The sequence below is a fragment of the Elaeis guineensis genome, chromosome 6 (assembly GCF_000442705.2).
Source record: "Elaeis guineensis isolate ETL-2024a chromosome 6, EG11, whole genome shotgun sequence".
Lineage (NCBI taxonomy): Eukaryota > Viridiplantae > Streptophyta > Magnoliopsida > Arecales > Arecaceae > Elaeis > Elaeis guineensis.
The window spans coordinates 10248693-10392871 of NC_025998.2; the positions used below are offsets into that span (position 1 = coordinate 10248693).

The 144179-nt window shown below is 36.3% G+C and overlaps 11 protein-coding genes and 2 long non-coding RNA genes across 16 annotated transcripts; 6 read left to right on the plus strand and 7 right to left on the minus strand.

Annotated features, from left to right (window-relative positions):
* The first annotated feature begins 5701 nt into the window (after nt 1-5701).
* On the plus strand, nt 5702-24184 carry LOC105047368 (protein tesmin/TSO1-like CXC 5). Of its 2 annotated transcripts, XM_010926282.4 has the most exons (9): nt 5702-6273; nt 7145-7252; nt 11229-11406; nt 15617-15973; nt 16324-16427; nt 16525-16619; nt 17599-18000; nt 23600-23672; nt 23755-23891. In XM_010926282.4, the coding sequence occupies exons 1-8, from the start codon at nt 6041-6043 to the stop codon at nt 23650-23652; spliced, it is 1530 nt and encodes a 509-aa protein (XP_010924584.1). In that variant the 5' UTR covers nt 5702-6040; the 3' UTR covers nt 23653-23672; nt 23755-23891. The 2 variants fall into 2 exon arrangements, with proteins under 2 accessions (XP_010924584.1, XP_010924583.1); XM_010926281.4 differs by lacking the exon at nt 23600-23672 and having other exon boundaries at nt 23755-24184.
* Nucleotides 24185-25251: 1067 nt separating this feature from the next.
* LOC105047369 (protein CURVATURE THYLAKOID 1C, chloroplastic) lies at nt 25252-30000 on the minus strand. The gene is made up of 7 exons (XM_010926283.4): nt 29840-30000; nt 29636-29743; nt 27667-27758; nt 27072-27158; nt 26510-26572; nt 26368-26405; nt 25252-25542 (listed from the first exon to the last, which is right to left on the minus strand). Exons 2-7 carry the CDS (start codon nt 29733-29735, stop codon nt 25488-25490), a joined length of 435 nt encoding a protein of 144 aa, XP_010924585.1. The 5' UTR covers nt 29736-29743; nt 29840-30000; the 3' UTR covers nt 25252-25487.
* Nucleotides 30001-31391: 1391 nt separating this feature from the next.
* On the minus strand, nt 31392-42998 carry LOC105047370 (TOM1-like protein 9). Its single transcript, XM_019851049.3, has 11 exons — nt 42623-42998; nt 42417-42584; nt 40324-40402; nt 37475-37573; nt 37259-37375; nt 36803-36972; nt 35271-35352; nt 34171-34256; nt 33364-33549; nt 32451-32968; nt 31392-32071 (listed from the first exon to the last, which is right to left on the minus strand). The coding sequence occupies exons 2-11, from the start codon at nt 42515-42517 to the stop codon at nt 31479-31481; spliced, it is 2031 nt and encodes a 676-aa protein (XP_019706608.1). The 5' UTR covers nt 42518-42584; nt 42623-42998; the 3' UTR covers nt 31392-31478.
* Nucleotides 42999-45721: 2723 nt separating this feature from the next.
* Nucleotides 45722-52872, plus strand: LOC105047371 (uncharacterized). 2 transcript variants are annotated; one of them, XM_010926286.4, is made up of 3 exons: nt 45722-46430; nt 51415-51489; nt 52239-52872. In XM_010926286.4, exons 1-3 carry the CDS (start codon nt 46052-46054, stop codon nt 52652-52654), a joined length of 870 nt encoding a protein of 289 aa, XP_010924588.1. In that variant the 5' UTR covers nt 45722-46051; the 3' UTR covers nt 52655-52872. The 2 variants fall into 2 exon arrangements, with proteins under 2 accessions (XP_010924588.1, XP_010924587.1); XM_010926285.4 differs by having other exon boundaries at nt 45724-46430; nt 51409-51489.
* Nucleotides 52873-56556: 3684 nt separating this feature from the next.
* On the plus strand, nt 56557-60346 carry LOC105047373 (probable protein ABIL5). Its single transcript, XM_010926287.4, has 8 exons — nt 56557-56933; nt 57049-57131; nt 58051-58198; nt 58601-58700; nt 59025-59061; nt 59169-59290; nt 59734-59822; nt 60118-60346. Exons 1-8 carry the CDS (start codon nt 56784-56786, stop codon nt 60211-60213), a joined length of 825 nt encoding a protein of 274 aa, XP_010924589.1. The 5' UTR covers nt 56557-56783; the 3' UTR covers nt 60214-60346.
* Nucleotides 60347-62397: 2051 nt separating this feature from the next.
* LOC140858453 (uncharacterized) lies at nt 62398-62674 on the minus strand. The gene is made up of 2 exons (XR_012142019.1): nt 62551-62674; nt 62398-62447 (listed from the first exon to the last, which is right to left on the minus strand). It is a non-coding gene; the product is annotated as an uncharacterized lncRNA (long non-coding RNA).
* A 449-nt stretch (nt 62675-63123) lies between these two features.
* LOC105047374 (proline iminopeptidase) lies at nt 63124-75472 on the minus strand. The gene is made up of 11 exons (XM_010926288.4): nt 75256-75472; nt 72769-72971; nt 70472-70570; nt 70271-70381; nt 70140-70202; nt 69912-70005; nt 67059-67156; nt 66276-66377; nt 65337-65450; nt 64726-64800; nt 63124-63393 (listed from the first exon to the last, which is right to left on the minus strand). Exons 1-11 carry the CDS (start codon nt 75419-75421, stop codon nt 63283-63285), a joined length of 1236 nt encoding a protein of 411 aa, XP_010924590.1. The 5' UTR covers nt 75422-75472; the 3' UTR covers nt 63124-63282.
* Nucleotides 75473-78308: 2836 nt separating this feature from the next.
* Nucleotides 78309-80454, plus strand: LOC105047376 (photosystem I reaction center subunit VI, chloroplastic). 2 transcript variants are annotated; one of them, XM_010926291.4, is made up of 3 exons: nt 78309-78524; nt 78624-78756; nt 80076-80454. In XM_010926291.4, the coding sequence occupies exons 1-3, from the start codon at nt 78397-78399 to the stop codon at nt 80253-80255; spliced, it is 441 nt and encodes a 146-aa protein (XP_010924593.1). In that variant the 5' UTR covers nt 78309-78396; the 3' UTR covers nt 80256-80454. The 2 variants fall into 2 exon arrangements, with proteins under 2 accessions (XP_010924593.1, XP_073115245.1); XM_073259144.1 differs by having other exon boundaries at nt 80133-80454.
* Nucleotides 80455-84183: 3729 nt separating this feature from the next.
* Nucleotides 84184-84948, plus strand: LOC140858454 (uncharacterized). The gene is made up of 2 exons (XR_012142020.1): nt 84184-84315; nt 84570-84948. It is a non-coding gene; the product is annotated as an uncharacterized lncRNA (long non-coding RNA).
* Nucleotides 84309-88551, minus strand: LOC105047377 (rho guanine nucleotide exchange factor 8). Its single transcript, XM_073259143.1, is given in 9 exon segments — nt 84309-84461; nt 84464-84536; nt 84539-84847; nt 84972-85292; nt 85865-86134; nt 86219-86293; nt 86473-86627; nt 87625-87741; nt 87947-88551. Coding segments are annotated over 9 exon segments (1650 nt in total). The 5' UTR covers nt 88218-88551; the 3' UTR covers nt 84309-84402.
* A 26445-nt stretch (nt 88552-114996) lies between these two features.
* Nucleotides 114997-119967, plus strand: LOC105047380 (glyoxylate/hydroxypyruvate/pyruvate reductase 2KGR). Its single transcript, XM_010926294.4, has 2 exons — nt 114997-115553; nt 119190-119967. Exons 1-2 carry the CDS (start codon nt 115122-115124, stop codon nt 119706-119708), a joined length of 951 nt encoding a protein of 316 aa, XP_010924596.1. The 5' UTR covers nt 114997-115121; the 3' UTR covers nt 119709-119967.
* A 1474-nt stretch (nt 119968-121441) lies between these two features.
* Nucleotides 121442-130795, minus strand: LOC105047379 (shaggy-related protein kinase eta). Its single transcript, XM_010926293.4, has 12 exons — nt 130539-130795; nt 129286-129372; nt 129127-129186; nt 128762-129034; nt 128608-128682; nt 128456-128512; nt 126894-127034; nt 126720-126770; nt 126536-126631; nt 125614-125697; nt 124677-124778; nt 121442-122140 (listed from the first exon to the last, which is right to left on the minus strand). Exons 1-12 carry the CDS (start codon nt 130635-130637, stop codon nt 122045-122047), a joined length of 1221 nt encoding a protein of 406 aa, XP_010924595.1. The 5' UTR covers nt 130638-130795; the 3' UTR covers nt 121442-122044.
* A 7061-nt stretch (nt 130796-137856) lies between these two features.
* On the minus strand, nt 137857-143308 carry LOC105047381 (nucleobase-ascorbate transporter 2). The gene is given in 15 exon segments (XM_010926295.4): nt 137857-138252; nt 138358-138518; nt 138617-138694; nt 138790-138881; nt 138959-139017; nt 139131-139217; nt 139585-139681; nt 139757-139941; nt 140066-140094; nt 140097-140124; nt 141196-141271; nt 141521-141621; nt 141725-141901; nt 142680-142777; nt 142901-143308. Coding segments are annotated over 15 exon segments (1578 nt in total). The 5' UTR covers nt 142992-143308; the 3' UTR covers nt 137857-138033.
* Nucleotides 143309-144179: the final 871 nt, after the last annotated feature.

Genomic DNA, 144179 nt, shown 5'->3' on the forward strand with positions numbered 1-144179 from the left:
AATAAAACCGATCAGGAGTGTCAAGACTCTTCTGAATCGATCAGTTGATAATCTCATTTGTAAGAAAGTAGAATAGAATAAGACATCAGTCGAACTTTCATTATCTACAATTTTTTTTTATATCATAATTTGCTATCATCATCGAGACGACGACAGTGTCATCATGAGAAGTTTGTACTCCTCGAGCATCATCATCCAAAAAAGAGATTACATTATCAAGTCGTTGCTTTTTAGCCGACACTTTTCGAAGTTTGCCCCTAGTCTCTCAATCCTCTAAAAATCATATTGATGACTTCCATCATTGGTCGGTTGTCGTTCACTTCCTCAAGTTGATATTGAGATTGTCAGTCGGTGGGGATTGGAGCTGGACGATCACGTCGAAATTTTTTGAGATAGCCTCATCGAATCATGACTTATATTTCATTCCTGAGTTGAATGCACTATTCAGTGTTGTGATCAGGATCATGATGAAAATGATAATACTTTTTTTTGTCACGACTTCTCGATGGTGCTTTCATTGGTGGGGGCTGTTGGAGGTATTCTTCTTCTTCAATCTTCATCAGAATCTGTATATAAGAGACAGAGAGGGGAGTATAGGAGTCATATCTGAAATCAAAATTATTCGATCTCGGACTCTGTCGGTGAGGTGATGCTCCTTTATTAGTTGATGGCCAACTTGATTCGATCGGAGATCTAGTCTTTTGCTTCTTTTTCTTCTGACTTTTTTCTTTTGTTTAACGCTAGTCAGTAATACCTTCATCTATATGAATATACTTGTATGCACACTCAAAAAGTTCTATATAGATCCGAGGGAGAGTCTTATCCAGAAAATAAATAAATCTGGATCCTCTCAAACTCCTCTTCATGGTCGAGATAGCCATATCTTCATTGAGGTCCTAGACCTTAAGTATGGCGGTATTGAAATGCACCACGAAGCTTCTCAGAGTCTCTCCTTTATTCTGCTTAATGGAGAAGAGACCATCGGATGTTCGCGGTATCTTCCTATTGGTGTTGAAGTGGGCCACGAATGAGTGCTCTAGCTGCTTGAAAAAATGGATACTTTCTGACTGGAGCTCGGAATATCAGACTCGAGCAGCTTTTCAAATGGTAGCTGGAAAGTCTAGGTATAAGAGGGCATCGTTTGCCCTCTAAATCATCATGAGAGCTTTATAGCTCTTCAAGTGATCGACGGAGTCGATGAAGCCGTCATAAAGCTCCATTTGTGGTATTTTGAACCGACTCAGGATTGGCTCGTCCAAGATACGCTGAGAAAAAGGTGGACAAGTGTGGATGCCAAGATCGTTGAAGGACCTTCGACCACATCCATCTGGAGTTGGACAAATCGGCGGTCAATTTCTTTGAATTTACACTCATAGTCGTTAAACTGTCGTTGTTGGAAAAAAGCAAGGATAGAATCTCTTGAAGAGTTTGAGGATGGAGAAGTCGAAGGTGAGCACAATCTTTTTTCCTTCTTAGTACTGTGGCGATGGGAAGGGAAAAAAGACCGTCGGTGATGATGGACGGCACGATGCGAGTGTTGGAAAGGTGCTAGGTCAACATTATGGGAATGTTGAGTTGGTTGTCATTTCAGTAATGGAGATAGAGATCGTCGAGGGGCACAATGACTGTGCCTAGATGGCACTGTACGCACTATCGACTCCTCAACCACTAGTTACTGTTACTGCTGCATTTATTATTGTTGGAGGTTGTGTACTGTCTCTGTTAGTATTTTCATCTGCTATATCAAAGCAGCGAGTTGGGCATCCGTAGTAACGACTGGACGTGAAGAACTGGACCTGCCATTGGAGATGGAGGTGGGAGGTCTTTTCGACAGGAAGACTGTCTAACGAAGTCGGTATAATTATTTTGAACTCTTATTTTTGTCATAACTGGATTCTTTCCCCCTACCTGGTGCATCAATTTGTTGCGGTCAATCTCTGATTGCACCTGTCGTCGGTGAAGAGCTACTTACAAAAAAAAAGTCTACTGATCAAAATTATGTCCGGCAAGGACCTTCCGATGCTTAAGTTAATGGAGAGTCGTCGAACAGAAAATTGAATGTAAAGTATGGTAGAGTATTAGTCCAGAAGTATCTTACTATCGCTATTTCTTTACCTTCCTTTTATAAACAAACTATGGTAACCGTCTATAATGGCTAAGTACGTAGATCCCGTTTATTCCGACACCATGTGATCATGGAGTGGAAGGTTAGCACCCATTAATGATCGTGTATGTAGCCGTTACGCATCTTTTACGTCGATAGTTTATCTGATATACCGACTATATGTCGGTGATTTGAGTGTGCTGACTGTATGTCGGTAATTTTGACATCGCCGTCAGAAAAATCGATTAGGAGTTGCCTACAGTCAATCGATTTACTGATTGATAGTCAGTAGTCATGTCCATTGGGCCGATTGAAAGTCGGATGATAGATCGTAGGTGTTGTAGTCGAATCGAAACTCATTCAATAATTTCATTTTGATGGCCCATCGTCAGTTGCCGACATATATGCGGTTGATCGACTGTGAATCGAAGGGAGCAGGTTTGATTATCTCAACAGCTTATTAAACCGTATTAAGTAAAAAATCTTTCATTAGCACTGTCTCTACATATATATCCTACATAGGTCATTAGATTATGTTAATATTTTATTCATTTCTATCGCATTTTATGCTGATTGACCATGATCTTCTTTATTGTAATATGCTTGTCATGAAGGAGCTCCCTTCGACACATAATCAACACACTAGTTATATAAAATTGTCACATAATATCAATATCTAGGATTACCATTGCCACCCATCATTTTCAAGGTTATATGCTTATATATATATATATATATATATAGTGTTGTTAGTTATCAATGATAAAGGGAAATATTACAATAACTTGTCGGAAAGGATATCATTCAACCAATATTTGAATCCCTTTTAGTAAAACCTATTGAAATAAAAGTAGCATGAACAACATTATTGGCTATTGATTGAGGTTAAACATTAGTAGATCTTATCTATTTCTAAATAACAATAAGTCCATTGAGCAAAGTAAATATTCTCCTTCGATGACATAAATCAAGTCGTTTCTCACCGTGTAATGTTCAACTAATTGCTACATCTCTTAAAATTTAGCTTCAAACTTATTATCCTAAGTTTAAAAAAAAAAATACCATTTTATATTTTATATGAGATTTCAAATTCCTTTCTGCATATCTAATTGCATCAATATCAATTGTACATAAATCACATCATTATAATATGGCCCACCCTTCCCTCAATTAAGATCAAAACTCATTAAAGATGCCTACTTATTAATTGATATGGACCTAGATGTTAGATGCGGACCTCACCAATTGCTCAAAGGCAATTTTGCAAATATCCAAAATCTTGATCCAAAAAAAATACTCCTCTACTCTCTTCACGACCCCAAACCCTCTCCAACCCTCTTGCTCCCCAACCTTCTCCCCACCCCTCCATAGCAGTGAACTCTCCTCTTTAGTGCCTCACTCTCTTCCTTTATTTCCATCTCCTCTTCCTCTCTCTCTCTCATTCCTCTTTTTTTTTTGCTCCTAATCACTCCTCTTTCACAACTCCTCTTCCAATTCTCTCTCCTACGCCTCCTCTTCTTCCTCTTCTCTTTCATCTCCTTCTCAGATCCAAAGAATATCTACAACTTCCTCGAGTATGGGCCGATGTCAGACTTCAACTTTAAGGGGGAGATCATCCTGAGCAGAGCTTGTTCAAGGTCAATTCCCATACTTTGTCACTACAAATGACATCCATGCAGCCATCTTCTTGATAGCAATCATCTTCTTGCTGATAGCACCTTGATGGGAGATCCTATGAGACTCAATTTCCTTAACTTCCTTTTGGAGTTCAATAATATAAGTTAATGGCACTGCCAAGAAGAGGAGCCTTCTATCCATCTTCGAGATATTTGGCACCATGGCTTTGAGAGCATAGAACCTCTGGTTGAGCTTCTCCCTCCTCTGGTGCTCGGCTTCAACATGATTGAGGGGTTTCTATCTCCCATTCATCGACTTCTGGCCCTTCTTTATTGACCTTTCGTCATTTATTACCCCAAATTGCTCTTCCCTGTATGAAGCCTCCACATCCCAATGCTCCAGCTCCAATGCATCTAATCAGGTAGCCAATGCCTTGGGAGTCTTCGAGGTTTCCTCACCATTGAAATAAATATGTCATGACTGTGATTATAATTGTGGTTGCTATTACTTCAAAGTTGAAGACTAATTTATCCACAGGTCCTCTCTCACTTCATTACTATGAAGAATTATGAGGATCCGTGCAAGCATGTATTTAGTTCTATATTGATTATTCACTAAGAAGATCTTAGATATTTATATAAGATCAAGGGATCCAAATAATATCTTCTGGCTAATTTTTTTGGGGTGAGATCTTAAGTTATTCCAAATAGTATCAGAGCCATTCCATTCCATCGCCTATGCGAGGTGGGGATACTGTAGCATAAGTTCATTGGGACTTACCACGGGTAATTATGGTGTTTGTGAATGTAAGTATGAATTTGAATCCTTAGTCCGGCAAGAGCGTCAAAATTAAACTGGAGGAGTATGTGAGAATTCATACAAGTATATATTTAGTCTCATATTAATTATTTACTGAGAAAATCTTAGATACTTATATAAGACCAAGGAACCTAAATGATACTTTCTAGTTAATCTTTTTGGATGAGATCCTGGATTGTTACAGAAACGAACCCCCTCGACAAGAGATCCACTTCACCACTATTAATTACCACAACAATATGATCGGACTTCTATTGGTAAGAATTCATAGTATGCTATGAGTTTACTCTAATTCAACTCATTAACAATACCATTTGAGACCAGCATTAACACTGGCACTGTCTGATGATGATGATGATTTCTGTTGGTCCTCTTTCTGTCATTTCCTCCTGTCATCCTCGGCTACCCATGCATTAACAACCACATAAGTATCTCTGATCTTGAGTAGATCCAAATTTGAAAAAGGTGGACTATATTGCAGTAGTGTACAAAATGCATGATTGATACCACTGCAATTGCCTCTTTGAAATCTAAATCAACTCCTCTAACCATTATACCCCGCAAACTATTCTCTTTCCATTTTTTTTTTTTTCTTGGCTAAATCTCTCTCCAACCTTTAAACAAATCTATCTTTACAAAGCTGGAAGCTATCGAATCGTCCTCCAAGCCAGCGACGTCTAAACAAATCTCAGCCTTACACGTGTAACGTGCGCTGAACCAGAGCTCCTTCGTACGACACTACGACTTGTAACGTAGTTTTTAGCGGGAAGGCTTATTAATTTTTAATCACGCACGTCAGAAATGCACAGAATCATCAGCGCCCAAACCATGATTTTAAATCCATCCGACGGCTGACATGACGTTTAAGATTTCTGACCACGTGATGTGACGCATGATTTAATATTATCCTTCACGGAAATTTATACGCACTCACATTGCTTTCGTTTGGAGAAAATGAGTTAAAAAAAAGGCGAAATTCTAAGATAGGATTGCCGAATCTGACGGCAAGAAAGCCGACACCGCGACGGCTATGAATTCCAGCCACACGATTCGTCTGCGAAACATCGTCCGTCGGATCCCTCGTCGGCGTAATCCAACCGTCCAATATTAGAATTTGATTTGAAAAGTAGTGAGGGGGAGAGAGAGAGAAAGAAAGAGGCCATTCGCTTCGTCCCCTCCTCCCCTTCTCTAACTCAAAATTTTCCCGCAGCGCAAGAAACAATCCCATCTTTCCCGTCTCCGCCGCTTCCTTCGTCGGATCTCCGTTGCTCGATTCCCCGCTGCTGGCCAGGATCCCGGCGCCGCCCGCCGCCATCTATCCCCCACCCTTTCCGGCGATTCCTAACTGTGACGGGATCAATTTGAGGGTGCTTTAATTCTCCGGAATCTTTGCCGGAAAAGGAGAGTTTGGTTGTTTCCCTCGGGAGTGGAAACTCGTGAGAAATTTTCTGGTATGTGGGATTGGTTTTTGGTTTTTGAATCTCGGATTTGACGGCTCCGATGGAGCAAGGCATTCGACCTCCTGCAACGGCGCCGCCCGATTTCCCACCGAAGAAGCTCGTCCGGCAGCTTGATTTCACGACGGCGTATGGTGGAGCTTCTCCCGCGGTGGCGGCGGCAGCAGCAGCGGTGTCGAAGGCCCTTGAGAAGCCGTCACAGCAGCAGCAGCAGCAACCGCAGTCGCTGCCGCCATCACCACTGCCCATCTCGCGCCCTTCGTTTCCGATAGCTGTGTGAGTGTCTCTCTTTAGTTTTTGTCTAATTTTCAAATCTTTTTGGGGTGATATTTTTTTTCTCCAAATCTTAGTTTTTCTATTTTTGGGATATCTTCGGTTTTCTTCTCAGGTTTTAAATGCTTCCCGTTTCTCTTTTGTGAGCGACGATTCACGGCATGATTACTTTTGCTTTTGATTATTCCTCTTCAAAAAAAAAAAAAAAAGTTTGCTTTGATTATTTTTCCCCTCCCTATCATGAAAGATTCCTTCTTTCTCTCATTTTCCTTTTTTGATTTTTGAATCCAATTTGAATTTTTGATTGGCCAACAAGGAGTTATTTCGTTTCCTGATTTTCCTCATCTTCATTTAGCTAATGAATTGAAAGCCCTCGGTTTTTTAGGAAAGAATGCCCAATTTTTGAAATTTAGGATTCTCGAGATAGTATTTGTCTATTTGACACTGGTTTTGTAGATGCGTTTGAGAAGTTGCTTTAGAGTTTCATATTATGTGACCAAAGGAATTCTTTGTTATGGAGCGAGCATTTATATAAACGATACTATCACTACATTTGGCTTGATTTTTAATTGTTCATGATAAAAGTTTTTTTTCTTTCCCCCCTCGCACTCCGTTTTTTATCGAATCTAGTTGTTAACCTATCAAAAAGTGATGATCACTGGAAGGATTTGGTGTTAGATAATAAAATTTTTGGGGATCATTCAGGTTTATTGCTGTGCCATTGTGATGTATAAATGTTTGGAATGAGTAATTTTTGGAAGTCTATATGCTTCCTCAGTAATTTACATATCTGTTAGACATTTAGCTAGACAAGCTATGATTCCTTTTCAGAACCTTTGCTGGCAGTACCATCATAAACCCTTTATCTCTTCAGGAAGCCAGAGTCTCCCAAATCACGACCACGGCCATTATATGAAGCAAAAGATGGTACCCCTACAAGAAAGAAGAACTGCAACTGCAAACACTCAAAATGTTTGAAGCTGTAGGTCAATTTTATTTTATTTTACTTTTGGGATTGGTGGTGTGTGCTCTTTTCAGATACGATCTGGTTACTTTGATGCATTATGCTGTCGATGCTAACTTGATTGATTTGCTCATGCATGACTTTGTTAACATGATTATGTCACAACTATCGGTAGATGACATAATAAAAATATTATCCACATCAGTTATAGATCTTGAGGATTTATAGCTGATCTAGGTGTTTTTAAGTAGCAATTTCTGTTTTCTGTGATAATGCACTGTTTGGCTGGATCTTATCTTACTAAATGGAGATGGTTCTTTGATAGCAAATGATAATAGTATTAACAAATGTAGGTACAATTTTCCCTTATGCATGAAAATATTTACCTTTATTCCTTGTAACTTATGATGAGTCTATAATTTTCATTACAGTGAAAGTATCATAACTCCAACATAATATTAATTCTATCATACTGTGGAAAGATTTTGCAACACAAGAAAACTGATATTTGCATCCTGAGAAAACTAGATACAAGTGAGAGAGGTCTAGATGGATCAAGCAAGCATCTCTCAAGTGAATGGATAAAGAGAAGTTGGGAAGGCAGGCTCTGTTGAGAGAGAAGGAAGGAGATAATGGAAATACATGAGATAAGCTTATCCTTGCACTGAGATTGGCTAAAAATGAAATGAGAAAGAGACTTCTTAATGAGCTGTGACTCAAGGTGGATACTTCTTGCATGGAATCCATTAAAATCAAGGAAGTCAGCTCCAGCTCATCCCTGTTAGAGGCTTGTAGTAGGTGCCATGATTCTGGGAATGAATGTTAAAAGCGCTTGTGTTGTAAATATCCATCTCCATATTGAACCACATGCAAGTCAGTTATTGTGTTTTTAGTCCAAACCTACACGATCTAGACACAGAGCAAAAACAGGCAGGTGAGTTGTCTGTCTTTGGTTGTATGAAATTATTTAAATGCAAAATATTCTTTCTCTAGAGCACCGAGTGATAGTGCATTCCTAAAATTGCTGCAAATGAAAGACTTCTTTCATGTATAAAAGTACCCTTTCTTGCTAGCCAAGGATTAGGTAATATTTGGATTTCCCTGGTGTCCCATGCAGGAACTTACCTTAAACACCTAAAAAAAAATATGGGTTTTAGACTCTTAACTCAACTTTTGGTTAAAATAAGAATTACTGTCCAACACTAAAACAAGGCAAGTTAGGATTTTAAATTATTACCATAGTCAGCCCTAGAGCTTCTTCTAGGACCAGCCACTTGTTTCCTGCATGACCCTGACCCTCTTTTCTCCCTTGGACTCTTTGATGTTGCTGATTATGTGGGAATGATTTCTGAAGTGATCTGCTGGCCTTGTTGACTGCGAATTTTACCTTGTGCTACTAAACAGTGGCCAACTACTCAAATCACCAATAATCTCCTATTTTGAAGCCTTTTGTGGGCTGGAAAAAGACATGCATAAGGACCAATAATTTGAAAATGACAAGGGCAACAACTGAGACCGACATGAAGGCTTATGCTCCTTGCTAGACAATGCTTGTTCTTTGGGGTCCCTTCACACTTCCACCCGTGCATTAACATGTTATGGTGGCTAATATTCTTTTCTAAATTATGACAAGTGTATTGGTGAAACTGTTAGACCAACCACTTCAGGGGTACATAAAATTCATGCTGTGAATGAATATATGCTATGACAATAAAATAGTCTGTTCCCTTTTCAGTTAATGTCTGCTTAATAATTGCCTGCAGTTTGAATCAGACACCTGCTCTGGCCACCTTCAGTGTTCCATGACTCTATAATCTTCCCATGTGTCAATTGTCTTTCTGCATGCATCAGTTAGTAAGTTTCAAGCTTTTGTGAGTATGACACAGAAGCAATCCTATACTGGTCATTAATTAGACCCATTAATGAAACTCAAGTCATATTGTGATGTCCTATATGACAATTAGTTTGTATGTACATAAACTTTGCATGTGTGACATGTGCATGCCTATTTATATTGTTATTGCTTGTTTGTTGGTTTTGCATCTAGATTGTTGCTAATTTAGTTATGCATAACTCTATATTTGGTTGGGATCATGAAAAGATGGATAAATGGGGTTAGAAGGATGGATGGTCTTCATCCACTGTTTGGTTCAAAAAGTTATAGAAAAAATGAATAAAAAAGAAAGATTGCCTATCTACCTTGCCCCACCAATTTGTATCCTCCCAAATTGGGAGGATGCACGGAAGAATGGATAGAGGGGTGGATTTCTACATTGACAAAATTATCCCTCATTAATTTTTTTGATAAAATTATAATACTTCTTCACTTTTTTATTCATATTATTTATATATATTTTTATTTTATATATACTATTAGTCATATACTATTAAATTTTATGACTAGTTATTTTTATTTTAGTACATAATTTTCATAATTATAATTAAATAATTAAAATTATCTTTTATTTTTTTATTTATATTTACTATTTTTAATTAACTTTTCGTATAATATTAATTAACTATTTAAATTAAATTATAAATTAATTACTTATTTATATAATTAATATATATAATTGATTCGTTAATAATTAATTTATAAAATCACTTATGAAATTAAATTAAAATTAAATAAAATATTTATATAATTTTTATATAATTATAAATTATAAAGATTATAGGTTTATACCTTGTTTACTTTTTTAGTATAAATAAATGTTATAAATCGATAATAATAATATTTTTTATCAAAAATTAGTTTAGTAAAATATTATATTAATATTATCTATTCTTCCTTTCATTCTTTCTATATTAAATAGATGAGAGAATCATTTCTATCCATCCTTCCATATTTCATCAAATATATAAGAGGATAGATGGATGTTCCATCCATCCTCACATCCATCCATCCTCTCCCTCATCTATCCTTCTTTCTCAACCCATCCTTCCTCCAATCCATCCTCCATATCAAATAGAGGATAAATGTGCTGGTTAAGCCATGTTGAAGGTAGAAGCGGTGTGAGCTGTGCACCACAAGGCATCATGCCTCCTTTATTGTGAAATATAATCCTTAATCTTGAAAGAATTGGTATTTAGAGACAACAACCTGTGACAAATTCATATAGCGCTTATGTATGTGGCATGTTCATCCAATTATAGTCAAGGTAAAACTAAATTTGTACGCACAAATGTATACCTGTAAAATTCCAGTATTTTTCATCAACATGTTCTGTCTAGTGTTTCAGAAACACTTGGGACGATTGAAAAATATGATTCTTGGGGATGTGATGGTTGTTGGGTTCACATATAAGCTGTAGTTGTATTGTGATGAGTTTTTGAGCCAAAAAACATGGGTTCATCTTTCGTGAAGTTTGTTTTGTTATATTGATATAAAGGTAGAGAAAAGAAGAAACTACTCCAAGTTTGTTTCATCAATAATAGAATTCTCATAAATTTCAAATATGTACATTAAAAAGTGCAAAATGTCTTGCTTTTCTGCATGCCCATTAACAATTGATAAAAAATTTAACTTAAATGAATGTCCCGCTTAAGCAGCAATAATTGGGAAGGAAAAAACAAAAAAAAATTGTTGTTTCCTGCTGGATGCTTAATGCAGACTGCTCAACAGTGCTTATAGCAGAATAAAAACATCGGCGATTTACAAGCTTGTTGCTAGCTGATGGATTTTATGTAGATCCTGAACTAGGAAAAGGCAGTGCTATGGACTGAAGACAGTGGCTTCAATAATAACAAAATATTAACATTTTGTTGCTTTCTCGTACTTCAACAATTTATGTGAGATTTCAATAAATGAATCTGAAAAGGTCAAGGTGTGATAACTTTATCGACTTCATCTTCAGGCTATCTTACATTGCGGTGCTAATAATTTAGCCTTTTGTACTGTAGAATTTGCTGGTATCAATGCAATGATATTTTGTCATCTCCTTTCGTTTTCCTCCTCCATTATTTGATATTAATTCTCATTTTGCATCGGCAGGTACTGTGAGTGTTTTGCATCTGGGGTGTACTGTGATGGGTGCAATTGTACAAACTGTTGCAACAATGTTGAGAATGAAAGTGCCAGGCATGAGGCTGTTGAAGCTACTCTAGAACGCAACCCCAATGCTTTTAGGCCTAAGATTGGCAGCAGTCCGCACGCAGTCCGAGATAGTAGGGTGTGCATTTTTTATCCAATGGAATATAATATGTTTCCTTAATGGCCTAATTCACAAAACAGACAGGTGCATGTATGTGCATACACATACATATGCATCCATGCAAGCATGCTGTCATGAATGCATATATTATATAAAAATCTTTGCTGTTTCAAATCTTTGAGCACTAAAAGTTTGATACATACATTGACAGTCTACCAGTTACTGCTTTTCAAAGTAGCATGTTACCTTATGAATGCTCTTTGATGCTATATTTGTTATACTTCGCCAATTTTGTTATCATTTTCTTCATAAAAACTGACAAACCATATGGGCTGACTTTTTTTTTTTTTAACTTGAAGTGAAACTGAGTAAATACTTAACCCAAGTGCTGTCGTCTGTCTTTTTAAAGCTTTTGACTCTGTGAGGTGAATATATTTATGACAGTCATGTCACAGCACTTTTAACTTTTTATACATTACATATTGAAATTAATGCATCCTGAGTCTATGTTGGGTTGTAAATTTGCGAGTATTTTATTGCTGCACTTCCAGTAGATTTTGTAGTGGTTATATTGATGAAGTAGGAAATGATCCCTTGCCTCTGATGAGGGAAGAAAACAGGACTCACGTTGTTGAGTGGCTTTTATTTTCTCCAAATCCAGTTTTTTCATGTTGTCAAAAAAAGTACTGCTGTTGATTTCCAATTTTAATTTTTCCTGCTTTGAAATATTTGCTGTAAATTGATCGATGAGTTTATTCAGCTATGGTTGAATGTTGTCATCATTTGCATTGGATGGAAAACACTACATTAGTCTACATGTGTTCAATGGATGATTTAGTCGAGATTTTCTTGTCTCTTGAAATGATTGATTTGTTTACTCTGCACCGCTTTTGGCATCAAACATTGTTACATTGTACACAATGATTTCTCATGTCGGTCGGCATTCCACATCAAAGATCTTTCCATGGTATTTTGTGTTGTCTTAATGTTAGATTTATTTATTTTTCTTTGAGATGTCTATGCTTTGCCTGGATCTGGAGCCATGTTGATATGTCTTGTAATCCAGAACTATTTTGCATATCTTGTGGTCAAACAGACTGCCACATGTTCTAGTTCCGTCAGTGTTCATTCCTGCTTGGGTGCAATTAACAATGTAGTTTTCTTCTGGTTTTAGATTAGTTACATGCCACCCATAAAGGATTATTATTTATGACCAAAAAAAATAAAGGATTATTATTAAAAAGGATAAAGGGTTTAATGTGTTATATTTTATCTTACTATATTTTCAAAGGGAGAAGATTTGTGTGACATGGGAAGAAATTATGCCGTTGGTGCCTCTTTTTGGGAGCAACATTAGGATGTGTAATGTTCTCATGGAGAAGGAAACAACATGGTAATTCCACTCTTCTACTCATGGGAACCTTTAACTTAGGACAATATTGAAACTGGTGGACGTGTCTGATTTATATGGGAAATGATACGTTTTTGTGGTTGTGATTAGCTTTCTGCCTGTAAAAGTGACTTTTCAAGGGAAATGTGATTAAAACCCTTATCCACCTTTGCTTGGCTTTTGTTGGGTCATGGAAATGGATGGATGCCCACTTGAAAATTTATGGATGTATATTGTTCATTAGTATTCCTCACTTATTCTTCTGATTTCTGTGATCAATTCTGGGTGAGAGCTGGAAGCTCAACTTACAATTTACTTTATTTAGGAATATGAAATCATTACAATTTGGAGGAATACTAATGACACTGAGTGGAATCCTCATAACGCAATCCAAGCCAAACCCCATTCTATTACATGGATATAATATAGACACACTAGCACATTTTTGTTTTGTCTTATTTCATAGACCCCGTGTGGAAAGTTCACTATGATTTAAGGTTGCATTTTCTTGCTTCTTTTCTAGCCTTCTTTGAGTTCTTTCTGTAGTTGTACTCTGCTACTGCTTCCATTTTTTCCAGAATAAGGCTTTAACTGCTGCTGCTGTTGTCATTTTTTTTTTAAAACTGCTGCTGCTGTTGTCATTGCTGTTATCTAAATTGACTCTATTTGCTCGTGCATTCAAATTTCAAGGAATGTTATACATAATATATCTATGCATGCAAGTGGGACACAGACACATGTATACATACGTATACATACATACAAATATTTATAAGCATATGTATGTTTGTAGATATATAATTGCATTGCATGCAAATGCAGGGTGGGTGCACAGCATGTGAGTAATACCAGAGGGCATATTGGTTTTTTTGAAAAACTATGTACCAGGTACTGACCCATAGTATAGATTGCTTCGCATACCGACTGCTCGTACCGTCCCATTCCCGCTGTTTTTAAAACCTTACACAAACCATTATGCGGAGCCTAAAATGCCTATAAATACATCCGTTTGAGGCCCCTTAGTCTCCTTGTACATCCATCAGAATGCCCCAAATTCAAACATTGCATTGTGCCATTAAAATTATATATCTGGGATCCTTGATGCATTAGCAATGATTTCTCCAATAATATGATTTTTTTTTTTTACATATTATTTTTTTAATGGGCATTCTGTAAGTTTGGGAGAGAAGATACAATGCTTATAATTCCATTTTTCAGCCCCTAACTTTGTAGATAGTAGTTGGTGTGTCCTCTATTTACACCTGTGTGAATTATATTCTCTATCATAATAATGCAGATTTTTCTCAGCTCTGGAAATATCCGAAGCTTTTTATTTGAGTTATGCTCTCTGGGTGTGTTCATATTCCATGAATTATTTCTGAATATAGTGATTCTTCACTGACCTCTTCAACTAAAAGAGAAACTGCCAGTAAAGTTTCATCCTTTCTATTTTTACATATTCATGTGTTCCTCAGAAATATAGTTTTGTTCCATGCTCATCATTTATGTAGAGCATACTTGGATGATATCTTACATTTATAAATTTTTGCAGATAACTTCCACTGTTGTTTCTATTTCAATATCAAATCAAGTTTTTTAAAAGTGGCACCAAAATGTTGATGGCTAAGGAACTAAAAATCACATATGCTGGTGCATATTCTGGTGCATATGCAATTGGTGTTAAAGAAATACTAAAAATAAATAATTTCATGAATAGATAAACTAAGTGAAAAATTAGAAATAAATAAATAAATATTAAAATAATCAAAACAATATATGTACACTTCACCACTTATTCGAGGGCCTTAAACATGTTAACCCATATAAAGAGTAATAATAAGATCTTCCTTCTTCAAGTGCTTAAATTTCAGATGTGCTAATGCTGTGAACAAATCCATCAATTTTCAAATGAAGAGAAGAGTGAGGAGAAGAATATGTGGCCACTGGCCTAGGGCCTATGTCGCATATGCAGACTGCTGGAACCTACGCAAGCTCCTAACAATGCTTGAGGTCCATATATTCCCAATATAATGCAATTACTAGACCATATCTCCAATGTGGCTTCCGACCACATCTTTAAATCAATGACACACTTTGATTCTTCTTTTCATTTTGCTTGTATTGAGCTTGCTCCTAACTATTTTAACTACACATATGTATCACGTGACCAAAGTAGGATCATGGGATCGCTTGTACATCATATGCCAGTCAGTGACAAAAAGAAAGGTCATATGAAGTATGAACTCTACACAATACATATGCACAACTACACACCTTCAAGATGACCATATCAATAACCATAACCATGACTTATCCTAACTATTATTTTCTCCTAAAAAAGGGACTTTTCCTGTCTGTGGTTGGTTTTCTAGATACTCATTTGTCAAGCATTCCTCTGAAAGCTGCGTCTGTCATGCAAACTTTTCTAAATCCTTTGTCACTTTTGCATATAATAGCTTGACATTTTTTTTTATTCTTGGTCAACCTAACATTTTTTAACCTTGCTTGGGAGTCCCATCGTGTCACAAACTCTCAAGAAGATTAGGGAAAAAGGAAAAGGCATAGTTAGATTAAAATAGCATTAAAATGTGAAAATTACTATGCCTTTTGCTAGTAATGCAAACCAATTCTTTCTCGAAATGAAAGCCTATTTTATAGTTATACATAATGCAAGTTGTCATCATAAAAGATCTTTTTACATTAAAAGACCCACATTGGATAATTTTTGACTAAGCATTTCAGAATAATAAAAAAATTTAATCAAACAGTGCTGTTTGCTAATTTTTTAAAATTATTCATGTCAGCCTGCTACTAAGTTGAATTTGTTTTTTGTGCTAGGAGGAGATAGGTGACCTCCTATTGGTGGGGAAACACAACAAAGGATGCCATTGCAAGAAGTCAGGTTGCCTGAAGAAGTATTGTGAATGCTTCCAAGCCAACATTCTCTGTTCTGAAAATTGCAAATGTATGGACTGCAAGAACTATGAAGGGAGTGAAGAGAGGAGAGCTCTTTTCCATGGTGACCATGGAAATGCCCTGTACATGCAGCAAGCTGCCAATGCTGCCTTGAATGGGGCTATAGGACCCTCTGGATTTATTTCTCCTTCAGCATCAAGGAAGAGGAAAAACCAGGAGCTTCTTTTCAGCACATCAGCAAAGGATCAGCACAATCACAGGCTGGGACAGTTCCAACAGGTAATTCGGGCTTTTCACACTCTTATGAAGTGTCATATACATAGCAACTGGCTAATTTTTTAAATTTGTTAATTAGAGACATCCGCTTAAGAAATAACGGATGAAAACCTTACATTTCTCCTTTATGTAATCTTCCACCCCCTTCTCTGGATATTTGCGAACAAGATGATTTGGCATGTAAAATATCTAAAACTACTTTGCCTTTATAGTGGCCACCCTGATTAAAGAAATTATAGTAACCCAAATTACAACCACCACATTATCTGTGCTGGGTTATATGTTTAAACTAACTTGGAAATAATGAAGAATGCGAATTCTTATTGATTCCACCAAATTCCTCTGTTTATCAGGTTAGTCATCTCAAGACTTCGGTACCTGCTACTTCTTTTCCTTCCATTCCCGCAGCCCGTTCTATCAACCCCGTTCCATTAGGATCTTCTAAAGTCACTTACAGGTAAGGATTTGGTTCTCTACTCTCTGATCTATGTTGAAATTTTTGTTCTGGTATTCTTGTTTTTTGTAAGAATTAACTTGTGTTGTGCATCCTGAAGGTCTCTTTTAGCAGATATTGTCCACCCTGAGGATGCGAAGGAGCTGTGCACGCTTTTGGTGGTAGTATCAGGAGAGACTGCCAAAACATTTGCCGGTACAGCTGATAGTAGAATAGGAAACTTTCACTAACTGATGCATATCTATTTACTTAGAAAATTTCTTGATGACAATTGCATGTGTTGTTATATTTTATGCTGTTGAAGCAGTTATTAAGCCTTTCTGACTTGTCTCTAACGCCGCTTTCCAATGACCACTCACTTTATTATATCAACTCAAACAATACTTTGCTACCAATATCTTCAGAAACATGATAGAATAATGACGAGACTTGCAACACTTTTGGCTGTTTCCTTTCTTTCTCCTACGAGGAGATTAGCTTTATGTTTTATCTCTTCCTTGAAAACCTTTTCTTCGGCTCTTAAGAATGACCTTATGTTATTGATAAAATCCAAAAGTATCTTTTTTTTGTCGCTTAAAATTGCTTGAAAAATTTTTCATAGCAATTCTACTTCTTTCCTGGTGCGGATTCTGAAGGATAATAATTTCTTATAATTATCTTTAATTTGGATGGCTGACTAGAATTCTAGGTTATGCTCTTTCCAACATTTTCCTAAGCAGTTAATGTTCTTCACTTAAACTTCAATGTATTTTCTGAACTCTTAATCTCTTGGTGATTTCTAGCAATTCTTGTGACTTGTCTGGTTGTTAATCCCATTGGTTACTTTTGAGAAATGGCATGTGGGAATCAGAAAGCTGCTTTGTGGATTGTTTTGACATTCTTGAGTACCTATCTCTTGTCAAGATAGGTTCATTGTCCTTTTACCAGATTTTTTTTCTTTTTTTTTGGCGGGGGTTGGGGTGGTGGAGGGGGGGGGGGTTAATTAAGGTTCAATACCAAAATTAGTTGCAGGGAATTTTGAATCAACTAGAACTTAGTTTTGTGTCTGACTAAAATTTTTCCCTAAAGCATTTTAGTTATATTTTGTTTGGTAATTTACCAAATTTTGCTTGATCAAAGTTGAGTTTTCCTAGGATATATTCTATCCTTACTCTCTAAATTGAATTTATTCCAGATAGAAGATCTCAGGAGAAGCTTGGAGAGAGGGAAGATCAAACAGAAAGCTCCCTTGCCTCATCAAACCATGACAGAGACGAGCATCACAAAGAGCCAGATGCACAGCAAACATCAGCTGATGAATGTTCAAGTGGAACTCATGTAGACAAAACAAGCATTGAAGAATCTGTGTCTGACTGTGCTGATGGCCAGAAAGGGAGCAGGCCTATGTCTCCTGGAACACTAGCACTGATGTGTGATGAGCAAGACACAATGTTTGAGGCATCTCTAAATGCTGGTATGCCTCCAAGGTTTCCCTACAACCAGAATATGTCAGAGGTCTATGCAGAGCAGGAGAGATGTGTGTTGACAGAGTTTCGAGACTGTCTCCATAGGCTTGTCAACTATGGAAGAATAAAAGGTAATGCAAGCTTCTCAAAATCAACTCCATGCATGCTGTTGGTAGAAATATTTACAAGTTGATTCTTTTCTCCTAATCTTTGTGCCACCTTGAGGATGAAAATAGCACATTTTGAAGTGATATCCACTTTGATCATCTTTGCTTCTTTTCTTGTTCTCTCGGTTTAGTTTCTAAGAATCTAATGATAGGTAGTGTTACTGCAAGGCTCAAAATCTGAGATGGAAAGATCGGATGAAGTCGAGCTGGAGGTCGGTCGCAGTCCAATCTAGAGCACTTTCAAAAAAATCTGCAAAACAAGTCAAAAATCAGTAGGGATCGTTCGGTTCTTGACCTTCCAATGCTTAAGTCAGTCTTGAGCTCGAGAACAAGTGGTGGAAAAGAGTAATAGAGCAAGAGAATTTGTGTAGAACTAGAAAGATTGGACTTTGTAGGGACTAGAGTCCTATGTTTAAGAACTGACAAAGTTTTCACTGGCAGAGTCTTACTCTAGTTTGAGCTTAAAACTTACCATCAGAAGATCCCTGGCCCTCTATTTATAGAGGAGCTGAAGAGGCCATTGGATGATGGTGAGACCGTTACAGAGTTTGTTAGGTCGTTAAAGGAGTTTGCTAGGCGGTTAGAGCCAACTATAAGTGCGCTAAAATATAGCTATCTATATTAGCTAGAAGTGAGGTCATACTTAGCTGTATCTGCCAGCTGTGTATGAGATAGTAGCCAGCTGTAGCTTTAGTTGTAGAGAGCTTAAATAAATTCCACAAGACAATTGTTATAAATAATATAGGAGTTGACATCGGTTATAGATCAATGCGCATGAGAAGAGATCGATCATTAACTTACTTGGAACCCCACTGTTTCAGATATACGTATTACCGATGTACCTTCCTGTAGATCAGTAAACTTTCGATCTCATTACTCACTTGTTAGCAAGTTAATTTACTGCAACTCTATACTTTGAGATTGGTAATTCAGTGATCTTATGTGATGATGCCACGTGGCATGAGGTCGGTTTAGTGTACCAATACTTTGCCTCTCATTTTCTATGTCTAAGATGGTAATTATCAGATTGGACATAGGAAGTAGAAATATCTATCAATTTTCGCCATCAGAAATAAATGCGTTGTACCTTGATAATATCAAAATTTATTATTTGGCTGAAAACGAAGAGACGTGCAGGCCTTTTTGAGAATGATTCACCAGATCTTTCTGCCATTATTACCTGAAAAGGTGTTTTTGAAAATATCAAATAGGTGTGTGCCACTTGTTAGCATCCGATTAATCCATCAGTCCGATCACGGATTAGTCCGATATGGCTAAATCTGATGAAGGTGCACCAAACCGTCTCTTGACAAAGCCGTTGGATTAATGCCAAATGTCATAGATCGGCAATAGGGTTAGTTAATCTGAACCGTTGATTTGCCTATAAAAGGCTTTTGACCCCAATAACTGTTCACTTCTATTATTTTCTTGCGGAGCTGCAGTCGGTTTCTCTTAAGAAGTCTTTTCGTATTCAATGGCCGTCGGAGATAACGAAGAGTTCGTCGGAGCTAGAGAAGAAAAGCTCTTTTCTCATCCCTGGGGAGTCTCATCAAGAGTTCTTTAAGTAGAAATCCCAACTTTTCCTTCTTATTCTCAAATTTGTTCTTAAACTTTTTATTTTCGTTCCTCTTCTTCTTTCAACTCTTTCCTCTCTCCTTTTATTTTCTTTTAGAAAACCTCTAGGAAAACATGTCTACTAGTGGTAATAAGGGGAAAGAGGTTGTGGATGACCCATGGATCCGATCAACCCAATCTTTATTAGATTTCGAGGTAGAAAATTTAGCTCGAAAAAACCCCAATGTCAAACTCGTGGGTGAGAGGAGTTCGGAACAGCGTGTAGAATCTCCTGTACGCGGTGTCTTTAGGGCTGGAAGTGGGCTCGGGCCATCAGGCTGGGCTGGATTCAGGCTCAGTCCGAAACCATTCAAGCCAGGCTCGGACCAAAAAAATAGGACCTATTTTACTTTCGGGTCGGGCTCGAGCCTCCTTGGGCTTGGCCCAGGCCCGAGCTCGAAGTTTGGCCCGATTATGAGCTCAAATTTAAGGGCTTCATTCCATCCTTCAATGATGCAATTTCCCTTTCGAAGTTCTGAGTTCCAATTTTTTTTGGTGCCCTGGACCCGTCCGACGTCCGCCGAGTATTGCTGTCCTCACTCCCGATCCTCCCTGCTCTCCCGTCGGCCGCCGGTCTCCACCGTCGCTCTCCTCCCAATCTTCAGCGACATTGGGCTCCCCTCTCCAATCTCCTGCAGGTGCTCTCCTTTCCACAGTTCCACCTCCATCGTGCCTGTTCTCCCTGGATCGCCGCTCCCTCAGGCCTCGACAATCGCTCCCAAGCCCCCATCTCCCTCCGATCGTTGCTCCCAAGCCCCCGTCTCCCTCCGACCGTCGCTCTCTCGAGCCTCGATTGTCGCTCCCAAGCCCCTGTCTCCCTCCGACCGCCGCTCCCAAGCTCCACTGCCTAGTGTACCTCGATCGCCTCTACCTCTCTCAAAGAGTCCGACAAGCTCTTCGACGATATCGACGAGGCCTACGGCCAGTCTCGACCGCAGTTGCTGTCGTCTGGCTCCTCACCGTCCATGCCCACGCCCTTGAGATGGGCATCATCTTCACCGAAATCGATAGCGCCACCCAGGCCAAGCTCGAGCTCCAGGAGCCAGCAGGTCGTCGTCGTCGTCGGAGACCTAGCGGGCATCGTCATCATCATCATGACTAGCCACCGGAATGGGTTAGGGTTTATAGGGCTTTAGATTTTTTTTAAAAATTTTTTTTAACAGAAAATCGGGAGATGTTGGCAGTGGGCTTTAGATTTTTTTTTAATTTTTTAAAAAAGAATCGGGACATGCTGGTCCAATCTGTTCGGGCTTGGGTCGGGCTCTTTTAAAAATTTTAGGGCCTGGGTCTTTTAAAAATTTTAGGGCCTAAGCCCGGTCGAAGCCCGATAAAAAATTTCAGTCTGGGCTCGGACTGGGGTCTGGCCTGATCCGGCCCGGCCCACTTCCAACCCTAGGTGTCTTGGATTATTTCGATCCAGAAATGGAAGAATCTGTTCTGATTGAAGAAAATCTAGTAAATCTTTGAAAAAAATACGACATACCTGATGAGTATGAAATGCTGGTGCTTGGTCTAGAAAGTTGGATTTCTGAACCTTCTGAAGGCTGCATAATTTTCTACGATGAAGCCCTCCGATCTGGATTTCGATTTTCACTGTACCTTCTTCTGCAATATTTTTGATTTTTATAAACTCCATCCCACTCAAGTGACCCCAAATGCCATAAGAATGATCATTGTGTTTATTATAATGTGTAGTTTCCAAGACTTAGGCCTTAGGATTTTCTTTTTTAGGTTGTTGGTTGTTTTGAAGAAGCATCCATATGAAAAAGGCTAGTGGTATTTTTCATCTCGGAAGAATTGTAAATTTGGATCTAGCCTTCCCTCCCTCCTTGGCTGGAATAGCCGTTTCTTTTTTGTCCGAGCTCCTATTCCATAGGGCTTTAGGTCTTCTTAGGATATCCCAGATACTAAATGAAACTCACTATAAAATTCTTTCCAGGGATGAGGAGGCTCATACAGCTTTGATTAGCATAGCAGTGCCTAAGCTGTCAAGACTTATTTCAGATCAGGCATTGTATGATGCTGGTATCAGCCTTTACTCTCCTCGGGATAAGACCGATGTCTTCTTTCTTTATCTTCCTTTCCTTTTTTTTTGCAACTTCTTACTTTTTCTCAATATATAACTTCTTTGTGTAGAAATGAGTTTGACCCGAAGAAAATAGTAGAAGTAAAGAAGAGGAAGGAACAAGTCCTCCTTCAGCTTGGGCTCTTTTCTGATCTTCTTTAGCCACTCCCTCCCCTACCACTTTGGAGAAAAGTGATCCTCCTCGAGTTTCACAAAGCAATCCTCCTTGGACTCCATCGGTCGAGCCTTCACCTCGCCAGTCAATCGATGCGAGGAAACAAAAAGAGAAAGACAATTTCCGTCCTGTGCCTCCTCCAAAAGAATCAAGCCATATCCCTATTTTTTCCGCTGTGGCCCTGTCGACTTTGGCTGAACGAGACAGTGTTCAGTAAATATCATTGCTAGAGCGACTTTGGCTTGGACGTGATCTCTTTACATCGGTATTGCTGAAGGTAGACCTAGAGGCACACTGTAAAAATAATTTAGAGCAGACCATAGATAATGATTTTGAGCACCTCATGCATGTAAGGTTCTCTCCTCTCTTCTCTTTCTTCTTTTTCTTTTTTTTTCTTTCTTTTTTTTCGGTATTTAACCGATCTAGGATTTCATGATATAGGTCGCTGTCGACCTATAAGTGATGTATGAGAATATGGCCTGGCTTGTTGAAAACAAGAGGGCCATGGATGAAAATATAAAGGTTGTCCAAGAGTAGAAAAGGATAGCCAAGGAGACAGCTGAAGAAAAGTCTCAGCTCGCAAAGAAAGAGTCCAAACTTGCAAAAGGACTCAAAGTTCAACTTCAAGAGAAGATGACTACGCTGAAGGAAAAGAATTAGAATCTTCTGGACCTTCAACGTAAAATAAATGAACAAGATATGCGTATCTTTGACCTGCATGAATGGGTCAAAAGAAATGAAGAGCTGGAGCTGAGGCTACAAGAAGCGATGAAGGCCGATGAGGTCCATAAGAAGAGTATAGAAACTCTTAAGAAGCAGGTCAAAACAGGAACAGAAAAAAGCGGTCAAGGCAGTAGAGGAACATAAGGCTTCCGAGGACTTCCAAGATGAGGTGGCCGAGAGTTCTGAAGGGACCTATGACTTTGGGTTCTATCAGTATCGGAACCTGAACAAAAAGCTATTTTCCGAAGTCGATCTCTCAAAAATGACTCCAAAAGTTGCCATAGAAATGGGCATTGAAGGGAAGCATGAACTATTTGCCAAAGCATCTGAAGAATTAGTCAATGTGGCAGATAAGGAGACTACCGAGATCACTATTGTGAAATCGATCACCATCGTGTCTCCAGCTGTGGCCATTGACACTAATGTCGAAACTATAGCCGTATGCACGCACACACACACGCAAACAAAAAAAAGGAAGGATAAGTGGAGTATGAACTTCAGTGGCCCACAATTCCCTTTTGATGTGATAATTATGCAAAGAGCATGTGAAGGTGTTGTATCTGAAACAGAATGAACTTTTTGTGTCCTGAAATTTTATACTTCTTTGCTACAAGAAATCAGGAACTAGCTTCAAATGATTAAAGGGTTCTTTTGGAATACCGAATAAAATGCTACTAGTCAGTTTGTCATGGTGAGTAGATACAAGGGGTCTGAAGGGGATCTTATCTTCCATTTTTTTTCTTTCTTTTCTTTCTGTTTCTTTCTCTTGTTTTTGTTTGTAAGAATCTAATAATAGGTGGACTGTACTCTCTCTATCTCACACTCAAAAAGAAGAAAAAGAAGATCGATGGAGTATGAGCTTCAGTTGCCCACAACGCCCTTTTGATGTTAATTTTTTAATTGAAAAAAAAATATATGTGAAAGTGCTGTATCTGAAACAGAATGAACTTTGTGTGACCTGACATTTTAAACTTATTTGCTACAAGAAATTAGGAGCCGCTTTCAAATGATTAGAGGATTCTTTCAGGATACTGAATAAAATGCTATTAGTCAGTCATGGTGAGTAGTTACAAGGGGATCTTATCTTCTATTTTTTTTCATAAGTGTTGGGAGAACTAACAGTAGCTTTTCTGTGTTACAGAAGCAAAGTACTCATCAATGGCCGTGCAATCCGAACCTTCCTCTCATCGGGAGTTGGCCATTAATGGTGTTGCTAGAGCCCCCCTATCGAGTTCTGTCGAGATGTCTCATACTCTCCAAGCCTTCTCAGCTAATTCCAATAAGCACACGCCTGTTGGGCGATCAAACACAGGGAATGGAGACATAAAGCCTAAGATTGAAAATTTGGAGATGTAGAAAGATAAGAATAAAAAATATAGCAATTTCCAAAGCACATTGCTACATCTTTATGTAATATTCTGATGGTGTGGGGATGCCTTTGGAAGGTTATACCAGAACTCGATCGATGATTTAGAATTGATCAAGTCCGGTAGCTCATTTTTTTTTCAGAACAAATTCATCAATGTAATTTACACACAGTTTATTCAGCTTGAGAGTGTTTGTGTCGCATATGGAATGACTGTTAATCACTGCATATTTATTTTTACTCAATGCACCCCATGTCCTTGCCCATGTGGCACACTAATTGGGGTCATTTAGCTTATGCCATGTGCAAGGTTTGACAGAGACTGAGTTCTATCCTTTCCATCTTTTCTCTTGCACACCATTTTTATGTTTTCATTGAACAATCTTGTTGGCAAAGCAACCAAAAAAAAAAAAAAAAGGTGATGTCTAACACCGCACCCCGCCGTGCGAACACCAAAAAACTTGTTCATATCTTAATTATATTTCATGATAAATTTCTCTGCAATTTTTTCATAGCAACGAAAAAAATCTTAACTTTTCTTTTATTTTCTTCTCTTCTCTTTTCTTTTCTTTCACTAATTTATGTTCCTTTTCTTTTCATTTTCTTGATAACTAAACAAAGCCTACCACATTGGCCTCTCGACAGTTGCTTTCAACCTGGCTTCAATCTGCCCCTTTATAATTTGGTTTGAGATTGGGTACTCCTGTACTCTTATTGGATAGCTTAAAAATCAATATGAACAGTTAGCTTTTTGAGAACAAATACAAAAATGATTTATTTTTCACTTTAAAATAGAAAATATGTCTTCTCCAATCCCTGCTGCCACCCTGAAGAAAAGTTTATTTAAAAGAGAGAAGCTGACCGATCACAACCAAGATAATGCATCAAATAAAAGTTTGGAGTGCCTGATTCGCAGAGGGAGTCATTTTCCTGTTTGGAAGAAGGAAAAGAAGTTCCAGTGGCCTGGAATCCGGACATCAGAAAAGGACCATCTGTAAAATTCTGAAGTTACAATAAAACCTGTTTCAGATAAAAGAAAATCCAGCAGTCGCTTAGGACCAATGCTTACTGTAGATTTCTAGAAGGGGTAACAATCAGCTTGTTATGAGATTAACCTACCTAGACTCGTAAATAGCAGAGTATTCTGTCTTGAAATATGTCTGGACTACATATGTTAGGTGATAAGCATGAAAACTATTTCGGAATCTAGTAGTTTAGGAATTTGATGGCACAAAATAGCTGAAGTTGGACACTCTACAATGGCCACTGAAGTTCAAATCAAAAGGAAAAAGACATTTGCCACTTTAGTATGTTGTACTGACACATGTAGTCCAAAGCAATACGTCGGCAGAATAAAACATTGTTATCTACAAAACCCATACATGAGAATAAAGCACGTTCTTGGAACTCCGGGAAATTCCAGAATTTGAAATAAATCCAATACAAGATCCTGTTTGGCTCTAAATTTTGCTTCCAAGCTTCGCGCCTGGTTGCTACCCTGCAATCTTTCACTGGCCAAGTATATTTGAAATTGAATTCTTGATATTTCTCGATAGCTCTTCCCTGAAAACAAAAGAACAGAATCAATGAATGAAATATTCAGCGAAGCACAAAACGACTCCTAGAATGCTGGCAGTGCAATAATAGATGTTAGACCACATGCTGCTTCCATACAGATAGATGAGAGAGAATTTGTGATTTGGACATCATATACATAGTACCAAAAATTAGGAACTTCTGATCACATAATTAGTTAGGCACAATATCGCCAAACAAATCTACCATCTAACATTTGATTGCACAATATCGCCAAACAAATCTACCATCTAACATTTGATTCAAAGATGCACAGTAAAACTTTTATATAGACAGAAGGTTTGGGAAGGCTGTGTAAGGATGTAACTTTGGTAAACCACAAATTAGTATCAATATAATACAAATCAAGATGACAAAAATGTTTTTCCCAGATTTTTCCGAATAAATTGTCAAAATGAATTTTCCTCTTTTATTTTTAAAAAAAAGAAGCTTTGGTTGTAAGAATATCCAGGGAGGCTGCTGAAAGTTTGCCCACTAACTCAAAGGTTGTAGCTCTGTTTCTATGAACTCCCTTTGGAACCTACTCAAACTTTTGACTTGGTAGGAATCTCAAATCTGTATAACTGCTTGCATTTTAAACAAACAATCAACGAGATGAGACAAAATTTCCTTTTTATGGGAATCCAATACCCATGGGAATCAGCATTTCCATGTCCAAATGAGTTACCAAACATAAGAATAGACTGGAGGGGAATCTGAAGCCCATTCCCACCTCTCAATTCCTGTCAACCAAACATGCATAATAGGGGAGGTGTCTAATTAGAAATTGACCCAGGAAACAAGCTCTCGCACCTGTCAGGTTTGAATAGGAGGTACCGATATATAAACCACTGTAACAGTCAAGAAAGTTCAAGTTAGAAAGTTTAAATTTGATCTAGTATTGCTTCTGCATTCTCTATTTTCAAAAAAATGACAGATGTATCAAAGCACATACCCAAGAGAACAATATTCCAATGACCTCAAGAGCACTTGGGATAAAAGGAAGCTTGTCGATGGCCTGCAAGTAGAAGATCTTCAGTTAAAATGCATAGTGTATGAAGTATGAATAATGAAGATAATTAGATTTGTTTGTTTGGTTTGCTCCCATGCTGAGAACATGGATGGGAAATCATCAATGAATATAGTTCCCTGTACAGAACTTTTAATCTTTCCTCTTCATTCAGATCCTTTGCAAGTTTATCAGAATTTTGATGAGTTAACCCCCAGTTTCAAAACCAGATAAGTAGGCGTCCAAATCTGCCAATTAGCCTTCTACATTCCATGGCAGGCCCCTCTCTTGCCCACCATTGGCTAGGTCAAGAATTAGTTGCCAATATTTAGATGGTCAATGTCAAGTTGGTAGTTGATATATGAATTTGCTCAATCCTCTTAGAAGCCTTCTCTACTTCAAGTTGTGCACCATGGTTGACCCCATTTTATAACTTTTAACAGTAAAAGGCTAGAGTAACAACAATGATGATATATCAATCTTGATCAGCAAAGATATTAGTAATTACCACAATGAAACTGCTAGATGCCCAAATTGCGACAATGGCTGCGAAACTAAGACCAACAAGGCCAATTCGATCTTCAGAGTTGTTCCACTGTTTCAAACAAATACAAAAAAGAATTTTAAGATTGCATTCTGCATTTAAGCATCCCGTCTAGTACATTTTATTTACAACAAGATAGAGGCAGCACAGTATCTTTGCCTAAACTACATGATGTCAAGTCTATCAATCATAAAACAACTAAGTACAAAGAATAATTCTGGTTATTTCTTCCCTCATATTACCCTTGTGTATGGTGGTTTCCCTTAGTAAATGGTATGATATGACAGCAAATGCCACTATTTTTCTATTGTTTTGATTTTAACAATCCAGATAAATATATGTTCACTCATCATGTTGATCTCCATAAGTTTGTTGGCATAGGCCACAGATCAATATTTTACAAGCTATTAAGAAAAGACTGCAATTTAAAATGCATCTTTTCACCATTCTTGATTTTTAGCTGCTCCCGGCCGCTGTTAGTTTAAGTGCAGACATTTTGATGCATTCATGAACAAAGTGAAGACAACAATAAAGAGAAGCACAAAATAAAATAACTCACAGCGTTTTGAACATATTTGACAATGCTCTGGGATGAAGAATCAGAACTATCTCCAAGACCCTTTACAACAACCCGCGCACATCTCTGTCTACCTGCATCAAGAAACGAAGTTATAAAATTAAAGCATGTCTTGCACTTATGCATTCAAGCCTGGCGATGAATAAAATAATAAATGTAAAATACACATAATTTTGAGCCTAAGTAACCATCAAGTTCTGAATTCTAGCAGCATACCAACAAAAATATATGTAAGTTACAATCTTGGGCATTCACTTCCTGGAAGATGGAGTTCTAAAGTGTTGATATAAATGTGAATCAGGTAGAAATTTCTTTGACCTCCCCACCACCACACCCCACTATTGAAAAGGAGGGAAAATGCTCCTGTATGATAATTTCATGAACCAAAATTTTTAATGAATTCACAGATTGTTAGAACACAAGTTAGATATTCCAGCGGTCCAACCCCGATAAGCTTTACTGCACATGACTCGGATACTATATTATAAAGAATGATAACAGTTTATAGGACAAGACTGCATTAAATTTGGGCATCATAACCTGAAATCCCTGGTTTGCATGCGATTCATTAATTCCAAAAGTCTTAAAGCATGGAATTCTGTAATGAATGGTCATTGTCATGAACCATGAAGCATCTCAATTTCCTAGACAAAAGAATAGCATGAAAACTATTTCTGACAATATGTCAAACCTTTAACTTAAAGTCTGAAACTCTTGCGAATTGTCATAGGTTTTAATAAGAGGAAAAAAGGCAATTGTGTTTTGATTCATTCTATGCATACAATTCCTTCAACCTCCACTCTCACAAGTATGAGATCCACTAATTGAGTTCTAATTATATAGACGAGATCTAAATGGCTAAAACTTATGATCAAGAAAGCCGGAACTGGGGCTAGTATCCATGCCAGCCGGCCGGCGGTATGAACCGGTACAGTCCGGACCAGATCAGACCAACGCGAACCGACATAGGGCAGAAAGAGGGAACTGAGGAGAAGGAAGAGAGAGAGAGAGAGAGAGAGAGAGAGAGAACGAGGGGAGGAAAGAAAGAAAAGGAGGAAGGGAAGCCGCTGGAGGGCCACCAGCTGGCCGCCATGGCCGTCGGACGCCCTCCGACAGCCTCTCCGCCAGTTGTACGTCCCTCTGATACCGTCGCTCCTCCTCTTTCTCTCTTTCTCTTAAACGTCCTATCGGACGATATCGAGCTGTAGAAGCCTCCACGGCCCTCCAACGGCCTCAACAGACCACCGCCAGCCTCCGACAGCATCATCCCATCTTCCCCTCCCCTCCTCTCTCTCTCTCTCTCTCTCCCTTCCTCTCTTTCCCCCTCTTTTCCTCTTCCTTGTCGGGTGTTTCAATTTACCCATCCGAACTATCCCGGTTTGCCACCAGTATGGCCCAAAATGCCTTGAACCATCCGGTTTGGGATGGTTCGGCGAACAGTGCTCGTGATAACCTACTATCAAAAGCTACCCTTAGTAAACTAATGGGCCAAAAAGCATCCATCAATATATTGAAATATAATTGTTTCCAAATCAACTGTTTTTGAAATATGACATCAAAATGAAATGCAATAGACATATAACATCCTATGAAAATAATCTAATCTAAAAATTTAATTTCTTATCATCAAAAAAAAAAAAAATTGTAGGACTGAAGACCCTGCTTCTCATGTCAAAGAACTATGAGAGCATAGTAGCATACGAAGAAATGAAGAATTCAAACCTTTTTCTTTTTTCTAGTTAGCAGGATGGCCAACCAATTCCATTTCCTCAAGTTTCAAAACTAATGGAAAGATTTTTTTTTACCACAGAATTATAAGATTTCAACTAAAGAAAATCTCTGACAGCCGATTAACCCCCCAACCCCGGGCCTTCAAATAGAAATCGTACTGAGAGTTAGAAAAGAACGATTTTTATATCAACAAACATTGGCTAAAAGCAGCTTAAATTACCTTTAACCGTGGAAGCTGGAAGCTTTCGAACATTTTTGAAAATATATTTGTTTCCGCTTAAGAAAAGAGATGGTAGAATGCTGGCAGAGGCAGAAGCCATATTTGTCTCTGTGAATACATGAAAAAGGACCGTTAAATCATGAAAAATCGACACAAATAACTGGAAATATCCGTCCTTTCTTTGTGGGCATTCACAATTCGAACCTAAGACTCGAAATTTATCAAAAAGATGGAGCCGAGAAGGCGAGGGTTTTCCTTTTTCCTGGTGCGCCTCTTCCAGTCGTGGTCTCGGACAGTGATCATAGAAAGGGGGAGCCACAGTCTCTCGATGTGTACAGAGTGGATAGTTGTCTTTTTGCAAATTCCCCCCCATCCGTCGGACAAATTATGGATGTATGCATAACGCTATGGTCAGGGTTTATTTGCAAATAAAATTATGACAGTTCCGACTTTAACAGCTATTATTATGAGAAAATATTTGCTGCGACGGTGATTAACAAATCAATCATCAATTGTGAATAAGTGAAATACATGAGGTAAAATGAGGTATAATTTATAAGAATTGATGAAATACATGACAGAAATATAAAGGCTGTCATTTATTTGTTAAAAATTTGACATAATAGCAATGTTGCAATAAATATTTTTTTTATTATTATAATTTCAATTAAAAATGATGAAAAAGTAATTACACTGTTTTTCAAGATAGTCTTCGCCGAATAAAAATTACCTTTATCAATTTAATAAGTAAAGTTGAATTTGAAAATATTATTTTATTTAATGAATAAAAAAATAAATTGCATTTTTCGCTCTCTATCATATGACAAGTGCTACCATGGACTAAAATCTTGTTTAATTGTTAGATTACCTTGGTGCAGCAATACTATTTATTTATTTTTTTTTTTTTTTGGGTGTATAAGCAGGTTGGAAGCATACTTACTACATTCAAATCAAGGAATGAAGGGACATGAGGGGAGATACTTTAATTGGATATGTAATATTAATAGTGGAGTTTCTCATAAGCAGCTCAATTAATAATGGCTCTGCAAGCTTGCAGTTAATTTTGCAATTTTGTAAATAAATTGTCATCAAATGAGGCTACATGGTTCATATTTGAGATCATCAGTTGCCCTTATAGGTTGGTTTCATGGCAGGCCACTGTGATATTTAGAGTTGCCTAGGCAATTGAGATCTCCGTAGAGCCAAATTCTTATAATAAATGGGACAAGGGTTGTTTACAAAGGTATGAGCATGACTCAGGCTAAGGGTACTTTGTTAAAACTTTGCAGCCAGAACCAGATGGAACTATTGGGATTTGAAATCCTAGCATCAGCGAATATGACTTTTATCCTCTCTTTAGCCCAGAGACACAATGGAAACAAAATGTTTGATGTTCTGGAATTGCATTGAAATGCTTGTTTAGCATCGATGGAATTTCTTTCACTCGACAAGCTCCCCATGTAAGATGAATCAGCTGCATCACAAAGACAACACAAATTATGGGTGTAAATTTTTCTGGTACAAATTATATACACACCTTGAACAGCCTTTGAATTGTGCACTGTGACATGAAGTAAGAGACCAAAGAAGATACATGAGAACGAGAAAAACACAAGAACTCAGTGACTAACAGAAATTCAGCACTCCCTGAACTATCAACATAAGCTAAGTGTGAATGGGTCCAATTACCTCCAATCAGTTGTTTTCCTTTCTCCATAAAAACATGAACATTATAGCAATCAACAGATTAAACATATAACAAAGTAAGTGAAAAAATATACTTTTCAGAAAGGGTTTGATACAAATAACAAGCCAAAAAATGAAAAAGACACACTCAATGATTTTACAGGCTCCCCATTTTACTGCCGTTGGGTTTATTTTGCTTTGACTTGGCCAAGTTAACAAGATCGCCAAATAACTTATCTTCAGGCTTGGATTGTCTGTTGGATTGCTGACTGAAAGATGTCGATGAAGTGGGTATCTGATAAGAGGAGGTCATATTCATGTAATTATTGTTGTCTGTCAAGGAAAGCCCATACATCCTGTGAGAAATCTGATTTGGACTAGCATAAGGGTATGGAGCTCTCTGATCATAGTATTGAGCCGTTGGCTGTAGACCATATCCATAACCTATCAGCTGAACACCCTGCACTGGTTGTTGCTGCATGCCTGCAAACTGCCCACCCTGAATAGGTTGAGAATATAAACCTCCCACCTGGTTCCTCTGCATTGGCAGGGTAAGCATGCCCATCTGCTGGTTGTTCTGAATCAGTCCAGGATGCATTCCTCCAGGATTGCTGCTTTGGATTGGCCAGGGATGTATACCACCTCCAGGTTGGCCACTCTGCATTTGATGAGACTCAACCAGTTGGTTATTCTGAACTGGTTGAGCTTCCCATGGTGGCAGCGGAAGAGCTCCACCTCGATCATTTACATCTGTTTAAGAGAGAGTTATGTGATATCATACCCTCCTATGACCCATGAAAACTAGCTATGGATCGTATGGTTTAAGAGATGGTAATTTGGAACTGAAAATAACAAAAATAATTTCAACCAATATCAATTGGTTTAGTATTTCCATTCAACCAACATCAATTAGTTTAGTATTTCCATGCAACAGTTTCTTAAATAGTGACATTCCAAAGCACATAAACTTTTGGAAGAAATGGAAGAAGAAATATTCAAGGACAGCTACTTCAAGTTTTGACGTATAAGAGAATGGAGTTTTCAGGCATGACACTTCCGATAGAATGTTTTGTCACTTAAATGCATTTCAAAAGCAGTAAAATAGTCAAGGAAAATGTCAAATACTTACTGTAAGGTGCCTGCTGCTGGGAACTCAAGCCATGAACACTTGGACCATTCCATGCAGGATTTGCTTGACTCAACTGGGTTCCTTGCATGTAAGCTGCCTGTTCATACGGAGGTACCCCTGAGTTTGGGAGAGTTTCATTGGAAAAATAGGTAGACTGCTGGTGTTGTAGTTGAAGCTGAGATGCAGCAGGATATGTCTGTGATGCTGGATGCACCATATCAGAATTAATAGCACTGATAGGTTCTTTGCTGTTATTGTTGTTTTGAGAAAATACATTGGAAAGAGCTAAAATGCTCTGCTCAGTTCCAGAGGTAGCAGAACTATCAACTAGGTCAGTAACAGGTACAAGTGCAAGAGGCCTCTCAGTTGTAGGTTTACTGAAATCTTCACCACTAAGAAGGTCTATATTAGGATCAACTATAGCTAACGAGGTTGCCCCACCATTGGATGCTGGAGGTGCAGGCAGCAGTAATTGCTGAAAAGGAGACTGATCACCAGTGCTTGTGCTTGTACTGGACCTACAGAATACATGCACTATGCCTTAAGGAAAACAATTTTTTTTATTTTGTTGACGTAACAAATATAACAAATTGAAAATGAACAAAATCAAAGCCTTCCACCTGATCAAACAAGGCCAAAGTCCCAACCATGGATTTAAAGGTAAAGTACTCAAAAGGAACAGTGGGACGATCATTCATACAAAATTTTATCTAAGTAGAGGCTGCCTTCTAGTGCATTAAATTTTATAAGATTGAAAATGAATGAGCTAATACACCTTTAAAGCAATTTTATACATAGATGAACTGATTTTTATTCCTCCTTTTTTAAGGATATAACTACTTTCCTGAATAAAAACTTTCAAACATGTTGAGTAAGCAATAAATAAAGTTGTTTCTAAAAGAATATGGACTACTTTTGATTCTTTTGTGCACTATTATCTGCATTTGTTGCAGCAGAGTCATCAACATCTACAAGTGCTTGAAGAGTCTTTGGCTTCTCTGCATGAACAGCAGTGCCTGAAAGAACAGCATCATGTCTAGCTAGAATCCGCTGCAACTCATCATTTAGTGCAAGTCCTTCGCGAAGTAGTTCCTCATCCCTGTAAGTATTAGAAAGCAAATAGTAAACAGCCATTTAGCAAAGTATGAGAGACCACAATCTCATTCAGGCTTTCATGTGGGCTCAGGTTGCACAGAAAAGATTTAATGCCTATGACACAGCATGTCGACGCATAATATGTTGGATTTATTTGGCTTTATGTTAAAGAAAAGAAAAGAATCAAGATGCATTCAAATTAAAAATATATATGGTTTTATACAGAGATTTTGAGGCTACTTTGGCAAAAAGCCAGCATATAAAACTGTCCTTAAAAATTCAGAGAGAGAGAGAGAGAGAGAGAGTTGCAGAGTTGCACAGAAACAGAAAGGCTATCCAAAAAAAAGAAGAATAGAAAGGTAAATGAAAAGAGAAAACTAAATGAAAATGAAAAGGATAGTACTTTCTTTCCTAAAAGCATAAAGGTGTCGAATGTTCTTTTATTTCAACAAAACATATGAAAAATGGAAGGCTGCTTTTCAGAGGGATATCATATTAAATAAATAGATTACACCTGCAATCTTGGCAAAAAGAAAAACACAGTTAAAAAAATTGACGTTATTTACAAACTACTGTTTTTTAAAGATTACATGCTGATGTATAAATAACTCTTTAGAGGTCTTACGAAGTCGTGTTCACAAGATGTACCACTCTCTGCTTGTATGAACGGCACTGATCAACAAGGTCGACAAGCACCTCCTGTGTGAGTCCCTGCATGTTAGCAGAAACATGGAATTCAGACTGAAAGTTATGCACAAGATCCAATATTTGAAACTTAGTGAGTACGAATCAAAATTCTAAAAGTTTCAGGTAAGGGACTCATTTTCAGAATCAGGCCTCGGTTTGGGTCTCAAATAATTACACCTTCAATTCTGGCTAAAGATAAATGAGAAATAGGCCATATGCAGATTGAAGATAATAACAAGTTGAATATGTGATGCATGTGTCAGGTGGACTTGAATCTTACCCAAACACAACCTGATTTGAACCTCAACATTGCCCGAATTCATAGCCATTAGTTCGGCAGGGGTCCCAAACCATGATCTGAACGCTAACAGAGCTTAAGTATAAATCTAGAAGAACTGGACCAGAATGAATCAATCCCAACAAATATTATTTCCAAAAACAGAATTTAACCAAATGAAATCAGAGGTGAGCCTAACCCAACCTCAAACTGGAGCTAGCCTTGCCTAGCATGCCAAGAGAATTAGTTGCATCTAGGTCTAGATCCTAGATCTGAAGCTGGTCAGACCACACCCAACCCATCCCTGCTTGCAGCCCTCATTGAATCCAATACCTTATAATTTCCAATAACCAACATTTTTCCATTAAACCAAATTACAAGTTAATTGAGCCTAGCATACAAAATTTGCGGTTGATTGATTGGAGTTCATAAAACTAAAGGAATCAAAATATGTGCGTCCATATCCAACCAATGTAAATGGCTTCAGTTCACTTGAGACAATCCAGATGCTAGCAACAGGTTCAAATAATGAGTTTATAGATACTTTACAATACTAGAATCCAAGTTAAGTGTTTGCAGCATGATGTTTTCAACAGCCCTTGCCAGCCATTAGTTGATGTTTCAATCCAGATATCCAAGTTCCATTCAAGATTTTTAGCATTTGCATGTTTAGTCACTAGTCATAAGTAAAATTCAAGTCTGAACAGTTACTCCGGCCTTAGATATGAAAATAAAATCAGCAGCATCAATTTGCAGATTACCTTTTTGTTCCCAGGTTCTAAAGCATTAAGCATTTGTGCAAGAATATCAATAGCACTGCGGGCATTCTCGATTTCTGTAAGGCTGAACAAAGAAACCTAGTTTCAATTTATAAAATCAAATATAGGAGCAGAAACAGAAAAATAACACATAATTATTCAAAAGGTAATCGGAATAAAAGGAAATTGTATAAAGAGCTGAGGCATACAGACTGGATTGGAAAAGGGAGCATAATAGGAAGCTCTTATACCTCATTCTGCAGCTGTAGGTTCAGTTTTTCTTCCTTTTATTTCATATATCTAACCGGTTTGGTAACTAAAGCCCCAGATAAGGTGAAACCTTACAACTTACCATTTACCAGGCTTGAGTACTTAACAGGTACAGGTCACCTCCGCTACCACAAATTTAAATAACATAGATGGAGTTGGAGTTTGACAAATATGTAAATATAAAGAGGCAACAAATCACAAAATCCTGCCATATCATTTTCACATGATGCAGCAAGAAATCCATAACCATTGTCAAACACCCTATCGATACATTATGACAGCTAGAAGTAAAAGGAAGATGAAATCTCATTAAACTGTACTAAGAACTGAGATTGAAAGCATACCAAGTCAAACCCATCCCAAAACCGCAAAGCTTGGGTTTCTCTTGACTCTTGCTATGAATTAACAAACCACAACTTTCCTTCCTCTTTGTATGGGTATTATCTTAATAATTAGTGATTCACTGATGGTGAATGAAACAATAGAAATGTTAATCTAGAAGCCCTAATATACAAGGAGATTCATTTGTACAATTCCCCTATTTCTGTAAGCTGCAGGCTTTTGATAGATAGAGAGGTTTATTTGATGACAAATGTAATTTATCACTTATGTTAATGTAAGATGGCGCACAACAGATCTAATGAAGGCTTCTCAGATAATTTAATTATCAGGAGTGGATTCTGAACATATCAAAGGTCACTCTTGCACAAAGTACTTGAATCTCAAACAAATATTCCCACAAACAAACACTGGCTATTGAATGCTTAACACTCTATCAACACCAATTTATTTTATCACTTATTAATTTAAAATTAACTCAGTGATAACATGCAGCTATATAACGATGGCAAGTGGATCGAATCTTTATAGCAAGGTCTGCCATACTAGTGCATACCATGCCGTACCAGGCATACCATACCATAACAGTATCAAACTAAGACTCAATATAAAGGCATGCCAAGTCGCAGTACGTTGAACCGACACTATACCAACATGGTACTAATACAGTGTCTGGTGCCAAGATAGCGAACCTTGCTTCATAAGCTTCAAGAAAGAACATTCTTTAAGAATATGGTCTCAAAAATAGTATGAGACCTAGAAAACTGTTACTAATAGTAGTAGTAGTAGTAGTCAGACTTAACAAACTAATATGATACGGAATGAACAAATTATATTTCAGTACATGCTGATGTTCCACTCCCGAAAGCATATAACATGCTAATTAAGTATATTAAAACATTGGCAAGGGGAACTACATAACGCACCTCAAAGCAAGAATATCTGAACTAACAGAAGACTCAGGTGCCTCTTGTTGATAATCAGGATTTCCGAGATTTCGCAAAGATTGAGGATAGGATGTCAAAGGTTGTGTCTGCAGAGGAGTAAATACAGGTGCAGATCTCTCAGGCCTTTGAGGATATACAGCTCCTGCATGCTGACAGACAAAAAATACCTCAGGAAAATTTCAATTAAGAAGATATGTGTGTGTACATACATACCAACTTATGCAAGTACCTAAACATGGTGTATATGATAACCTAAACATGAATTATTACTAAAAAGATATCAAACTAATGTTAGCCACCCCAGCAACAGTTCTCTGATGGATGGACATGAGTCAGCTTTATCTAAGATAGTTTGCAGTGAGAGGGATGCTTTTCAGAAAGTAAATATATCTATCACCACCTAACTTGTAAACTATTAGAAGTCTGAAAGCATACCAACAACTCCTGATATGCTGCAAAATATTGTGGATATCTTGCCTGTGGACCACCAAATGCTTCTTGCCAAGTATCTATTAACACTAGTACCTTCTCCTTGACATGAATATCAGGTTGCTGCATAGATTTAGAATGAGATAATTTAAATTTTTCAAAAGGAATCAAGGACAAAAAAGTGGACAAGAATTAAGATGATTCTTGAGATCATATTAAAACCTTCTTTCTCACTATCTTCACCATTTCATGCAGGATATCTTTCTCGGCAACATGCACGTGGACTATGTCACCGCAGTTCTTTACCATTGTTTCCAAAAGCTGGTAGAATTGAAGCAGGAACACACTGCTATTAGTCTAGGATTTCCGAAATAACCCAACAACAACAGTATAACAGAAAAACTGATAATGGTGTCAAAGTTGCAGGGTAAGAAAACTATATTGACTGATGTTTAACAAAGGCATTGATTTATCCCCAAAAAATTGCTATGTTTCCTGACTTGCCATAGTAAATATGTTAAAAATATCTGTTACCAAATTCTTTGATTTAGCACAATATAACCAAATCCAACACTTGAGCATGGAAATTGGTATGACACTGGGACAACACTTGGACATGGCTCCATAAGAAGAAATTCTTAGATATTGAAAGGATCCAACTATTAGACCTGCAACCACACCCAAGACATGAACCAGAGTCCATGTAATGTGTCTTAAAATAACTTTCATCCCTTGACTCAAGACAGCCTGCAATACTTCAATAAATCATCGATGCTTACCAGTACAAATCTATCATCATCGAAAGTGTTAAAGGCAAAAAGATGAAGTGTGAACGGAACAAATAAAGCAAATAAGAATAAATACTTCAAATAGCAGTATATACTTGATAGTTCTAGACATTAAGGCGGATATTCTGGGCATTATTGACCAAAGGTCCAGAACTGACCCAGAGGTGGGACAAAAACCAAATTTTTAAACCCTGAATAAATCTAAAGATGCTACAGCCATGGAAAAGCAGATCATAAAACTTAAGAGAAGACTTTCATACAAAACAGATCACCCCTTGTTTTTTGTTAAACCTGTTTTACAAAGTAATCAGGGTTTATGGTTATTTGTTTTAAGAAACCCCATAGACATCCAAACAGGCCCAAGGATCTTCATTTTCTCAGGAATGAACGTCTAATATGCAATTAGACATTTGGTATAAGCTAAATCAGCCTCAACTTTGACCATAACAAACAAGCAAAAATGAAAACATGGTTTTAGATGGGACAGAATTTGGAATGTAAAACATGTATATACATTAAACAGAACAAAGTTATGAGAATCAAGAATGTGCACAGACATCTATCATACTGCAGACTCTTTCCCGACGAATATGCACTTTATGATAAATACTGATTTCGCTTAGGTTACAACAGCCCACAAGTGTATTGGGGCATCTGATAATGCTAGATAGCCAAAATAAAAGGGATCATGCTTTGTGACAACAATGATTCATAATAAAATACCTATTACTAAGTTTTTTTGCTAAATGAGTAAAATAGTTAGGTTTAAATTGTTTAATCATGTGCTGTAACAAGGAGTCCTCATGCTTTCCCATCTTTACCTTGATTTTAAGATGCTTCACCAGTTTCCTCGAACAACCTCCAAGGTCTCAACATACATGGCTTCAGGGTTAGGAAGGGCTTGGAGTTTGGACCTAGTTCCCATCCCGCTTGTTTCTTAAAATGTCTGTTTCTTTGATTCAAGAACCTTGGGTTCTTTTTATTAATTTTAGTAAATTAAAAGCTTATATCATAAATCAAAGCTAGTATCACAGGCCTTGTTCATGACTTGGGTGCTTCATCATCATTAAGCTGGAAAACTTTCCAATCAGATGCATGGGTGTTGCTCTCAGAAACAGAAAACCTAAGTCACTAGTTGGTTGCAAAAGTAAACTTCTGTCCTGGTCACAATCTTGTCAAAACTTCATTCGTATCACATTTATTTGTCATGGACCCTAGCAATTCCTGTAGCATTGAATTTTAACAGTTATGTATACATACCTTCTAGAAGCAAGGTGTGCATATGAAGATATAATGTTTTTAGATACTAATTATCACTTCTTAATGGCCTGAATTTCATGCCTAAGTATGACAGGAACAAAATTTTCATAACATTGGATTGAGAATTAGAGACCTAAAATAAATTTAAGTATTAAATGTGCCAAGGAATATCCTAAAACTGTACAAAAAAGCAGCTGCATTTCCCAACTTTTCAATTCCCATAATATACCTGACTATATTTCTCCTTTGAAGGTTTAAACCATGGCAATCTTCTATAGAAAAGGATTCCAACGTCACTAAACTCTGAGAAGGATAAGTCCAAGAGGGAACTCTCCTTAAGTTGGGATTCCATGATTCTATACATAATAAGAATCAGATATCCTTCAAAACCCAAATTCATAGTGATTTGTCAGTCATAGCAAAACCTAAACTTTTCCAGATTAAGAATGAAATATACCAAATAAACCTAAACAAATTTCACGGGGAAGGCACATTAGTGTCTGAACCACATTAAACTCTTTTAAACTTTATCTTATATCTAAAATCTTAGCGGCCGTGACATGCATTATAACTAGTATATGTTTGACTTTCTAAAAATGATAATTAGCTCACCCACATGCATTACGACTAGTGCATACATACATACATACATATATGTATGTATGTACGTACACATATATGTTTAACTTTTGAGAAACTGACAACGTCATAAACTAAAAATAAAAAGACAGCATATGTTACAGAATATATTAAGCTAAAGTTCCTCTAGTTAGATTGAATATGACAATGATGATGATAATTGTACTGAAGGATGGAGACATTAGGAAGCAGGTGGAAGAGAGATGGAGTGCAGTATGTGAGGTAGGAGATCTAGTACTGAGGAAATGCAAAACACAAGATCAAGGGACTCCCGAAAAAACAGTATTCTGGCAGTTACAAGAAACAGCATGAGATTATTGTTGAAATAATAGATGCCACTAAAGCAAAAGAACAGAAATTAATAGAAATAATTGTGGTGCTTACTGTCAATGCAAGAAGCTGAACCTTTGGATTCTTATGTCTAAGACGCTTCTTGAGTCCCTTTACGACATCTTTTGCTTGTCTGGTAAACCAAATATTGACAAAAACAAAAATATTAGAGTAAAATAACTAATAATCTCTCTTTGATATCACACATCATCAACCAACAGATGCTATTGCATTAGAGCACATAAATGAAGGATAAATTTTAAATATGTTCATACTCTATACAGATGAACTTTGTTGTCTGAATTTTTCTGCATCAGTGCCACCATTTTGAAGGTCATGTTGTAGGTCAATTAGCAATAAAATAGAAGCTCTCATGGGTTGCAGTATCCCTAATGCCCACTAAGAAGAAACTAAAATAATATAAATATAAGCAGAAGTCCTTATTTCAATCCAAGAGAAAATGTACAGCAGATTATGCCATCAAAAAGATCTTGAAGTCTGGTAATATCTTCTTGCAATATTCCATGAATGCCAAACAAAGGCTGTAAAATATAGCAACCCAGGACGCATGTCAAGCCATGAGGACTCAAAATACAAGAAAGTCATTTCTATACATTCATACAAGAATACATACATACATACAAGAAAGTCATTTCTACACATACATGTATACATACATAAGTATATACATATATACTTATGAAACAGAAATGCATACGTACTTATGAAATGGAAATGAGTCTAGCAAAATGTAAAGCAAACCATTAGAGAACTCGATAGTTGGGGAACTCTTTTTGACATATGCAGCTTCAGAAAAACAACCTAAAGTATGCAATGGATTACAGACCATCCAAAGATTTTGTTTGGACAGGTAAGTGCGAGAATTTTCTTGGGACTAAACTCGGAGGCCAGATCTCGTGACACAACATGAAGCAACCGTTTTTCTTGGAGTGAATTAATTAGAAAAACATGAAGTTTCCAACATAGTATGCCAGGGAATATAACAGCAAAACTATTTCAAAAATAAAACTAATATTAAAGCACAAAAAATTGTATAGGACAATAGAAGAAAAGCTAAATGAACAAGACTAAGTGGGTGTGGAGGACTCCCTGAACTAAAACAAGTTGTATTCAATTAAGAGGTAAATCTATTTTCCAAGGGCATAATTCATTTTCTTACATGGATCAACCTAAACTAATTGCTCCAAATAAACGGTAATGGGTTAATGAATCAAAATATGATTCATTAAAGTTTGACAAGTTTCTATCACCAGCTGTCCATTAGACATGAACTCTCCAGCATTGATGCCGAATTGCTGACTAGAGGAGCTTTAGAAAAGAGTGAGGCCTATAATCAAACCTAATAAGACCAATTGGTGCTTGACATTACCATGGTACATTCAGATTCAATTTGTTTTATCTGAAAAACTTTACTATTTGTTTACCATGGGGATGGCGGATCTGAAGCATGCATATAATTTCTACATGCACATCAGAGAGACGTCGTCCCCCATATGATAGCATCTAGGTAATTGTTATTACAATTGGCATCAGTGCATTAGGAAACTCCATGACGTCATGGCCATGCAGAAAGGTTCTACTTCCATCTTACCATGGTGATTGCATTAGTTCAAAACCTCCTAAGATCTTACTGAGCTCGGTGTAGAACTCTCTAAAAAGGGACACCAACCTCCATAAGACTTACAAATAGAAAAAAGTAGGAAAAGCACTTCTATCCAACATTTGAGTAAATACTGATGGTTCCATTGCTCAAAAATATGACACATACACAGCATCTCCTACATCCATTCACCTATTTTCTATTTTCTATATAGCTTAAAATGCCGCCGCCCAAATTTCTTCACATAACAGATTCAATTTATCCATCATATCGAGACATCCTCGCCTCAAATCATACAAAATTACAAACAGATGTAATACAACCCTGCATTATTATCTTTCCTGCGAAAGAAAAAAAAAATGAGAGCTTTTTAGCTAAAACACTTCTAAGACTCGAAATTAACCAGCCCTGATACAGTACAACAAACAAAAAACCCAAAGAGATCCCAATTCGAATAGGATGAAACAGAAAGATGACTTCAGAAATGGAACAGAGAAAGAAAGCTAGCAGTGGTGGAATCTGATACCCAGGGTCGCGATTGCAAATGTCGCAGATCTCCATGTTCATCGCCCAATCCGGACCGATCAGCATGATGCTCGTCGCCCGATCCGCCAACGACCCCGTCATTGCTGCAGCCCCCGCGAAGCAACAGGGAAATAAACTAACCACGAAAGTGGGATCTCGGCCACGAAACCTCTTCCTCCGCCGATCAGAGAGGGGCGCGTCACGGACCCTGGGGAGGAGAGCAACCCTAATCGATTCCTGGAATCTCTCCTTTCCCTTCGCCGGAGAGGTGCTGGTTTTTATATCTATATTTTATTTAAAATGGAGGAGAAAAGGAAAAGCAAATCACTTCCGCTACGGCTATCTTTCGCGAGGCTCGCTTCGCGGATGCGTTGGCTTTTTGTCAAGCGATTTCATCATTACTGACTCGATTACGCCCTATGGGAATACGCCCCATGTTTGGTTGCAAGGGAGGAGTGGGTGATCCAGGAGTGGCAGCGTCCTCTGCCACCATTCCCACATTTGGGTGGGTTTGGTGCTGGTCTCTCCTCTTCTTTGGTGGAGTTGGGAAAGAAAAGAATACTGTATTTACTATTTAGATGATTTTTTTATTTTTTTTGACAGAGAAAGAGAAAGATCTCCCAAGTTTATTTAGTGGCTATGGAAGGAGATACAAGGTGGTGGACATTTCTCTTTTTTTTTTTTTTTTTCCTTCATTTTTAAGTTTAATATGAGTAATCTCTTACCTATCATACTAAACTTGAAGGAAAGAGAATTTGATAGGTAAGAAGGAAAGAGAATTTGACTTGTTTCCAAACCAGAAAAATTAGAAAGAAATTTATAGAAAAATCTGCTCTTCTTAAGGAGAAAAATGATAAGTAAATCTACTCTTCTCCAGGCATAGAAAGAAAGATGACTGTTTAATAGATTTACAAAGGTCGTCTTCATTTGCATGGCATGCTTTATGGTTGTTTCTGGGAATAATTTTTTTCATAATAGATATATTGAAAATGGATGGTAAAATGGCATGGCCTGCCAAAAAGAAAAAGCAATCTTAAAAAAAAAAATCAAATAATATTAAGGGGGTGTTTGATCTGTAGTTGGAATAGTGATGGAAATAAGTATGAAAACTGGAATGGGTATATCCCTTAATGTATTTGTTTTGTGATTGAAATTGAAGTCATAATGGAATTTGAATATAAAAAAAAAAAAAAAAAGGATTGAGTTCCAGGGAAATGAGATATTTTTATTTTCTTCAGAATTAGAATACAAATAGGATACCTTCCAACCAAATAACTGGAATGAAAATCAATTATTCTCACTTTCATTTCTTTCTAACTCTTGATCGTAATGATCATACAACTATCACATAATACAACACATTAGATGCAGGTGATCATCGAAAATATAAAAATATCAAAATATGATGTTTTACCAACACACTCTTCTTTATACTTTCAGTTGTATAGTATTAAATCTTGGCACATGCAACACTTATGATTGGTGTAACTAATAAATGGCCATGATTTTAATTTTTTGAGAGGTATTAGTTTCAAGATCCATTGGAATTCAATCATCAACTTAGGAAGAAAAAAAAGGAAAAGAAAATTTTAGATAATGTAGCTTGAGGTTAAGATTCTAAAAGATACAAACTAAGAGTTGGGACAGTATATGAAGTCTTTGACCGAGTAACTTCAAAATGATACCCATAACAGAAGTATCTTGGGAAATCAAAAATCATGCTCTTCAATAATCTGCAAAAGGATAGTCTTGGAATCTACAAAATTATGGTGTTGCTAGATGGTGGGCAAAATAGAATTTTTATGTAAGCATCATGGTTGCCACTAACATAAGAACATCATAGAACAATAATACTATATTGACAAGTATATATCATGTCAAAAGGATTTGGTTTTTGGAAGCTTTTAAATTGGTGCTAAGAACAAAAATTTATTTGCATGATATGTATGCCAGATATAGTAAATAGAAACCCTCCAATTAAGATGGAAAGATAAAGATGATCATTCCTTTGTCATTGCATATTTTTCTTGCTATATTATATATATATATATATAGTTACAATAAGAGGATCAAGATCTCATAACAATAAAACTATAGTATGAATATAGAGAATCTCTTGCATAACCAGAACTAAAAGAATTCCATATTTTGTCTTTTGATAATAGCTTTTCATGCTAACACATCTGCAATTCACTTTCCTTTTTTTTATAAACAGGACTTGCAATAAAGCTAGAAAATGATGAGAGGAAATTGGGGTTCGAATGACATTTTATCTCTTTTTTTTAAAATTGAGGATCATGTCCCACCCAAAAATCCACAATTTTTAAATGGATAGTTGTTATTAAACATAAGAGTGAAAGCGGTGTGAATATCATCTGTTCGAATTTATTTTCATATCCGAATCAATTTGGATATATATAGAAATTTGAGGTTCTAACTAATATCCATATCCATAAAAAAAAAAAAATGAATATGGATAGACAACTATTCAATCTGTATCTGAATTTATGTATACTCCTATATAATTTTATATAGCACTTATTAATTTTTAAATAAAATATAAACTATAAAAATATATTATTAATTTGATTTATTATTTATTTAGTAATATCTTTAATTATGTAATCATAAAGTTTTTAATTATTTAAGTTATATTCATAATTATATCCATACTTTCAGTATTCGAATTGTATATCTATACTTTCAATATTCAAATCGTATCTATATATGCTTAAAATAAATATGGATACAAATTTTATATTCAAATAATATCTATATTCATATATATATATATATATATATATATATATTTATATTTATCAAAAAAATAAATATAAATATGAATATATTGATATCCGACTTATTCCAGTCTTATCTAAGCATCGGAGAGTTCATCTTTTGGATAACAAAACAATGGTGCAGTTTTAAACATTTCTATTCCAGGATCAATGGAAAGCTCGTCCAACCTATATAAATGCCGGTAAAGTAGGAATTAATGAGTAACCCATGCTTCAATGTTGACTTATAAATATTTTATTCTAAAATCTATCGTTCATTTCACTATATAATGCAAAACATCTAATCGTAAGGCATGTCCCCTGGTTCCCATTTCTCAAACTTCTCCAAGGTTTTCGACTTCACGTCGATCTTTTAACTTAAGAACCTAAAAGTTAAAATCCAATCAGGGGTCTGTAAATAATTTTCTCCAACATATCAGCCTGGAGATTTAACAAGCAATGTATTTCTAAATCAAGGACTAAAAAAAAAAATCTAAAATATATATTTTTATTATGAACCAAAGTCGGCTGGATTCGGTCCCCTAGGGTTCAAAAGGCTCGAGGATATGCTTCCCTTCCGCTTCTTGCGTCGCGGGAAACGACGTTGGTTAGGTGCTGGCAGGTGAAACCAGACGGCCAAACAAGAATCAACAGCTGCCGCCGACCGAAAACCTAGCCCTCTCTCTCTCTCTCCGCCCCGCGCTAAAATCCTCAATTCAGGGTTCCGTTTGGGCTCGGAAAACGTTTCTAGCTAGTAGCTCCCGATGAATCGGCCCGCAGAAACCTCGATTGGGGTTCTTGCGGCCTGAACCTAGAGACCCTAATCCGCAGATCGAGGTCGGTTTCGCTTTCTCCTCCCATGGCGATCATTGGCGACGCGCTTCGGCAGGCATTCATGCCGAAGCATGAGTACGAGAGCCTCCGGGAGGAGGAGAAGGCCTGGGGCCGCCTCCAGAGACCCCTGGCCGTGGCCCTCGCGGCGGCATTCGGCCTTGCAGTCGTCGTCGCCGTCTCCGTGAGCATGAGCATCGTCTTCCCTGGAGAGGCCGCCCGGCGGCCGTTCTGCCGGGACCCCAGGATCCAGGCGCTGCCGATGAACACCAGCCAGGAGCCTGATCTGTACGGGTACCACGGCGCGTTTTATTTGACGGACGAGGAGGCAGCGGACTATTACTGGCTGGTTGTCTTCATCCCATCGGCGATCGTCTTCTTGGCGTCGGTCGTCTACCTCTTGGCCGGTGAGCCAGCTTCTTGGGGTTCCCTTTCCTCTTTTTCTTGTTCCATTTCTTGTCCACTCGATGAAATTTCTCGAACATTGATTGCGAGAATTTTGTTGGGATATTAGAGAAGCTAGTTTACATGGTGCAAACATGGTGGAGCCGGTTTATGATTGGTAAAAATTTATTTGCAATATTTGAAAGAACACACATGTAGTTTTGATTAGCAGTTTGTATTTAATGTCCATTTGGATGCCCAAATATACTGTCCCAGTATAAATTATCCCAACAACCGCAAATTAAGAGAGAGGAAACAATGGGGGAGGAGAAATCAGTGCAGCCAGAAGGCTGAATATTTCCTTGAATGAATTAAATTAGTCGCCCATGGACAATTTGTTCCAACTGTCCACCATTTATTGATTATTCCAAGGAATAGTTATGTGGGCATTTATACAGATCCCTAGTGTACTTAACGAAGGCAAAGTAGGGTTATATGAAGCTCGTAAGATTTATTTCATTGGTGATGATACTTGTAAATTAAATTTAGTAAAGTCTATTGGGAAGTTATTTAAACAAATAAAGATTCTGATGATGTCTGATACTTGCTTTATGTGAGTCTATGAGAATCAACACATTATGTTTGCTGGTTGAAGTACTCTTAATAGATATCGTAGCCTATCTTTGGAAATTGATTCGATTTGATGAACTTTCAAACACTGGCCAGAATTTAACTCCGGCCCATGTTCAAACAACATTGTATATTGTTGCTCAATAAAAAAATGTAATGAGTTGCCGAGGGTTTCTGCGACAAGTGAGACCTGAAACAACACAGGGTGATGGGTCAGATATCTCAATGGGGATTTTGCTAATGATGTTGGTGAAGTTTGAAGCTCCATCACATTCTTGTGATGTAGGGAAAGCTGGGAGTGAGGATGTTAATGTTAGTGTTGGGTTAGTCAGTGTGTCATCATGGGAAAAATCTAGTAGAAGCAATTGAGTCTTGCCCAAGCGAGGAGCACTGAAAGTCAATAGTTTAATATTTAATCACACTATTCACAATCAACATTTTTGGGTAATATTAAAAGTCCTCATCTTTCTCTGAACTAACAGAAGGCTTTTAGAGAGGATACTTGCTGATACTAGGTAATTTACTGATAAAATTTGTTTGGCAGAAGTTCTCTCTAGAAAACTGAAAGGAGGAAGGGGATTGTATCACTCCATCAATCTCCCAATCCCTGCTTTTTTGTGGATAATCAAAATCCCCCATGAGTTCAAATATCTTATAGCAAAAAATTGGGGTAAGGTGACATGGCTAGCTAGCATATCATAATCAACTCCTTCTATTTTCACGTCTCTCCAAGAAAACCCTCGATGGTGGAATTTATCTCGGAACAATCTCCTCACCTATCCAAACAGGGCCTTTAGGGGACAATAAATGTGTATGAAGATTTGAAGCTGGAGTGTCATTTGATCATCATGTATGGAATGTTTGGGGGTTATATCATGGCCATTGATTTCCATATTTTCCCCCATTATGCTCCAATTAAGAAAGTTTTGTGTTTATCTTTTTCTAAAGACACCAAATAGGGAGATTCTTGAATTGTAAAATATCTTAGTAGCCATTCAGCCTTTTCTGCACAAAATAGCTCTTACTTGCTGCCCATGTGGATGTAGTAGTATGTTATTAATGGTTTGACTGTTACCTGTTGGCCTTCTCATTCCCTTCAAAAACCTCTCCCGATCATGGTCTGCCTTTGTGCTTTAGTTGGATGAGATCACCTTCAACAAATTCTATTCTTTTAATGAGTCATCAATTTTTTTAAGATGAGTGCTTTCTGCATCAACCTAACACCTTGATGAGGGCTACAATTACAGCAGCACTTGATAGATGGGTGTATTAAAGGAGAAAGAGTTAATTTTACCAAGAAAAAGGGGGAAAGTTAAGATGGATGAGGGAAAGAGGGAGAACGATGCCTATTGGAACCCAGATTGGTAGACTCTAATAAAAGTTTTCTTATGGGATTAAATAATAATAAAATACTTTGTGCAAGAAGCTCGGGCGGCCAAGACTTTTGCTGGATTCCTGGACTTTTGTGTAATATATAGTAGAGAATTTCATTAGAAAAATCACAAAATAACTAGATGTTGCTTCATGTCCATGCAGTCGTATTTGTATTGTTTTATTTCTTAGAACTTCTTCACAACAAGCCATTTGTACCGCAATCACACCCCTCCACTTAACAAATGGAGGATCTGGGTTTGGGTCTTGGGTGGTGCATTCCCAAGAAGTCTGAACTGGGCAACTATGGTATGGTCTGGTCTACCTTTCTTTCTTTTTAAGAAAAGAGCTCATAAAAATTCACTAACCACAACATAACCATAACCGTCAATCTTTATCCCACCTTTCTGGGATCAGCTTTATGGATCCTGCTTTGCCAAGAATTCCTATTTGTGGCCACATCTTAAGTAATTTCAAGCTTTTATAAGAATCAATAACTAGCAAATATTATTAGCCTAATTATACTAGGTACTTATATTTGACTATAAGATATGATATCAGATATTTGATTTGAAATAGAAGAGATTGCATCATATATTTGACTTGAAATAGAAGATGTAACATCAAGTTGCTTAGAAGGAAAAACTTCAATGGAGCCAATACTTGAGCTATGTTGCAAATGATTATCCTGGCTAATTAGTGTGACCCATATCCTAGTCCTATTACACATTTCAACTTTTGTTTTAGATATTGATTTCAGGCTTCATCCTAAAATATTACATGCAAGTGGTGTGAGTTTTGTAGCAATAATGGTGCATCTGGTCCTTAGGATTTGGTATGACAAAGCATATTCCATTACAATCCTCTGCAACTGTTCTAATTTATAGACGCATAGTATTAATTCAATGGACAATTTGAATCTAAACTATAATTATGTATGTCTTTTTAGAAAACTTAACGTAGATATAGATTCATATTTGCCCCCGCCAAATTATAAATTCTGATCTTGATCCTGAAGAAGCAAGGATATTTGACTGGATTTTTGTGTTTATATTGCCAAATGTGCAGTTTTTTGGGGTTATAGATGGGTTTAGCATGCTACTTAGATTATTGCTACTCACTATTGCGTGTTTACCTTGTCTAACAAATTTTATTATCTTTAAAATACCATATACTTTCTTTTCATTTAACTTTAGCATGATTTGATAGTTTCTTTAGAAAAGCAGAATTTTTTTTGGAAGAAGCTGGACATATGAAATGCACATTTAGCGAAAATAAAAATGAAGATGAGGCTCCAGGTAAGGTTGATAGACAAAATTTCAAAAGCAATATGTTTTCTTGGTAATCACACAGCAATCAATTTCCTTGCTTAATGTCTATTATACAAAATAATGAACACATACACATATGCGTGCATACTGCTCTATAGTAGCAAAGACCTAGACTCCAACACGTTGAGGCTAGCCTCTAGGTCTTTTGCAATATAAACATTGTGGCCATTTTGGTTTGAAGAGTGAAGCTGCATGATATGTTCTATTGTTGTTTACCAAAACTCATTATTGACACCTCATGAGAGGGGGAAAAAAAAAAAGACTTGTTGGGATGCTAGAATCTATTTCCTCTTTTAAAAAACTTGGGACTCTTGAATTTCAATAAGGAAACTAATTCGAAAAAAGAGAAAAAAAAAACGCATCTAAAAGAAAAAAGATCCTGAATTCCAAATAATTGCATTTTAAGAACAAAAGTACATATCTCATAATATTGAGATCCCAAATCCCAAGAACTGCAATCTAAACCATTAAATAGATAGAAGATCAAATTCATTTCTCTTTTCTCTTAGTGCATGCGCCAAAATCTAATGTGCATGCGTGTGCATGTTTGCATATGAATTAGAGCTGGTCGAACTAAGTGGATAGTTGCTTTTAAGGTATACATAATCAAAGTTATCTTGCAGTATAATGGGGAATATTTATGGAACAACAAGGAGGCATGGTATATTTTATATTTCAGAATGTTGGGCAATAGAAAGGTCTGGGAAAACAAGTTCAACAACATAGCACAAAAAAAATTGCAATGGATGTGTTGTAAAACTAGAAAATGTCAGATTAAGGACTGTATATATTTGAGGAGCTATATGAGTTTATGTTATATGGACTTGAATATCAAGTGCAGACATGTGTCCAAACATCATATCCATCTAATATCTAAGAAGTTCTTCTAACAGGCACATGCCCAATTTTCATACCAATACCCATTTTTGAGTGTCGGCGGTAGGTAATTTGGATTGAGGGGTCCAAGTAATATAGGTAGGAGTTGTTCCAACTAAATTAAAGTGATTGAGAATGCATGAAGATGGTATGATCTTCGCGTATGATGAAGATTCGAAGGGGCTTCAATTTCAAAATGGAGGGTTGCTTCATCTATAAGGGACAAGGAACCTAAGATGACATAAATGGAGATTGTGGTTTTTGAAAAATGATATAAAAAATTTTAATAAGTCAGAGGTAGCCCTAAATAGAAATGCTTGGTGAATGAGGATTCATGAATCTGGGCCCAAATGGACAGGCTTTGTTGGTGTGGTCATGGTCATGGTTATAATTCAAGCTAAGATCATCGATCAAACAGTTCTTACTATAAAATAATCCACGTTATTAATTGCTGAGAATAATGGAGCCTGTGTACATGGAAAAATTATATCTAGATCTGGCTCTAAGTAAATTGCTATATCTGGATTTCACTTTTCGCATGCCACTCTTTCATCTAGCTTTTGCTGTTTGTATTGAAAAAGCTGGTTATAATTGGTTCTGTGACTTTTTTCTTTTTGAGTTTCTGAACGTGTTCCTTTCCATAATGGCTGTTATTTGTTTTATGTGGCATTGCCCTATCTTATTAATTTATGTTGTTTAAATTGAAAAACAAGAAAAAAAATGCCATTTAATTGTTATTCTATGTTAATCATTTCTTAATTAGTTTCTGATTTCATTGTTAATTATGCCGTAGGAATAGCTGTTGCATATTCCGCTCCAAGAAGACACATATGCCTCAAGGTAGTGGAAAATAACTACTGTGCATCAAAAAGAGGTAAGCTGATGTTGCTCTCATAGAGTGCCAGATGTGTCGATATTAATTTTTTTCCCTGTTTGGTAAATGATGAATATAGCTTAAAATATGTCTGCAGTACACATTTGCATTGTGTTGTTCTATGTTTTGATTTTAAAAATTATTTTGCTGTTTCATTTCCTATTGTGCCAAGGTGGGATTGTAAAAGAGTTCATCATTTGATCTTTCAAACATCGTGGTTTTATTATGTTCTAATCTATCCTATTAGCAATAAAGATAAGGTAGTCATGTTGCTAATTTTGCTTATTTCTTCATTACTCAAGTTTCTACATTCACATTATATATAAACCCTTTGCTGACTCAGTTGTACTGAGATCAGGCTTGATATGTCAGGGGAGACAAATTGGTCAATTCTAACCATGTTGATCAACTCTTTTTTCACTCACAGGGGTACAAAGTGGGAGATACAGAGTGCCTTTTGCATTTCTGAATGAACTATCAATGAATTCTGCTTTGGAATGCATCTCATGCTGAAATTTTACTTCTTTGTTTTGCGGCCCCCCCCCCCTCCACACCAAAAATAAAAAAAATAAAAAAGAGTTAGTCAGAAGTCCAATCCTGTAGGGTTGCATCTGAATTATGATTCACATACCTGTTCGTTCTGGAGTGATGCAAATAATTTTGCAACATGTTTGCCCCCAATGAAATTGATTTCTTTGCTAGCTGTAGTCAAAATGTATCCATTCTTAAATTGTGACACAATCTTGTAGGTGGGGTACGTTGTCTATCGATTCTCAATGTGGTGTTCGCGGTGATCTTTGGTCTTCTTGCACTATTTCTTGGGTCAAGCCTTCTCACACTAGGGAGTAGTTGCTCCGTTCCACTATTCTGGTGTTATGAGATTGCGTCTTGGGGTCTTGTAACCTTGTATGGTGGCACTGCCTTCTTTCTGAGAAGAAAAGCGGCAGTAATCCTTGATGAGGGCGCCTATGCTGGCCGAAACCTTGGATTGGAGATGTTGGAACCAACCAGAGAAGTGACACCAGAAATGGAGAGGCGTGTGAATGAAGGTTTCAAGGCGTGGATGGGATCTTCCCTCCTTTCTTCTGATGAAGAAGATGAGCCTGATTACAATCTAGAGGTGGCTCGACCCGTTCTAACTGACTCTACCCTGCAAAGAGGGTGAAGTTTGTTGTTTGAAATTCTGTACATCAATCCTTGTCCGGCTTGTTTTTTTTTTTTTTTTTTTCCCCTTTTATTTTTATATTTTTTTAAAAAAATATTTTCTGTGGGTTTAGAATGTAATTATGCAAAACCACCACTGTTTATGCTGTCATATACCAACTGGTGAATTTAGATACACGTCCATGCAAAAGAATTTGGGGTTCGTACTACCCTTCAGATTGAGCCTCCATGAGTTGAGATGGGGCTGCTATTGAGTGTAGACCGTCCATGGAATTGAATAAAATCTGTGCATAGGTTCATTACTTCAACAGCTACAACAAGAAGAGGTCTCTTCTCTCTATCAAGTTGGTAGCCGATTCAGTCAGGGTGCCAAATTCGCGGAAATGCACTCGTGCATCCTGCAATAACCACTGCATGCGTCCACCTATCTTATTACTAGAATAATGTCGATTTAGACGAGATTCATCCGCCTGTTGCATGTGACCAGATTCCCAGGGATCTCACTGAATGACGGACTGTTCTACGGGACTCGAACTAAAAGTTGCGCAAAGCTTGTACGACGACATGTGCATAGTTGCAGTAGGGTGGCTAAATATATATATATGTTTGGCTCAAAAAAAAATTATTATCTTGCTGGTGGTTCTGATATTTTGTTACTGTAAAATAATCTCATTTTCGGCATCATTCAGCTTGCGGTATAATTGTTAATATAATTTGTTTTGGGAGATGCCACAGATGATGATCCTTGATATATGATGCATGGAGCTACGAACAATACGATGCTGTGATCCATGTTGCAACTCTATGTGGCAGGGTGGTCGAAAGGTTTTGCTAAAACGGAATTCCTCTTTAACTCGCGCTTCCTGTATCCATGCTGGTGGAGAAATCATATCCTTGATGATTTTTTATTGGAAAAAAAAAAAGAAATATTTAAAATAGATGATTTTTTCATGGAAAGTTTTTAACTTTCGTTTCATGCCTTCTCCACACGATGACATATTCTTGTGTGAAGTGATCTATGGTTTGTTAATTGATTAAGGGATTGAAAAATAGTTATTTCGTATGAAGTTAGATAATGCATTGGTAGATGATGCTTTTGTTGATATGTTAAAGATTTAATTTAATTTGAAAGATGTACTTTATTCAGATGGTGAGTTCTTTCATATTCAATGTTGTACTTATATTCTTAATTTAATTGTACAAGAGGGATTAAAGGAGATAGATGAACCTATTTATAAGGTTCGTGAAAGTGTTAAATATATGAGAGGTTCACAAATTCAGAAATAAAAAATTTTAAAATGTGTTAGACAAATGCCTTTGGAAAGTAAAAAAGGTTTAAGGCAGGATATCCCCACAAGATAGAATTCAATTTTTTTAATGTTAGACGATGCTCTTATTTATCGCCGTGCTTTTTTTCATTTGAAATTAAATGACTTCAATTACAAGCATTGTCCATCTGAAGAAGAGTGGGACAAAACTGTGAAGCTTAATAAGTTGTTGAGTATGTTCTATGATGCTACTCTTATATTTTCTGGAGTTAAATATCCTATAGCAAATTTGTACTTTCCATATGTGTTTTTGATTGAGCTCAGTTTAAGACAAGAGATGAAAAATGTAGATGCTTTTATGCAACGAATGGCACGACAAATGTATAGAAAGTTTGAAAAATATTGATCAGATCATCATTTAATCTTGGCCATGGTAGTTATTTTGGATCCTCGATATAAATTTCAGTTTGTAGAGTATTGCTATAGAAAGTTGTATGGATATGGCTGTTTCGAGACCGTCCGCATCTGTGATTGCATATTTTTTCTCTTCAATCAGTATATGGTTTCTTTTTCTAAAACTCCAGCTGTTGGTACATCAACTGATACAAACATTGATAGTGATACTTCTTGTGGGATTTCTGAGCTATGTAGAAAAGCAAATGTCTTTAAGGTAACATAAATTTTTGTTTATTAAAATAAATTTATTACCTGGTATATGATACTAGTTCTAATAAATAACTTATTTTATTTTTATAATAATGTAGGATTTTGATATATTTGAAAACTTTGAATTTGTTATTACTACACAAAAGTTTGAATTGGAGTTATACTTAGATGAACTAAGACTTGATAGGAAGTCTAATTTAGATATCTTTGAATTTTGAAAAGTCAATCATTTTCGATATCCTCATCTTTCTCTCATGGCATGTGATATTTTAACTATTCCAATATCTACAGTTATTTCTGAATCTGTTTTTAGTATTGACGGGTGGATACTTGATAAGTATCGTAGTTCACATAAATCAAATATCATGGAGGCCGTGATTTGCACCCGAGATTGGATATTTGCAAAGAAAGGTATATAATTTAATCATTGTATTGCTATTATATTTTTTGAATGAGTTTATTATTAACTATTGTAATTTTTCAATATAAATATTTTGGAATTCGAATTAGATGAGATTGTAAAAGATGTCAAGAACTTTAGTTCCATCAATAAAACCCAATCAACTCAAGGCTCGACCCATATTGATCCCAATCCATAATGAGATGAATCATGGTGATGCATTCTTTTTGGATTGTGTTGTTTATATTTTTTGGACATATAAGCTTGTTATGTTATGTTTTGTTTGAAATTTCTTTTTGATTTTTGTTTGACTAAGAACAATGGATGTTATTATGTGGTCTTTGTTTGAAATTTTAGATATTTGTTTGGATTTTAGGTAATTTTGAGATTATTTTAAGGTTTGTATGTAGAGGCTATGATGATTTTTGGATATATATTTGATGACTTAACTATTTCAAGCGGTAACAATCTTGGATGGTCTCTTTTATAGACAACCGATTGTAGTTATTTTGATTTAGCTATAGATTAATTATCAGATCTGAGCTTCATCTTCCTCTTCTAGATATGTATAAATTTTTTTTTTTCATTATTTGCTATGCTGATGTTTTTTAGATGCAACATCTTTTTGAAAACTGAAATGAGAAACAGAACAAAGATAAACATGTGATCTACATAAGCTAAATTTCAGTCTCAAGTGAAAACTGCAGCCAATTTATCAGAATTTATGATTGATAAAAGATAGTATACTTTTATCACCGTTCATTGTACATGATTGACAATTTCTTTGATTACTTTGTCTTCAATCCAAGTTTTAGAGAATATTCTGATGTATAATTCAGTTTTAAGATAAGGTTAGGCAAATTACAATCACACAAGTAAAATTGGTTGCGGTAGCTGTTTGTCGTATCATTTAGTTCACCTTGATTATTTTCAAAAAATTAAATTCATCTTAATTTTTATTTTTTTAACAGAAATCATAGCATACAATAATAAACAGATTAAACGAGTTGGATCGGATCGGTTAAACAGGTTATTCATCTAATAAATATGTTAAAGGATAAATAGGTTAAATGGGTTGGATTGGATCGGCTAAACATGTTAACTGTTTAATAAACAGATTAGGTGGATCGGATTAGATGATCAGATCTAGATCAGATCTGATCTAGATTTATTAAATAGATCAGATCTAGATTTAAAATTTTAATTTATTTAATAAATAAATTAAATTAAATTTTATATTTTTTAATTTATTTTATATTTAATTCAATTTATTTATGATTGATTCGAATCGATTGCCATCTCTAACCGTATCGATCCAACGAGATCATGTGGGCCGGGTTATTCCATTTCACCAAGCCTGGAGCGGAAAAAGATATTCGAGGACCAGCTTTGAGGACGCTTGTGGTCCCCACTTACCTGTGCGTGCCAAAACTTGGGAAATAGCGTTCGTCCTGGAACATGAAGAAGTGTGAGGATCCATCACCCAAGGAAGGTCCACGTCGTCCGTCACGGTTTTGCCAAAACGCGTCTCCTATGTTGATTGTTGAACGTGGGGGACTCTACAAAGATTTTATTTTATTTTTTTTTTGAAAAAAAGACAAAGTAGGATGGGTACCTGTAGAATGTAGGACCGGTCTCCTTATTTTATTCCTTTTGATAAGAATGAGGTAAAGAGTTCACGGACCTGAGAGCATATTTTTCGTCATGTTCTCCGCGTCCGCGTCATTCTCTCCCCTTATCGACGCTTGCAGTCGCCACCACCACCAACCATCACTTGCTTTCTCTTCTTCCAGTCTATGACGCAGCCGGAGGAGGCGGTCCAAAATCTCTCAGGCGAGACGGAGATGGAGAAGGGGAAGGAGAAACAGGAGGCAGCCACCGTGTCCTTTTCTTTAAACCCAGAAGAACCGGGAACTGAGACTGACCGCTTCCAACAGGCTCTACTGGTTGATAACCTCTCATCCTCCCCCGTTTCTCTCTTATCCTTCCTTTCTCTCTTCCCAATGACGGATGACCTGAGCTCACCATGTGTTATTTAAGTTTACTCGTTACTGAGTGCAGGAACTGAAAGACTTGCACTCTCAACTACACCAGGCAGCAGATTACTGCGAGAATGCATTTTTAAAGGCCGGTAATAGAAAATTGTAAGACCTTCTACTCTTAAACACTATTTTCTATGATTTTTCTTTCTAGGAATTCCATTTTTTTTTTTTTTTTTCTGACAGAAGTGATCAATGTTGATTGTAATATATATATGTTTCTTGCTTAGAAGAAGTGGAGAAAATTTTGATGTGAACATCGAGTTTGGATCGTCTCTGGTTGGTGTCTCTTCCGTTGTAATTACTAATCATCCATTTTGGTGGGTTCCATGGATGAGTGGGGTGATGAGTGAAACAAGAATTAGAGTGGGTCCTATCTTTTTTTTTTTTTGAAAAAAAAAAAAAAAGAAAAGAAAAGGGAGATTATGTGTGCAAGAGCACGGCACAGTCACCCAACTTTATTGAAAGAAACTGATATACAGTAAAAGAGAAGTGAAAGACTGTACAAAGTGAAGAACAGAAACAGTAAAGATTGATTTCGATCAAAAAGAAACAGTAAGGATTGATGTTGCTGCATGCCTTTAAAAAAAGACCCCTCTGTTAGCAGAAGAAGGGATTAAAGGATTGCACCAAGAGTTCACAAGAAGCTGAAGAGAAAGCTTAATCCAAGTCTTCAAGCCGTGATCCAGAATCTTGCCTGAGACAAGCTTGGGTTGGGTTAGGGGTTGGGTCACTCCATAAAGAACTTTCAGGCCAAACCTGAAGTCGTATCAACACACTAATCAGTATGGTCTGGATTCATCCTCGGCTTTTTAACACAACCAAATTGAGTTGGATTAGGGAAATGAATTGTTAACTAGGTTAAATACTAGCATGGGGACTAAAATATTTGGCATTGCTCTGTACTTAGCCCTTTCTCGCTTTGAGACCCAAATCCAGAACAGTCAATTCTATGAGCTATGGATCTCTTAATGCAATGCAATAACAACATCTCTAACATAATATTCTCTTGTAACTTGGAAAGAGTTTTGGAGAGCACAAAGAACTACATTAGTGATGCAGTTGTTGCCATGGTCGATCATCTGGGGAATGTTTCATCCAAGCTCGAGCACCGACTCCATGGCAACATCGAGGCCGCGCAAACAGAGCAAAAGATTGATTGCTTAAAACAGGTAAGTTAATAGTTACCCTCAGTGCGGTTACCTCAGTAACAGTTCTTGCTCTCTGTTTTTTTATCAGCAAAAGAACTTCTTGGAAGATTCTGTGGATTTTGGTTTATATATGTGGTTCATGCAGAAAAAGACTCGGGTTATATGAGCTAACCAAAAAATGAGAGATGATCATGTACATCATTATGGTATCATGATAATTTAGTTAGATATTATCACATTCTAGTTTATCAGTATCTCATGGCAATAATATTACTACATCTGTAACATATACAAAAGACAATATGACATATGTCATTATTTTGCTTAGGTTGGCAAAGGCTGTTGATCTTGTTGTGACTTGAATTAATTCATGTACCTCTTCTTTTATATGTATGAATTATCTAATTGTTATCCACTGCACAGAGGCTTCTCACGTGTCAACAATATGCTGTAAGTCTCAATCTGTCTGCCGTGCAATGGAGTGCCAAGCTGCCACGATATCACCAGCATTATCTGTCACCATGTAAACTATATCTTCTATCCATTCTTTATACCTTTTTATACTTAAATTCTGAACAGTGTCATCTCTGCTAAGAATTAGAAGTTCAGCATGATGATCCTTGCCATTTTAGTTTAAAAACTTTCATATGAGACCAATTTAACAGAATCGTCACCTTTTAATCAACTGAAAGTGTATTGCTTAGTAAAGGAGCAAAAGGAAAGACACTACAACAATGTTTTATTTATTTTGTTTACTCTGTTACCATCTTAATGATATGCTGCTGACTTTGTTTTTTCAAATTTCATTATACTTGTTAGTTCATCTTAATTTTTTTCTCTGAAACAGTGGCTCAGCATCCTGAAAAGTCGACTGGTATCTCCAGGTTTCCTATCCTTCTCAGTTCTCCCTGTATTTTTAGAGCTCATTTGACATTTCTCTAAGTGCTTTAATTACAAAAGACATGAGGGATTTAATCGAATACATCCACAGAGATGAGACTGCTGATAAAATAGCATCCGAAACACCTAGGAAGAAAGATCGGTTGGCAGTGACCGTTTGTCCTTCAGTCTCTGTTGCAGGTGATAGTGTCAAGATTCCCAATGTGGGTGCAGGTAAGCAAACTAGTGAATCTGGACAAAAGTGGACTCGTCAATTTTCTTGTTGGAGTTCCTCAAAAAGCCCGAGTCATTTGTAGGATTGGTTCGTAGCCCGAATATATTTGCATATTGCCATAGTAAAATTTATTTTGGGATCCATGGTCTAACTCTTGCATAGATTTTTACTGCATTCCTAGTGTCCTTGAACCATGAACCGGATTCACATTTATTTGTTTATTTTCTTCCTGTACACCAGTACAATTAATTCATGGTAGAATATAGGGAGAGTGTGAGACCCTTTTTTTCCACAGAGCAACTGTGTTTTTTTTTCCTAGTTCGATATCTCTTGTAGGAATGCATATCCACCAACAAGTGGTCCATTTTGGAGAGGAGTGAGGATTCAAGATTATTTTTTTTCAATTTTGAAGTATGATAGATTGACTGTTTTTTCCTTCCAGGAATAACATTCAGCACAGCTGTGCCAGTTCTCGAAGGCTCATCTATACTTTCAAAACCATGCAATTCTTCCTTTGGTTCCTATACAGATGTAAGTTCTAACTTTTCTTTGGACAACTTCACTATCCTTATCTAGAGGAATATTTTTTTTTTCTATCTTATGGCAAATGATCAGGATAAATAGTACAAATAATTCAACAATTGCTGAATGGTCAGAGCATTTCATTTGCCATGCTATCAGTTCTCATATGTATGTTGGTAGAAATTTTTCTTCATCTTGCATGGGCTTAAGCTCGCTTAAGCTCAAATCATTCATCACCAGACTGTACTAGGTACATATGTAAAGAAAGGATTGTTATACTAAACAACTATGGAATTTCATGTAGGATGTTCATCTGCTGCCTGGTGTGGACCAGAAGAAGAAGTCCATGCAAGGGATTAACTTGTTGTCATTTCTTCGGTTGAGTAAAAGAAAGACCTAGAAAAGGATGGCAGCAAAATCTTGTAATCAAAAAACTTAAAAACTCTAGTTGGCTGGAGTTTTCCTTTTACCTTTTTACATATAGATAAAACATGTTCATGGTATAGGTGCACAAGTTTTGTAGAACTTGGATGCATGTTCAACTTAACAACATGAATGATTCTATTTTCCTTTTTGCTGAGTTCAGAGAGGGAGGGAGGGAGGAGACCTGCCCACACTAAATATCCTAGTTCAGATTTTTGGAGATACATCATCCAAAAAATGGAACCCAGAACCTCTGGATGCTCAGCAGAGGAGACTCGTGACCACTGGTGCAAGCCCTAGTTAATTTTCTGCTGGGTATCATGTAGGTTGAATACTGAAAAAAACATCTCAGGGAGAATGGACCCCATGATTCCATGTTTCTTACCCCTAAATTCCTGTCTTAAGCAAGTTAGATGCCAGTCTTGGTAAGTAACTAGATGCCCTATATTCACTAGGTTAGATAGAAACTCTGAGCCGAACTCAACGTATCGTTTATCCAATTGAAAGTAATTAAATGTCTCATTGATCTATTCTAACATGTGGTTCAACAGTCATGGCAAATATAAGTTTGTTATGAAATATTTAACCAGTTACAAGAAGCTTTAGTGGATAAGTTGACTAGCAGGTAGTGATAATAATCAAAAATGCAATTGGAACTTCCTCTTACTTTACACTTCAACCATGAGTCGAAGAATCCGGGTAAAGTTGCCAATGGCCAAAAGATCCTGCATGAATGATAAATCCAATTCTAGAAATAAAAGCCTCAATTTGCCTGACCAGAAAACAAGTCAGTTATATGTTCTCATTGTTGAAAGCATGCCAGCTCTTTTCCTGGACAACACTTGACACTTGCTAGGCTAGTTTCATTATGTTCAAGAATTGATTTCAAAAGATAATTTTTTTTCATCAAATTTCTAGATAATGTGTACCAGCTAAAATTGATTTTGGAAATATTTAAAGGAAACAAAACAGTCTTCGCAATCATCTACATCAACACTTAAGGTTTAAGGAAAAAAGGGGAGAATTAATTTTAGAGAATCATTTCTTCTTATAAACCTAGAGGAATAGAGATGAATGCGGAATATGTGGAATTATTCTATTCGAATTGGAATATAACAAGCCGATCACTGTGTGGCTAACCAGCGATTACTAGTGATTCTGACTTCATGCAGACGGATTGCAGCCTGCAATCTAAACTGAATCTTATGCAGGCATAGTTTTCATTGTTCCCTTAGCTTCTCCTCTAACGATTAGGCCTCAACTCAGAAACCACCATCCTGTTGCCGACCATGTCCAAAAAATTGGCTTAGGCCCTACTTTTGGCGGTTAGGATTTGGCTGCTTATGTATGGAGAACCTTACATTGTAATACTTTTTGTGATATATGATAAGTATCAGCAGATTTCATTCACCGACGAGACTAGCAAAATTGGAAATGTATCTTCATCACGGTATTTTTCCTGAAATTTAGTGATGCCAGCTGTTTCACATTCCACCATTAGATTTATCCAGAATAATTGTAATAAGCAAAATGAAAAATGATATCATTCATTAAACTTCAAAATCATCTAATCCTCAACCAGTCTCTAACCACCAGTCTCAAGGTAAAATAGGAATTACACGCTGTAACCCTTGATATATTCTTCTATTACCTACTACCCTTTCAATTAAAGTTCTTGGTATTTTCATATCCAATGCCACAAACGTGATAGTTAGGCCCAGTCTAGACAGGTAACGTCTGTCTGTTGGGTGAGTCCTCTTTATGTGAACCACCTTCGCTCTCTACCTTTCAAAATTTGGAAGCCATGGACACATAAGAACGGCCTGCTAACAGACCCAAAATGGACATTCACTTTCCATGAAGTAAGAGTACCCTTTTGCCAGCGTCAGGCCTCTTGAGCCCATATCAACCATCTTCGCCAAGCAAGCTTTAGCGGAAGATATCGTATTTTACTAATACGTAGCAACCAAATGGCTCAAATTCCAGGAGCCATGGCATACCGCCCAAGGTGGCGGCTGCACCATGCAACGAGGGTTGCTAATCTTGTGGTGAACTTCTTTGGGATGGGCATGATCGTTTACTCCCTCTGACTGCTGAAGTTATGGAGGGAAGTAAGCGGTACGTCATAATCTTCTTCTTTACAAAGATTGAGATTCTCATATCTCCATCTTCTCTTTTTCTTTCCATTGCTTTGATTGTCCTTGCTGATTTCTTTTTATGTAAGGAACAACAGTGTAAAGCAAAAAATTGTTAGAGAAAGTAAAGGACTAAGAAATATAAACACCTAACCGCAGTCAGCATTGGTTTGGGTTACCGCAGTTGTTCGTGCGCTATAGACTCCAACAAGAAGAGTACTCAGAATTAGCACCAGTTACTCGCATACATTCAGACTGCCAGATTCCAACTTTGAATTTTTGGCTGCAATAACTCCGCAATCGATTGAACTCAGTTTCAGCACCCGCCTATGCAAGAGGAATCCAGTCTCCAGTAGTGCTGCTTGCTGATTCTGGCCAACAAAGAAGCCACTAATTTTGGGTTGCAATCCTTCAAGGCTAGCGCTGGTCCTCAAATCTGGTAGAAGTTTACAGAGACAGCAAGAAAACAACATTGCCACGGTGCCACTCTCCGGTGAACAGCAGTGACAACGTGTCATGTAAGAAGCGTGACACACAGAACAACACAATAAACCAGGCATATGAATAACTCCAGTATGGACCTCATTGAGTCACACTCTGACAACTGAGATGTGAAAAGCTATGTTCTGCCTTCGGGATTTAAACTACTAAGACGGCATGTTTCTACCCTCTTCTTAGACCCATGAAACATCCAATGATTCTGCTATGTTCTTTTACGAAGTTTTTGATGAATGGTAACCAATCCACAGATCTAGTAATAAAAAATTCTGAATTCATTCTATATCCTCTCAGAAGATGATAGTGCTTACACTGTTCCTTATTGTAGGAGATACCAAATACAGACAAATGGAGACCAGCTTCCCAATGCAATCTCCCATAAGCTTTATCTTTTTTAGCTCCCAAAGAACTAGTTACATTTTAAATCCACCACTTTTCAAGATGTTCTTGAATTTCTCATTGGCAGCCACTAGCTCAGCAGCAATCCCAATTTCATTAGCAGAATGGCCCGCATCTGGGACTACCTGTTTTCACTCACAAGAGAATTTCATCTTATATGGTCCTTCCCACTTATGCATAATCAGAGCGTGATGTGTGTGTTAGAGAAAGAGAGTATTAAATGTAATTGCAGCTGTTTGCATCATGGAGTAAAATTGCTGAAAACCTGACCAGCTAATGAAAGCATAAATTCAACAACCCAACAAAGTAACTTGTAAGGTTCCCCTAGTAAGTTCTTTATAAAATATACAAAGAAATTATGGAGATGTCCATGGAATTTAGATTGCAATTTTCATAAACTTAAGCCTATTGGATACCAATGATTTCAGACTTGCATGCATATAATAAAAGACAGGTTTGGTCTAACAGAATGAAGTGCTCAATTTGCACAGTTTCACACCCATGCCAGCCAGGCAGTATGCTTGCAGCAGTACAACAACCTTTTGGACTACAGTTCCCTCCATCTTTCTTCCATCGCCATCAAAAGCAACATTGGGGTTCTTACCTAAGAATGTCCACTGGACAGGCATGACAAATACCACTCTGGACCTTCAACTTTACAAATATGAATGTCGATGTTCAATGTTCCAAATATCTAAGTCCTTTTCTGAAGAGGATTGAAGTGGATCACAAATTATCAGATTTGTCAAGGTTCTTTAAAAAGGAATACAATATAACAATTTCCTTGGGTAATAAGGAATAACCCCTAATTTCTTTCCAATTACTACTTGATATGCTATGCGGTGATTTATATCTTAAACAATATTTCTCTGCTTTAATGATATACAACGAGGTAGCAGCTAACAGACAAAGCATATTGTCTTTAACTGAAGTAAGTTTTGAGTCATAAATATTGGGAATTATATCACTAGTCCAAACATTAAAAGCACAAGCAGCAATCAGACATGAAGAATGACAAAACGTCTAGATTGCAACTATCATGACCATAGATTCTTGGAAACAAATTATCATTCTCAAACAAGGGAAAATATCATGTAACAGCACCAAAATGGCAAATGAAAAATGGATTTAATCCCTTCACACCAGAATAGGAAAATTATCCTAGCAAAGGAAATGATCAATTTCATTGAAGTGACTGAGCATGCACATGAGTTGACAATTTATGTTACTGATCTGTTAGCTCCCTGAGATTTTTCCCAATCGAACATATTGATTTTAATAGGTGACATTATTAGTGCTCAAGATGGCAAGATAAAATATTTGAATCAATCAAAGAGGCCGCTCAAATAATTGAAAACAACACCTTAAAGGCTATGCTCTGCTCAAACCTCTAGCAATGACATTGCCACAATAAAACTGCATGAAAATGATGTACAAAAAAAATGAACTAGTATGACCTTGAGTTCCGCCTCTGGCCATGCTTTATGAAGATCCCAGGCAGACATCATTGGGCAGCAAACATCATATCTTCCCTGTCAAGCATTAATTTAATAGTGATATTGTTAAGCAACAACCACACCACTGAATCTCATAGTTATGACACCATAAAGTTACGGCAACAATATAATGCTTACTTACTGCAAGGAATTAAAATAAAAGCACAAGAAATTAAAAAACAGGAAAACCAAATACTCAAAGTTCGCTACAAGATAGACACCAAAGATCTTGTCATTTCAATGAACAACAATTTTATTGAATTGACAATAGAATAAACAAAAGACAAATTTCTAGATTTAGATTTTATTTTCACTTTTGAGGCATGTTAATTTCTCGAAGACTGTTGTGCATGGAATGCATTGACACACTAGATCTAGGATGTTCGAAAGTCAGAGGCTAGCAGTAGACTGCCTAAACACAGCAGCTACTCTTAAACTCTACTCAATGGTAAGAGGAAGTAAATTTAGTATATGTAACTACTATATGAATCGCAATCTGGTAACAAACACTTGGTGAACCAGCAGTTCTAAGTGCTGCTTCCTATTGCTGGTGTAACAGAAGCAACAAATACCTGAACAATTACAGTGCTGATATGCCGAATCTTGTCAACATTATCCAACAGGTATGAATCAGAGGGGAAAAATCCTTTGTTCACAAAGTAATGGTTTTCGATCCGTGCAAATGCCTGCAAAAATCAGCAACACAGAAAAATAAAACATGAGAAATCTTTTTTATGCTGTTAAAATTCTTCGCTGGCTTTGAACTTATGGTTTCATGTTGCAAATATACTTGGCAGCATGAAGACTGCAATTGAAGATCTATCCACATTAGCAATGGCGACATAAACTTGATGCAAGACAAAATGCAAAGATATCTCCTTTAAATATCTCATCCAATACATATTTGCTCGGTAACTTAAGAATCATATTTGCCAGGGAAATCTCATCCAATCAAGCACCAACATGATTTCCAGTTCTACAACACATCAGCAGGAAAAGGAAACCTACAAATTGCCAGATACAAGGACGGTTAAAACGAGATAAGCTCTTGTTTGTTGAGCTGTTTGCAAGCTGTCCTAAACTGGGTGTTTCTAACAAAATCCCACATAAATTGCCCTTTCTCTATGATCTTGATTCCTTTTGACACGTTATACCTGCAAAAAGAAATGTCAATCTTTCCTCTCATGGATTTTAAATTGCCAGTCAGCACGGTGTGAAGAATGCCATGCCAGTACCTCACCGGCACATAGCACGCTAGCAACAAATGCCAGTAATTAGTCTGCTGCCGTGCCAATACATGCCACCTTTGTATGGCACAACATGGTAATGCACCATGCCAGTGCCAGGTTCAGAAGCAAATTTTTTTTTCTTGCTTAGCATAAAGAGTATTCTTTTATCTAAATATAATTTGGAGCTAGCTTTTCACCCAAGAACAGGATCACACTATAAACAATATATCATTACAACATACCACCAAAGAAAATATAATTAGACACAAAGAAAGGACTTGCCAATGAGAAGTCATCATCTTCCCCTCTTTTGATATTCTCTTCATTTTGAATAAGATGGGCAGTCATCAACTCCCATGTAGTCCAAATTTTAGCAGCTGTAACCTGTAAAAAAAGATATAAACCACCCAAAATGATAGGTAATGACAAACAATTCAATATTTAAAATGGTATGGCCCAGAACATGATCACTTCTCATTTCAGATGTCATATGCTAGAAAAAAAAATGTTGTCATGAATATCCATAGACCCATCGCAGGAGGGTCTTTTTTTCTTTTTTTCTCTCTTTCTTTTTTTTTTTTTTTAAAGGGGGGGATGCATGGGGGAGATGATTGAAATCACTAAAGTAATTGCCAGCCACCAAAATGGCTCAACTTGCTAGTAGATACCAAGCAAACATGTGAAAAAGACACGAAAGACCCTACATATATTTCTTAGAGCAGAGAATAATAATCCACATTAATCAACATGCTCAAAACTAATAGTTGAAAAGTCTTGACATAATGATTACTGACAAGCCTTCAACAGTTTGTCTGGGTTGGCTTTTGAATCAAACTTCACCATTTTTCCTATAAAGAGCTAGGTCTATCATCAACACCAAAAAGAAAAGTAAACTACAAGCTTTGCATCCTTGTTTCGTATGCTTTCCCCTAGTTTTTCCACCAAAATATTATGCTTTGTGGCATTTTTATTTTGCTGGTTCACAGTCCTGGACATATAAAATGTCTCAAAAACAGTGGGAATTAACAAAAAGAGCTGAACAGGATAAAAATAGATAGTACACACCTGAATGTGATTATCATCAGAATTTAGCCTTTTGTGGTAAGCAACAATAAAGTTGTTCCTTTCATTTTCTGGAATGAAATCTCTAAAGGGCTCCCATGCTGAAAATCCAAATGGATGACATCATTTTCATGTCATAAGCTACAAAAATGACACGTCTAATAATTACAGTTCGTGAAATATGAAGAGACAATGATTAAGATTCTCGATGAAAGCATGATAGAGTGGCAAATCTTCTTAGCCAATCTTCTACTCAGTGAAATGCATGACTTAACTTTCCATGTCCAGATTGAAGCATAATGAACATCATTTATACATCAGGCGACATGGTACAAAAAGTGATCTTTCCTTGAGCACCATCTTTATTACTCTTTAGTCATCAACATCACATTCAGGTCTGACCATGTAACTATAAGCCTCACATCATATACTAATGAGACTACAAAACTGCATAATTTCAAGCACTTTAAGTGCACAACTCATTTCCATACAGAACACTAACAAAATGCCCAACAACATTTTACAGCTTTTCTAGTCGATTTTCTCACCAGTTCAGGTCTAGAGTAATTAGGCTATGAAATTGCAGATTGCAGCTTTTTGGTGTGCTAACATGATGTTGTACAAAAGGTATAGCATTGTAAATACATCTGTTGATAAATGTCGTCTATGTTCACATATTCCCTTACTTTAAGCTTCCATGTGGATGGGAAATGAAAGAACTACTAGTTCCCAGATGCCTCATTTCAACAAATAATTAAAATAAAAAGGTCATGATCCATAACTACCAAGTACAGGAAAGCCATGACAAATAAGGTGGCTACTGGAAGCGAAAAAATTTGTAGGATGCTCAATTGTGTATTAACCCTTTTTTTAACTAGCTCATCAATGAGCATATGAATTTACAGGTTGATGCCTCATTTATAACTTATCATATCAAAGTCTCAAAAGGATTTATTATAATAAAAAAAAGAGAATGCACTAGTAAATTAATTAAATGAATCAAGTCTCATTTACAATTCATTGATATAAGTGTCAACAAAGAAAAGCTTCAGTTATTGGAAGCAAATCCACAAAGCTTTTGCACTTTGAACACCAGGCAAACTTGATAAGTCAAGCATGTATCCAGCATTGCTCTCAAGCAAAGCAATGCTATAGTGTTTTTATAGCAGGGCTCATCAAACAGGCAGGTTTGGGCCATACGTGCTCTCAAGCTCAACCTGCATCACTGAAGGCTTGACTCAGAACCATCCCAGAGTGTCATTGGCCCAACATAAGCCAAGCCAAACTGGCTTGCAATATCATGAGTCGAACTTGAATTGGCCAAGTTTCTAGATTGTGTGGACCAGGTCCCATTCAAGCCCAAATGCAAACAATTGGTTGACCGATTTTTTTTTTCTTTTTATTTTAGTTAAAACAAAGAAAGACATAGCATGTGTTCTTGGTTATTGCTGCCAATTAAGTTTATCTAAAACTTTTCTTTCAGTGTGCTACAATGCAAGCAGACAGCATAATTCAAATAAAATGCAAAACTGCATGCACGTCATACTTCATCCAGATCTGGTTGCATTTTTTCCTCAGCCCAAAACCAATTTGAGGCTCTGATTTTTTCTTTTTTTTTGAACCCAAGCTCTTTCTAACCCAACTATACCTAAATTAGCTTGCATGAAAGGAAGGCTGGCTGATCATGCAAGATGTTGGCTAGCCCAACCCAGCATGCATCCTTATCAAAGAGCTGCCATCATCCAGGTAGAACTAGCCATATTGTCGATTAGCTCACAAAGGTCTAGTAAATCCAAAGTTTTTTTATGGTCTCCATTAAACCATGAAACATCTACCAAAAGACTTTTTTTATTAATCTATTGCATAATTTTTGGGATAAGGGTTTTAAGTTCATGATTAGTTTCAAACTCCTCAAACGTATAAGTACCTTCAGATCACTATATGAAACTAGGGGATTGTTGTTATAGTTGCACTATTCTTAAATCTCAAAGAGTCATAACTTAATTAAAGTTGACATCCTTATTTCTAGAAGAGATAAAATGATCCAACAACCTCTATTTCCATAATGACTATTTCAAAAAATACTTCTTTTTCATTTTATTAATGGCTACTGGTTTGATTATTTCGTGAATGTCCAACCAAAACATACATTGCATTTCAGACTTATAAATGGACAAAATCTCAAACTTACACAACTCTAGTGATTTTAGAACAAGAATCGAGAAAGGACCACAATTTACCAACTAAAAGGATTTGGCCAGCTAGATGAAATACAAGGTTAGAGAGAGGTGCTAACACTAGTATAATAGTTACTGTGTTTCATATAAATGATTCATATAATAAAGAGAAGTGCTAGGATGGAAGGTTCAAGGCAAATTGAATTTGGACGAGGTGATAATATGTCTAATAAGATGAAATCCAATTACTACATTTCATGCGTAGCTTGAAAACAAGTAAATCAGCGGAAATGAGGCCAGTGTAAGGGCACTAAATCTGCATACCTGAAACAATTGGTAGGGTGTTATTTCAATAAGAGAACTAGGATATGTTTCACCTCTAATACTAAGCACAAAAATAATATTCTCAAATTATTTGAGTATTCTATTACACTTCATTTAAAAAATATTTTATCAAGCACACATTTTTAAAAAATAGACGGTAATGTATCTGCATAAAGTAACATCTAACAGTTGCATTGTAATGACATTTCTCCTTGAAAGATTTTTGGAGATCTTAGTGTCAGGAAAACAATATTTTACTGATCGAGATGCCTTTTACTCAGGCTGAACATTGGTGTGTATTTCCAGATAGATAAAGAATCATTCAAAAAATAACAATGAACCTAAACCATCATACCATCTGGGAAGATAGCTGCCGCACCACCCTCATAAAACCAATCAAGCTCCTTTTTCCTTAACAAAAAAATGCCTCTAAGAATAATACCAGTGACCTTAGAAAAACACCAGAGAAAATGTTAGGAGCGCTTGTCCTTAGAAAGATCTCAAATGGCTAGAACAGCAAAGCATATAGACAAAGCACACTTGAATGTCATGTAGGAATCATGAAGGTCAACCAATAGTTTACCCTGTCAGGGTGTGATTGGCTGTATGCAAGAGCCAGTGTGCTTCCCCATGATCCACCAAACACCTGCATTCTTTTGATATATGTAACGTAATACCATTATAGATGAGATGAAGCACAAGTAGAAAACTTACCTGCCATTCTGGTATCTCTAAATGTTCCCTAAGCTTCTCAATGTCATTAACCAAGTCCCATGTTGTGTTGTCCTCTAAGCAGGCATGGGGAGTACTTTTACCTGAACCTCGCTGGAAATAATGATTTGGCATATCAATGAATGATTCTCTGTAAAAGATTTACTTAACGAAGAATCTAAAATATTCAATGAGAAAGTGCACCTGATCAAATAAAATGATCCGATAAAACTCTGGGTCAAAGAATCGTCTATTGCTAGCTGAGGTTCCAGCTCCTGGTCCCCCATGAAGAAACACAACAGGCTGCCAAGAAGTTATATGAAAAGGAATAGAACAACTAAAAGAGAGCTTAAACAGAAAATTATATGGCAACTAAGAATAAGATAAGAAGATGGCATCAGTTTCAAAAGCATCGTAAAATAAAAATGCAATTTCATGCACGTCCAAGAAAGTCAGACCTACAATTTTACATAATTCTGGTTTCATGTAAGACCTTCTCTACATCTGTTTCTAGACAGTAATATCTTACATGGTCCCACTAAATCCAGCAGTTATATTTTATCTTGTGAACCCAGTTTCATGTTTGGCCTATAAATACACTTAACCAGCAAAAAGAAAAAAGGTATAGCTACCATGCATTCCAACACCCTTTATACTAAGGTCTTATGTCCCGACAAGACAAATGGCATCCGGGCTATTCTATCCCATTCCTGTGAGAAAAGGGGACCGAAACGGATTTGAAAATCTGAGACCCATTCACGCAGGGAGAGAAGAAGAAAGAGGAAAAAAGCAAAGAAAGGAAAGATGAAGAAAAGGAACAGGCAAAAGGAAAGAAGAAGAAAAATGAAAAAAAGAAAAGAGAGGAGAGGAAAAGAAAGAAAAAGTAAAGGAAAGGAAGGTAGGTAGAAGAAAAAAAACAAAAGGAGGAGAGAAAGAAAAGAAAAAAAGGAAAGAAAGAGAAGAAGGGGAGAGAGATGGACAATACCTATTAGGATGCATGATCAGTACTGCTGTTGGGATGGGATAATGGGGCATCCCATTCCATAAGAAAACCAAGACACCTTCGTCCCATGAGATTTAAAACCTTACTTTGTACCACTCCAATAAAATGCCCCTCAAATGCACATCCTACAATTCCATCAAATCAAAAGGTGCCTCCAAGATTTAAGTTAAAAAGGTTCTTGGTAACAATGTTGAACTTAGGGATCTACTATCACAGTTAGCGTCCATGTTGCCTTCCAAGGTCTCGGCCACATGCCTTCCTTGGCTTTCAGAGGATCTCAATAACATCATCTTGCTGTTAAGTCTCAACTAATGCCTCTCCCACCTTCCTTCAAGAACCATGCAAACTTAAGGCTTGTAACAAGAACCATGTGTTTTTGTCATCAGAAGAAAAAAAACTAGGTGGAACACAGTAACCTGGTTTGCAAAGCTCATATCTTAAAGATCAAAGCCACCTTCAACAGCTTCCCTTTGTTATTAAGATTCATCTTTAGAGTGCTTCGCTCAATTACTGAAGATACTTAACAAAATCTGTAGGTTGATGTTTCTGAATGGTGGTAATAATAGGGCAAAAGACTAGACCTTTGGATAGACCTTGCAGAAGCAAAAGATACAGTAGGTAGTATTTAGAGACACTTATAATTTCATATAGTTTGTAAACTTCAGATGGCATTGTAGGTTTGGCTTCCTATCATGGTGAACTAACTCTACTATTTGGAATTTTTTTTAAACTGATTGAAGGGTCCCAAAGTACAAACATTCACGTGGACAACTCACAAAGCATGTATTTTAACAAATAATCATATCAAGGGTGGCAGTGTTTGTATAGATGACAAAGAGGTCCAGATCCATATGTTCGCTTATTGCCACTTTTGATAAAAAAGTTAAAGCCAAAGCAATTATATGAGAACAAAATCATATACTGCTGTTCAAAGGAAGTCCTCAAATAGTCCAAGATTTGAACATAGTGGGAAAGTAGTGCAAGCAATTTGAAGAGCAACACGATTGGGTTGCTAGAATGGAAAATTAGGGTCTTATTCTAACCAATAATGGCAGACACAATCTATCTTATCAGATTGTAAGCATATCCCCTAACAGGCAACAGATTAGTAAAATAACAATTTACATTCTTTTCATTCTTCCCCTCCCTTTTCAAAGGTTGAGGTACAAGGGAACATCATCTGGAAGTCAGGGAGAAAAAATTAGAGTACTCCTTGTTGTTTATACCACCTCAGTTATACCAAGCATTCACAACATGACAGCAATCTACCTTTTCCTCGTAATTAAATGGACAGAAACAGTTGGCTTTCAATAGCTACATCCTTCATTTCTGTAGGCAACAGAAGAGTCAGGCAAAATACAACATTTCCATGTTCCAACATGCAACAGCAAGCCCATTTTATTAGCTAGATACTCCAAAGTTTCATACAATTCTATACTGTTTAAAACTTAATTGAAAATGGCATCATCGGATAATATGAACTAAGATGCTCACTCACATGCCCATTTGGGTTTCCTGACTGCTCCCAGTACAATGTGTGGATATCTGAAACCTTCAAAAATCCTGAAGAGTATGGCTCTATATGTGGGTAAAGACTCCTGTTCAACTCCTGAGATTCCTTTGATGTTTCCATAGATGTCCTAAATTGTTGAGCCGTAGGAGAATAATGATTTTCAACACAAAGAAGCAACTTGTTCCTACCTGCATGTCATAGTCAGATCTTTAAATTACAAAATGGATCAGGTCCTGATGATGACTGAAAACGGAATGCATATTCTAAGAACGATTTTATATATTAAAAGGCATTTAAAATGAGTTTCAACTTTATTACAACCAACACATTCTGGAAATTATGATATCCTGCCTCAGATGCAGCATATCAGCTTCATAACTTGAAATTGAACATTTTTCAAGTGAAAATTGAAAAAAAAAAATGCAAAAAGAAAAAGAACTAATTTTCCTAGAGCTCAAGTTACATCAGTCTGGACAAAAATGCTGAATCATGACATTATCACACTCAAATTACATTAGTTTATTATCATGTTAGAAGCCAGAGGAATTATAGGACACAAGGACTCAGCTCAATTTCAGGATATATGTAAGTTGGCATCTTTTGGAACACATAGCCTTCTCATAGTGATGTATCTGAAATACATGTCGATTTGGCTATAAAGGTTTAGAGGTACAGACCAGGAAAGAGGCTCATTTAGGCAGATAGCAGTTAGTTCACTCATAAGTTAAGATCAGACCGATGTCCTCTTATGAAGCAAGTGGTGAAAGTTGGAAGAATTTTGTGTGTGTGTGTGTGTGTGTGTGTACGTGAGTGGGGAGGGGGAGTAGCGAGCGAGCGAGCAAGAGAGAGAGAGAGAGATACCAGATTGTGACCTGCTAGAAAATGTTTATCAAGGAAAATGAAAGAAAGTGGAAGAAAGTCCTAACATATACAGTAGAATGCAGCATGTTCTTTGAAGCATATGAGGCACAAATACAAGGAACATGTACATATAACTTCTCCAATTGAGATTTTTCCTTCTTAAATAAATGTAGAACGATTGTTATGACTTCAAGACTTCAAGGTTCTATTGGCAAAGTGACAGTACTGCCACCAACTTTCATAACTAAATAAAGCAGCACCACAAAAGGAGGGAGATGTACAGCAACAAAAGAAGAAGAAAATTTAAAAAAAGGGAAAAATGTCAGAAATTTGCAAGAATAGGGAAATTACAGTAAAGGCACAGGAAGAAGCTCAGCATGAAAGTATATGGCGCTGCAACACAATAAACATTAACAAGAAAGGAGACCATGCCTGAAACAAGGCAGCAATACAGCACATTCCATTGAATCCCTCTTACAGCAGGTTAAAAAAAAAATGCCTTCATAAGTTAAAATTCTGAATCAAATTAGAGCTATCAACTTCTTACTGTCAGAGAATTCTCCAATTCCACTCTTTCTACATCACTCAGAAGAGATGCAAGGAATAATAGCACTCCAAACCAACATCTTTTTTTGGAATTCAATATCCAAAACATTCATTTAGGCCAAGAATCAGATCTTGGAATAAGGAGTCATTATTTCATCTATACCGGATGTAAACTATCTAAATGTGGTCAAAATAATCTGAAAGTGCGCACCCTACTCCTCTGTCAACTCAGAAAGGACGCAGCATTTACATCTGGTCCATTCCCTTCCTAACAGTTTCTTGATTACTAAAATATTAGTAATATAGGAGATTTACAGAAAAGTTTTCAAAATACTGCCATGCAGCCCTCAACGCCCAAAGCAACAAAGCTATCAGCCCATGTCTTGATTCCAAAACTATTCCTCTCTTATTTCTTGCGAAGATCTTGAAAATATTTTTCTTATACCCAAAAACCGCAATAATTCACAAAATCCATAACTTCCCAACTTTTTGATGAGCCTCAACATAGCAGAAATCACAAATAATAAAAACAACAAAAGCATGGGCCATATAATAACAGCTGTACATGCAAATCAGTCTTCTCTTCAGAAGAAATAAGCTCATCAATCAGCGATAAATAGTTTTCTCAACTCATCTCTGAGAATAAATATGCCAAACAAGACGATATTTCATCAGCCTTTCTGAATCATCTTCCCTCATATGCATCGATGTCATGTAATCCATTCTTTCCACTTTCGCATTCACTACCAACTACTACTTCCCATAAAGTATATTTCCTTCAAGAATCGCGTTTGACAGACGCATCTAACTACTATATTCCTTTTCGGTCATTCTTAATATCCAAACCATCCGCCACCAAATCGACAAGCAAATTAAAGCAAGGATCCAACGATCAAGCGAAATTTCTTTCTCTCGATGGAGAAACAATGAACTAAAGATCCACTTCACGGATCAAAGAGACCGACAAAGAACAGAAAAGAATCCCGACCATAGTAGACGCGCCTCGTGATCAACTGGGGGTTTTGCTCGATGTGGAATAAGATATCATCTAGAGAGAGAGTATACCTGAGGGAGTCTTGTTGCTGAAAAGGCGATGAGGGGGGAGGGAGGGACGGAATCGAGGAAAGAAAGGAGGAATCGGTGCGGTGTCGGGGGTTTTAAGGCGGGGAGAAAAGAAGAGCGAGGTGGCGGCAGTGCCGAATTGGGGACTCGCGAGGCCAACAAGTCTCATTTGACCGATCGGAGACAGCTGTGAAGGCCGGTCCCGTGGTGGATCCTGGGTTCCGCTTGATGAGAGGCCTTCGTGCGATTCCCCGGTCGCATTCAGGGGTCGCTGGGAAACGCGTTTCATGGAACGGTTCTCTTCACATTTCTGTAATATTCTGTTATTTTTGGTGGAAAGGAAGAAATTAAGAACCTTTTGATTAACGAGAAACACATGAAAAACTTAAAAGTAGACTAATTTTAAAAATACAGTTATTTAATTATTTTTCACATGATGATTATGAATATCTATTTTAAATAATTTTTTTTGCAAATGCATTAAACATCGAGATTTTATGGTGATATATTTTTTTTATTTTACCCATTTTCATTGAAAACAAAGATATATCATTTGGCCAAATTGAAAAAACGAATTTATTGGAACTTGCTCCTACATTTTCACCCTAAAGATATTTTTTTTTATTCTATTTAATCAATTCCGTGAACATGAAACCACACATCCTAAAAATAAAATAAATTTCTGTTTTAGTCTTATGGAACCCAAAAAATGATTTTAGATAAAACTTAGAACAAAGACCTAGATTTTACGGGATATAAATATATTTTATATGAATTAGGGCTACAAATGAGCCCAAGCTAGCCCAAGGTCTAATTGGCCATGCCAGCTTTGGGTCTAGTTCTGGGCCTAGTTTGGAACTATCTCGATCAGACTTGAGCCCAAAATAGGGCCTATCAAATTTCAAATCGGGCTTGGATTGATGCTCCAATCCTAGTCTAATATGGGCCTAGTCCAAAAACTTGACACAATATAAGTATGAGAAATTCTTTGTGCACCGCATGCGGTGCAATAACATCATCCCTTCTCATTGGTTTACGTAGTTATGCTTTTCAATGTCTATAAATGCGCCCATTAAATATTTGCAGATCCATTTTTTGATTTGAAATAGAAAGTCATAATATGCTTCAGATGTCATGACAGGTCACGGGATATCATAAATAAGTCACGAAATATCATAATTTTTTCAAAACAAAAAAATATTTTCATCGTTCAAAATTTCAAACCAAAAGACAGACCTATAAACATTTAATGGATACATTTATAAGTATTGAAAAGTGTGACTACATAGACCAATTACGTAAAGCGTTACGCTCCACATCAGATTTTCTACACCGTATGTAGTGTATAAAGAATTTCTCTATAAGTATATATTATTGAGTCCTACTTATCATCGATACTTAGATGGCTAACTTTTTACACCATATTCAGTTCGATAATCATGACCTAAAAGCCGGTGCATCAAAAAAAAGTGCAGGTAAAAAACATGAAGAGTCTCGGCCGAATATATATGTTATATATCGAAAAAGATAAGAGATATAGACCTAGGATGAGATTTTTTATTGAACAAAAATCAAGGAGCGGTGGACCAATAGTCACTACTACTTGGTACATGGATGAATGGTAGTGCTATCCAGACTACAAACATAGTAGAATAGAGGTGATTGCTATATATAGTTGGCTATATGACCTAAATCAATAATTAGTTAAACCTATTTTACCACTACTTAAAATGCGGAAGGAATGGAGTAGATTCGTCTATCTCACCACTACCCATACTATGAGACATAACACGAGAAGAGTGATACAACTGCTCAAAACATAGAAGTAATAAAGAAAAAAAAAAACTACCATGTATAATAATAGTGACACACACGATCCAAATAAGGAAAAGTCCGGACTTTTGCAATATTCCTGTACTAATATTAGCTAAGGTGATATTAGGAAATAAAATTCAGCCATGGAATATGTAGCTTTCGGTAGGAGAACATGATTTGGAACATTGAACTGGGAAAAACTTGATAAGATCATCTGGTTGCTGTTGATTTCGATAGCCCAGTTTTATCTTCCAGAGAGAGGTTTGCCTAGGAATTGTCTCCCAAGCAGGTATATCATCCCGGGGGACAATCAGAGACAGGTGTTCGCATGGGATGCTTCTTGTGTTCAAGATATTGGCTCTAGTAACATCAACATCAAGCTTTGGGCCAACTTAGATTTCCTACAAATAATGCCTTTTGCCTTACTGTGCGACTAAAGATAAATCTTTGGTGTTAATTAATGCCGTGGTACACCTAATACTCAGGGTTTGCAATGGCATTTGTTAACTAGATATCAACATGAAGTATGAGAAACATATAATGATTTTTGTGAGGAATAAATAAGATGTTCGCTTGTAAGATAATGTTATTTGTTTAGCTTACAAAATATCTATCCCAAATGCAACACATTTAAGTATACATAATTGTTTCCAAAGAAAAGGATCAAGGCAACATGAGAAATTATTGTCTCCATTGTGTTCACTACACGGGTATATTGGTAACAACAGTTGCTATTTTTTTTTTTTTTTTTGATATAATCAGACGATCATACTAATTTAGTATGAATACAGTTTAAAACATCAAAATATAAAATTTGAACAATTGTCATTTTGATGTCAGTTCAATTTTTAGTGTGGTCGGGCATGAATGAAATAATTCAGTCCGCAGCGCTGTTTGCTTTCTAAAAGAAATAATGATCGCTGCTGCTTTTTGCGGCAATTGTGACCGACGGTCTTCAGGACCATGCTCATGCATGCAATGTAGATAATAATTTATCGATAAGCCCAACAATAATCGACTGGCCTTTATTTGTGAAGGCCAGCGAACAAGCCTTACATTCCATCACTTTCATCCCATGCGGTTCGTATTCTCTGGACTTTGGTTTCTGGGGCATGAAGCAGGGCATATCGAAGGCTAAACAAATCAGCAGCCTCACGGATCAGGATAACCTTATCGTAATGCCACGTGTCATTCCTTCAATGGGCGCTCGTCTCATCCCCACCATCCATACGATCCCCCCCCCCACGAACTTTTCCAATCCCGTCGCCAGAATAAGAAACCGAGAAATTCACGAAAGGCGCGAAGGGGGGAAGACGTGGCAGCAACGAAATGGCCGCCTCAACCGCCGTCGCAGCCGTACATCCGATAGCCGTTAAGGGCCTCGCCGGCAGCTCCTTCAACGGCACCAAGCTCGCCGTCAGGCCCCCTCGCCGGACTCACCCTCGTCCTAACCTCCGGTGCAGCTTCTTTCCTTTTTTTTCTTCTCCTTTTAACGTCTCTTGATCGTGTATAGCAATCAGACGGCTCTGAATTCATCCGAGTTTTCCTCTTGGTAGGTCCGGCACCGCAACAGTAGTGGCGAAGTACGGCGAGAAGAGCGTGTACTTCGATCTGGAGGACCTCGGCAACACCACTGGCCAGTGGGACTTGTACGGATCCGATGCCCCTTCGCCTTACAATCCCCTTCAGGTAAAGCGATCTGGAACCTCTTCTTCCTAGAATTGTGTAGTAAATCTTTGAATTCTCTCTCTTTTTTGTGATAATTTTAAACAGAAATCAGATGAGGGTAGGCTTGCCATGTTTGAATTTTGTGAAGTAATTTTGTTTAAGATTACGGTTATTTTCTTGGAATTAGAATCGGTACCAGAAACAATATTTGATGAGTGATCTCTGTTAACACTTCATTTACCCAAACTTGATATATACGCACATTGTTCATTCTATAACACCTCATACTTTGGATGTGGTTGTTTTTGATTAATTGGCTAAATTTGTTTGTGATACAATGTGTTGGAAGGATCCAACTGTTGGAGAGTATGAACTCGTAAAAGTATCTGATCCTATCATTTTTATTTGATACTTGTGGTTCAAAGGTTTTTTATATTCTTCTGTACATAAATCTTCTAATAAGGGTCTGTTTGGATGTCGAGGCCCAAAATCCCATGGGATTCATGAGTTTGGACTAGTGCGACTGGAAAAGAAAAAGTTCGAATTAGGCTTATATTCCCATTACTCAGAGGTCTTTGGAGTGGGCTGGCCCAAGTTCCATAGGGAGGAAAAAAATAATCTTATTGGTCATTTTTTGTCCCTATATGTCTCAGGCTAATGTAAGCATAGGCTTACTCCAATCTCTAATTCAATGTTTTTTTATGGTTGTATTGGCCCAATTTACAAATCTTATAGGATTTTTGGCCCAATCATCCAAACAGGACCTTAGTAATTTTATATCCTCACAATTAAATAAAATAGCAGATGGAGCTTTATGTTGGAGATAGCTTTTGCATGGAACCTCTGCCATTCCTTGCTTTTATTTTCACTTTTCTGAAACCAATAAATTTTTCTAATAGTTTGTACAAACAATTTAATGAATAAGAGGGTTTACACATTCAAAAAAAAAAAAAAAAAATGAATAAGAGGGTTTCATCATACATATTTGTTCTATCCATTTTAATTTTCTTCTTGGATTTTTGGGGAAAAAAATAGGAAACACAAATAATATTGAAGAGTTCCTAAAAAAATTCATACAGACACACAAAAGAAATCCATGGCACTACATGATTAGAGATTTCCCTTGGAAAATTCATGCTTCATACAACTATGCTTGTTTGATCTATTAAAGTGGCATTGCAAATTAGCACATTTCTTTTGCTTCTTCATGTGATGCAGGGTAAAATTATGTTTAGATACATGCTTATACATGTAACTAGTATTTGCATATATTTGTATGCGTATGGGCACATTGCTACATTGCAACAATTGACACCAATAATATGTATATGGACACACAGAGCAAGTTCTTTGAGACATTTGCAGCCCCATTCACCAAGAGGGGTTTGTTGTTGAAGTTCTTGATTTTAGGTGGTGGCTCCTTGCTTGCTTACCTAAGCTCCACAGCTTCTGGTGACATACTACCGATCAAGAAAGGCCCTCAACTGCCACCCACCAAAGGGCCACGTGACAAGATATGATTTGGGTTGACAACGAGTGAATCTCCTTCTCTTTATCTATGTTTCGATATGTACCATTTGATCAACTTTGTAAGTAAAGCCCAGGTGCCCTTTTTTTGCTGATTGTAGCAATAAACTCGATATCAAATAGTTCTCTTGTGCTAAGTCAGGATACCTTGATCAGAGTTAATCAGCTTCATAAATTATTTCTAGTTCTGTATAGGATGATCATTTCATTGGTCTTGATGTACTCTTGCATAATGAGATGAAAATAGTATATGTGGCTGCAACAGTTAATGGTAACATGTGGAATAAGTAATGTATAACAAACAGGATAATCATTGGGGAATTTATCTCTTGGAAGTAGGTTTACTTTTAACACCATTCTTAAAATCTCAACATACATTTGAGGACAGGTTGGTCATAGTTCTCATTTGATTGACCATTCAATAGACCTAACATGGATCTTCTAGACAGAAGTAACTTATCCACCTTAAGTACTCTTCTCTACATTAAAATGAGTTTTCATGAACTTCCTCTTTAATAGGTATTATTGAATTCATCATGTTTCTCAAAGAGTTGATTGATCCTATCATTGCAATTTGGGGAGTCAGGACCAGCAAGTGATAAGTAGTAACAGGAAAAAGCAGCATCCAAATGCATCAAAGCCGAAAGTAGAAATTTCCTAGCAATAAGGAATGATGCAACCCAGATGACTCGATCTTATGCGCCTCTTATGCGCATCTCATCTATTTATGGAAGAGGTCAATTGTTTTTCTTCTGTTCTTGCTCTTCTCCTGAACTCGATAAGCTTCAGACAGCTTTCTAGAATAGAATAGTATTCTTCAAAAACTCATTTTCGAATAGTCAATAAAAATAAGAGAACAAGTCTAATATGTAATTATTTTTCTTAGTAAACAAAGAGAAGATTGTAAGCATGTAGGTTTTATTCTTTCTGCTATTTGCCTTAATGGAGCTGAAGGAACTTGGGCTCCTTTATTTTCTCTTTCTGATTTTTCAGTATGTAATACAAGCCATATGTTCCTCCTTGATGGTTCCACTCTCTTCCTTTACTCAAGGTATTTGAAAAGTTGAACTAGTTGTATAATTTTGACATTATAAGTATGTCTAAAAGGAGAAAATCTTACAAAATGAAAAGAAAATAGAATATTCTGGTAGTCTGCTAGAAGCCTCTGCAAGTTCTTTTTAAAAATAAGGTGCAATTCATAGGCCCTCTGAATTTTGGAACCAACTCCATGGCTCATAGCTTGTCACCTCACTCCTCAGGAAAGCTTCCCTGGAAATGCCTTTCTCACTGGTTCATGTCATGAAGGGCCTTTCTTTACTTCAACCTCAGAACATGCAACTTTTGGATCTTGGAACTACACATCATGTTCCTTAACTAGAATTCCCAAGATCTACCTTATTTTCGTTGGTTTATATTATACAGAACCATAGAATGGTTGGAACCTTTATCCATACTCCATATAATTATTATTAAAACTTATGTGATACTAGTTCTTCAAATGTTCAATCATCTTTTTAATAGAAATCCTTTTATTTGCCTTTGTGTGTATGATTCGTCATGTAGAGCCTCGGAAGTCTTGAAATCTTGATCCTTATTTAGCCCTCCAAAAAAAAGGAATCTTCATGCATGCTTGCAGCAAAATCTCATAATTTATGTTGGAATATGTGCTCCATAGCAAGAATTTCTTTGGACCTTCAGTTGGGTCATCAACTTAAACATTTTTTATTCCAAACCACCAATACTTCCACTATAACCTGTTTTATATTGTTTAGAACATATACAGGTATACTCTTTCTCTCTCTGTCTCTCTCTATGTGTGTATATATTTAGGTATATATGTACACAAAGACATACACACATACAATCTCTCTCTCTCTCTCTCTCTCTCTTTCTATCTCTCTATACGTATACACATACATACATACATACATACATACATACATACATACATATATATACATATATATATACATATACATATACACATACATATACATATACACATACATATACACATATATACACATATATACACATATATACACATATATACACATATATACACATATATATACATATATACACATATATATACATATATATATATATATATATATATATATATATATATATACACACACACACACACATATACATATATATACATATACATATACATATATACATATACATATATATTATATTTTCATAGGTCAAGAGCATTCAAACTAAAGCTTATCAAGAGGGTGAAGAGGCGGGAGAGGACTAGGGCTGGCAAAATATGATCCAATCCGCCAATCTGATTCGTGTTCGATTCGTCATAAACATGTTTGAATTTAGGCTAAAGGGTTTGGGTTATAAACGGATCGATTCGTTTAATCCGTTTAATAATTGGATTGGATTTGGATTTTAGATATCTAATTCGTTTAACCCGTTTAATATTCAGATCAGGCTGAGTCAGATAATCTATTTAATTTGTTTAACCTGTTTAACCTATTTCTGACCTATTTAATCCGATCTGTTTAATCTGTTTAATCTGTTTAACCCATTTAAGATTCGTTTAATCTGTTTAAAATCTGTTTAACCTGTTTCTGACCCATTTAACTCGACCTGTTTAATCTGTTTAATCCATTTAACATGTTTAATCCGTTTAATCTAATTTGACTTATTTAATAAACAGGTTAAACGGATTGGATCGGATTATCTGTTTAATAAACAGGTCAGATTCAGATTTGAATTTTTGACCCGTTTAATAAATAGATCGGATTTGCATTGACGATTTTTTGATCCGATCCGTATCGATCCAATCCGTTTATGATCTGACCCGACCCGATTACCATCTCGAAGAGAACACATCTTTAAAAAAAAAAGCAGAAAATATATTTTTTGGAAGTTTATCACCCCCAAGTATATTACGTGGATACTCTATAAGTGTCGACTCTTATGTATTTTTTGACATGATAGACTAAGACATGACATGACTAGATGCTCCACTTTAAAGTATCTCCTGCGGGCACTAGCGAAAGGTATCCAACCTTAGGCACCTTTTTTTTAGGTGTTGGACACTTAAGTGAAGTGTCCTTATGCTTTTAATATAAAGTTATCAAGATTATATGTACACTTTAAGCAATCTATCATAATATTCTTAACATAAAGTGATCACAATTAAATTGAACTCTTCAAGTGAAATAACATTATATTTTTAATATAAATATACCAATGTTAGTCATCATTTTAAGAATATCAATATATCTTAAATGAACCAAGAAATAAATTAAACAACTAACAAACTTGGGTTCGATTAAACATCAAAAGACACAAACACATTATACACATCGATGCATAGAGACATACATACGTGCACACACATACTCATATGCCGTGTTCCCATTCCTAGATTTTTAGAGGCTGCCATTTCTGACACTTGGGGACACCAGGACACTTGGCACCCATGCCAAGTGTCAAGATGACACTGTCCCTCTGCAGTCCTATGTAGCAAGAACAGTTCTAGGATTTATATGTTTATTTTTTTCTTCTAAGGAACCTAAGTTTTCCTGTTTCTGACTTTGCCCTCTCTTTTGTTCTCGTTACAAAATGGAACTTTGTTCTGATTCTAATATTAGCCAGATTATCATTGTGTTTTCAACAACATAAAATATTAAATTGATTAATCTTCTACCTGCTTATACTAACAACGTGACCATTCAAATAATAATAATAATAATAATGTGGTATGGATAATTGGAGGCGAGTTAAAATAGTTTTCCTATCATATGTGAATACTCATTCTTGAATAGTCCTGTTATGCTATCTTCTCCCATGAACACTAGTATTTTTGAGTGCAATGTTTTCCTGCAATAATGAGATTCTCTGAACACTTTCTGTTGGTCATGCAAGGGAATGTCAAAATTTCTTGTACAGAGTTATTTCAGAACCTCATCAGGAGTAATAATGTCAGCATCAATGAGAGATCAGTAGCTTCAAGAGTGTACAGGGGTATTTCAGAAGCACCCAAACTGCGAAACCCAGCAGCAGTGCTGAAAGTTTCATATAGTAAAGCTCTGATGTGTCTGAATACTTATATTTGCATTTGCTGCCTCCTGCACAGCATCCATCTCTCTCCTTTGCTTCTGGCACATCTTACTGGAGTGCTGATGGGTTTCTCAAGTCTCCCAAGTTCTCAATCTTCTCTATATAGGAAATTTCTTGTTAGTTACAATAGGAGGAGGCTTTCTCATCAACTTTCCATCTTCTGAGTTCAGCGTTTCCTCTATAAGTTACCTGAATCCTTCCTTTTTGTCTCACAGTCCTGTTCTACTTGCCAACCCATGAAATCTGACAGAGTCATTGAAGCGGGTTCTTCCATTTGATTAAGCTTCTCGATCTCTTCTTGAAGATCAAGGACTTTCACCTTTCCTGTGACTGCCTCTGTATCTGCCAATGTGGGCCTTTTCTTTGTTCCCCCAAGTGTTGGATCTTGAGCAAGGGAATCAGCATATAGGACATCGTCGATTCGAGACATCACAGTGAAAGCCAAGCTTTCTAGAACTCTCGAGTAGCTTTCCAGAATAGAGTGTCCAACATCCTAAAGATATCCATATGAAAAATTCAAGACAAAAGGCTGAGTATCTGTCATTGTTATTGTTGAGAAAAATATGAAATTTTGGCAAATTTAAGAAAGTTGAAGATAGTGAAATTTAGTCTTTTACCTGGTTGTATTGAATCTTACTGATGTCAAGAGCTGATTGAGGAATACCAGGGAACCTGTGCTTTAGTATGAGTAAGATGGTCTCTGCTCTCTCTTCAAATTGTTCCCTCTTCTCCAAGCTAACAGCAGACCCCCAAGGAGATTTTGCATCTTTACTGTGCATCTTCCTCTTCCAAATTACAATAGATGCCTCAATTCGGTTTTTGAGGTCAAGAATCTTGTGCTCTGTAGACAAGTCTAAGGATGCCAGGAAGTCTTCAGGGTCAAAACAATCAACTGTTATACTCCGATATAGTGCATCTCCTAGGCTTGCTCTTCCATTCTATCATATAGAATATAAGTACAACTTTAATTTATAGGATGATAACTGGAAGAGGAACCAGTTTGAATAACAGGATAAGGAACATGATAAGCATATTTTAGTGGAGGAAAATTAATTTATTTTAATGCAACGTTAGGAATTTGAAGATAAACTGCATTCTTCATGATAAGCGTATTTTAGTTTACTTGAGACTACTGATCTAACGAACATAAGAAAGTATCTAAAAGAATCAGGATTTAAAATTAATGTTACAAAGGCATTGTGTAGATCAGTAAGCATTCGAAAGCACAAATTTAAAGCAGACTGTAGAAGTAGAGATGGGCATGCAGTCATAACAATAAAGTCCCCTTCTCTAAATGCATATCAAAATTATTCTGGTACAGATTCTTTATTCTATTACTGATGGTTAGTTCAGCAGATCCGAAACTTATGTGTCATTGACAGGCTCGGAATATATCACTTGAAGAAAACCTCACTCCAGTGTGGAATGGCATGACTAGCATAGTGTCGAAGTAGTAATAAGTGCATGCTATAATAGTTAATATGCATGAAATCTTATTCCTAGAGCCAACCTTAGGTAGGGATTCAATATATGCTTCTGGAATTTCCATTTCCATAAGAACATTAGCATTTATAGCCATAGCAGCCTTGTGCACTTGGTTGACAAGCTCCTTCAGATGCTGAATCCATTTTCTGGACATGTCAGACAGCCCATTAGGAGGGACTTTTATGGTTGGAAGCCACCATTTGTCATCCATTTTTCGTGTTCCCCTCTCAGACTCATCAGCATCTCTGGACACATACCAGAACTCATTATGGTCTTTGAAGCGGTCAAGGTATTCCTGTTTTATCAAAGGAAAAGAATGAACCTAAATTCTTTTGAATAGTTAAAAATGAACCTCTAAATGTCAAATAGACTTCCTTACAATAAGCATTGCGTCAAGCTTGCGTAGCGCAGGGATATTCATGAGAAGATCTCTGCGTTGCTGAGTTACCATTATCTGTATGTTAAGACAAAAACAGAAGGAAATTGTGCTTTAGTCTTGCTTTCAGAATAGAGGCAGTTTTTTTTTTTTTTTTTTTAATGGGTATATTCTATAACCTCAGAAGGGACTAATGTAATTAAAAGTGCAAAAGATATGAATTGTGAGAGAGAGAGAGAATGGAGTTTCTGTAAGACCTCCATGCTGGTTCCATCCTTAGATTTCTGTTGGGAAGGAACAAACTCTACTATGTGATCAGTGACTGACAAAAGCCAATCAATTTCCCTCCTCCACCTGGCCTTCCTTTCAGCTGACATGGGTTCCAAACGCCATTGCTCCCCAAAAACAGAAGCTGAACCAATCAGAAAGAAATTACAAAAAAGATTTTTTAGAATATTTGTATATGTGCTAGTGATGATATCAGAAGTATCTGTGGCATGGGTTGTTTCATGAATGGAGACTTTTATAAGCTGATAAAGCCAATCATTTGATACCAGTAGGTCACTGGTAAAAACAGGGCATGCCTACAAACAGGGCAAGTCATATTATTCTTTAGGATCCATGAATGAGAGGAGGAAGAAATCATGTCTTCCTGCATTCCGTAGAGAGAGTAGCTTCTTGCCATACAGAAAGATTTCACATCCATAAATAATTATGGATCAAATCTGGGAGTCACTATGCCAAGAAAAGGCGTTTTATACATAAAAGATTATCCTTTTCTTTAAAAAATATCCTATTACTTATAAATTTAGTGTGCAGTTATCAAAGCTGAGCCAGGATATCAACTAAAGTTAGATGCTGGTAATATTAGATCTATCATCAAGATGATAGTAACTCTTAATTCTCTTTCAATGCAGAAGCTATCTAATATTCACAGGAAGATGTCTAAGATCTGAATGAACATCAATAAAACAGATCCCTAATTGCATATCATTAATGAAAACTCGGAGGAGAACAAGAAATACTTGGATCCAAATCGTGAAGGAGAAAAAAAAAAAAAAAAGATCAAGACACTATTTCTTTCTTTCTTTCTTTCTTGTTTTGAAAAAAATAAGCTCTTCCAGTTTCTGAAGGCTTGTAACTTGGATAGGAACCAATAGCTAGGAATGTGGAATTCATAAAACCATCAAAATCTGGTAGGATAAAGGCTTGTAACTCAGGAGTCTTCTGACAAGAAAATACTTCTTTTCTCCAAACTAATATATTGTTTCATGGATGAGTAGGGGTTTCTGGTCAAGGTATTAATAAGAATCACATTAATGTGTACATAGATTGTAAATTTCACTTCCCATTAATTGCTTCAGATTGCCTTGCAACTTAGTACATAGTGAGTCAAAATCTAGCAATACCTGCAAGATTGGTGACGGCATTGGACAAAGCCAAAGCTGAAGAGACTCCTTTTCCACCACCTGACATGTCTTCACCCAGCAGCAGCTTCGCAAACCTCTCCTTCATCAACTCCAAATCTAAATCAGACCCCTCAAAAACATTAATAATTCATCACGAACTTGTTGAATTTTTGCTACAGATTATGTTTACTAGAGCAAATCTAGGAAGCAAGCTCCCTCAAGCATCCAAATCCACATTTAATTTTTCTCTACATCATATGATTCATCATCTCAAAGCTCCTTGGAGATCAATTCCAATTGTATAGCCTCAGGGCTGGCTTACCTGAGGGTCTCCCATGGCCACCTCCTCCAACCTTGCTTAGGCGGGACTTGGGTGCGATGTCCGACGACCGATCAAGCACACTGCCTACCTGTTCCACAGGGCAATCCGATGTTGGTCCCTGGCTCCTCCAGAGTTTCTTGTCATCTGGAGGCGATCCATTTCCACCGGTTGCCTCCAGAATCATGCTGTGCACCTTGCGCCCCGAATCAAACATCCTTCTACCTTGAATCAACCTTTCGAGGCTGTGTCCTCTCTTGAGGAATCGAACCATCACACGCAGGTCGGAGAATTCAGATCAAGCAATGTGGAAGGTAGCCAGGTCATGCCTTGCCAACTGCATGGAGAGAATTTGAGAAGACAGAAGATAGCAGTTGGAGGCAGTTATTAAAAGATTGTATAAGAAGGCCACCTCTCTTATGAGGTAAGGAGATTGAAGACTTGTTTAGGAAACAAGAGTAGAAACCAATCTGTTTGATGAGGGCAGGGGAAGGGAGGAAGGATGGTAAAGGTGGAAACTTTTCGATCTTGGAGAGATTCTAAGAGATTGGAGGAACCCACCTCTCCAATGAGGCAAGGAGAGGGTGGGGGAGGAAAAGTGGGAACTTGGTTGTTGGGAGACAGTTGTAGGGATGAGAGAAGAACCCCACCTTCCTAATGTGCCCGAGGCAATAGGGGGTTTTCCTACTTTGCTGCATTGCTACCATGAGTTGGTATTTGGGTAGAACCTCTCTTTCCTGTTTGTTTTCTTTTCATCTTAATTAAATTTAGACATCTCTGGGAGGACGTAGGGTGCATTTTGAGGGGGAGAGAGAGAGAGAGAGAGAGAGAAAAAGAAAAGGTCAGCTGATGGAATAGAAAGGAGCTTTTTTTAGAGGTGGAGTTTGGGGGAGGGCGAATGGAGGGTTCGTTTTCCGTTTTCTGTTATTCTAGGCTCTGAGGCTGGCAGACAGCCCGGGAAAGGAGGTCGGAATGAAATCTGGGGCCAGTTTTGTCTTTTGAATGAGTTGTTTAGTTAAATGACAAAGATTCTCTAAATCTATATTAGATACATGTGGTACATTCTTTTTATATACTATGCCGTGAAAGAACTCCAAGGTTCCACCTTTTTTTTTTGGATAAATCGGATGATTTAGAAGATTCCACTATTTTATTTGCTCAAATTTCTCCAAGAATCTTTCAGAAATGTTCCTTTCATACTAGTATTTGCTGCCATTTGACCAAAATGCTCCATTTGTCATTAATTTAGGAGAAGTATAGTCTCGAAGATTATTTCTGTTATGCTTATATTAAGTGATGAAAGAGAGGCCAAGTAATTAATTTTAATGGATCCTGTGTATGTGAAAACCACCTGATTGATGGACAGGAAAGACAAATATAGTTAACCATCTACTATTTCTCTTTAAAAATATCATGGGAAAAGCAAGCTATAAATATAATTTACCATTTCTCTTTAAAAATATAATAGAAAAAAAAAAAGGTACCAAGAGTGAATGAAGAATATGTGAGCATGTGCGTGTATTGCACAATAACTTATGATGTTTAGATAAGGAAAAATTGTTTGTAGTTTAGCAAGTAGATTTAGTTAGATGTGATTAATATCTCAAAACTTAGATGGTTAATCCTTCAAATCCTTTCTTTTGGTTTTAATTCCTCTTTGCATAATTTTTTTTATAAAAAACACCCTCTATTTTGATGAACAGGACACCACCTTTCCATGAGGAGGCTTTAGTGGTCCCATCAAGTTAAATATCTACCATTCAGGGATGTTTCGTAACTTAGATGCTCAGCTGATGAAAATTTGATTGCTAAGTGTTTTTTTTTTTTTTGGTAAATTTGATTGCTAAGTTGATAAAAGTTTATTAGTATGGTGTATTGTTGTGTCTGTGACCAGAAAGGCTGGAGAGCTTTTTGAGAAGGAGAGAATTGAGGACAGATATATGAATATCTTAATTTTTAAGCTTAATGAGTTCTTAATTTCTTCTGTAGCTCAATATAAATCACATCCAAGTGGAATACAAAAAATTTTTGAGAGATTATTTTTTCACTCAACATCCATGGAGCTGAGTGAGATACATGGTGTTTGCCTTTTGTGAGTAACCTTTGCCTGTCTTTTGGAGGAGGTATAAATTAGTAATGTTTTCATCCCTGTTTTACATTGACTGACCTTAGCTCAGTTGGTAGAGCGGAGGACTGTAGTAGCGTAGATAATCCTTAGGTCGCTGGTTTGAATCCGACAGATCGGAATTTTTTCAAATATATATATATATATATATATAATTTTTCTCCCAAATTATCACTCTCTTTTTTTTTTTCAAATTACTTTTATTTTTATTCTTATCATCCATTTCTTTTATATGATTGGACACTTTCATTGACATTGTTTTCCCAAATGAAGTTATTCAAACAAGATGTATATTTGGTTTGCATTGTCTTTCTAAATAAAGATCTAGTTTTTTTCTAAATAATTTTAATGGATAGAATATTTGAAAAATTATATAAAAATTTAGTAAAAGATAAATGGTCATTTTTAGTGTTCCTTTTTGGACACTATGCATATTTGTCGGATCATTTTTATCCCTTTATCATATTATACTAGCAAGGGACCGTGCCATGTGACAGATTTTAGTAAAAACTACAGTTTTAATTATAGTAGGAAAATATAATCTCAATTGAAAAAGATAAAACATATAGCTTCATCAAGAAAATTATGAAGAGATCAATGTTCTTTCATTTTTTTCTTCAACCGTCTTGTTCAAAAATATATAAATTTTCATTAGTATTCCAAAAAAATTTTCTTATATTATGGTAAAGTGTAAGAAAAAATATAAAAAAATAAATTAGTTGAATAATATTATTTACCCGATGCAGAGTTTTTTCTCAGATTATGGTGTTGCCAATTCTCTGTAAAAGAAAAAAAAATATATGAAAAAATTTTTTTTTGCATGAATGCCAAGAAAGTTTATTACCTGATTGTAAGAGAAGATATTTTTTGAGAAGTGATCTGTTAAAAAATTTTTAAATATAAGTATTTTTTAGAAATAAAAATTACTACTTCTTTCAAAAATTACTGTGAAGAAGATTCGATACAGAAAGCTTCATGTGAGCTATCGATTAGAAAATCATTATCCTGAAATATATTTATCACTCAAAAATTACAATCAACATTTTCACCATACTGCAGACCAGGTATAATTTGAAAGGTGTAGAAGTTGTCAAGTATTTTTTCTATAACATTTGAAAGAACCAATTTATTCGATCTTAGATCGGTGGCAAGATTAAATGCTGATATACTAATCAATTGTTGTGTTAATTTTTCGCATATAATAAGGCTAGTATTAGTAGTATCATCCTCAACTATTGCATTCAATTTGTACATTAAAAATTTAAATAGTAGAAAAGTACATTTATTTAGAAGAAGAATAAATTATATGATTTTCAATAAAATTTTTAAATAATTCGAAAGAAAGTTTTATTTGTTTACCATGGTACTAGAGGTTGGTCATTCTTATTGCATTGATTGCATCAAAAATTATCGCCATATATTTTGATCACGGATCTGTAGTTATAATATGCTTTGTACCACCAACTGTAAGAGGTATCAATTGCTTTTATTTTTGCTCGACACGTAAATTTCATGCTCTATGAAGAAAAAAAAATTTGTTGGAGAACAATGTGTATAGAAATATACTTTCAGATTTTTTGATCATACTGAGTATCATATCTGAGTAGTTTGCATATTTATTTTCAATAATTCTTTAATTATTTTTTTATTTATTGTTGCTTCATGTGTAGGATCGACAGGTGCAACTTGCTTTCTTTCGCAAATGCGATTGCGACTATTACCCTATTGAGATTGTACATCATAAAATCGATTTCTAAATTTTAAAATATATAAATTCTATTTTCTGAATGTGTAAGATAGCATATTATATTTCTAAACCTATTTCGGTAATTTTGGATTTCAAAAATTTGTGCATCTATGTAATATCTAGATGCCGAAGAACTGAAAAGATAAATTTTTTCTATATATGAAAAATATTATCAATATTCAAAAATTATTATATGAATTCTATAAGGATATATTTTTTTATAGAAAAGAATATATTTCTATACATTCTAACAATCATGTCCGTCAAAATAATTATCACCGAACTAGTCAGTTCCATTGTCCGAATAATATCTTGATCAAGCTCTTCAGAATTTTTTTCCTAGAGCATGATTGATATTTTTGCATACTGCATTATTATTGATAGATGGTATTTTTAACTTGATAAAATTTATTAAGAAAAAAATATAGATTATCATTGTGATTTGCCAAATCAAAAAGGTATAAATTTAAATTTATTACTCTAAATCTTCTATCTCCATTTTTTTTTTGATGATTTTTTATCTGACATTTGTTTCTTCAACATCTCCAAAAGCCGTAATATGTCCTATCACATCCGTAAAAAAAAAGGTAGTTAGTAAATATATATATATATATTTTGTATTTTTGATATTAGATATTGTTGCATAAAGTTGCACCTATCAAATATGTATCATTATAGTTTCTGAAAGGCAACTCATTAAAACCAATGAAATGAAATTTTTGAAATGGTATAGAACCCGTATCGTCATCAACTTCTTGTGTATTAGTCCATTTATTGAAATAAATAATATATTGATGGGAGGCAGCTCTAAATTTTTTTTTTGTTTGATGCGACATTGAATTTTTGTGTGAAGTAAATCTTCCCTTTCGCAAGCAAATTTTTGAAGTGTAGAGCATCCTCTTTCCAAATAGATGCTTGAATCATAGAGTTTTATATAAAGCAAAAATATTCAAAAATTTAAAAATATCATTTATTATAAAAAAATATATCTAAAATTTAAAAATTAAAGATATTAACCTCTTCATCAAGTAAATGACAATCGATACTTATCAGTGAAAGTCAGACTTTGATTTTTCAGTTACGTCTCTCTAAATTTAGCTGTGAAAGTAAGGTATACTCTATTTTCTGTATTTTTATCCTGTTTAATGATATAACCATGTTCAATATTATTGCAACCATATAGATTATGCAAACAAAACATACAATACGAATAATAAGTATAGATAAATCAGAAAAGATTTCTGTGTAAACAATATTCTTTATAATTATTTTCAGTATACCATGGTCATTTTTTATGAGAATTTTTAGATCTTTATATGAAGTAACACGTGAAAGAGCAACATAAAGTTGACCATGCGAAAATACTGATTTAGGTTGGTATAACCTAATTTTTTTCAATGTTTGTGCTTGACTTTTGTTGATTGTCATTGCATAGCAAAGCTTTACTAAAAACTATCCTTTTTAAAAAACAAATGGTCATTTTATTTTTGTGACCTGCATTATAATCTGGGGAATGCAAACTTTTTCGCCGATATGATTTTCAATGATTATTACTGCTTCGAGCACTTTTGATATTAATTTGGTCGTAAGAAGTCTGGTTCTATTGCAAAGTCCGGCACTTTGATTGATGTTTCTTAATAGCACAATCAGAACACATATTTTCAATCTCAAATCATGATTTGGAATTTCATTGAATTTTAGAGAGTTAAAAATTCTGACGGATAGAGGATATCTTCTATAATCATATCGATTGATGTTTTGAATATTATATCTGTACTTAAGAAAGTTTGTTCTTCCATTGGCACCAATGAAAGCATATGCAGGTTTATATCATTAACCATATTATTTGTAGGTATAATGATAGCTCATTCCTTTAAATATATGGGATCATTATAATTTTTTTTGAAATTTTTATAGACTTGTGAAGCAATATGTTCCATATAATCTCCATTTGCCTTTACAATAAAAGTATCCGAAATTTTAATCCAGTTCAGCTCCTCTTCTTTGTCATGAAATTTATATGTTGATACTTTTCCATCACCAATATTTAAAACCCATTCAGTAAATGCAGCAAGCATCCTTTGGTAATCTTCATCATTATCATTATTGAGCAGTCTCATATTCTTTTTTAACATGTAGATTCGAAAATATTTTCATAAGTATGATCGGCTTATTGATGCATCAATTGTTTTAGCTCTTCCACCTCCACTAACAATTGGAAGGATCTATTTGAAATCTCCACCAAAGTGAATTATTTTGCCTTCAAATGATTTTTTATCTATGTTTATATTGTCTGATCGTAAAATATCTTTCAAAGATATATCGAGTGCTTCGAAGCAGTTTCTATGATTCATTGGAGCTTCATCCCAAACAATCAAACTTGTCGATTTAATTAATGCTGTAAGTTGCATCTTTTTTTTATTTCACATGTCGAGTGCTCATCAATATGAATAAAAATTTTGAATCTTGAATGTGCTGTTCGGCCATCTGGAAGTAATAAAGATGTGATTCCAGAAGAGGCTACTGTTAAAATAATTTTTTCCTCGAAGTGTATTTTCATAATGATTGCCCGCCAAAGATACGTTTTTTCAGTCCCACCATGACCATATACAAAAAATAAAAAAAAAATTCTACAAAATCTAATACAAAGTCATAAATAATTTTCTGTTCTTTATTCAAGCCTTCAAATAATTTCGAATGTTCTTCCTGTATTTTATATACATCATAAAGTAATTCCTCCATCAATAATTTGTTTGTAATTTCTTGCACCATGACTATACTAGGCATCGGTAGATTATAATCCGAAAGAGAGAAATAATTTTTATTGAATAAATTGTTCAATTCAACCAAAATATAATTTCTTAATTGAAGTTCTGGATTATGCCGCTTAGACATATCTAAAGTATTTCATATCTTGCAAAGTACATCATCTCCAAAAAATTTTCAATAAATTTTGAGCAGCTTGTTCAGATAACCTATCTCACAATAAATAATCAGAGTGACAAAATATTATCTCAATTCGGATGATGATGCCCAATAAGAAGCTTCGTTTAGCACTTCATGCCATTCTTTATCATCACCTAATAATCCGAGAGTATTTTATGTAGATTGAAAAGTTGGATGAAGAATACTATTTATAATTTTTATTTTATCATAACTTTTCGATCCTTTGATGACATTCAGAAGCATTCTTAAATAGTATAATTCATCAAAGCTTGGGTGTATGTACATAATTCTTTCGATCCAATTCTTCTACTTTCTTTGGATCCATATTTTATCTTTAGGATTTCATATCTATTTTGTCAAAAATTCAACATATGATAGATCTTTAGCATCTTCACATATTTTATTTGTTTCCATCCATTCTATAAACATGGTTTTATCTATATTCTGTCGATTGAGTACACTGCTCAAATTCTGATTTTCATGATAGGTCGCAATATGCATCATCGAAAGATGCAAAACTAACCATTCAACTATTAGTTTTCTAAAATGTATATCAAACTAAAATATTCTCTGTACAGCTTCATATGCAGATAGATATCTACAGTCTAAATATGTCTTTATTTTATCAATTTGTTCATATTGCTGTTCTCTGTTGTCTATATTTGTTATCATATTTTTTGTAATGATAGCTCTTGTTCTGTCTATACCTTTGTTAATATATTTGAAAAGATATTTAATCATTTTTGACTTACTGAACTATTCAACATTGATATGAGCTTGATATCGAACCAACATACTTAAATTATAAGGAACAACATATCCATTATTAAGTATAATGCTATTTTTCATAATATAATGTCCGTCATCTCTCCTCTTACAAATGGCAAATCCATTTTCATCGATCATCATCTTCGACCAAAACTTTTTAGAAAAAATATTTGGAACAGTGCCCTTTCAATGTACACGGTGATCTTGAATTATCAAATCCACATGGTCCATGCATCATAAATTTTCCAACTATTTCATATCCAATCCGATCATTATTTTTATCAAGTATTTTTGTAGATATTATAGAATCTATATCTGATGCCGTTGGATACTTATTTTTCAAATCCAGCCATAGTAGGATGTGAACATATGGAAGCCCTCATTTTTGAAACTCTATTGTATACAAAATTGAAAAAAAATATATTAAAATATTATTTAGAAGTAGATATCATTTTCTCACTATAATAAATAATAACACACATCTAATCGAATTTTTAAAATATTTTTTTTGATAATATCTGATATCAATTCCTCCAATTCAATTTTGAAAACTCTGCTAACAATATCAGATCTATCTTGAGACTTTTGATCAAAAATAATGTTCAAAGCTTCTTGGATTTCAAGCCATTATGCATTACAGATGAATGTAATAAAAAGATCAGGATGTCCATGATATGTACAAATTGCCATTGCATCTTGACAATTTTGGATCATGTATCTCGATAAAACTTGATGGTAATATAATTTTTTTTTCAATTGTGTTTCCATCGATATTTTCTTTTACAACTACATCTTTAATACCTTTATAAATTTCTGATATCAAATCTTTTTGATTTCTTCTGATGTAAGCTAGTCTTTTTTCTTCAATACATAAGAAAGCATTCACTATATATTGTTGAAATAGTCTACCTCTTCTTATTAATATTTTTCTTTCATTCATTCTTTATTGCAATCTGTAAGCATAAAATTTTCTTATTGTTACATATTGTCTTGTAGTTGATCGTTTGTGAAGACAATCTTTATATTTTATGTCTATTTTATAACCATCCTCATCAAATAAAAATAGAATCGGATATTGCATAGACATAAAGCTAGGATGTAGATCACAGATCTGTTTCAATCCCTCCATTTTATGCTCAACAATGATATCACGATGACGGTCAGCTTGCCTAAGATCAGTAACTATTAAACTAGCTATTTTGAAACTGTAGGACTGCAATATTGTATAACATCTCTCTTATATTTTTCTATCAATCTTAACTATATCGACGAAAAATCAAATTTTTTAAAATGATCTCTAGTCATTCTGAAAGCTCGTACAATTTTATTTTTTTGATCAAACATATTTATTAATCTTTCAACTATCTCGCGGTCAATCCCACATGCATCATTATCAGAAGTTAGTGTGGTAATTCTATTATCTACTTCATTTTCTGTATCATATATGTATAATTGTGCAAACCTCAGCTTTTGTCCATCAATCGGTAGCAACAAACCTATTTTATGATGGTTTTGATCATTGATCAAAAAAATATAAGGACCAGATTTGGTATTAATCTTGTTATCAATTTTTGCTCCTAACAAGGTAAATAAAAATATTGAGTTATGTACTTTAATATTTTCTCAAAATTTTGAAGCCCTTCTTCCTCTATTATAATCTAATAGATTGTCCAAAAAACTCGAAGTCTCTTTCAGCAATGAAATATATACTCTTTTCTCTTGACAGCATTGACCAAATTTACGAGTCGATGTATCATGTGATTTATTTATACATTCTTTATACCAAAAAAAGAGCTCCACAATATTGACATTCATGTTTAAGTTCTTCAATATTTAATTATTCATTATGCATACCTACATAATAATGACAATAAAGTCAAAAGATGTCTTAGAATAATCTATAGAAAGTAAAAGATTTATTGTCAGCAACTTACTGGAATGTCCAAAAGTGATTGTTGTACGGATATTTTGTTCAACCATATCTATGTTTCTGTTTTGTTGAAGATTCGAAACTGTAGATCTATCTATAACTATTTCATAGATGATTATATAGACATCACCTTGCTCATTAACAGTTGAATGAGAAATGATATGTGTTGTCATTTTTTTTAGCAGTATCTCGAGAATGATTATTACGGCTGTTTACTTTTCTAGATCTTCTCTCGATAATGATGTTCATTCTTCTCACTCTATTTTATCTAAAAATTTGAGAATATTTCATTGTGTGTTGTAACTAACAAAAGATAAAAATACATGCTAGAAAAAGAGCAAAAATCAAAAAATTGAATAATCAAATATTATAGCAGTAATAACTTTTTGATATAGAAAGAATAACGTATAAAAAAATTCAAAATAAATAAATAAGCATTATGAATATAAATATATGATGGTGTATAGTACCTGAAATAGAGCAACGCATAAAATGCTGCACTTTGAATCTCCACAACAACCTAATGAAAAAAATTTAAGTAATTGATATTAAGATATATTCTATTATAAAATCATATATGAAAAGAATAAAAAAGCATCAAATAAAATACCATTAGATAATACAAACTCAAAAAATTTGAAGAACCTTATAACTATGAAAAAAAATTTTATTTTTTGTATGATTCAAAAAAACTAGTGACTTTTCAAGGGCTACCCATATAGCAAAGGAGCAGTATGTAATACATATCAATTATCTGAATATATCTTATATTATGAATATTATATATTTAGATTAATTTTATAATTAAATTATATAGATATTTGTTTAGAATATTTATTTTTCAGCATCTTCTAAATGCGAATAATAAAAATGGCTATAAATGGAGGTCTTGTTAGATGTATGTCCTAGAAGCCAATATGGCTGACACATTGTAATAAATCTAGGACACAATTTTATACTTAATATATTGATATGATCAATAAAAGGATAATTTTTTTCATTCAAATGTGATGTGTCCTTGAATCATTCATGAAATTAGCTTTGATACATATTCTCAAAGTGTTGAAAATTAAAAATATATATTTAATTCTTAAATACTCTCGATCATAGGATCATCATGAGGACGATGATGGATCCGGACAGACTGACGCACAAATCACTTTCTTTGAGAAAGATGGATCTCTAGTCTACTGTGTAGAGACATAGGGTGACAAGTACAGGTGGTTGTTAGAGAATAATTAGCATTGAGCGTGACTATATGAGAGATCACTTGGATTTCTATTCAATCATCAGTAATTATCTCGATGCTGTAGTTGTACTGTGACTGATCCTTTGACTTGGATGGTACTGCAACTTGCAATGAGACTGCTGAAATTTGATTGACACATAAATATGAGTCTCAATGAGCCCTTGTAGTAGATGTTGGCGATAGTTAGTCCACTGTAGGAGTGGGGTGCGCATCAAGATAGGATCTATCGATCTTGATAGAGAGGAGTAGTCTTATGAGATTTGAGAGGCTAAGTCCAAGAATCTGTGGTCACAGTAGAGTGATTGATGAAAAAAAAATTTCATAGACATCATATCTGGATTTGAGCTAATCAAATCTATCATATGACTGATGTTGAGATTTGATAATTTATCCATGACCTGCCATCTAGTCGGGACTCACGATAGAGGGACTGAATCACACGTTAACTACACCTAGAGGTTCATTTTAGTTCTACTAGGTTGCCATTACATACTGCTAGGTGTCATTGATGGATTGTGAGAGCTCACTAGGATTATTCTGGATCGATAATTCTTGTTGAGTTAGAGTAGAATTGTTCTGACTCGTTGAAAAGAGTTTCAATGATATAATGATAGAGATCATTGTATATCTCACTACCAGATAGAATTAAACTTATGAGGTCACACAACAAAAAGATTAAGTTTGAAATAAGTAATTGAGCTTATGAAGTGTCAATTGGATTTAGAAAAATTCATTAGGTTCATGGTAACCTTGCTAGCATATGGTTGGACCCAATTTCTCTTTCCATTAGGATTACTTATTTGATAAGTTAATTCTAACTTAATTACCTGCTAATTATCTACATGAATAAGATTCATGAGACTCTAATTGTTGGATGTCTAAGTTTATGAATCATATAAATTAAGGGTGCAAGTCGCTTATGAATCTCTTTGATAGTTGTTATAGGGTGCCATTTTGATTTGATCAATTTAGACATATCCATTGATTAGAGGGTCTTTTGGTTTCATATGAGGTGTCTCTTGGGTGCAAAAGAGGGTGTCTAATTATGGATGCAAGGGCTCCAATAGTTGGCGCCTAATGGGCTTCCTAATATAAGTTGGATAACTTAAGTTAATAGGAATCTTAATGCAAGTAGGACTTGTATTATGAGATTGAATAGAATTCAATCTTTATGCCTATTTAAACGGACCTCCTTTAAAGTTCCTAGAGTAAAAAGACTAGCAGCCCTTCACACCCAAAGGCACTCCCCACGCCCTCTCTTTCTCTCCCTTTCTCTTCTCTTGGGTGTTCTATACACCCTTTCCTTGGGACACGCATCCCAAGGAGTTTCACATCCAAAAGAGTTTGGGTACCTCTTTTTTGCTGATTTCTAGCATCTGGTAGTAGCACATAGTAAGGAGAAACTCTAGAGAAGAGGAGAAGAAGAAGATCAAGGAGAAAGATCAAGTGTTGATCGCGATTCAGACTTCGTTCAAATTGGACAGGCTGAATTTTAGAGAATCAAAATTCAGATTGTAGAGGGCTGTTCTAGGCTGATTCTGAGTAGATACTCATAGAGACCATATACTTGTACGACTAACAGAGAGCCTCATCTCTTTCAGATCCAATTTTGAAGAAAGAGATTACGAAACAGGTATGTGATTTGATCACAATCTGAATTTCAGCATATATCAATTTCAACATATGAAATAAATCCATATGATTTTATATTTTTATGCATACATAATTCAGATTAAAATTATTTTAATTTTATTTTTTACTATAGTATTTAGAAAATAAAAATTTTGAAACACATATGTATGCATCAAATCTCGAATTTCAACAGTGGTATCAGAGCCACGGATTTTCATATGCTAAATTTTGATATACATATTTTTAAAAAAAATTTAAAATTAGATTTTTTCTTGATACATGAGATCTATAGATGGATCTTCTAATCTAAAATTTAATTTTATTATTAATTTTAAAATATATAGTTGATATGTTGTTGCATGCATAGATCTGAATTTTGATCTAGAAAGAGTTCTAGTTAATATTCATGTGAAATATAGATGCATGCATGAAATCTGAATTTTTTTTATGATCTAAATTTTGATTCATATATGTGATATATGATTACATATTTTTATTTTTAATCTCATTATAATTAGTATATGAGATATATGATATCATACTTAGATCTAAAATTTTGTTTAGATCTAATTATACATGCATATATATGATATATGTTTGTATATTAAAATCTGAAAATTATTTTTATATTTTAAAATTTATTTTTATACAAAAAATTTAGATCTTAAATATGATTTTAGAATCTGAAATTTGTATTTGTGCATGAAAATTTTGGTCATGAAAAAATAAAAAATTAGATCATATAATAGAATTACATCTAAAATTTTTGATTTGAGTCATATGGATCTAATTTGATTAAGTAATTAGTCAAATCGAGTCAAGTATTAAATTAAGTTAGATTAATTAAATTAATAATTATATAATTATTATTGATCAAATCGATTGAGTCCCATATATAGAATCGATTAACCTAAGGATCTAATTTGGCTCGTTAGTTTGAGCCTGATTTACTTTAGCTAACTAATTTTGATCAATCGATCTATTGGTGTCTAAGATAAGTTAATGAGACATGGTTATTTAATTGATTTCGTTAGCCGATCTGACCAATTCATTGGTGTCTAAGAAAGGCAACAGGGGGACCCCCACCGTTATCCACTTACCTGACTAATTTGAAAGATTAGGTCTTGAATTAGGTTGCTTAGCGATTTGGTTTAGCCCATGCTAGTTAGATCAGTCATATGATGACTGATTAAATGAGATCTAAACTCAAATCTTTCCATAAATATTAAGTCCGTAGGTCTTCTACCGTTGTAGATGTGTGGACGTGCTACCGGCGTTGATTTTTTTCGATTGGTTACAATGGTTTAGTTGCATATGGAATATGTAACCACTCTATTAGCAAAGAGTTACTCCAGAGTAAGGATAGAGTTTGATCCAATAACTGTCAGGTGAGGGACCTAGTGACGGTCTTGCACCTGCTTGTGAATGATGGGTCGGGCTTAACTAAGAAGTCTGGACAATAACTGTTAGATGAGTCCACATGACTTAAAGATCAAGTGGTTGCAATATGCTTAGTGAAGCATTTGGATAAAGAGTTGCCTGCCCATCGGTGTGCATATTATTAATAACTGTTAGGTGAGGTGCATGTCATCGGTGGGATCGTAGCACCCATTAAAAATTTTTTATCGCGTTAGAATTTTTGTTTCCTTTCAGGGGAGTGGAGAGATCTGAAAAATTAGTGAGAGTCATTATTTACATCTTAAAGTCCCTAGAAGTAAATTAAAATAAAGATTTTTGCATATATACCCTTCTAAACCCTTCTAAGCATCTAAATTTGCATGGATACCCTTTCAAAATTGATATTTACATGTGTATCTTTATAAAATACTTGATTTGCATATATATCTTTTTTTTTTATTTTTTGTATATATATCCACATCATCTAATGCTGTTAAAAAATTAATGGTTTAAAATTTAAATAACTGAAATACCCTTATGGGTATATATGCAAAAAAAATTATAAGGATATATATGCAATTAGTAATTTACGAGGATATACAAATAAATATTAATTTTGAAAGAGTATTTATGCAAAATTTGACATTTAAGAGGATATACAGGCAAAAAATTTTTAATTTAATTTTTTTCTATTGTATGTTATTTTAACGAGATAGAAAAAATTTAAATATATTAATTAATATCATAGCAAGGGTGATTCAAGTACATTAATTTTTATCTATTACTTTTTTATTGGATATAATTTTTATTTTTATTTTTATATCATATTAATTTTTATTTTGTATATGATTTATCATGAATAGTTGCTTATTCCATATCCAGGCTTATTAAAATGACAATAGATGAACTATTGCTTATCATATTGAGCGTCCAGCTGCATTAGGAACTGATATCTCAGCTATTACTATTGAGAGTAATGATAATAAATGAATAAAATTTTTAAACAAGTGAACTGTTCCTACTATAAATACCAACAAAGAAGTAATAGATAAAAATTAATGTACTTGAATCATCCTTACTAAGATATTAATTAATATGTTTAAATTCTTTTCATCTCATTAAAATAACACACAATAAAAAAAAATTAAATTAAAAATTTTTACCTGTATATCCTCTTAAATATCAAAATTTGCATGAATATCTTTTCAAAATTAATATTTATTTCTGTACCCTCGTAAATTATTAATTACATATATACTCTTATAATTTTTTTTTGTATATATACCCATAAGGGCATTTTAGTCATTTAAATTTTAAACCGTTAATTTTTTAATGACGTTAGATGACGTGGGTATATATACAAAAAATAAAGAAAAAAAAGGTATGCATGTAAATCAAGTATTTTATAAAGATATACATGCAAATATCAATTTTGAAAGGGTATCCATGCAAATTTGGATGTTTAGAAAGGTATACATTCAAAAATTCTATTAAAATATTAAGTATAAAGTCTAACTTGAATCTCTACTCTTACAGTTAAACCATCATGTCAGTCTCAAACCTTCTAGCTTGCATCCTTGAAACTTTCTCGTCCGTAGCTATGCTGAAATCTATCCATACTTTGCTTGCTGTTGCAGCTTATTACGATTATGAAATCTGACAGATGGATATGAAAACTACCTTTCTGAATGGATATCTTGAGAAAGATATCTATATGGAGCAGTCTATGGGTTTCACGTTTGGTGATGGCGATCACAGAGTCTGCAAGCTGCAAAGATCCATATACAGATTAAAGCAAGCTTCTCGGAGTTGGAATCATCATTTTGATGAGGCAATCAAATCATTTGACTTCATTAAAAATGAAGAGGAAGCTTATGTATACAAGAGGATTAGTGAGAGTGCGATCACCTTCCTCGTATTTTATGTGGATGATATTCTCTTCATTGGGAACCACATTCCCATGCTGACCATGGTCAAAAGATGGTTGTCCAAGAAATTCTCCATGAAAAATCTAAGAGAAGTATCCTATATTCTCAGAATAAAAGTCTATAGGGATAGATCTAAACGGATGCTTGATCTGTCATAAAAGCTGTACACAGAGAAGGTGCTGAAGAGGTTCAGCATGAAAAACTCCAAGAGGAGTCTCTTACCTCTTAGGCATGGTATTAGTCTCTCCAAGACGATGTGTTTAACCACATCTGAGAAGGTGCAATGCATGAGTAGAATTCCTTACACCTCAGCTATAGGGAGCTTCATGTATGCCATGCAACGAGAACCTAGAGGCTGTCCTGCACCTGAATGGGATAAATGTCTCGGTAGTTGGGTATAGACTGAACTCTTAACACGCTTACCTGATATTGTCTTTGCTGTGAGTGTCACAAATAGGTATCAGTCGAATCCAAACAAGGAGCGCTGGATAGCTGTGAAGAATATCCTTAAGTACTTAAGAAGGACTAAGGATTTGTTCTTAGTCTTTGGAGGAGATTCTGAGTTGCAAGTTGAGGGTGTATTCTTGTTCAATATATTAGAAGGGTTCTGAATATATGATCAATAGAAGCTGAATATGCAGTAGATGTGTAGGATGAATTCTAACTCTAATGCTAGTTGTAGAACTGGATGTCATGCCATGACACAGTACTGCAGAGACAATGACACCATAGCCCTTGCTAAGGAGCCTAAAGTCTCATCAGAAGTCCAAACACATAGAGCAGCAGTGTACGTAACTACCTCATATCGAGGTGCGAAGAGTAGACTCCGCAAATAATGTGACAGACCCGCTGACAAGCAGTTGAGCAATCGAAAATGAAAGTCCACCTTGAGAAGATGGGACTTAGATTTGTGGCCAATTGGCTTTAGTCAAAGTGGGAGATTGTTAGATGTATGTCCTAGAAGTCAATATGGCTGACACATTGTAATAAATCAAGGACACAATTTTGTACTTAATATATTGATATGATCAATAAAAGGATAATTTTTTTTCATTCAAGTGTGATGTATTCTTGAATCATCCATAAAATTAGCTTCGATACATATTCTCAAAGTGTTGAGAATTAGAGACATATATTTAATTTTTAAATACTTTCGATCATGGGATCATCATGAGGATGATGATGGATTCGGACAGGCTGGCGCACAAATTATTTTCTTCGAAAAAGACATGTCTCTAGTCTACTGTGTGAGATACAGGATGACAAGTACGGGTGGTTGTTAGAGAACAACTAGCACTGAGCGTGACCATATGAGAGATCATTTGGATTTTTATTCAATCGTCAGTAATTATCTCGATGCTATAGTTGTGCGACTGGTCCTTTAACTTGAGATGGTACTGCTACTCGCAGTGAGGCTGCTAGAGTTTGATTGATACATAAATATGGATCTCGATGAGCCCTTGTAGTGGATGTTGGAGATAGTTGATGTACTGTAAGAGTGAGGTGCGTATCAAAATAGGATCTATCGATCTTGATAGAGAGGAGTAGTCCTATGAGATTTGAGAGGCTAAGTCCAAGAATCTATGACCACAGTAGAGTGATTGATGGAAAAGAGTTTTCATAGACATCATATCTGGACTTGAGCTAATCAAATCTATCATATGACTGATGTTGAGGTTTGATGATTTATCTATGACCTGTCATCTAATCAGGACTCATGATAAAAGGACTGAATCACACGTTAACTACACCTAAAGATTCATTTTAATTCTACTGGGTTGCCACTGCATACTGCTAAGTGTCACTGATGGATTGTGAGAGCTCACTAGGGTTGTTCTAGATCGACAATCCTTGTTGAGTTAGAGTAGAATTATTCTGATCCATTGAAAAAAATTTTAATGATACAATGATAGAGATTATTGTATATCTCACTACCAGATAGAATTGAACCTATGAGATCACACAACAAAGGGATTAGGCTTGGAATAAATAATTGAGCTTATGAAGTGTCAATTGGGTTTAGAGAAATCCATTGGGTTCTTGGTAATCTTGCTAGCACATGGTTGGACCCAATTCTTCTTTTCGTTGGGATTACTTATTTGATAAGTTAATTCTAACTTAATTACTTGCTAATTACCTACATGAATAAGATTCATAAAAATTCAATTGTTGGGTGTCTAAAATTATGGATCATATAAATTAAGGGTGCAAATCGCTTATGAATCTCCTTGATAGTTATTTTGGGGCGCCACTTTGATTTTATTAATTTGGGTGTGTCTAATGATTAGAGAGCCTTTTGATTTCATATGGAGTGTCTCTTAGGTGCAAAAGAGAGTGTCTAATTATGGGTGCAAGGGCTTCAATAGTTGGCATCTAATGGGCTTCTTAATATAAGTTGGATAACTTAAGTTAATAGGAATCCTAATACAAGTAGGACTTATATTATGAGCTTAAATAGGATTCAATCTTTATGTCTATTTAAAGGGACCTCCCCTAAGATCCCTAGAGCAGAAAAATCAGCAGCCCCTCACACCCAAAGGCTCTCCCCACGCCCTCTCTTCCTCTTCCTTTCTCTTCTCTTGGGTGTTCTCTATATCCCTTCCTTGGGATGCACGTCCCAAGGAGTTTCACGTCCAAAAGAGTTTGGGTGCCTCTTCCTTGCTGGTTTCTAGCATCTGGTAGCAGCACATAGCAAGGAGAAACTCTAGAGAAGAAGAGAGAAGATTAAGGAGAAAGATCAAGTGTTAATCATGATCCAGACTTTGTTCAGATTCAACTGGCTGAATTTTGAAGAATCAAAATTCAGATTGTAGAGGACTGTTCCAGGCTGATCTCGAGTGGATACTCGTAGAGGTCGAACACTTGTGTGGCTAACAAAGAGCTTTGTCTCTTTCAGATCCAATTTTGAAAAAAAAAATTACGAAACAGATATGTGATTTGATCACAATCTAAATTTCAGGATATATCAATTTCAACATATGAAAAAGATCTATATGGTTTTATATTTTTATGCATACATAATTTATATTAAAATTATTTTAATCTTATTCTCCATAGTAGTGTTTAGAAAATAAAAATTTTGAAACACATATGCATGCACCAAACCTCGAATTCCAATAGGACTTTCTTTCTTTTTTTTAATTCTATTCTTTATTATCTTAGAATATATTCGTATTATGATTAACACAGCATAAATAAGAAGAAGGAACTCAAAGGTATACACAACATAGAATATCTAATAAAGAAAATAAACTTTATATTATAGTCCATTCTTCATTCTACATGATTATATAAATATATTACGATATACTGCCACCAATCCAAAATATGTATTACAATATGATAAATCAACATAACAAAATTTGAAAGATGGATCAATACACATAAGACCTAAAAGATACCCGATAGTAAATACTAAATCGAGTTTTTTCTGATAGATGACTCAGCATCCGGACAAAACATTCTTTTATATCTAACAACCTCCTCCTATAAACCATTATATTTTGCTTCAAGTTGCCTATAGCCCTCCATCACTAAATTGCAATGATGTTGCAGATTCTTATGCTATATCTGCAAGCCATCATAAGCTCTATTGACAATCTCATATAGATATTTGTAATATTTTTTTGTCCAGATAATTTATATCTTCAACTTCAAAAAGAAAATGATACTTCAACTCGTTTATGGCAAATTCAGCAGCTATTTGCTCAGACTCGATCTGTGTATAGATTGTTCATCCCCATATCTTGAAGTATTCAAATGGCTCATCCTTTGGTTCCTGTCCATGCTCAAAGATAATGTAGACATAGGCCCTGAATAAGTGGTCATTATGTAATTCTAAACCATATATAAGTGGCATAACGCTTCATTTTATTGTGATCTCCTCCAGCATCTTGTTTGGACAAAGTTTTACTAAATCCATATCTGCAATTTAAAAAATATACTAGAATTAGCAATCCGAAAAAAGCAGCAAAATTTTTTCGATAATTGTATATTTTTTTTGGATCGAAAAAATATATACATAATTTTTTTTAACATGAACAAAAAATAGCAATCATGTGCACAGATTCTAAAAATATTTATTAATTATAAACGCTCACCATATAGCTAAAAAATATCTTTTTAATAAATCTACCCTAATCAAAATATGTGGTTGAAATAATAGAAAATTGAATAATAGATAAAAGATGTATAGTTCCTTTATTTCATAAATATCATAATTAGTTAAAATGACTGAAAAATTATTGATCAAAAATTACTATGACAGATTTATTTTTGAAAAAAAAATCTAGAACAAAATGAATAGAAATTCCATGCTTCATGAAAAAATATAAATAATAAAAAATTAAAAAAAAATATTTATTTAAATAAAAAAAATAACAGTTCAGTCATAAATGTGAGGAACCAAATCACATTCTTCTTCCTTAAAATTAAAATAAATTTGAAAAATATTTATTTTAAAAAAAAATTAGTTGACTCATACTAAAACTTATATGACTATCTATATACAATCACTCCAAACAAATTTTTTTGTATCAATATTTTTTCATAAATTTTTTATCAATCCTATTAAATTTTTATGACTCCTGTTGCCACCACCCCTGTTAAAATCTTCATCCATCACCACCTTTATTTTTTTTTAAATTTATTAACTCTATTTTAAAGTTTTTTTGGGCCAAAATATGTACCTAAAAGATTGGGGGGGGTTTGCAAAATAGCCATCCCCCTCTTCTTCTTTTTTTCATCCTTTTCTTTTTTCGATTTTCTAAATCTTTTTTTTTGGGGCTAGAAACATAGACCTAAGAAATTAGGGAGCTTTTGTGTAAAATGTCAGTCCCATCCTTTTTTTTTCCTTTTGCCTCCTTTATTTTTTGGTTTCCCCCCCACCCCCTTCACCATAGCCTCTTCTAGAATCTTTTCCACCCAAACCCCTCCTTTCCTTCTAAATCCTCCTCCCTCTCCATCGAAATCCCTCCTCCCTTCTCCTCATCTCTCCTCCCTCTCCGTCCAAATTCCTCCTCCCTTCTCTCAATCTCTCCTCCCTCTCAACCCAGATCTCTCCTCCCTCCTCCCAATATTTCTTTCCTCTCCACCGAAACCACCTCCTCCCTCCTCCCTCCAACCCCCTCTCTCTTCGATCTCTTTTCACTCCGGCAATCCACTTCGGCGGTCCACTCTCCTCTCTTTTTTATCTCTCCTCACTCATACACTCAACTCCTTTCTTAGATCCAGCGAAGATAGGCAGCGGATCTATATTTTTCTCTCTCCTTCTGGATCTTCGTACCCATAATAGAACCGACACCTTTAGCGGCTTTCCTTCATGGAAAGCTCTCTCTCATCTCAAATAGGTAAGATTTTTTTTTGATTTTTTTCTTTTTTTTTTGACTGCTCTCTTCTAATTTATCTCCATGTTTCATATTTTTTCTTTCATCCTCTAACCTTGCTCGTTCTCCTGGATCTCCATACCCACAATGGAATCGATCATCTCCAGCGGCTCACGGAAAGATCTGTCTCATATCAAATAGGTAAGGCTTTTTTTGGCTTTATTTTTTTCCTTCTTTTTTGACTGCTCCATTCTAATTTTTTTTCATATTTTATGTTCTTCCTTCTATTCTCCCACTTCTTCTTTTTTGATTATTATTTTTTTTTCTTTTTTTTCCATCTCCTTCTTCTCTCACCTTAATCCTGATTCCATCCTAACATGTCCCAACATGATGTTGATTTTGGCTTCGGAGTCGGATCCACCACCAGACCACCCCGAAATCACACCTACGGTTTACTCCCAGCTAAATGCTTTCCTATTTTTCCTGATCTAACCCTTGTCGGACCTCCTCTTCGCCGGCAACCAGTCCTTTCTTCCTCTCAAACCCTAGCCACCAATTATCCAAAAAAAAAATACACAGCCTAGCCCATCTCTGGCTTAGCCCATATTATTGGGCCCTGTCCCACCCTGGGCCTTAGTCCAAACTTGGTCCAAGATTTGGCCCAAAGTAGTGGACCAAGTACCGACCCATGATGTGGCCCAAACTATGGCCCAACCCAAGTCCTTTAATCCTAGCCCAATGCATCCCAACCTTAGCCCAGTTCATTGGGGCCGTCCCACTCTTGGGCCTCAATCCAGGCTCGGTCTAGAATCCGACCCAAACACTGGATCGAATGTTGGCCCATAAACAACCCATTCACTGTACCCATTAACCGATCGTTGCGGATTTGGATCTGATCCTTTCCTAGACCTATTAACCCATTAACGAATTCTTTTTCCATTCACCCTGCTGCCACTCATTAGCAATAGTCACTTTTTTTTCTCTCTCTCAAGCGAACAGTGAGGAAGGCTACCACTGCATGGCAGTCTATCCATCCCTTCTTTCATTTTCATCCGAATATTGAGCAAGGCTGCCACAACATGACGGCAAGCCTCTATCTCTTTCCTCCCTTACATGATGTTTTAGATGATCGGACATTGAGCAGGACTGCTACAACGTGACAGCAAGTTTCTATCTCTTTCCTCCCTCACATGATGTTTTAAATGAAGAGTGGAAGGCTGCCAAAATGTAGGCAATAACCCTCCTGCATCCTTCATAAGAAACATAATTCTATTTCTTAAAAAGGAACACAATGCTGATGCTACAATGAAAAAACTTTAGAGCAAACTGATGAGGGAACGAAAATTAAAAAAAATCTTCAAAATCACCTTCTGTAGCTTGCTTTCCTCAATTCAATCTCTTTGATCCTTCTGATCGTCAAAAAAACTAATCCAAAAATAGAAGAAAAATCAATTAGAACCCCCCCCCCCTCCCAAAAAAAAAAACAAACAAACCTCACCTTCTTTATTCGGTCATCCTCCATGTTCGAATGGGCCTCTAAATCTTTTCACGTATATATAGCCTTCAGTAGGGAAATGGGCGATATGAAAATCCATGCTTGCCATCGATATCTTCTGATTTTTTGCCCAAAAATCTTCTCCCTCTGGTTAAAGCCTCTGTGATTTCTTTTCTTAGCCCTCAATACCCTAATCAAAAGCCAAGTCATGCTGATGTTATGTCTCTTCCAAATCCTCATACCCTGTCATTTTTTTTCCTCTATGATAGGTTGGCTACAGATCTGGCTTGGGCATATGGTCAAAGGAAGAGATGTGAAGACCTTATTTTTTTCTCCACTTCCTCTCTCAGCGATATCGGATCGTACATTCTCCTCTCCCGCAAGTCTTCTGTTGGACCTCGCTGCTTCTCTTCCTCTCTCTCTCCTGACTTCACCATCGAATCATCTGTGAAGCTCAACCCACAAAACACATAATAAAAAGAGGTTCAAGAGCTAGGGCACTGACACATGTGCCCTTTAGAAGGCAACATGTGGGGTGCTTGGGGAGCTCTGAACTCTCCTTTCATGTATTATATAGATGTAAAATATTGTGAGAATAAGCAATGATTTGTTTTTTGCATGCTTGTAAAAAATGAACCTTATAGAAATACTACATGCATGGCCAAAAAATGAGCATTGCTCTTGGTATGCCGCTACACATACATGTGTACTTTACAACCTTGCCTCTTTAGAAGGTTTAATTATGGAAGTGGGACCTTTTCAAATTAAGTGTTTACAATATGCAAATGATGCTTTGATGGTTTGCAGCTCATCTAGAAATAATGTAACATGATGAAATTTATCTTTTATTCTTTTGAAGTACCATTAGGCTTGAAAATAAACTTCTGCAAAATCCAGCTTGTAGGAACTTATTTGATGTTCAAATGGACAACCTTTTAACAATTCTTGGATGTCAAACTACAAAGCTTTTTATCCAATACCTAGGCATTCCACTACTACATTGCCCATCTCTCAAGTCAAAAAGATTGGAATTTCATGCTAGAAAAGATAGACAAAAGATTAACAGGATGAAAGAGCAAAGTTTTTAACTATTGCTTGAAGAATAACTCTAATTAATTCAATTATGACAGCTGTCGGTGCGAGAATTCGTCAAGTGTCGAGACGATGGAGTTAACAGTGAGGCTAGCCTCTCGAAAGTGCGACTTATCCAAAAGTTCTAACCGAAGATGGCTCCAACGAGGATCCTTCAATGTTTAAGTCAGAACTCTCATTCAATAGAAGGAGGAGCGTGAGAGGTAGAATAATAGCGTACCTTTTTGGATGTCCTCTTTGGGTCTTTCTTTTAGTGGAGAGTTAGAGTTTTGGTTGGCAAGTAGTTGGCACGATCCCGCATGATCAGAACGTGATTCATGGGGCACGAGATTATCGGTCGAAATATTCGAGATGCAGCAATTGTAGTTATCTTATCGGTCCAGCAACAACTGTTGCCTGGTGGGTATTGCATTTTGAATAAAATTGCCAACTGAGTGCTGTCGAGATAAGGATTGATCGACGATGACTAAAGATCAGTCGCCTCAAGGTGCTATTGGATAGGGGCGTACTGGGCCAAGATCTGTCTATTGGTGCAAGGTCGGTCGACCAGACATGATCGATCAAAGGAGATACGTCGATAATAGCATACCGCCAAGCTATGGTCATCGATCAGACAGTTGCAGTGGACTAACTTGGCGGGAGTCATGGCTGACCATGCGTCAGTGTTGGGCCCCAGTAGGCGGGTCTGTTGAGCACGATCATCTTGAGCTCTGACCATTTTCATATAATCGATCCGTATAAAATTTTTTTTAACAATAGCCATTTTAGTCTTATGGATATCAGTCCACAAAATTCTGATATAAGCCATCAAAAAGGTCAACTCTCTGTGCAGAAGATTCTAATGGGGTCATTTGACGACTTACAAAAGACTGATTAACTTAGTCCACGAGGACAACAAGTAAGAAGTTTGGAGGCTTGGTTATTGGCAATCGCAGAGACCTTAACCAAAGCTTACTACTGAAATGGTGGTGGAAGTTTTTCATAAACACCCATGAGCCATGGCAAAATCTGATTCAGAAAATTTACTATCAAGTCAAAGCTTCCCTCTGGACCTCAAACTACTGTGCAAAGATAGCACCTCAGTTTTGGAGAAGTATTATTCACTTGTCTAAATTATTCAAGTTATGCATCCGTCCCATTATTTTTGGCCAAAACTCAAGATCCTCGCTAATTTAGCTGGAAAGGTATTTTAGAAATTTTAGAAATGTTATATGATCATCATACAATAATAATATAAACTGATGATAAACAGTTAGGTCACATTGTAATAAAAAATAAATTATTATAAATAATTTATATTTTTCATCTAAATTTTAAGAATATTTTTGTAATTTTTATCATTAATTTAAATTTTTTTTGATAAGATGGGTCAATCAAATATTTTTAATATAAATACAACCATAATAATTAGGCATCAAAATATCTCGAAAGGATTGAGAGTCTCAATCAGTCCAAAGACATGATTCAGAGTGCTCTACGATAAATGCAGATATCTAATCTGTTGCTGTGTTTGCATCTTGATATACGTGCCTAACGGTGAGATCCATACAATTCGATAGCATCATCATGATGTCCCGTAGAAGGGGATCATTGACATCCCCTTGCCTACATTTCTAAAGCCAGATCACAATAGTGGCCGAATCACCTTCAATAAATAGATGATCAGTATGAAGAGTTCAATACGTACAAGTGATCTCGGCCCATGCAGCCTGAAGCTCTACAGGAAAAATAAACAGGTCAAAGAGATGACTGCTTCCGACCACTACAAGCCTAAAAGTATAATCATGAATCACAAAATTAATTTTTGATATTGTCATCGAAGTTGATCTTGAGGAACCACGATGGAAGAAGTTCCCTATAAGCATGAGGCGATAGGGAGTCCCAAATGGACGATATAACATATTCTTTTGTTATTAAAAAAGAAGGGATAAATTATGTCTCTGGTCCTTAAACTATACTGAATTTTTTTAAATAGTTCCTAAACTATAAAAATCTAAGCTTTAGTCTCCAAACTTTCTGAATCGACTTAATGTTGCCCTTTGACCGATTTTTGGTGCCTTTCTCACACCAATTTAGTTGTTTCTCACTGAACCGGTGCTTATGTAACCATTTTTTGAAGAAGTGGTATTGGCATGCTTACGTGGCAAAACATGAATCGCAAAGCAACAAAAAAAATAATGAAAAAGACTTCTGCAAGGAGTCTTTTCCTTCCGACCAATTGACTCCTAAATGGAGGTGGAATCCACTCAAGGCGAAGAACGAAGGGGAAATCCGACACTAATGGTGGCAGTGGAGGAGGGGAAAGGAAGGTCAGGGGAAGCCAGGGCCGATGGGAAAGCAGAAGAAAAAGGGCCATGGAGGGATGAGGCTGGGGGGGACGGAAGAAACAATCATGGAGGGAGGAGAAGAGCTTTCTTTTTTTTTTTTTTGTTATGTTACCACGGCTGTCGCCGGTGGCCAGCGGCAGCTAGGGCTACGACAGTGGCTGGTGGTAACTAGGGCTGCAACGGTGCAGCCCGAGGAACCCAAATCGACGTTGGCAGTGACCACCAGCGTCGAAAAAAGTCAAAAGAAAAGGGCTGAACAAAAAAAAAAAATCGAGGAGACTATGTTCTCAGACTCTCAATTTTTCGATGAAGTCAGCAGTTGCGGCCATGCACACAGGCAAAGGAAGGAAGGGGAGGAAGGGAGGAAGAAGATCCGAGGCTTATCTCGAGCTCCGATGACGGCTGCGGTAAGAAATTGAGGTGGGCATAGTGAAAAGCTTTCACGAAAAATCTGGCGATTGCCACTGATCAGGTCTCGATTCTTTAATGGGGAAGAGAGGGAAGGAGGTGCGGATGTGGCACGAGCACGTGGGGAAGGGGGTGCAAGAGCTAGGGGGCTACGGTGGAGAGAAACGGTGGGGGGGCAGAGACGAGCATTGATGGTGGGGAGGGGGGTGGGGGCTGCGGCGGAAAAGGGTGGCAAGGGGGGCATAAGGCGGCATGAGCATGGGGTGGGGGTGGCTTGGGGGGGGTTGCAGTATAGAAGGGCGGCGGTGCAGTTACGGGAGGGAAGGAGGGTCGTGAGGGAGAGAGGGAGAAAGATTTTTTATTTTTTTATTCTAGATCAGCATCGGTATCTGCCACATAAATATCGGTGACTGTCACATAGGATTTTCGGTGCGAGAAAGGTATTGGAAATGGACGAAGGATAATATTAAAATAGTTCAAAAAATTCACAGACCAAAGTTTAGATTTTTATATTTTAGAGATTATTTTAAAAAATCTAATATAGTTTAAAGATCATAGACATAATTTATTAAAAAAATAATTTTTTATCATTAAAATAAAATAATTTTTTTTATTTAAAAAAAATGACTTCATTTATTATTATCCTCAAATGGGCCAAAAAGCGGCTCTTTTATTATTAGCCTTGCAAATTACAAGAAGTCCCTCGTCTTCCTCACTCCTTCGCAGCCACTTCCGGGAACTCCGGTTGGAGTAGAAGAAAGAAAAAGAAAAGAAACCCCTGGCCCTAACCCTAGCTTCCCGAAGCCATCATGGAGTCCCTGGGCGTCCTTCTCACTCTCCCCATGAACCCCTACCTGGAGGCGGAGCTCCACCGGCGGTGCCACCTCTTCCGCCTCTGGGAGTCCCCGCCGGCCCACCGCAAAGACTTCCTCCAGGCCAACGCACCGTCGATCCGGGCGGTGGTGGGGAATGCCACCGTGGGGGCTGACGCCGAGACCATCGACGCGCTGCCGCGGCTGGAGATCGTGGCCTCCTACAGCGTCGGCCTCGACAAGGTGGACCTCGCCCGGTGCCGAGAACGGGGGATCCGGGTGACCTACACCCCCGACGTCCTCACCGACGACGCCGCCGACCTCGCCATCGGCCTCTCCATCGCCACCTTGAGGCGGCTTTGCGAGGCCGACCGCTACGTGAGGGCAGGGTCGTGGAAGGCCAAGGGGGATTACAAGCTCACCTCTAGGGTTCGTAAGGACCCCGCCTTTTCTCAGTTCTTTAGTAGTTCTTTATTCTTACGGTTCTCTCGTCCTTCTCTGTTCTTTGAGTTATTGATGCATTGGTTTGATTTTCTAAGACATCCGTTTGTTTCGAACGTTGCAAATTCTGAAAGTAATTATGTTTAACTGTTAAGCATTTCAAAATGGCAACTTGTTATAAAATGTTATGAATTAGAAAATAGGAGTATTTGTATTTTACTGTTTCAAATGTCGACTCTTTCTTACCGTTCTTTAGCATCATTGCCGGATTCTGTCTCTGTTCCAGAGTTCTCTGTGCCCTGGTTGAACTGTTTTTTCAGCTGTTTCTTTGTAATTTTCTGAAAAGAATTTGAAATCGATGAGTGGTGTTAAGCCTGGCCTTCCAAAGTTGTGACTTGGTGGATCTTGTTGGTAAGATGTGAAGACTTATTGTAGCATGATTTAACTGGGAGAGCTGAATTGCTCTAATGTTTCGCATGTTGCTCTTGTTGATACAGCGCATGTTTTTCTTTACGTTAATGTATGAGCTTGTCTGCAATCATTCGACCTACGCTATTCTCCTTTGCTTTCATTGTGAATTTTAGAAGTAATTTCTGTATATCAAATCCTGTCATTCTACCGCTGAATAGCATGATGACAACTATTACTGGATTTGTTAGCATACAAAAGTGTATGTTTGTTGGTTATATTTTATGTTTTTCCCTGTCTTCATATAAGGTTTTGCAACTGTACTATCGATGTATTTTTTTTTTTCTGGCATGTGTGATTGCTTAAGTTGTGATATATATCACTGGAGAATGTATTCCTGATCCCTTTTGTAGGTCCCCCACAATTCATGACAGTTTTCAATGCCCCTTTGAAGTAGCTGGGTTACCGGACTTGAGTTTGGTTGGCTCTACTTGTTTGTGGTTAGGAAATAGGCATTGCAATGATATTGATCTTCCTGAGCAGTGGACTAATGCTTAGAAACTAGTTAGGTTTATTGTGGTCATTATTACTGTGGTTAGTTGATATAATTGGTCCTAAGTTATTGAAATGGTTATTTTTCCAAAGCCAATTCTGCATTGCTTCTGTTTTCATTAATATCCTTATTTAGTGTCATATGTCCTGCATTAGCAAGTTTTGCCATTATTTTTGTGTCCTTTATTAAAGTATTAAAGAAAGGAAATGATTCTGTTTGGTGTCTTAGCGTATCTGTCTCATGCACATAATGAACCATGAGAATTGGAGGTAAGATGCTTAGAAGCTTTTGATTCTTCGGACATGATTTTGGAGATTTAATATGCAGGATTAGATAATGTAAAATGATTCAGAAGAATCACACGGTACTGTATATGTTTTAGAGGTCAAGAGGATCTAGGTTTATTGGTTAAGGAACCAAGTTTAAATTATTACCTATTCAAAGGAGGCGGCTTGGTTAAGCACAAAATAGGGCTGGTGCTCAGGTTTGAAAATTTCGAGCAATTAGGGCATTAGCATCTGTCATGTAATCCCTGGATCATTTGAGAGTTAAGCTGGTAACTTGGCAGTAGTTTATGGTGAGGTTATGTGTTGATCTGAGAACAATTATTTGGTCTTTAGATCAGTACAAATTTAGATAACATGCTAGGATGAGTTAATTAATGTCATTCACATGTGGAATACTTATTTTTCCTAAGAGAGATGGGGATACAACGGTTTGTGTGCTTGATTTATTTGGGGTGTGTAAATTAGGTCAAATGGAAAACATTTCACCAGCTCTTATTTACTGGTGTTAGATTTTAATTTATTATAAGGTTGTAGAAGGTGATCTTTCTATAATTTTGATTTTTCTCTTCTCTTTGCTTCATCTTTTCCTCTTTCCATGTTTTCAACCTTTATCATCGCATAGTCCAGTCTTCTGTGGCATTATTATTGGCTGTTTTCACTGTCTAAAAGGTTGCAAAACAGATGAACTTATATGTTTCTTAGTTGCATATAGCAGATAGATTTGTTTATCAAACTCATGGATGAATATGTCTCTTGTTAAAAATCATTTAATCATGATTTAATGTACTTGTAGTCATTTGCAGTTAGCTTGTCCGACAGACTGAAGTATATGAAAAGGTTATACCTGTACAAACCTTTTCCCATAGTCTGGTAGCATTCTCATCTCTATTAGAGTTGGAAGTTATGTTTATTTTGGATTCCCTGTTAATCTGAATCCTTTAATGGCTTTTGTTATTTTTCCTCATATATAACAAACTAATTGAAGTTTCGTTTTCTTAAGTATATACCTGTTGTGATGGCGTTTTATTTTCTTCGGCATTGAAGTTTTATAATTGACTTGAGGTTTTCATAACCTGTAATCCTTACCCTAACCCAACCAGTTTTATGCATGTTTGTTCCTGTGCATGTGTGTGTGGGAGGAGGGTACATATGTTGGTTGTGTTTTTCCAAGTAAATTAAAGATTCATACAAACATGATAGGAAGGATTATTATATTGTAAAAGAGTTAGAAGGATGTGAGAAAAACCCCATCCCTTTCTTTCCTTTTTGTTTTGTGCCCCCATGTCCCTCCTGTGTGGTGGCATGGGGACGTAAAAAAGGGGATCCTATCAACTAACTTGTTCCGACTTAGGATAATAAGCTCATGAGCTTGCCTTTGGCCTACCTCAAGACATTAAAATGAAGCAAAACCCTTGTGAGTCCTGCCTCCTTGATCAGCTGAACTGATTTGTATTATCTGCAGTACCGGTACAGTTGGAAAATAGTTTATACTGTCTATCTTGCTTGTGTTAATATCTATAATTTTAATTATTTATAATAAACTCATGAATATCTAATTCCAATCAAATCTGCTAAGGATAAAAAAGGAACATCTGCTTTATCTTTTTGCTGTTCTCCTGGGATATATCCTTGTATAAAAATATTGGAATTTTATGACTTGGGCACCTTTACATCCACACATAGTCTCCTATAATAGAAGTTCCTTGCTTGATAATTTTAAATCGCCCCAATCAACATGTAAAAATATTGACTCATTTTGTGTACATGTGAAAGATATAGTTTTAGATTCATTGATAAACAAGAATAAAGAAATCAATGTCTGAAGAGTTTCAAATTATTTATTCCTCACATATAGAGTGAATTTTATAGTTTTGTTGTTTTCCTAATGTCTAGAGATCACATTTGGTTTGTATATCACTACAAAAATGAAGGGTTCCAATGGGTGAAGAAGACATACCTAACTGTCTTTGAGTATCCTGCGAATGATTTTTTAATATTTGATTCTTTGAACCAAACTTTTTTCCAGAGAATGGATAGAGTTGGTGATGTTATATGTTACTGGTGCTATATACATTATTATGATATCGGTTGCCACTGGAAAATTTTGAGTCAATGCTGTTGGCTGGAGAACTGATAGAAATTGCATGACTTATAGAAATATTTAGTGTCCTAGTGCTTGGATGTGGAAGGTTTGTTTTATTAAATTTCATAATGACTAACTCAACCCTCCCAACAAAAAATGAAAAACAAAAGGGTGAGCAAAAAATTTGGCCCCAACTTTACTTGGAAAACTCTATGCTGTGAATTTTTCTGAAACTTGCAGTCTTCCAGTTTGAGAGCTGATAGCAAGATGATGATAATGGTTTTCCCCTGCAGTTCAGTGGTAAAACTGTGGGTATTCTTGGGCTTGGCAGGATTGGTTTAGCTGTTGCCAAGAGAGCTGAAGCCTTTGGTTGCCCGATCTGCTACCACTCAAGAACAAAAAATCCAAATGTAAACTACAAGTACTTCCACAGTGTACTTGAGCTGGCAGGTAACTGTGATGTGCTCATTGTGGCATGTCCGCTAACCAAGGAAACTCACCACATCATCAACCATGAGGTGATCAACACATTGGGCCCGAAGGGTGTGCTTGTGAATATCGGACGAGGTCCTCATGTGGATGAGCCTGAGCTCATCTCAGCATTAGTTGAGGGCCGGCTTGGAGCGGCCGCGCTGGATGTATATGAGCATGAGCCTGACATACCTGAGGAGCTGTTTAGACTGGAAAATGTGGTTTTGACACCTCATGTGGGAAGTGCCACCTGGGAAACTCGCAAAGCAATGGCAGACTTGGTTCTTGGGAACTTGGAGGCTCATGTGCTGAATAAACCCTTGTTGACTCCATTTCTATGATTCTATATATTGGAAGTGGTGGGTTGATCATTTTCGGGCACTCCATGGTGGATATTTCATTAAGATGTCTGCCTTTCGGGGAGCAATTTATTTGCAATTAAATAATTTTGTGGAATTGTTTGTATGTCAAAATTTCCTGAAATATCATTGTTATTCTCAATCGAGTTGTCCGTATGTACTCTTATTTCTTTCACGTTTTCATTGTACAATGCTGACAAACTATTCAATTTGTGAAATATCAAATTTTGTTTTCAATGAAGATGTACAGTGCATTATCTTTTCTCTCTCTCAACTTAATTTGCTATTGGTTTAATCTCCTGGAGGTTGTTGGGTCTGTCTCTCTAGTGATGCAAAGTATGAAGCTTGCTTGAGCTGAAACATTTTTTGAAGTAAAGGCACCTTAGTGCTATTTTGTAACAATGAATATTATGATCAACTTAAAGAAACCGAAAAGGTCATTCGATTTTCCAGTTTCAGCCTAAACCTTGGAAATGGTATTTAGCCAGCAACAACTTCCACGGGACACAACTTAAGCTGAAAGCTAAAAACCGCAGCATCCTAACCGCAAGGAATGTGTGCACCTTACATGATAATACTATGAAAAAATCATACAGTGTGCATTCAAATGAAACCCCTCACAGCTGGATTGATTTAATCATTCTAAACATGGTTCTGGAATCCAGTGAATCATAAAAGTGTGAGTGGAAAGCCAGTCTGAAGAAGATGCAAATAAAATTATTTCGCTGACAATTGCCAAATTGGCTAGCAGATCAGCTAGTATATATTATGGAAGGTCTATAAACAAGTAGACACAAGCTTCTTCCAAATTTCACAGAAGACCCAACGAGGAATGGGATCTCCGACCAGCTTCAAGAATCTTGAGTTCCTACCTTTCCATCTTTTAGGCTTAGAAGAGAATCAGGCACGTTCCCTTATTGCCATGCTGCTGCTGCTTTAAAGATAAGGAACTCGAGTGACTTCGAGCTGGAGTATGTGAAGGTCCCCTGCTCGTGGGTAAATAAGCAGCGATAGCTGGACCACACCACACATCCAAACAGGTCAGTGTACCATGTCAAATCCCCGCAACTAAAAAGAATTCTTTAGAGAGGACTGCGACCACAAAAGTTTGAAGGACAGAACGCATGAAGAGAAAATTATTGGAATGTGAAGAAAGGTATGACTGCCTGGATACAGAGTCTGAAAAAGGTTTACCAAAATATCAGTTCCGACCTTCAGCTATGTCTGCCCCTACAAACATTGGGCTCTGAAATGGGAGTAAGAATAACTCCCATTCTTCTGTATACCATATCCCCAACCAAATTTCTGAACTATATCCTTAATAAAACTATAGACCTTGAACTTTTTAGTTTAAAAAGCATCCCTCTCCATCCCCAACCTTACGCGTGGGTGGATTGTCAGAAGCTGCTTAACTTGCAGACTGATTGATATGATATCCTTACCGTTCCTGTATCAAATAACAACATTTGTAAGTGCTAAGCAATAGCTCACATTCTGTGGATTCAATCTCCAACATAATGCTACTGCTGCTACTGCAAATTAGAACAAAAACTGCCCACGCAGCTCTGCTCATCATGTTGATATAAAAATAAGCCACCACTCTCATTGCTGCATTTTTGTATGACACATTCAAGCTTAGAATTAGACCATTTGCTTTTAAATGTCCTCCTTTTTTATATATATAACAAGAAAATTCCTTACAATCACACCAGACATATTCCAATATATTAACCATAAAACAGCACTGGGCTGGTCAAAACCGTGTATCATAGGTGGGGATTGATAAACTTCCCACAGGAGACAACAATGTTAAATCAATTCTTCGGGGCAAGTTTGACATCTCCATTAATTAGAGCATTACAGAAATTTTGAACTTCCAGCTCCATGGCTTCAAAACTCTGGACTTAGGAACATGCATATACATAAAATAGCCTACAAGCCACATGCACTTACAAACTACCGTGGAACATAAAATGAGACACGAGACAATTTCAACGCTGTCCAACACAAACAGCAATGCGATCCCACGAAGAACCTGTCCCTACTTCTCCACCACGCTTGTTGGACTTTTGGACACTTGGCATCGACAACTACAGCATTCAGTTCACAATGATCTTTGACACCATACAATATACAGAGCCTAAAAATATAGGTAGGACGGTATGTTAAGAGCCATCCAAACAAACCAGCAGCACTGCTGGTTTAGCTTTCCATCCTGCGAACCACCTCGCTTGCTAAGCATTTTTCAGTGCACCAAAACCATCAAATCTCCCTCTTGCTTTTGATCACAATATAGTTGAAAAGACCTAAAAACTTTGTTACGTCCCCGCTGAATGCAAGACACTGAGACCTGATTGCCTCCTTACATATTCTGGAATTAGCTTGTTAATGAGCTCAGGTGAGGCACCCGCCAACTGCAAACAAAGAGAATGATATCTGTTAGTACCATTTTCGAACTTTGCTCTTCATTAACCTTCTTAAAAAAATGGAGAGGAAAAAGAAATATAAGATGAGCATTTTAAAATTAAATTCAGAATAGAAAAGCAGTTTAGCATAGCAAAGCTGATAATCTGCTTGCTTGCCACAAGAAGTGTGTCTGCCCATATATCACATGGGCAGACAGCTGTGGTCCTGGTACGTCCATTCTAGTCCATACAGGTGCATACTGGGCATACAGTACCAATTGGCATGCAATATGGGATACACCAAACCCACCCTGTAGTAGGTGAACCAACACCGTACCAAGATGGTACCAGGGTTCAGCATTGAGATTGCAAACCTTGAGCATGGTTATGTTGCATAACCATTGGCTAAAAGGGTTGAAGTTCAGATGATGGTTGAACCAAGCTAAATATTTTATCACACCCAAATTAGCTTTAGTTGGCATAGCTGTATCTTACATATCTAACATTCCAATAGATAACTGAAAATATAGTTAGTAAGCTAAACTCTATCATGCCATATATTTTAAGGATCCAAAACATTGGTCTTGATCTACACATCTTAAATGCATACAAATTGAAATTTAATAAATTTGAATGATTCTGAACTATAAATCAAATCAAAGAATGGTATCATACCATTAAAACTATACATTTCATAACATGTGACCTTTTGTTCTAAATTTGAATGATTCTGAACTATAAATCAAATCAAAGAATGGTATCATACCATTAAAATTATACATTAAGAATGGTATCATACCATTAAAATTATACATTTCATAACATGTGACTTTTTGTTCCAAGAAAATTTAGATGCTATATGTTATGATTGTTATGCTATATGTTATGATCCACACCCCTCCCCAATCTCCATATCAGTCTGCAGCATATCTAATTATCATTCTTGTTCCCCAGACCATCAGCAGTTGTTCCTCTCTCCCTTCCCACCCCCCCCACTCCTTCTGTGTGTTGTGTGTTGCGGTAGTTGTTATTAATATGTTTTTGTTAGTAATTATTCTCTATTTTGGGAAAGGCGGAGTCAAAATATTATTGCGTTTCACAAGTACTGTTCATGCTGCAGTATTGTGACCGGTAGCCGTGGCTAATAGAGGGTATATAGGTCTTTCAAGATAAATTTAAGGTTGTTTTTTAAGGGTTTTGATTGGTTTTACAGTCCAATATTTTGTAGTCCTAGTAGGCTAAGAAACCTAAGCTGTTAAACAAAACAAAAAGGACTCATGGCCAGCTGTTTTGGCAAATTGCATTATTGTGCATGAAAATCATTTGAGATATAGAACTGGTCATAGGCCTTTCTTTCTCCTTCCACCACTTCTCCCATTACTCTTAACACTTCTCAACCTTTGCTGTGTTCTCCTCTTTCCAACTGCTTGTATATCAGTTATTGACCGATCAGGTCTAAAATCAGATATTCAATTGTTTTAACAGCAGAAAAAAAGCTTCTAGTTGCCGCGCTAGTCAGATCGGAACTCTGATCTAAATCTGATTTCTGCAAATCTAATTCTTATATTCTCCTGTTCCTAGAGTCTCTCTCTCCCTACCACACCCCCCCCCCCACCCCCTCCTTACTCAAAAACAAACAAAAAAGGGAAAAAAAAAATTCCACCTCAAGCCTAGCCTGGCAAGACCACCTCCACCCTATTCCCATCCTCACCAAACGTCCATCCAACACAACCCGCTAGTGTCAACTTGTCCCCTCCACATCAACAATATCTTGGCCAAGCCCCATCACTGCTTCCCAAACCACACCACCACCACTGTTCCCCAACCTAAACACACCACTTTCCTGATTTGCTTCCACCTTCCCTTTCGCCCTACTCCAATGCCCCACCACCCCCACCCCATTACAGCTGCACTCTCAGTCCTGCCATCACACTCTCCACCCAACCTAGCACCATTCACAAGCAACCAAAACTAACCCTAACTTTGAGAATCAGGTCAGGGATCTGGGCTGTGTGCCCAAACACATGGGCAGTGATGTTTGGGGCAGATTTTGGCAGATCCAATGGGTTTTCAGATGAGATTGGGCTACTTCACAAAAAGAGGTCAAACCAGGTTCAAGTGGACAACAAACCAACCCAAACATCAGTCATTTACAGTTATTCCCATTTCTATTTGTTTGAAGTTGTTTTGCTCAAAAAATTAAGACTGGGGATAACTAGTTGCTAAGGTTTGTCTAAAGAGTGGTTGGAACAAGATGAAAGTAGGCCTAGGGAACAACTACTGCACTGATAAGTTATTCCTCGGGGTGTCAATATAAGCATTATGATAAGGTGGTGTAACATTGTTTCCCCTAACCAAATTAGTTACTATTCATATAAAGCAGCAAAACTACCGTATAGTACCAATACTATTGAGTATAAATTTCAAAAACAAGCTACAACCATAGCATTGATCGAGGGAAGAGCATTCACATGGAAAAGCAGATCTCTCTGTCTTTTTCTTTGGTACAAAAGCAGATCTCTTAAAATTTCAAAGAAAGGCTTACTTCGTGTTTGAAGTTAAACAAAGGCGGAAGAGGGCGACCATTTGGCAATCGTGCATTAGGCTCTCGTAGCTCATCAAAAAAAGGATGGGCACATGCGTCTAGCTGCACCAGAAAAAAGAAAAGAATAGAAAAGAAAGATGACAAACATGTCTAACTGCTGTAACTCAAAATTCAATAATATACCTATAACAGAACACAAGCTTCACAGATTCAAAGCATTTTCTTTTAATTTGGCTAGCAAAAAAAAAAAAAAGATCCAAAAAACTTTGTCAAATCATAAAGCCACCTGCCATTCCAACAAAACCAAGGAGCAGTCTAACATCAAACTCGATCTACCAACCAAATGCTAGATCAAGGAAAGCAGATGAAGCCCAAAATGTATCATGATTGGATGTCTAATTGTTTAGTAACATTATTAATTGAAGATGATAAAGAAAATGGAAATTACATCTTGCCTCCCATGCTCTCGATGTTCCATAAACCGATAATATCATGTGTAACACTCATTTAATGTAGATTGTTTAAAACGAAAAGTTCCATGAACATTGAGTCCATTGGACTGTTATCCACTCTTCTTCTCCGCCCCCTTTCCATTTTGACCACAACAGACAAGCATCCATGCTTTAAAGCTAAAAAGTCAGACCCCGCAGCATGCAACAAACGATCATTGTGACCACAAAACAATTGGGTAAATTAATTGAGATGAGCAGGCCAAATTTTTATATGTGGGGAAAAAATGTTAAGTGGCAACCAACAAGAGCCACATAACAGATTATTGACAAATACAAAAAAAAAACTTGAATGCTTTACAATTTGACTTCTCACTAGTTGATTGGACAAGTATGAATACAGCAGCACTAGTTCCGAATTGTTGTGTTCAACCAGCTACAAAAGTGTCCACTACCTTAGTCATTTGGGGTAAGGGAGGAAAACTTACTGCAGTGCAGCGAAGACTCGGCGAGTATTGGAGAAGACGTGACGTAAGATCAATTGCTTCTGGGGGCATTCGCTTGTGGAAAATCTGAAAAGAATACATTATTAAAGATTCTGCACATACTCAGAATTAGATTTCACATGAAACTAGTGGTCACTATCTAAGCAAGTAACATGGATGACCATGAGTTGTTCTCCTAAAAGAAAATTTGGGTTAAAGCAGCCACGATGCTAAAGTTAAATAGAACAAGATCCCAAGCAGCTCTTGCAAGTAGCTAGTGCCAACCTGTGCCCTGCCATCAACATACCACTTACAGGCCAAAATTTTTGTTCAGTGAACAAGGTCAATAGTTAGACTAATGACTTTTCCAAATAGCATCTTGCCGTACAGTCCAAAGATACAATATTTGGTTGATGGACGGAGGCCCTTCAGGTTTGCAAAAGAAAAGAGTCAGGCACAACAAGTTTACTTCAGCCCACTCCACTAATTAAGGTCCATATGACTAGTCGGCCTGCAAACAATGAACCCTACTCGGCACGATCCTTTATTTATAAAATTATTTTATTTCTGAAGGAATTCAACATCAATCTTTTGAGCTAGAACCTAAATGGAATTATGGATCAACAATGCGCATGATAGACAAATATGGGTTAGTGGACATTCAATTATCTTAGGCCTATCAACCAGAAAGTTGGAGCCCTAACTTGTTGGATACCATGGTAGAATCAGACACTTGTCATTTCAGGATGCTCCTTGCAAACAAGTCATCCAAAAACACCTAATACTAGTTATTCACAGAATCAAGTGACGGTTATGGTGGTATGTCCAAGCATTCTTATTTATATATTTCATGAATCCAAAAAGATATCTCACATAAAAAAAAAAAAAAGTTGCAGCAAAATGAGATAATCGTATGAAATTGAACCTTGTGCCAAGGGTGTGCTTTTATCTGTGGAAACCTAAACTCCGTGTAGTTAGGATTCATGCACCGAATCTCCTCTCGTGTAGGAGTACCAAGAACCTGTAGAAAAAAAAACACTTCTACTATCATAAAATATCAAAATAGGAAGATATTACATATGAATTGACATGAATTGTAAAGGATGTACCTTGATTATCTCAACAAGCTGATCAACAGCACTTTCTCCAGGAAACAATGGCTGGCAAATATATAAACGTTGAGAACGATAATGCTTGAATGTTGAAGATCCAATTGAAAGTGTACTCAGAAACATCATCACAGCAATGAAAGCTGACAAAAAGCAATAAAAGAAGTAACTGACCTGGCCAAGAAGTAACTCAGCAAGAACGCAGCCTGCTGACCATATATCAATTGATGTTGTATATTCTGTTGCACCAAAAATGAGCTCTGGTGCACGGTAATAACGAGAGCAGATGTACGATATGTTTGCTTCGCCTTTAACCTAGCATGACAATTCAATTAGTAGAAAATAGAAGAAACATTAGAAATAGGGGGAAAGTGCTTCGGAAAAGAGGGAGAAAAAAAATGAAAAAAGAAGATGTCAGAACTTGAGCAGTATGCGACTTTTGGAGAAAACGGAAATAAATTTGCATCCGCTGATGCTTGCAAGACTGAAAGATAAATGTCATAAAAAGTTAAGATATTCTTGAAATAATGCAAATGTACTTGGATTAGAAAATCTATGTTTAGTCATCAACCAGTTAATTTTCTTGCCTATCCCTTTCATTTATCTTCTTCTTCACTTTAGTGTTTTTTTTTTTAAGGCTTGAAATAACTCATATTAATGCTTTGCTTATTGCTTTAAGGGAGGGAAGATGGTTCTGTACAAATAGATGCTCAGATTACAAACTTTGATGACATGTTGGATTGCATGGCACCACATAACACCACTCAACACCTTGCACAGCCAAATCATGAGGACAACATCTTCATGTGTCATATGTGGCACTTCATGCATAGGTACCATCAAAAGCTTCAATGGTAAATACTTTTTCTTTTTCCCCTTGTTGGATATCCATCAAATTGGTGTAACGGTGTTACACAATATAACATACAGAAAAAAAAAAAAAAAAGCATGTCAACAGTTTCAACTTTCCACCTAATTTGCATTGCCAGATTATTTAATTTATTTCGAGTGTGGAGTGTCCAAGCAACATTGCACGCTGCACAGTCATTTGCAATGAAGGATGGGCTAAGCTACGATAATACAGGAGGGATCCCACGAAGAGGTCCATGCAAATGGTGTAGCATTCATGCATTATAATGGTCCCGTTTCAATTTTCCATGCTTTTATTTAATATTTGTTTTATTGGTAAAACAAGAAAATGATGGCTTGAATCAATTATTCAACAATGCAATTCTGTTTGACTCATCATCTTTCAAAAAGGGTCCATCTGCATGGCCCAATTAATTCTTCACACTATGCAGCCATGTTACTGATCACCATCATCTAATAGCCCAGTATAGGTGGTCACAGTTTTCTCTCCCTCCATTTTCGCCTTGGGAATGTTATGTAAGATAAAGAATGATAGATTCAAGTTTTTCTATAACAAGGGTTCATACAATCTACACAAACTACAATAACAAGATCGAGCAAACTGGACGAATTGTTCGTTGATGGTGATATCTTCATATTCTCTGTTTAGTGGCACTTATGCCAATGTAATACATCATATGAAAATAGAAGAAAAAGCACTGGTCATTGTTGGACAACTTGCACTTTTAATAAACTAGAAATTATTATATTACTGAAGATTTTCCATGAGATGACTTGCAAGTAACATATGCATTATGAAGAACCACATTTATTGCAGAATAAAGAAGAAAAGAAGTTATGGGTATCATTTTGAGGTAACAATATACCAGAACTTTTGCACTTCCAAAATCACAAAGCTTGACTTGGTGAGTAAGAGGATCCACCTGCAGAAATGCCAACAGATGATAAACAGAGACTTAAGAATAAGTTTGCTTGACCAAGACTAGAACTTCAGATATTAAGGTAATAAAAAGCATACCAACACATTTTGGGGCTTGACATCTCTATGGCAAACTCCTGGACCAGTATGAATATAAGCTAACCCCCTAAATAGCTGCAGAAAAATATCCAAGTAACTACCCCTATCAAGATATCCAGCCAATATATAAAGAAGAAAACCAGAGGAAAGATACCTGATATGTATATAGCTTCACATAGATGAGTGGCATCCTCTGGTTCACATTGCTGTAGTGCCTAAGGACACGGTACAGGGTTTCTGGAACATATTCCATGACTAGGTTGAGAAAGAGCTCATCTCTGGTCGTGGTGGAGAAGAAACAATGCTTCAAAGTTATCACATTAGGATGATCCATCGAGCGCATTAACTGTAGCTCACGATTTTTGTATCTTCTGTCCTGCAAGACCTTCTTTATTGCGACAGTTTCCCCTGTTTCCAAGCATTTGGCCTGCCAACAGGAAACCATATGCATGAAGTCAAATCAACAAAGTGACGCCACCGTTCACAAAGGGAAAGCCAATATCAGAGTTAGCATCAAACCTGAAAGACTATACCAAAAGAACCAGTCCCCACAACCCGTTCTGCCATGTAACTAATGGTCTGCATTGGCAAGCGGAAAGACAACCATCTATTAGGTTAGAATAACAATTATTGTGCTCAGTTGACATTAACTTATACGTCAGTTCCATAACAGCCCACCTGCTTCGGTTCGCCATTCTTGCCTCCAATGGTGGTGGAGATGATATGACCAGTGACCGGATCATTCCCCTCAATAATAGATGCTTGCTGCAACAAAGAATTGACTATTACTTCTATCTTGGAATGTAGAGAGAGATGCATATAACGAGAGAAAAATTAGATATCTGAACTGAAAACTAGCAAGATCAGTACAATCAAACTCCAACAACAATGCAATACACAATCCGTACTCAAATAAATTGCAAAAGCCTAAGTGAAGCACTGATCAACAGTGGAACTACTAAATCACTGATGCAAAGAGGAAGGAAAGCACATGAGAACACCAACAACTCGGATAAAATTGTCAAGAGAAGCTGGGAAAAAAAGGGAATAAATTTCAAATAGAGCATCAAATGTCTCAAGGTATGCAAATCAGACGAAAAGACCACACATACTGTTGACATCCAGAGATAGACTGAAGAGCACGCAACTCTAAAGGAAAAACATTTGATGTCAAAGGGATCTAAAAAAAAAAAATCCTTGGATAATTCAAAAAAGATTTTTGGGCATTATACCCAAGAATAATTACAGATCCAATGAAAGAAAGAGGTTTTGATAACAATCAGAATCGACATCAGCAAATGCATCCGAAACAAAAACCAATAGACAGATCCATAAATTCCAAGACCTCACAAACCCTAGAAGAAGCATCTGATGCGGTGCATAATAGAGGACGGTAAAAGGGGAAAAATCAGGGCTTGGCTACATTAAAAATAAAAAAGAAATTAAACAAAATAAACATAGCAGAATACCTAATAGATCAAGAAGAAGTGAAGAAAATAGAAACTTTCAGGATTTTAAAGATACAAAAATAGGAAAGAACCAAATTTACTACAAGAGAAAGAAAAACAGAGACCGAGAACCACGGCAGAAGCATCGAAGAGTAAAATAGAGGGGAAAGCACCAGAATTGCTTGGATCCTTTAAGAGACGGAACCGAAAGTTACCTCAAAATCTGCAAGCAAGATGCCAGAAAAATCGACTAAAGATGGCGAAAAAACATTACTTTCTTAGGGACAGTCCGAAAAAAAGAATAATAGCTCAAGATTCAAAGATATCCAACTCCGAAGGACAAGAAGACGCGATTTAAGGGAAAAAGAGAGTATAGAAGCCGGAGATCGATCGCTGAAGCGAGGGACCGAAGAGGGTCGCTGGAATCCGGGGATGGCAAAAGGAGAGAGAAGGGGAGAGAGAGAGAGATGAAGAGGTGGATACCTTGTCTTCGGCCATCTCCGGGCGGTGAGGAACGGCGGCGAGGTTCAAGGCCTGGCGGTCCGGATGATGCCGAGGTCCCAGCGGCGGCAGCGAGGCCATGTGAGACGACACGGCCAGCACTTGTTCCTCTCTTCCATCCTTCAACTTACCACTTCACCATCCTAAGAAAAAATATTGTTAAAAAAAAAAACGGTAATAGGCTTTTGCGTGTAAACCCTCATCCAACTTTATATTTTCTAGATGTAGCCATCATCCAAATCATGCTCTTGCGCATGTTGGTCTTCGGTGTATATATATATATAGCTTCAACCAACCAACCAATGTTAATTAATTTTATTGAGGAAGTCTATTTTAGACTTTTGTATTACCCTTTAACGATTACCTGTAGGTGTCAAATTAAAAGACTCATTTGATTCACGAAAAAAAAAAAAAAAAAAATCTTCCTAAGAATATTATTTTGGAGAAGTTGGTATATAAAAATATAATGCTTAAAAAAATAGTTTTGATGTGTTTAATTCATTATAAAAAAATAATTTATTTAAAAATAATTTATATTTAATTAAATATCTATTTTAAAAAATATATATATATAATATTTATTATATCTTTAATATAAAAAAAAATCTTATCTTATTTTACGTATTATCATTGTTTGTAAATAAAAAATTTTGATAGTTAAGAGTATTTTCAATCGTAGATTAGATTATGATGGAGGAGGGTTTGAGAAATTGTGATTAAAAAAATATTTATTTTAACCATAAATTTTTTAATAATTTAAAAAGATATTTTTGGCAAAAAAAAAAGAGAAGCCCCAATTCTCATTCCATAGAAATTCCAAAAATCCACATTTGATATAGATTTTTTTTCCTATAAAATATAAAAATTTTATTTTCATGAGAACATATTTTTTCAATTTATATTTTAAAAACTCTAACCAAATAAAAGAAATCTTTTTTCAACTCTTAATTGACCCTACTTTGATCCACTTTTTTTCAGAAACCAAACGAGTCCAAAGAGGTATGGATGCAAATTCTATCTTCACCATAATTTGAAGGATTAGTAATATTTTGAAAAAGATCAATGCATTATCCATTGCCTATTCTATTATGAATTTTTCTATATAGGCAAAGCAAACAAATAAAACAAAATAGGGATCAAAACTTATGAATATGTAAGAGATAAAGAGCAAGCATTAATCTTCTTTTTTTTTTTTCCTTTAGATAAGCAAATGGCTATAGCATATACATACATATCATGCCCTATTAAGACTCCAAGATTTTCTCTATAAACAAAATAGAAAAACCAAATACCTAATCCACATTTACATTATCAATTTTTTTCTGTTCACAAAAAGTCCAGCTGTCTAGTTTGCTACTAGTAAAAAGCTCCCAAAAGATTGGGTAAATCCTTTTGTATAAGTTTAATTGTCCAACCCTATTTCAAAATCAAAACTAGGCTGAGTGTATCACTTTATACTTGATCCAAGTGTGAAGCATTCAGATACCCGCAACCGAAACCTCATCAAATCTGATCATAAATCCAGCCATCCAGCCATCAATAAGCAAAGCATGGGAAGGAAAAGAAATTCGAGAATAAAACCATCCAATCCATTTTATTACAAATCTCATATGGGTAAGCAGACGAATAATAGCCTTCCAATCAAACCTACCATGGCTCGATCAAAATTTTTTCTAAGAAAAAATTCTTTAGAGCGTGATATTGTTACCCATAGAGAAAGAAAGCTTTATTAGCCCGAAATTCACTAATAATTAAATGTTCATCACCTACTAAACCCATCGTGCACTCTCAATTAACGTTAGGTGTTCTCATAAAGCCAGCACCTCGTGCATGCTACTGCACCTTGACCTAAAAACACCAGCTTTGGTGGAACCAGTCACATGGCATTCAATGTCATGTCAATTATCTAGCCTGTTTTGCAAAACTCCAAACTGCAACAAACACAGGTATTTCAGATTGGTCACGAGGGATTTTCAAAAAAGTAGCTACAAGTCACCAATTTTGATCAGTGTTTAGTTTAGCCTTATATGTTAATGGAGGATTGGTACAAATACATGAGAGATAAATAGTATTAATAAAGGTTCTAGGTACCATTCAATCAAATCCGATTGTTTTTTTTTCCTCCTGATGTGATGGAACATTCGTACAATATATATATGAATACAATCTAAAAAATTAAAAAAAAAAATATTTCGAAAGAATATGATAGACATATCTGATATCCATGGAGATACAATCTGTTAACAAAAACCTGATATCATGAATAAATATATTAGAAATATTTTTTATCTACGAAATCAACTAATCACTGTAGTTGAGACACCCTCCACTATCAACCGATCAATCTTGAAATGAAGCCCCGCATAGAAAATATTCTTCCAAACAGTTCGTAACTTCGCAGCCGTAGTCCTGAAAAGATGGATTCCACCAACCGTAATAAATGAAAAGCCAGAACCCTTAATCATAAAATCAACACCATCACTATCATCTATCATACTATTATTAAAATTGATCTTGAGAAAGATCAGATGGGGCTCCCAAGAAATTTAAACCCAAGACGGTTCTCTTCGCTTCCAGCAAAGGGTCCCAGGTACTTCCCCTATCAGGCTAACAAGCAAAATCGTCTCTCTAGAATACGGACCACGGCCCAAGAAAGGGTCCCCATCCCGTTCTCACAAAATCAATGCCATGTTCTGGTCCACATGGAAAAGAAAGTGGGGCCCATGCCGTAAAAATAACTTTCTTAGTCGCAGTAGCATGAGGTGGTGTAAGCGAGCCAAACCCCCGCGAGGCAGGCCTTGCATCCTACGATCCAGAAAGCTCAGATTAATTATTAGTTTTGGGTTAAATTCACTTGTTCATGATAATTTATTTAAAAGATCTAAGGCATTGCAAGACTTTTATATTTTATATCTTAAAATATTTTTATTAAAAAAATTAATTTATTTATATAATTATATAAATTTTCTTCTTTTAATTTTTGTTAACTTATTAGAATAATCCAATTCAAATCAATGTTTTAGCCAATCAGAAGATGCTCATTTAGATTCATTCTACGAACAGCCTAATCCATGTCAAAAAAGTTGGTAAGAAAATTTGCAATACTTACTGATTCTTCCCTCTCCACCTTCCTAAATTAGAGAACAAAAACATAAAATAAAATAAAATAAAAAAGTTGATCAGAAAACTTCTCGTACTTGTCAATTCGTTTCTCTCCACCTTCTCAAATTAGAGAACAAAAAAAAAAATAATAATAATAAACAGAAGAGGAACCATTAGTAGAACTAAACCATCCAAAAAAAGAAATTTCATTACAAAGAAAGAAAAAGATGGAGTCACAACAGTTCCACAATCATGAATCTAATTTGGTTTATAGTCTGCTTGGGGGCAAATCAAAGTTTTCAGCGCAGCCAAGATATTAATTTGCATTACTATCAAATATTCATCATTAAGATAATATGAAACATCAGTCCATATTATCTCAGCTAACATAGACATCCATGCCCCAATATATTGACCAACACAATTACAATACCAATTAAGTTATCCAAATTCTAAATACTAAAACCAAAGAATAATACAATGCTTATACTTTTTTTTTGGTAAATAATGTTTATACTTTTTTTTAAAAACATCCTTCATAGGTAACTTATCATGACACAACACCTTAGATCTCAAGATATCTCGGTTCTATTGACATTTAGTTTATCTAAGTAATGTTCACCATAAAATTTATAGGAGCCAAGTGAAGCTAACAACACATTCATGAAGTGCTAATAATTGGCTATTTGAGTATGAGGGTTTAATGCTATATCATATGTTTGATGATTGAATAGAGGATTGGGTTTGCTTGCTGCGGCCCATCATGGGACAAGATCGAGAATTGACATGACTCATGATGTAGGCCATGCAGTCATGCCCCACCGACGTTCATACCAGCAGAAATACGTAGTTGATGATAAAGATGATGATGACGACGATGAATCACCCTTCAAAACATATTTATGGATGTCAAGTCCATGTCAGCCCGTACGATGGCCATGGACGCTTTATGGCAGGGAGTTCATGAGAGAGAGAGTGAATGCTTCCAACTTCCCAATAATTCATGAACATGAGGTCAAAGCCCTACAGCGTCTCCTTGTGAGGCAATACGGCCGCCCATGGTCCCCTTCGGCAACAACTGGGATGTCTCCTTTGAATCTTGCGGCCTTGGTGATGGACTTGAACAGGATTATATGTATACTGGTCCCTATTTTTGACGTGGAGGCACCGATGAATAGATTCCAGCCAATCACATCGTAGGGTTGCATGAAAACTATGGGATTTTTTTTAAAAATTTTTTTCTGATGCAAGAAAAACTATGGGAGTTATTCCAAACAACCAAGAAAAAGGTAATCACAATATTGATTTATTTTGATATACGGTGGTGCCAAAATCCAATCCATCCTAGTTGATTGGTGCTTTCTAGATTGACGGGTTATAGATCTTATTCACAGGGTCGGATAGCGCTTGAGATGGTAAGATGATCGAATTGTTGTGCTTAAATTGGCTTGCTCGAACAAAGGGTTTTGTTCGGAGCTAAAATTTCGACTTGAAAACAGGAGAGAAAATATTGGAGGTTGCCAAATTTTGTTCATTTCGAGATCCTCCGATGCATAAATTAAATAAAAATTTTAGAAAACAATAAAGATTTGAGAAAGAGTTCTAAGAGTGGGACTTAATTGCATGGGATGCTTATTCATAGGCCAAGCAGTAATAGCCACCTATTGAGCAAGCTTTAACTGCCTTTATAGTGCCTTTAGTGGAAGCCACATGGTGGGCTTCCATTAGTTGTCTAAGTAGGGATGCAAGGAGTATCAATATATTTTCTAATGGTTTATTCAACTGTGTTTGTGGGGTAGGATTTATTGGAGAGGAGAAATAAAAGAGAAAGATCAAGCTTGTTAGGTCAAGGAGTAATTATCTCATACCGCCAGAATAAGTGGATGAAAGAGACAACATTCTTCCCACAGGTTTTCTCCAAAACTGCCATCAAAATTTTAAGTTTAATAATCCTTTGCTTGCTTTCTGCAAATTCAGTTTAGACTACATATATAATCAATAAATCTCAACAATAAAAATGAACACTGGTAATCTAATTTTTATGGCCGAAATACGATCGAACGATTCATTAGGTTATCCATGTATCCTTTAAACTTTCAACTCTCCTGCATTGTTCTGCAGTTGTCATGACTCAACATGCATGGGCACCTATGGTAATAAATGATGCAATTTTGAAGCCACTTCTGGAATTATATTCTCAAGGTTTTGCCAAGGATAAAAAAAAAAAAAAAGGTTTCTGGCATCACAATCATTGGCCAACAAATCTAAGCAACAAGCGAATCAATGATATCAAATGCATGAAAAAACCATGCCATCCACCATTAGCTTATTATACTTGCAACGTTCATCTACCACATCAACAACCTTACTCTGTGTACTTATGCATTCAGTTTTCCAATCCAAGAGCAGGATCACACACAGCTAAAGATCCTAGCTTAGTTAGTCCATAGCTGACATGAGACTGGCCAACTGACCATGGTGCAAGAGTTCCATGTCAACAACTAGAACATATCTATCTCACCTCTTACGTGCAGCAAATATATTAGTGATCAGTTTCACCTTAGAAGTTGATTTCCAGGGAAAAGGATTAGGGTCTTTCATGGGCGCTGCAGAAGGCTGCAAAATGGGAAAGCTTTGGGATCAGATGCAGGGATGGAGTGCATAAATTATGGATCCAACGTTGAAAGATATTGATGATCGGGCGACAGGTAAGCAAGATAATAGGGTACTGAGGCAGTTTGTTCCTTAGGTTACTTGGCTCGTTATTATTGGATAGAATGGGTGAGTGGTGTTTGGCAAAAGGACAAAAAGATCATCCTCACCGCCAACAGAGAGAGGAGTGAGGTGTTAGGGGTGGCAATTTATTCCGCTCATCGATCCAAATGCAAGTAATGATAAAACCTATGCAAGATCTGACCTAAATATATATAACTTTTCACAAATTTTTTGTCCAACCATTGCTCTAGTTGTTTTATTCGTGAAAAAGATTGAACTTGTGAAAGGTTACATGTCATATTGCTTGTTCATTTTTTTAGTTGGTTGTTTCTTATTTAAAAAATATTTAATTTTTTAAAAATAATATTTTTATTTATTATTTTTTTATTATTGTTGAAAATTTGATTTGGTATATTCAATACTTTTACTTTATCTTATTATTAATATTATGTAAGCATAAAAATTATTTTTAATTTTTTTATTTATTTGATTTGTATAAAAAAAATTAATTTTTGCAATCCGATCCATCAAACTTATCCTATCCAACTCACCAATGCAATTTATTAGAAACAAATGCTTGATTGATCATTTTATGAAATCTCATCAAACATTAGCATGGCATTGTAAATTAAGCTCATAAAGAATATTTAAATTCTATTTTTTTATAAATTTAAACAGTATTAATAAGAAAAAAAGGCATATCAATTATTCTATTAAACTTGCAATTCTCTTGGTGATGCCAACTTCCTAGACATAGCAAGTCTTAATTTGTCACCTATCCACCTCCAAAATTCTTGACAATAGTCGCAAAAATGGCACCCAACAGCCAACATTAATTTTTCAAACATAATTGTATGAACACGATCAAAATTTTGCACAAAAGTATTAAAATATAAAATATTTGTTCATCGCCTTAAAGGTTCTGGAACTACTATTATTTTTAGTCCAGAATCTTTGATTTCCTAATTATCCAGAAATTTCCTCTGACCTATAATACTCGTAGACTGAAAGCTGAAAAAATATCTCGTACCTCATAGGCTAGTGGTGATGGTTGCTACTCTTACTCCGCAACTACTGGTAACGATTATGCACACTACTGTCACTGCTTTAGTGCTTATTTTAGTGACAGTTATACCATTTCTATATTTTTTGCTCTTTTTTGTACAAATATTTTTGACCTTTATCCACTTATCTGAATTGTTTCTAAACTTTTAGCAAGTTCTTGTATCATTTCCAACTAGCTGGATCATTTCTAAGTGTCAAATAAGTGATTATGGATCTTATATTCTTATGCCAGAATCATTGTCCAACTGAATTCTCCTAGTCCCCCTTTGATGTAGTTTTTAGAGAGAGCTCCTATGAAACTTTATAACTAATAAGAATTTCCCCCAGTGTCTGCATTCTATGGCGTTCCATCCATTGATTTGAAAACTCAGCCACCCATCAGGCCCAAAACTAAATTTTTAGAGCAACCACTTGCAACTTAGAAGAAACAACCAGTTTTATTGCCCAACAAATTAAAAATATACATGCAATGACTAGAAACCCATGCAAAAATTTACCACATCAGAACTTTGGCTGGAACCTACATTGTATCCACCACCCTCTGCTCAACAGTCTGAGTCTCAGACCTTTCCCTTTCCTTCTCTAACTTGCAAAGCTATGGTTCAGATGGAGGAAAGAAACGGTTAAGGTTGAAGGGGAGAGTGTAGAACTCCTCATTCCTGCTATCTCCTTTGAAAGTTCGGAACCTGGCCCACCATGGCATCCCTCTATCTTTATCTGCATCCTTGAAGTCAAGCGTGTTGTCGAGGAACACAGCGACGATCAATGCAACAGTCGGTGGAGATGAGAAGATTGTATTAATATAGTCATTAAACTGCATTGCAATGCATAATATTAGATTACAATTCGAATCCAACCCACACAAAATGTCAAGATTGTATGTGATTCTAGGGGAAATAAGAGGGAGACGAATACGAACCCATCCGGCCCTTGTGTGAGCAGGACCATGCTGATCGCTTGCGGTGTAGCGGAAGAAGTACTGGGGGATTGATAGGCCAAGGAAGATGGAGACACCGGTGATGAAGAGGTTTCGCATGGAGTTCATGTTAGTGAACTGCAATAAGGATAGCCCCACCGCCGCTGACAACACCAACAATTGCTATGAGACTAGAAACAAGTTATACCACAGAAGGAAAGGAAAATTCTCAACATATGAGGAAGACAGGGAGAGAACATACCAACAAGACCAAAGAGAACACAGTATACAGCAGCAAAGATTGTGAATGGTATAGAGGCAAACAGTGCTCCAAATTTCCCTGTGACAACAGTATAACTTCAGTATGTTATCATAAGATAAAACAACTGCCAAAATGAATCACCCCACATGGTGTTCTGTGGAAGCATTGCTCACCCAATATGGAGAAGAATATCATGAAACCAGCTGATATCTGAATGACTCTGCGACTTCCAACTCTTGTTGATCCAAGAAGCCCAACGTTCTCCCTGTATTATACTCAAATTAGGCTGTAACAGTTGGTAAGAACCTCTAAATATTTTAGTGCTGAAGAAGATGCACGTACACAGAAACAGTAGAGCCAGTCCCAGTGCCAAAAAGCCCATCTAGTAGGATCCCTACACCCTGTTTGTTCAGATAGCATAAATAAGAAGCACCATCGACATAAATAAATCCAAAATCTATCATCTCGGCAACAGGATTTAGAGAACAATATGACCAGGTAAGTATTTACTCACCTGCCATCCAATGCCTCGGCTCAGAACATGAGCAGGAGGTGGCGTTGCACTTGCTAGCCGAGCTGCAGCTTTGTAAGCCCCAGTTGACTGCAGCATAACAGCACAACATGTCAACTAATTAATAGCACTAAGCATAGTGCAACAAATTAGTCATAACAGGCCTTAGGGTTGCTTCTGCTTTTTTACAAAGGCTGCTCACAGCCACTTCCATTTTCCTTTGTTTGGTTTTGTAATAGAGTCATGAACTATTTTGTGGACCATGCTAACCTTCATACAACTCACAAATACTCTTCATAGATGTATTCATACAAGAAATGTATAATATATCCGATTTAGCAAAAAAAAAAAAAAAAAAAGAGATAGGGACATAAAAATTGGCCTGTTTTGGTTGAGTCCAATAGGAACTAGATGTAAGTCTAAATTTAACATGAATTAAGATTTCGACATCACTTACCTCAATCAAGGATACTAAGACAGCAGCCATCATCCCAAAACAATGACCAGCATCAAAGCTTGGGGGACCCCATTGCAATGGATATGGGATCTTTATCCTGCAATTTGATGACATCTGAATTCCTGTATATAGAAGAGATGAAGAGAGACAAAGGCATCATGAGTTGACTTACCAAGGAGCAGAAGAGATGAGGTTGGCACGGTCGGTACGGCAACTGATCTGGGTGATCAAGGGGCGGTGCCTGTATGCACCACTCACTGTGAGGATGTGAGCATAGGCCCATATGATGGTGATGGAGATCAGGAGGGCATATCTTTCCAGTATTGGCACACGCCTTGCATGTAGATGCTTCAGATACTGAAGAGAGGAGAAGTGGGATGGGGGCAGTGTCAATGTGGTGAAGTAAGTGAATGGTGGAAGCAGAGGATGGTTTCAGGTTTTCTTAACAAAAGAGGTGGTGGACTGAAGTAATTGTTAGTACCTGGGAGAATGCAATGAATAAGATTAGCATGGAAGGCCAATCTCCACACATCTCCCAACCTGATGATGTCATCAAGAATGTATCAAGTTAAAAGAATTTTTGCAGCAAGAGGCAAAGAACATGGAAATGTTCTAATGCGTCCTATAGAATACTTGATGCGTTGACACAAGTTCAGAAATAGATATTTACAGTTCTGTAAAAGAAGATCGATCATCAAAATTGCTCTTCATGAAGTTAATAAAATTTAACAAAAAATGCTAAAATTACAGAGAACTCATTAGTTTGTAAAATATAATTTTAAGCATTGATATTTAAATTAAAATTCTTGCAAGGTACCTTAAGCAATAATTTTTAAAAATATTTATATGAACATTGAATGCTTATTAGCTATGCCCTCAAATGGAAAACACTAATGAAATGGCTTGATTTATAGATCATTCTAAAAATTTGTTGTCTTTGGCAAGCAATGATAAAATTTGTAGGTTCATTTATCTTAGACATGAAATTCAGTATTATATTCCATTAGTTCTCATGTTGTCAAAGATTTAATGTCATGTGCTAACAAATATGATCATAAATCTGCTCTTATATGAAAACATCTTTATTAAGTTGGATATGGTAAAGGAGCAGGATTACATTTTATGTTTCCTGAAGAATAAAAAAGAAAAAGAAAAAATCCTTAGCCCTGTTTCTTTATGAGATTTATGATACAATAAACCTATCAAGCAGAATTTACGATGGCTTCTCTTACACCAGAAACAACTATTTAATTTAGTAAGAACATGAGATCTACACGCTTGTGTGGGTGTAAATATTGCCAAAGAAGAAATCTAGCAAGCTTGATGCTAATGACACTAGACATGATTGTTTGATTAAGAACAAAAGACCTAAATATGCTCTCGGCTCATCAATGCTTATGGGAGGCTAAAAATAAAGGAAACACTTGAATTTAGCCTACAGTTATCTTGCAAATTTCAGAACTTGGAATGCCTACATCTAACAGTTTCTTTAATTATTTAATTTACATCAACGATTGTTTTATAAATATATTTCAAATTTGTGGGAAGTGCAGACAGCCAAACCAAACTAGTCATCACACGGAATACAAGTAATGGCAATAGCAGTTGTACCACAGGGAATCCTCTATCAAAAAGCCCAAAGCCCACCAGCGCCACCACTGAAACCATTCCCAACGGGCTAAAAAACCTGAGGCAGACACAAAACCCATCAGCGAGACCAAATCAAACTAGATACAAATTACATCAAAAGATTCCATTTGGTGGACCCTTTCATATAGAGTACTACCAAAATTCTAATTTGGATGGCATATAGGATGGTTGGTCCAAGTGATGATTGATTAGACGGCCCACATTAACATAGATATCATGCAGCCGACCAGCATAAGAAGAGAACCAAAACTACAGCTAATAGCGCAGACACAGCAAGAAGCTGTACCTGGAGAAAATACCCCACAGCTGGCTGTAACCTAGAATGATCTGAATGCTAGAAGAGATTATCAGGGCTCCCTGTGTGGCCCTCATGGTCTGAAGAAACCTCTGTACACATGCAAACAAAGCAGCATTTAGAACATTCAGTATAAGCCAAATGGTTTCTTCTAGGACTGGGACAAGATGAGAGCTATGTAGCTAGTTCACTGACCTCATGGTCATTAGATATCCGTGTCAGCGACGAGTCCTGTATTATGGAGATGATCGGGACCACGAATGCATAAGAACCACCAATAACGGTTGGAAGGCGCGTCCCAAATAGGGTTTGCAGCAATGTGTTTATACCAGTCACAAATAGCAATGTCTGAACCACCCTGACCTTATCATCCTACAATACCAATGAACTTTGTGTCAAACTAAAACTAATTGCATATGGCACTGCTTGAGTCTTTTTGTAAATGATATTGGTCCACACAAAAATATGTTAAGTCCAATGTGGTGAGTGATGAGGATGGAGGCTAACAACACATCATTATTATGAAAACACTCATCACAACTTTCTTAGTTTATCTTCATGCTACAACTTCTGAAAACTCCATTTAAGAATCCAAAAAAGGTGACCGAGATTTTTTACACATGATCGACATCTCTACCATGTGTTATCACGTCTTGATCTTTCGAGAATTGATCACAAAATGCTCGGTTCTTAGAAATGAAGACTCTAGCATAGTATACCAGCATCCACTACATTGCATGCATAGAAGTAGCAATTGCATGCTCACACAATGACACTTTCTTTTCTCGATATAAGACGCTATGATGTAATACATGGGTCATATTAAATGATTACAGAACAATCGTTCTCATGACAATTGGTTTTTGACACTATCAAAATCCCAGATGTTCCACAAACTCATTCGACAAACTTCGAGTGTGATCAATGGCTTAAAAGTATCCATAATCACATCCTTGTACTATAAGGACGCTCCAAGTTTTTTTTTTTTCCTGAAAGGTTCTCAATTAAATGGCAAACTAATGGATCATTCAAAAAGAACATATCTAATATACACAAATCAATCTTTTATTAAAAAGGAAACTTCTAATAAAAATCAGTGCTAGTCCATTTAATATGAAAAAGATAGGAAAGAGAGGAAATGAAATCTCACATCACTTCCACCCATCAAAGGAACCAACAGGGTGGGGATCATCACCGCCGTTCCCAACGCCAGTATGTAATGCTGAAAGCCCAAAGCGATCGCTTCTCCTACAACCCAAAACACAACCACAAACAGTAGCATGGCCCATTTTTTTTTTTAGTTATATATCCATATAGAGAAGGATTCAAATAGGAAAAAAAAAGGAGAGAGTTGGTGCTAATCTGGCATACCCCAAGATGGGTTGGAGTCGATGCAGTACTCGAAGCCCTGGAGCTGATCCATGGGCGGATGGCTGATCTCCTCCGGCTTGAAATCCGTCATCTTCTCCTAGACCACCAAAACACCAAGCACCCGAGCAGAAGAAATCAACGAAAACAAGAGAAAAAACAGAAACTTTTCTCTAAAACCACCCCGGAAATTTCGTATATCGATACCAAGATGGAATTTTGGCAAGGGATATGCAAAGTAGGAATCAATCGCCAAAAGAGAAAAAGTGAGAACTGGGAGAAAAGCTGAGGGGCATTGGGATAAGAAGGAAAGGAAAGGAGAATGGGGAGGAGGAGGAGGAAAGAGGTGACGCTGGCTCGCTTAAAGACGGGCTGGCTTGAGACAAAGAACACTTGCCATCCACTGCCCTCTTCTCCTTTTTATGTTCCCTTTTTATCTCTAGCTTTCCCCCCTCCCTCTCTCTCTTATCTGGAGGAATTGGCCCGTTGGTATTTTTTGGACGGAAAAGCCCCTAGAAGCCAAAACATTCCAAAGGTGTTGAAGAATAAAAAAAAATGGGGGAAAGGAAAGTTACCGTTGGGTGTCTCATGTGTTTCAAAGGGTGAAACAAACTTTGGCGTGATGTTATTTATGTCATCTAATCTACAAATTTACTGTTTTTCTTTACTAGCTTTTCCTTCGGAAAAGGCTAGCTCTTGGCTGTACTTTGGTCCATTCACCTAGGCCACATCAAGTGTGGTTGTTAACATTCTAATTTTATTAATTATGGGGCTAATTAGAAAAGGTTATGAGAAATAAGAGTAGTAGTATGATAGGTGTAATGAAGATTCTTTTGAACTTTTAAAATTAGGGAGTATTGTTTGTCCGAATTGAATTTGACTTGGACAGAAAAAAAAGGGGCCATCCCACAAAAGATGAGGTTTAGGTGCAAAATTGATAGCAGACAGACCTTTAGCTGATACAAATATATTGAAAAGAGTGATTTTTTGAGTGAGCAATGACGGTATTGGTAAAAAGGCAAGTTCAGCCAGAATATGATTCACTTTAATTCATCGAAGGATAGTAATAATACGCTATTATTTCATTGCTTGTAACTTTCCTCGTCCTCAATGTTGTATTTGATTATGGATCTAGATTCACAAATATTCATTGGTTAAATGATAAAAATATTAAATATAATAGCAAAATGGAGAGTTTTTAGTTTTATAAACAAAAAAGAATATAAATAATTTATTTCAATATAAGCTCCATTTGCATTTAGGTACAAATCTGTCTAACTTC

Excerpts from the sequence above, each read along its gene's own strand:
- LOC105047373 (XM_010926287.4), top strand. The coding sequence starts at position 56,784 with ATGACGCAGCCGGAGGAGGCGGTCCAAAATCTCTCAGGCGAGACGGAG. Across the intron at positions 57,132-58,050 it reads AAGGCCGGTAATAGAAAATT|AGTTTTGGAGAGCACAAAGA; the intron begins GTAAGACCTTCT and ends TAACTTGGAAAG. Across the intron at positions 58,199-58,600 it reads AGATTGATTGCTTAAAACAG|AGGCTTCTCACGTGTCAACA; the intron begins GTAAGTTAATAG and ends TCCACTGCACAG.
- LOC105047379 (XM_010926293.4), bottom strand. The coding sequence starts at position 130,637 with ATGGCCTCGCTGCCGCCGCTGGGACCTCGGCATCATCCGGACCGCCAG. Across the intron at positions 129,035-129,126 it reads CTTTTGGTATAGTCTTTCAG|GCCAAATGCTTGGAAACAGG; the intron begins GTTTGATGCTAA and ends TCCTGTTGGCAG. Across the intron at positions 124,779-125,613 it reads CGAGTCTTCGCTGCACTGCA|CTAGACGCATGTGCCCATCC; the intron begins GTAAGTTTTCCT and ends TTTCTGGTGCAG.
- LOC105047368 (XM_010926281.4), top strand. The coding sequence starts at position 6,041 with ATGGAGCAAGGCATTCGACCTCCTGCAACGGCGCCGCCCGATTTCCCA. Across the intron at positions 16,428-16,524 it reads TCTTCTAAAGTCACTTACAG|GTCTCTTTTAGCAGATATTG; the intron begins GTAAGGATTTGG and ends TGCATCCTGAAG. Across the intron at positions 18,001-23,754 it reads CAACTATGGAAGAATAAAAG|AAGCAAAGTACTCATCAATG; the intron begins GTAATGCAAGCT and ends TCTGTGTTACAG.
- LOC105047374 (XM_010926288.4), bottom strand. The coding sequence starts at position 75,421 with ATGAGACTTGTTGGCCTCGCGAGTCCCCAATTCGGCACTGCCGCCACC. Across the intron at positions 70,006-70,139 it reads GCCAATCACACCCTGACAGG|GTCACTGGTATTATTCTTAG; the intron begins GTAAACTATTGG and ends TGTTTTTCTAAG. Across the intron at positions 63,394-64,725 it reads GGCCAGAGGCGGAACTCAAG|GTAGTCCCAGATGCGGGCCA; the intron begins GTCATACTAGTT and ends GAGTGAAAACAG.
- LOC105047371 (XM_010926285.4), top strand. The coding sequence starts at position 46,052 with ATGGCGATCATTGGCGACGCGCTTCGGCAGGCATTCATGCCGAAGCAT. Across the intron at positions 46,431-51,408 it reads GGTCGTCTACCTCTTGGCCG|GAATAGCTGTTGCATATTCC; the intron begins GTGAGCCAGCTT and ends ATTATGCCGTAG. Across the intron at positions 51,490-52,238 it reads CTACTGTGCATCAAAAAGAG|GTGGGGTACGTTGTCTATCG; the intron begins GTAAGCTGATGT and ends ACAATCTTGTAG.
- LOC105047380 (XM_010926294.4), top strand. The coding sequence starts at position 115,122 with ATGGAGTCCCTGGGCGTCCTTCTCACTCTCCCCATGAACCCCTACCTG. Across the intron at positions 115,554-119,189 it reads ATTACAAGCTCACCTCTAGG|TTCAGTGGTAAAACTGTGGG; the intron begins GTTCGTAAGGAC and ends TTTCCCCTGCAG.
- LOC105047370 (XM_019851049.3), bottom strand. The coding sequence starts at position 42,517 with ATGACGGGGTCGTTGGCGGATCGGGCGACGAGCATCATGCTGATCGGT. Across the intron at positions 36,973-37,258 it reads CAGCATATCAGGAGTTGTTG|CATGCAGGAGCTGTATATCC; the intron begins GTATGCTTTCAG and ends TTTGTCTGTCAG. Across the intron at positions 34,257-35,270 it reads TAGAACCTGGGAACAAAAAG|GGACTCACACAGGAGGTGCT; the intron begins GTAATCTGCAAA and ends GCTAACATGCAG.
- LOC105047369 (XM_010926283.4), bottom strand. The coding sequence starts at position 29,735 with ATGGCTTCTGCCTCTGCCAGCATTCTACCATCTCTTTTCTTAAGCGGA. Across the intron at positions 26,406-26,509 it reads TTGGAATATTGTTCTCTTGG|TGGTTTATATATCGGTACCT; the intron begins GTATGTGCTTTG and ends TGACTGTTACAG. Across the intron at positions 25,543-26,367 it reads CTCCTATTCAAACCTGACAG|GGAAGAGCTATCGAGAAATA; the intron begins GTGCGAGAGCTT and ends TTTTGTTTTCAG.
- LOC105047376 (XM_010926291.4), top strand. The coding sequence starts at position 78,397 with ATGGCCGCCTCAACCGCCGTCGCAGCCGTACATCCGATAGCCGTTAAG. Across the intron at positions 78,525-78,623 it reads CACCCTCGTCCTAACCTCCG|GTCCGGCACCGCAACAGTAG; the intron begins GTGCAGCTTCTT and ends TCCTCTTGGTAG. Across the intron at positions 78,757-80,075 it reads CGCCTTACAATCCCCTTCAG|AGCAAGTTCTTTGAGACATT; the intron begins GTAAAGCGATCT and ends ATGGACACACAG.